Consider the following 121,896-nt stretch of genomic DNA (forward strand, 5'->3'; position numbering starts at 1 on the left):
GGCCTGTGTTCAGACTCATTCACAAGATATAACCTCATAACTTTATAATATTCCCAAGCTATCTTCTGAGGTAACAATTTATGAACAGTTTACATATTTCTGTCCTATGACTTTTCTATTCAGTTCTATTCTATATAAAGCTTTTAGGCCTCTATGATATTGGAGCAGTGGAACTGTGTTCCCTGGAATTATGGTGCTACATACAATATTTTTGGGAGGTTCATAATGAGAAGGACTCATAACCCAACATCCTTTCATTTGATTCCAACATCTCCATCTTATTCTTTTGTCAATGAGAACACAAAAGCTCATTATAAGCGTTTATTTATTCCTAATTTATTCAAAAATTAGGCTCCACAGCTTTACGTATGCATCGGAAATACGTGGTAGAAGGCATTACCTTCCACAGCGGAAAGCCACTATACAGAGCTTTTAAAAATAATTTTCTTGGATGAGTTGTCCATGCCCTTGTGGAGTAATTCGATCAGCCGGTCACTCCTGGGAAGGTTCACCAGTGTTCCATGTTTTCTCCATAAAAGCTCTCACTGTGGTTCTCTGGAGTCCCAAAGGTTTAGGACTTTGTAACATTTTCCAGACTGATAGATGATCAATGACTTTGTTTTCTTATCTGTTCTTGATTTTCTTCAGATCGGGTTTTAATGTGCTGCTTTTTGAGATCTTTTATCTGCTATCTATAAGCTGTCAGACAGGTTTTATTTAAGTGATTTAAGGGGGGGGGGCTATTACTTTTTGACATAATCACAGGTTAGTTTGGAATTATTTGGAATATTTGTTTTCCCTTAATAAACAAAATTGTCATTTAAAAACTGCTAAAACTTTACCACGGCTAAGGCTAATGGGGCTAATGTGAAAATAATTATACATCCTGGTCTCAAACTAAAAATGAGAATTATTAAGAAAATTGATGAGAACTTAGGAAGTTTACGTTACATATGTTGTATGGCTTTAATATACAAATATACGGTAATTTTGAGTAGTGTTTTTTCTTACCTTTCTATTTTATCTCATTTTGCATGTGCTACTCCACTGACTACCAACCTGTAATTACTGTATTAATATTGATTTCATTGCTGTTATTTAGTAGTAATCATTCATTCTGATTTCTATAATAATGTTATCAATAACAAGTCTTTAATCCCCCACTACACAGTACAGGTCAAATGTTTGGACACACCTTCTCTTTTTCAATGCATTTTCTTTATTTTCATGACTATTTACAGTGTAGATTCTCACTGAAGCATCAAAACTATGAATGAACACATGTGGAGTTTTATGTACTTAACAAAAAATGAGCTAAACCTCCACAGTCACCGGACCTGAACCCAATCCAGATGGTTTGGGGTGAGCTGGAGCACAGAGTGAAGAAGGCAAAGGAGCAACAAGTGCTAATAAACACCTCTGGGAACTCCTTCCTTCCTTCAAGACTGTTGGAAAATTTTCATTTCAGGTGGCCACCTCTTGAAGCTCATTGAGAGAATGCCAAAATGCCAAGAGTGTGCAAAGCCGTAATCAGAGCAAAGGGAGGCTATTTTGAAGAAATTAGAATATAAAACGTGTTTTTTTAGTTATTTCGCCTTTTTTTTTGTTACGTACATAAAACTTTGCATGTGTTCATTCATAGTTTTGATGCTTCAGTTAGAATCTACAATGTAAACAGTCATGAAAATAGTAATAATACCATATTTAAATATTTAATGCATACATTCAGCATATATCTATGAGTATAACATGGAAAGCAAGTATTTTTTTATTTTATTTTATTCGAGTGAGATGTACTTGAAAGCAACAGTGGCAAGAAGCCTGAAGGATACATATGGACTCCATGGAGCAGAAGTTAGAGCAGCAGCTCCTGTGCTCTCATTAACCTTGACTGCGCCGCCTGGGCACGCCTGAGCCGATTGAGACGTATCTGCGTCACAACAGAGCACCTCTGCTTTGATTGACAGTCGCATAATCCGTCCACAACCACCACAAGAGTGGGCAGATCCGTGCCCAGGGAACAAATACACACAGCTCAGACAGCCAGCTCGGCTCAGAGGGAAGAGCCTGTGCTGTTTTTGGCCTTGGAGAGACTAATTAATTAAGAGGAAAAATGAAGCATTTAGCGTAGATAGGGTCGACTGCCCCTTCCATGACCGAGCCAAGAGATTTATTATGCACTGTCAACCTACGGGAGGACTGTGAGATGATCAAAGATTCGCCTAATTTGATGCGACAATTAAAAATGCAATTTATGGAGGAGTGTAGCGTGAAGTTCTTGCCGGACATAAACTCTTCTTCCTTCATATTATCTGCTGTAATCAATGGTTGAATTGGAAAAAGGGAGGGTGAGGGTTGGGGGGGGGGGTGTCACTGTGCAGACAAATCACTGGGGATGGGCAGCTGTGTTTTTTTTTTCATTACTTATTTTATCCCATGAAAAAAGACTTTAGGATTAGACTGCCCTGCTTCTATATTTGTACAGACAGCGACTTGTTGATTTGGCTTGGGGAGGTTTTATTACATCCTTAAAGGGGATGGTGGTATTAAGGCATTTCTTCTATATACAGCTCTGGAAAAAAATTAAGAGACCACAATCACAATCAGTTTTTTTCTAATGTTGCTATTTATAGGTAAATGTTTGAGTAAAATGAACACTGTAGTTTTATTCTATAAACTATCAACAACATTTCTTCCAAATTTCAAATAAAAATATTGTCATTTAGAGCATTTATTTGCAGAAAATGAGAAATGGCTGAAATAGCAAAAAAGAAGCAGAGCTTTCAGACCTCAAGTAATGCAAAGAAAACAACATTTTCATAAAGTTTTAAGAGTTCAGAAATCAATATTTGGTGGAATAACCCTGGTTTTTAATCACAGTTTTCATGCATCTTGGCATCATGTTCTCCTCCACCAGTCTTACACACTGCTTTTGCATAACGTTATGCCTTTACTCCTGGTGCAAACAATTTTGGTAACTTTGTAACTTTTTGAAGCTATTTAGAGTCAATTACACAATTCTCTATTGTGTAAATTATACTGTGTCTACTGCACACTCTGCAGGAGTAGTGTTATCTTGATAAAAAAATAAAACATAAAAGTTTTTTTTCTTTTATGTATCCACATTGTCACAACAGATCACAACAGATTCACTTAAATGGTTAAAGAGACTCTACAAGATTCAATTTTTTTTTTATTTTTGTTAAATTTTTGAAAATTATTTGATACCCACTGGAAGAGTTCTAATAAATGCACTGGAAGAAAATAGGTTAAATACAGCACACACCAGCAGCCACAAACCTTTTTACCAATATAAGACAACACATTACCTGGAAAAAAACACAGAGATGTGAATCTGGATGCAAATAAAATGATCCAACTACCACTGAGTTCGGTGAAAATTGCAGGTAATTCTGTCTGTTATTTTCTCGGAGGACAACAGAGATAAACTATCTGGGTGTGAATAAAAATCACAGAGAATTTCTCGAAGAGAAAATTACCTCAGGACCCCTTGTCAATTTATTCCTGTCTGACTTTTTGTTTTGAAGGTGCTAAATTTAAAACATCCACCCATATGTGCACTCATCTGCTCTTACCATTCTGTCGAGGAAAAAACAACACCTGAACATCCTTACCCAGAGAAATGGCTCAAATATGAAGCTCCAGGCTGTCAGGTATGATGTAAGCTTAGGAGCGAGCTAGTTAGTTATAATCTACAGTATATACACCGTTAAAAAGTTGTAAATTTTACAGTAGACGACAAAAAAGGTAATGTAATTCACCATAACAAGATTTTTGCCGTAAATAAATACACTATACAGTGTAATTATTCTTCACAATAAATATACAGCTCTGGAAAAAAAAATTAAACACTACTTAAAAATGATGAGTTTTTTTATTTTACCAAATTGAAAACCTCTGGATTATAATCAAGAGGAAGATGGATGATCACAAGCCTCAAACCAAGCTGAACTGAGAAGTAAAGGCATAAAGTTATCCAAAAGCAGTGTGTAAGACTGGTGGAGGAGAACACGATACCAAGGTGCATGAAAACTGTGATTAAAAAACAGGGTTATTCCACCAAATATTGATTTCTGAACTCTTGTGCAAGGAGTGAAAATAGACAGTTTATTATTGGGTATAAGGTACCAATCAACAGGGCCCGTTGCAACAGGGCAAGCAAACCAATCAATTGAATGCGACAACAAACTGTGTGACCACCCGTTCAAATTCTGTGATGCTTAATGCAAGAAAGTACAACAAGACTATTATCAGATTATCAGGCCCCAAAACGCCTTAAAACAGCCCTGGTAGCAATGAGCATAATGATATGACTTGCTCAGGATGTAAGATTGGGACCTATATGTCCATTTATATATTTTTTCAGTCTATTATTGGGCAGAATTTGGGAAGCTTTTGCATGTGGTAGATTTGATGTGTTTTTTTTGCCTGGTGTTTAGTCTCACAACATATCAGTAAATTGAAAAACATCTTTAAAAAAATAACCTATTGTTATTTCCTCAGATGTTACTCATATATATATATATATATATATATATATACAGGTGCAATCTACAGTTTTACAACAGAACATCATAAAAAAAAAGTTATTTATTATATCAGTTTACTGAAAACTATTCAGGAATTGGTTACAGTGTTCCGTTAAATAGTATCCAATTGCTAGTTGAATTGCTAGCTGGGTTCGCACTGCTAGCTGCTAGCTAGTACTTTATGATAAAACTCCACATCAGTAGCTACTTTATTATGCATTCACTTTGAATACTTTGAAACAGCCCTACATTTGATAGAAAATGACCAGAAATCAATAATCAGAAATGAAGGGTAATTTTTGGTTTAATTTATCCTATAAATAATAAATATCTTAAGTGATACCATTTAGCATGAATCTAAAGGGCAATGAAACGGCAGATGGCAGTTTTACGAATGCTAATTTATTGACAAGGGGATTGGCGACGAGGGAGTTGGCATTAAATACAATTAAATGCATCTCGTACAGTTTGTGAACTTTTGCTGCAATTGGGTGGGGAGTGTGGTGCTTGAAGCCAAGTGGCTCTCGGGTTACTAAATCATTTGAGTGGTAAATTTAATCTGCTGTTTTGTGATTCTCACTCACCCTTGCTTTCGCGCCCCGCTCCAAGTGTGCTAATGCAATTTGGAGCGATGCCTCGCTTGTTCTTGCAGCGAGCATCCTATATAAGCGCATGCCAACACAGCTGTGACCAGGGCGATGTAATAAAAGCCTAATGCGAACAGCTGGACCAAGGTCCAACACATAATGAGATGGTGTGTGAGATTCACCACATTCGCCGAGGCCTTGTATGACAACACCGGCAACCTTATGAGGCCGACCCCGGCGGCGCAATTAAACTTTATAGTTGTCCGCAGTAATATCCACATAATGCCGGTAAGGCGAGGATCATAATACCAATCTGACATGGTTCCTCTCCCTCCAGGATACACACTCACAGCTGTGTTTTGGTCTGCTGTGTACGGCGCTTTGTGCGCGGGCGGCGGAATCTTCTAAATTTGCCACAGTAGTGCGCACCAGACAAAGCGCATGATCTTTTGTTTTCAAGATCAAACTTGAAAAAAATACATGAAAGGAGCGTGCGGAAAGCGTCACATGACTAGAAGAAGATGAAGAGCTGCGGTGAGCTGCCGGCCAGCGGTGAGGAAAAGTGAATTCAAATGTCTCCGCTTGGATAATGTGACGGGAACCCTCGGGAACACCGCGGTAGAGAACGTAGAGAACGCAGAGGAACGTCTCTCCACCTGAATGCAGCGCTTCGAGACAATTAAAGCAGAATTATGAGAGCGGCGGCTTTGCTAATTTAGAGAGTGGAGCCTCTGCTGCGGCTCGCCTTCCTGCCAGTGGTGATGTTTCACCTTTTCGCAGTAGGTGGTGCAGAGCCTGGGGGCAAACCGGGGACTCAGAAAAGAGAGACAATTGCAGCCATTTATTTTTTTCCCTCATTGAAAACAGAAGGGAGAAACTCTATGAGTCTGCAATCTAATAACTCTGAAATGAGCCTGCTAGTATCATCAAATTAGTGTTTAGCTTTAATTACTTTGTGTATTCTTTGACTTAACCCCCGTGACCTTGGCTCGCAGCCGTGCTTTTCCAGCCTGGCGTCGCCGCGCTTCTCAGAGTGCGAGGTTAGGTCAGGATAATCTACGGGTCTTTCGCCTAAGCTCGTATTAGCCTAGGTGTCTAGTTGACGACACCGGCGAGCAGCGGGAATTATTAGTACCACCTGACTCATTGAGATAGCATCTATGTACTGTAAGCTTGTTCATTCTCGCATTAGCGAGGGACAATGCTGCCGAGCAGAAGGCAACAGGAAAGATAACATCTTTCCTGCACATGCTTTCCCCATTAGCTAACCCACCGCGCTCGTACACATTTGTTGATATAAAGCGAAACATAATCCGCCGAACCCAAGCGCGCTGCAGAACAACACGGTTAATGAAGCCCATTGTTAATGACTGGTGGCGCAGTTTTTTTTTTTTCTTTTTTTTTCTCCTCCTCCTCCTTTTTGCGACTGTTATTTGTGGCTCACACTTCCAAAAATGTGTCAGACAGCTGTTCATACAGCCCTGTTTCGTTGTAATTACCATAGCAGCAGCTGCTTCCTTCCCTTCTGAATGCTGCTGGAGTTGGCTAATCCCCGTAATTAAACGATGTGAAGGGTGCGGGCATGGACGCGCAGACACGATCGCCATTGTGCGAGAGAGGCTGGCGAAAAGGCGAGAAACGATACGTGCGCCCCCGACCCCTGCAACACGAGAGCCCCACGCTAGCCCCGGTCCGCAAACACCACCATTTAGTCCAGGAGATCGAGTTATGGTCATGATGCCCTTGAGAGGGGAAGAGAAAAATCCAATATGGAGATAATAATTCTCCTGCACTCTTCACTCCAGCAAGTGCCTGCATGTACTAATGCGGGGGCAGCGTCCAGCGGGAGAGGGTTCGTTTCAGGGAGTTTCGGGCCTCTGGGATCCTCAGCCGGTCCACAGTTTTGCTTTGTTCCATTTCCGAAAACACCTGAGCAAGGTAATCAGCATTTGCCAGCTTCCAGCCCAGATCATGATTAACTGGTGGCTGTGGTGTGAATGGAACTGGTTTGGATGGAGCTGGAACAGCATTAAAATCTGGGCTTTATATATATATATATATATATATATATATATATATATATATATATATATATATATATATATATATATATAATAAGAGAGCACTTAAAATGATGAGCTTCTTTAATTTTACCAAATTAAAAACCTCTGGAATATAATCAAGAGGAAGATGGATGATCACAAGCCATCAAACCACCAAACTGAACTGCTTGATTTTTTGCACCAGGAGTAAAGCAGCATTAAGTTATCCAAAAGCAGTGTGTAAGACTGGTGGAGGAGGAGAACATGAAGCCAAGATGCATGAAAACTGTGATTAAAAACCAGGATTATTCCACTAAATATTGATTTCTGAACACTTAAAACATTATGAATATGAACTTGTTTTCTTTGCATTATTTAAGGTCTGTAAGCTCTGCATTTTTTGTATTATTTTAGCCATTTCATTCATTTTACTCAAACATATCCCTATACATAGCAAAATGAGAGAAACTGAAGTGGTCTCTAAATTTTATCCAGAGCCGTATATATATATATATATATATATATATATATATATATATACGTACACACAAAACATATGAATCAAAAAGCAGGGGAAGGTCATATGGAAATATTGCTCTTATTAGGTTTTTTAGTGTTGTGATTTTTTATTATTTTTTTAATTTTCAAATGTCATACAGGTTAATGCACATGTTTTGCATGTTAATATATGCTCAGATGTGCTTAGACAAACAAATCTGCAATGTTTTTTTTATTTTTCTGCTAGCTGCTTGTTGTTTGGCCTCTAAAATGTTTAAAAGCAACCTTTCTGTCGCACAGAATTTCAACATCTAATTGAAAGAACAGTCAGAAATATCGTACGCATGCTGACTCTGTCTGGTTAGTATCCGGATGTTGTTTGTACAATGTAATCAGGCGAAGTGAGTGTCGTAGGGTTAACTCAATAATTTCTAATGAGGATGTCATTTAAAGCCATTTCATGTAAATGGGTTCTATGGTAATTTCGAATGCGGCACCTCACTGTTTGCCAGAGAAAATGAGTCGGTCTTTTTGATCTGCATATTAATGCGGGCCAAGAGCCAGACGCGGAGACATGAAATGTTTTAATTTGGGCAGGTAGGGAACCCTGCAATGATTAGCTATGCAAAGAAGGCCGCTTCCTGCACCCTGGCCTAACCTCCTGCATTATTATTTCAGTCATAAACTTGAGCTGGCGGAGACGGGAGCAGGCCAGCATGAAAAAAGCTTGAGATCACTGAGCAATGGCTCTAATAAAAACAAACAATTGATGGTGTGTGTCTGTAGCGAGATGAGGTAACAATTTTATATTCTGCTCTTTTAACACATCAAATTTCTCAGCCTGGCACACAAAATCGCAGCAGGATCTGACCCCTGGCCTCGTCTGTGCGGTTTGGAACGGAGATGAGCTGTGGCTTTAGGGGGGGGCGACGAAATCTTTTCGATTATGGGCTGTTTTCTGTTTCAGCAAAGGGCTATAAAATATGCAACATGTAGAGAGAATCACTGGATATTTTATAATTGCTCTGTATATCAAAAGGGTATTTTCACAATTCTGTGGCGCATAAATTATTTTGTGGCCAAAAAAAAAGATTTATTAGGTGCCAGTTTCCCAGACAACGATTAGGCCAAACAATGGATCACATTAACAGATTGTAAAAATAATGATTGGCACGCCTTTAAACCAATCACAAGAATCTCTAAGTATCAGAGAATACTTCCTCTGGGAAGAGAAAAAAAACTGCCAATGAAAACAGTGAATTATTAGCCCAACGGCGATAAGACCAGTGGGGATCTAGAGAAATTGGGGTTACAGAGTGAGACTTAATTCAAACAAACCTCTAAATTCTAGTCACATGAAGACTGTTTTTATTAATAATTTTATTTCCAATTTTTATCCCATTTTCTTCCAATTTACACAGACAATTACCCAACCCACCCTATCACCAGTGATGCCCCAACACCAGGAGGGTGAAGACTAGCACACGTCTCCTCCGACACATGTAAAGTCAGACTCCGCCTCTTTTCAAACTGCTGCTGATGCTGTAGCATTGCCGAGTAGCATCACATCAGAGCACTAACGCTCGGAGGAAAGCGCAGCAACTCGGTTCTGATACATCAGCTCACAGGTGCAGCCTTGTGCTGATCCACATCACCCTAGATGGGATGAGGAGAAAGAGCGCCATCTACTCTACCCACCCAGAGAGAACAAGAACAGTTGTGCTCTCTCAGGGCTCCTGGAGCCGATGGCAAGCTACATGAACAGGATTCGAACTGTGAGGATTGTTTTTTTATGTCCTTCCTGGAGTTAAGACTGTTTTAGATTAACCTATAAAAAATGTGCTTGTATTCATACATTTTCACAACCTTACTGAGATATCTATTCTGTTAGTCCTGTAGAGAAGTCATAACAGATAATGTAAGGAAACTTAAGCTGTTTGACAAATAATCAACACTAATAACAGATTTTTTTTTTTTTTTTTGGTTAACTCATCTGTTCAAAAAATGCATTGGACTAAATGCACTGAATGCAAAAAAAATATATATAGTAACTGCAATGTAAATAGCTTACTTAAGAAATTCAAAGAATGGATTCATATAAAATTATTAACATATTAACAAAACACCTTTTATAAATGAAACAATTCATACACTGCCTGGCCAAAAAAAGTCTACTATAAAAAAAAGTTTACTATAATTATTGACATAAAGAATAATAAACATTTGAATTATTGTATTGTATTAATAGCACTAATTTTGTGATCAGGTTGTAGTATAGAAAAAGGAGGATTAAGCTTTTAATATGCTGGAAAACTGTGGTTGCCACTTTGAGTGCAAGGACGAGAAAACTGCGAAAACTGGATTTCAGCTGGTCAAAAATGCACACAGAAAAAATCTGGCCTTCATAAGTATCTGGGTTGACCTTTCGGTCATAATGGGCTTCAAGGATTCAGAGCTCAGAAGCAGTCCACAGACCTTTCAACTGGACCCGCATTAAAAATCCATTATAAACCGTGGCCAGTCCGTTTATATTCATTATTTAGGAAGTATATTTGGTGTTTTGCCATATTTACTAGCTATACCTCGCCGTACCAGGCCAAGTCTGTGCTCTGGCAAGTGCGTAACGTTCAATCTTCTTGACAAGTTCACTAATTAGTATGAGGAACACAAACACAGATAATAGGTGTTCCAAAATTGCTTTCAGATACAGCTAATAATCATCCTCCTCTAGTAATAAAATCATTGCTTATAACTCCCTGGATGGCCGAGTGTTTATTTAACAAGTCCAGCCAGACTAATTTATCTCAAATTAAACATAAGTGCTACCAGCTGTCTTGCTGGATTGGCTTTAATTGAGGACAACAGGCCTGTTGTGTTCTTTCATCTTGGCCATTTTTGTTGTGTTACAAAATAAAATTCAATCAGCGAGGAGAAAAACAGCTTTGGGGTGGATTAACACCAGGGAGGTTGACGAGAGGTAAATTAGAAATGTAGAAATAATATAAACATAACCTCAATTTTGGCAGCTTGAAACTTGAGTAAAATTCTCGAGTATAATTGGCTGAGCTTCAGCGCAACATTTTGATCAACGCCATTGACTCCCAGTAGCTGTGATTGTGTTTTTTGGCTGTTTTTATTCCCCTCGTCTCTCTTTTATCTCCTCATCTCTCGCCCAAATAGAAAAAAAAGCTTAATACTGTTTACAATAAACAACATTACATTTAGTAAATGTGAACAGGAAATTTTGGTGAGATCTGAATCAGGAATCAGGAAGCACTTGGTGTCCAGCATTAGTAAATTGGCCCTAAATGCTACATGCTTAGGAGGCCTTTCTGACCTCTTGGTGCGCACGTTTCCCAGCATGTGCAATTTAAGCCTCTGCTCTGCTTTTTTTTTTTTTTTTTTTTTTACACACACATGAAATTGAGAAGAAAGAATTCCAGCAATGGCTTTTTGGGGATTTCGTGCGTTTAAGGGAACACAGGCCCTCGTTTGTGAGGGAAATGAAGCGAGCAAAAGATATACTTGCATAATTAAAGCCCGCCGCTGCCTTTCTCTCGGAGCTGACGGCTGACCTACAGCTGTTCAAATGTGGGCGATATTAAATGACAAGGTGACTTCATGTCCAGCAGGACACCTGAGACTTTGGAGGCAGCGAGGGAACTGAACAATCTATTCTCCTTCCAGCTGAAAAGCTCCATTACCCGGCCGCAGCGGCTCCCGCCTCTCGGCCCTCGGCCTGACGAGGAGTCAGAACTATTTAGCTCCTTCTGTTAGCCATTTATACCCCAGCTCTGAGCTTTAGCCGTGTGTGTGTGTGTGTGTGTGTGTGTGTGTGTGTTTACATGTCTGCACGGGTTCCCATGACAAGCGCTGCTTTCTGGAAGTGCTCATAATAAATCCAGATAAGAATCACATACATATGTATGATATGTACATATCCACTGACATGGAAGAAAAAGTATACATGTTTCTAAATGTACTGTACATATTTACAGAAAAAAATGTAATGATGTACTTTTTTTGGAAACATTTACACTGTATATATTATACAAAACCAACTAATTTAGTGTATAAAAAAAGTCCAGCTCTGGAATAAAATCTCAGAGGACATTTCAGTTTCTGAAGTATATGTTTGAGTAAATTAACATTGTTGATTTATTCTACAAACTACAGACAACATTTCTCCCAAATTCCAAAATAAAATATTGTAATTTAGAGCATTTATTTACAAAAAATGAGAAATGTCTGAAATAACAACAAAAAAATATGCAACGCTTTCAGACCCTAAATAATGCAAAAGAAAACAAGCTCATGATTATAAAGTTTTAAGAGTTTTAAAGAGTCCAGAAATCAATATTTGGTGGAATAAACCTGGTTGGTTTTTTAATCACAGTTTTCGTGCATCTTGGCATCATGTTCTCCTCCACCAGTCTTACACACTGCTTTTGGATAACTTTATGCTGCTTTACTCCTGGTGCAAAAATTCAAGCAGTTCAGTTTGGTGGTTTGATGATCAGCTTGTGATCATCCATCTTCCTCTTGATTATATTACAACAGTTTTTTAATTTGGTAAAATAAAAAAAAACTTTTTTTAGGTTTTTAGGTCTTTTATTTTTCAAAACTGTATGTTTTTGTCACTTACTCTTAGTCATTGAAAAAATAGTACTTTTAATCTATAAACTATTGAAGAAAAAAAATCTGTACACATATTTATTCCTCCTTATATTTTATTCAGACATTTCCAGTACTTATTACAGTCCCAAAGAACATAAGAGTCCTGTTTTTCTCACAGTGTAAGTGTGTGAGATTAAAGAGAGAGTAAAGAGAGAGCAGAAGAGGAGCAGGAGAGCAGTGAAGGATATTACAAGTTTATTCTGACGTTTGGGATTTCTTGCATTTGTTGAGAAGTTTTGAGACTTGAAAGACATGAAAGATAGAAGACTTACAGAAGGTTAGATTTAAAGTTTTAGTTTATTTAATGTATTATATAAAATACATAAACAGACCTGCCAACCTTGAAAGAATTTTACGATACAAATCAGCCCCCCCCCCCCCAAAAAAAGATTAAATCACACTTTAAAAAATCTATAATTTTGAAGAAAACGATAATAAACAATATTTTCTTTATACTGTACCAGCCTGCGCTTCTTAAAGAATAAAAACTGGTTACTTAATATATTAATGGAAACTACGTATCTAAGGCATATTTTTGCTTTACTTGAAACAAACAGAAAGAATGAAATCAAACAGTGCACGTATGTGTAAATCATGTGACATTTCAGATTTTATTATGGTAATTTATTTATGGGTATTTAAAGGTAAATAAAAGATTAAGCATTAGATTGGAAAAATGAAAATATATTTATATTAGTTAATAAAAAAATATTCAAATTATTAATGATTAATTTGATAATAACATTTTTTATTAGAAGTAGTAGGTTGTAGTAGTTGTATTAGTAGTAGTTATATTATTATTAATAGTAATAGTAACAGTAATATTAGTATTAGTAGTAATAGAAGTAGTAATAGTAAAAATGGTAGTAATAGTAGTTTTAATTAAAATAGTAATAGTTATAAAGGTAGTAATAAAGTAGTAATAGAAGTAGTAATAGTAGTAATAGTAGTTTTAATTAAAATAGTAATAGTTATAATGGTAGTAATAAAGTAGTAATAGAAGTAGTAATAGTAGTAATAGTAGTTTTAATTAAAATAGTAATAGTTATAATGGTAGTAATAGAAGTAGTAATAGAAGTAGTAATAGTAGTAATAGTAGTTTTAATTAAAATAGTAATAGTTATAATGGTAGTAATAGAAGTAGTAATAGAAGTAGTAATAGTAGTAATAGTAGTTTTAATAGTAATAGTAATAGTTATAATAGTAGTAATAAAAGTAGTAATAGAAATAATAGTAGGTAGCAGTAGTCATAATAGTAGTAATTGTAATGTAAGTAATACTTGTAGGTAATAGTAATTTTAGTTTTTAATAAAACAAGTATTATTAATTATATAACAGTGTATATCTTACTATCATATTGTTATCAGTTGAATAATATAAAATACTGCAATATATTAAACTGGTTTATAAAGTTTTTTTTAGTTGATAACAGGAACTGATCACTGTAGACACCCCTAAAACTAATCCTTATGGATCCTGTAACAAAAAGAGTTTCACAGCTAAATTTGACTACTTGCTAAAACTGAACTTTAAGGACTGGCGTCTCTCACCAAGCTCAATGGGTGGTCCCATTTTTCTAAAAGATTCCTGACAAAAAAATAAACAAATAAATAAATAACAGTAACACACATCCTCATACTTTTAATATTTACATTAATGGGGCGTGTTTATGTCCCATGCGCTCTTTCCCAAAATTAGATGTCTTTTCTCGGAGTGGAACGTCAGTCTAAAAAAATAAATAAATAAACCCGAATAAAACCAGTCTGCGCCCATAATCATGCCCATAAATATAACATTTATAGGCACTATAAACCGTCCATGAGTAAGGAGCGGAGGAGTAAATCAGTTTGCAGGTGCTCTGATACGAGCGTGAGCTCTCCGCTCTCGCTGGTGGAGAGCTTGTGGCTGGAAAAATGAATGATGTTGTTTTTGATCTCTTCTATCATTTCTGTCCAATATCAATAACTTGTGTTTGTCGAGGCAGGAACGTCTCATTCCAGCAGTATTAAAACAACATTTTCTGAAACAATATATTTCTGGATTCTCACATATCCCAACAGCCCAAATTCCTACAGTGTGGACTCAAAGTGTTTTCCTTTGAGTAGCCTATAGCCTGGCTGAGGAGCTTTATTTAATTGTATATATACAGTCCAACGCATTAATCAAAGGACACGTCTGCACAGCAGAGCTAATTAAAAGCCCTTGTTATGAATTATCTATTGTCTTTTTAATGCATGTCCAATATCCTCCTCATGGTCCACCCCTGTTGGCATTCCATATGCAGCGCTGTGTTTTAACACTGTTCTCTTGTGCCTGCGGCTGTTTGTAGCTTTAGTGGGGGAATGGGTTTTGGCTTGTGTTCGGCTCCAGTAAGCCAAACAGAATAAAATTAGCTTTGCTTTGCGAACGCCGCGCCTTCAGACGTCCGGAGCGTTTTGGCACGGCTGACGCGAAAAGTAACGGGACATTTCGGGTTGAATTGAGAATTCCACGTTCTCCGCACAATTTAAATCTGTCCTCGCTGAAGTTTTCGCTCCGGCCGTGAACACGACTGGCCTTCATTACTCTGCAGGAGCACTTCAGACGACGGAATGCGATCTCCTCGTGTTAGCCCATCAAAGCGATGATCCGGGAGCTAAGCTAAGCTAGTGTGTGTGTGTGTTAGTGTGTATTAGTGTGTCGGCCTGTAGTAGCTGGTAGTATACACTACTGCTAGTATACACTTCTCAGCAAAGGTCACAACAACAAACAACATACACAAAGTCAAGAGAATAAGAGAAAAAGAGAAAGCGACAGAGAAAGTCAAAAAAGAGTTAGAGAAGGAAGAAAGAATTAGAGAAGAGAGAAAGAAAGAGAGAGAGAGAGAGAGTGTTCAAGGAGGCAAAAGAGCAGCTCTTTGAAAGGGTCAGACAAAGCGAAAGGTCTCGGCCAAATACCACGAAGAATGTGGCCTGGAGAAAAGAGAGCAGAGAGGATAAGAGATAAGTCAGTTAACTGTGCAACCAGAGAGAAAGAGCGAGAGAGAGAGATAGACTCAGAGAGAGAAAGAGAGAGAGAGAGAGCCTCGGTGTCATTGTATTGGGTTTCCAATGGCGGAGAGTGTGTGGCCGGCCCGGCCGGCATTCCACTGCTTTCTGTCAGTGTTCATGGTCCAGTGGTGCTGCTGACAGAGCAGCGCGGTGCCTGGCCTCACATGGCGCCTCGGCGGCTAGTGCAGCAAATACCAACTGTGTCTTAGCTTATTGCACACAGTGTCCTTTGGAGTCCATTTCAATGGATGGACAAAAACGTAGTCAAGCAGCACAAGCCTGTCGCTTCCCCCTCGGCAGACCGGCATCACCCGCCGAACAGACAGATCTGGGGAAATATTAACTCCAAATCAACAATTAGGGCTCATCACCGGCCTGGGAAATAGCGTGGGAATTAATTTAGCCGGTGACCCGTGAATCCGCAGCGGTGATGTGGTTATATTTAGGCCTCAGGACCGGTCTGCGGCTTGTTGGGTCCGAACGAGCGAATGTGCGCTCCACCTCGTTGACTTTCGGAAAGCACCGTCATTTAATTTTACAGGGGGTGAGCTCACAGGAGGATAATGAAAAAGCCTTATAATAAAATACAGAGAGAAAAGGTTATCCTTTCACACGTGCTACCATTATCATTTCACTTTTCTGAGATCCCTTTTTTTTTCTAAAAATAAAAAAAATCGAGACGTCATACGTGTTTTGCAGCTGTGAGAACAATTTTAACCCTATTAGAACCCTAGGCTGTTTTGGTGTGTTTTTTCTCCATTTTTGTTTTTATCAGTTCCTTATTCGGGTCTTATAACACAGTAATTATATCAGACAGACACATGCCCTGATCTCTTTTACTCCAGAATACATACGGCTGCTCAAAAATATAATCATTTAGAATGTAAAAATAAACCAGAATTGTTATATTTTCCTGGAACTGATCATGTTTTGGTCAAAATTTTACCAATTTTTTTTGTATGTATAGACTTTAAATATATACACACCTAAGATATATTTAAAAAAATGGTTAGACTAGAGTTTATATGAGTTGAAAGCATAAGAATATTGATGATTTGAGTTTATAACATGGTTTATTAATTATTACTTTAACAAAATACATGGAGAAACAGCATCAGGCGGACTTATTTTTTTTCTTGATAATCAATAATCACACCTCTAGGATACATGTAGATACTAAAAACCTGACACTCAGAGCAGCCTATGTCTTTCAGAATTTTATATATCAGGGCCAATATGGGCAATAATGTTCCAACTAATAACAAAACTGATTTACTAAACTAGATATTTATTTTCAGCTGCTTATAATGACAACATATATTATAATAAAGAGTGAGAGTTTTTCCACAAAATGATGAGAACAACAATTTTATTTAGGACACACAATTAAAACTATATACAAAAATATAAACTTTTTAGTCTAAATAAATAAAAATGTTTAGTGCAAAATAACTGCTTAGTAAAAATGTGCAATAAAATAAAAACTTTATAAAGTAGTGCGCACACCATACCTAGCTTTAGTTTGAGTAAAGCAGGTAGTTTCACATTTTTTCTGTGGACACTATTTTGGGTCATTTACTGATATTATTTGGTTTGAAACATCATATAAATATGTTTGAAGCACTAGAAGTAAATAATACAATATTGGTTGGGGAAAATTAGCAAATTGCATATATATATATATATATATTGTTTTGTTGTTGGGGGGAAAGTCTCTTTTTTCAACACTTTGAGGAATCAGTAGCGATGATGACGTCACATGATTTATTCAGAGACCCGAGAGTGAACAGAGTAAATACACATGATTATGTGTTTTGAGCAAAAATGACTAGAGTTATAAAGGAAGAATAAAACAAGGAACTTTGAAGGAGATCTTATTTTATAGGTGTTTTTCTTTTCCCAATGGATTTATTGCAGATGCTTTACAGCACTGAGATGAAGCTGCTATTTTTTTTTTTTTTAAGATTAAGTTCCGCCCTTTCTAACCATATATGGATTATATATGTTTATGTGTGAAGAGATTTCTAAGTAATTAAGCTGAGAACACAAGGTGCGATTTTGGACGTGAAATCCGTCTGTAGGATTGTAAGGGTTAAAGACATAGTTTGGGGTCACTCAAACAATTTTGTGTTTTCCATGAAAAGTCACACTTATTCACCACCATATGTTGTGAAATGAATAGAGAATAGAGTCAAGACATTGACAAGGTTAGAAATAATGATTTGTATTTGAAATAACATTGTTTTTACATCAAACTTTGCTTTCATCAAAGAATCCTCCATTTGCAGCAATTACAGCATTGCACACCTTTGGCATTCTAGCTGTTAATTTGTTGAGGTAAGCTGGAGAAATTGCACCCCACGCTTCTAGAAGCAGCTCCCACAAGTTGGATTGGTTGGATGGGCACTTCTGGCGTACCATACGGTCAAGCTGCTCCCACAACAGCTCAATGGGGTTCAGATCTGGTGACTGCGCTGGCCACTCCATTACCAATAGAATACCAGCTGCCTGCTTCTGCTGTAAATAGTTCTTGCACAATTTGGAGGTGTGTTTAGGGTCATTGTCCTGTTGTAGGACGAAATTGGCTCCGATCAGGCGCTGTCCACTGGGTATGGCATGGCGTTGCAAAATGGAGTGATAGCCTTCCTTATTCAGAATCCCTTTTACCCTGTACAAATCTCCCACCTTACCAGCACCAAAGCAACCCCAGACCATTACATTACCTCCACCATGCTTAACAGATGGCGTCAGGCATTCTTCCAGCATCTTTTCATTTGTTCTGCGTCTCACAAACGTTCTTTTTTGTGATCCAAACACCTCAAACTTGGATTCATCCGTCCACAACACTTTTTTCCAGTGTTCCTCTGTCCAATGTCTGTGTTCTTTTGCCCATCTTAATCTTTTTCTTTTATTAGCCAGTCTCAGATATGGCTTTTTCTTTGCCACTCTGCCCTGAAGCCCAAAATCCCACAGCCGCCTCTTCACTGTAGATGTTGACACTGGTGTTTTGCGGGTACTATTTAATGAAGATGCCAGTTGGGGACCTGTGAGGCGTCTGTTTCTCAAACTAGAGACTCTAATGTACTTATCTTCTTGCTTAGTTGTGCAACGCGGCCTCCCACTTCTTTTTCTACTCTGGTTAGAGCCTGTTTGTGCTGTCCTCTGAAGGGAGTAGTACACACCGTTGTAGGAAATCTTCAATTTCTTAGCAATTTCTCGCATGGAATAGCCTTCATTGCTAAGAACAAGAATAGACTGTCGAGTTTCAGATGAAAGTTCTCTTTTTCTGGCCATTTTAAGCGTTTAATTGACCCCCCCCACAAATGTGATGCTCCAGAAACTCAATCTGCTCAAATGAAAGTCAGTTTTGTAGCTTCTGTAATGAGCTAGACTGTTTTCAGGTGTGTGAACATGATTGCACAAGGGTTTTCTAATCATCAATTAGCCTTCTGAGCCAATGAGCAAACACATTGTACCATTAGAACACTGGAGTGATAGTTGCTGGAAATGGGCCTCTATACACCTATGTAGATATTGCACCAAAACCAGACATTTGCAGCTAGAATAGTCATTTACCACATTAGCAATGTACAGAGTGTATTTGTCTAAAGTTAGGACTAAAGTTTAAAGTTATCTTCATTGAAAAGTACAGTGCTTTTCCTTCAAAAATAAGGACGTTTCAATGTGACCCCAAACTTTTGAACGGTAGTGTATATATATATATATATATATATATATATATATATATATATATATATATATATATATATATATATATATATATATATATATATGTGCCTTAGCTTTTATATGCAGAGTTAAAAAAAAGGCTGTTGGACAGTTTGGTCTTTCAGCCGGCCCATATGGCCTCCTCCAGCCATGTACCTGGTAATGGGACAGGTGCTGCTCCCCATGCGTGACCCGTTTCCACGCCGGTGACCTCTGGCGGGTCAGGCGGCCCCATAACTCCACGCTGACTGCAGAGTTTGACACCAATTAAAAGTCTCCAATTAACCGTATGCTGAAAAGTGACTTTAATGACTGAAGGAGTTGGTCTGGGTCTAACACCAGCGCCGGACGCGTTTCAGTACAGGCCTCTTTTATACGGGACCGGGCCGCGGGTTTCGTGTTTAGACTGAGCCGCGGGACTGTTTGGATATATAGTTAACAGCGCGGGCCAGATGTGTCAGCCCCCCGGTGTCCCCACTTTGCCCCATACAGACGTTTTATAAACACCGAATGCCTTCTGAAAGACGGACTTGGTGAGCGGCGCTTGTTGACCATGAAAGCGTCCTGTGTCGAATCGAAAGCAAAGCACGGCTAATACGAATCATACCATCTGGTCACACTGCATATTTACGCTCGGTACATCAGCACTGTATTTTACTTTCTGTACGACGGGGCGGTGGGGGGGGGGAAGGGCCCCTCTCTGTGGAGTGGGGCTAACCTTAAGCAAAAACACATGATCGTTGAGAAACTGTAAACTTTATGGAAAAGCTATTTGCTTGTGAAGGTCAGCGGTGATCCTGAAGATTGAAGCGGAAATGGAATATTTCAAAGATCTGCCCAAAAGCTGGGATATCTGTCTTCAACCCTTATCATAATAAATCCTCCTATAATTGTGTATACAGCGTGCCCTTAAAGGCATATCGCATCCACCACAGAAAACTCAGCTAAACTCACTGTTCCCTCAGTTCTGTAAAATAATGCTGGAGGATGTTGTGCTCTAGAACTTATTTTCTGCTGACTTATGGAACAAAAATGCTTACTAACAATTGTTAGTATTTTCTAACAATGTATATGAATATATGTTTTAACAAAAAAAAAATTGATCCCTTTACTGTCAATGAGCTGGTATGTCAACTTTAAAAACAAAAACATTGTTTAAAAAAAATACAGTTTTAATTATTTATTTTTGCTGTTTTTCTAATTATGTATACATATGTAAATGCAATATCTTTAAAAATGCATTGTAAAAAAATAGTAAAAGTAGGTACCACTTTAAAATAAGACTACCTTTATAAAGGGTTTATAAATGGTTTACAGTTAGTTTATTAAGGGTTACTAATTAGGTTGTAAATGCCTTAAAAACATTAATAATCAGTTATGTGGCTGTGGGTTCACTATTTGGCAAACAACAGGTCTATGTACATTTCTACGTATGTGTTATAACTGATTATTAATGATTTGTAAGGCATTTACAACCTAATTAATAACCATTAATAAACTAAACCATTTATAAACCCTTTATAAAGGTAGTCTTATTTTAAAGTGGTACCGAAAAGTATGTAAAGAAAACAAATGAAAACAGAACAAAAAAAAACTACCAAAAACAGACAGTGAAGAGGACTTCCACATAAACATGAACTCACATTAAAATGACCTTAACACATACTGTGCACAAATACACATGGTATGCTAGATATACAGTAGTTCCTCTATTACTAGAGTTTTAATTTTTCCCATGTACAGTCCTTTTCACATTATTATTTGATTTTTAAATTATTTGATCTTTCATATAAAATGTAAAGTGAGATCTAAACACATTTTGCATCATTTATTTGCAATAAAGGAAACCACAATGGTTTCCTTTTGAAATTTGGGATTTACACACATATAACTCAGCGCAGGCCATTAAACTGAATATACAGTTACAGTTGTTTTATAATAAATGAGCAGTAGGTTAATGACCGCTCACATGTTATCCTTCTATATATGGATCATTTGATCTTTCATGTAAAATAAGACGTGAAATAAAAACACATTTCACATCATTTGTTTCCAATAAAGGAAACCACATCGGTTTTTGATTCTTTACATTTGAGCTCTTGATTTACACGCATATAACTCAGCTCAGGCTATTAAGGTGAATTGATTGTTTCTCACCACCTTCTCACAACTTTATCTCATGAATTATGAAATAAAAATACTTGTGTTTTCTATAATTGTTAAAAAGTTGTTTGTAAAAATGTGTATTAAACACTCAGTGTTGGTTTTTAAACCTATAGGTGAGTGTGCTGCTGGTCATTCTCAATTTTTTCTATTTACAGTACATTTCCACAGTTGTTTTATAATAAATGAGCAGTAGGGTAATGACCGCTCACACATTATTTTTCGATATATGGATCATTTGATCTTTCATGTAAAATGTGACATGAAATCTAAACACATTTCACATCATTTGTTTCCAATAAAGCTATTCTTTATATTTGAGCCCTTGATTTACACGCATATAACTCAGCAGAGGCCATTAAAGTGAACGTACTGTTTCTCACCACCTTCTCACAACTTTATCTCCTAAATTATGGAACAAAAATACTTGTGTTTTCTATAATTATTAAATAGTAGTTTATAAAAATGTGTATTAAACACTCAGGTGAGTGTGCTGCTGGTCATTCTCATTTTTTTCAGTGTACAGTACATTTCCACAGTTGTTTTATAACAAATGAGCAGTAGGTTAATGGCCGCTCACACATTATCCTTCGATATATGGATCATTTGATCTTTCATGTAAAATGTGACGTGAAATATAAACACATTTCACATCATTTGTTTCCAATGAAGGAAACCACATCGGTTTTTGTTTGAAATTTGCGAGCTATTCTTTACATTTGAGCTCTTGATTTACACGCATGTAACTCAGCGCAGGCCATTAAAGTGAACGTACTGTTTCTCACCATCTCGGACCGGGTCCGCGATGTAAATTGAGTTAGTGACATGTTAAACAAGCAGCTGCTTTTTGAGTCGGAACAAGTTCCTCCTCTTTCCAACATGAATATTTACATAGTCTATCACGAGCTACACTGCCTGCTGAATAATGTTCGCAAGCTTCGTCTGGGAGAAAAGCTGTAGCCATAGCAACTGCGTTAACCTAAAGTGCGTGTGTGTGTGTGAGGGGGGGTGGGCTAAAGTGTGTGTAGGGTGTGTGTGTGTAGAGTGTGTGTATGGGTGGTGAGGAGGGGATGATCTCATGCCCGTATGAAGAGATTCCCGTGCTCCTTCAGACAGCCGGCGACAGTCGTCTAGTGCTGAGAGGACGGGCAACAGAGGACCCGAGCAAAAGTACTTCTTCTGGGCAATTTACAGCAACAATGACAGCAGACAAACAGGAGCAGCTACAGCGAACAGTCCCTCAGCAACACAAAACACCGCCTGGCCTGTCAAGTAATGCAGGGATTTGTAGGCCCGGTATGTAGGAGTAAAAGAGGATTATACATCTGCAAGCATAAGTGCATGCCATCTCTCTCTCTCTCTTACAACACAGTGATATGTAGGACTGCTAAGTGTGAGCTTAACAGCAGAGGATAATACATCAGCAAACATTCAGCATCTGCTTGTTTTTATTTTTGTTTTTTTCTAGCTCACAACACTCTGCATGGCTGTTCAAAACTGGGACAAATGTGAGCAGAACATGCAGCTCTGAAAAAAAATAAGAGACGACTTTTTGGATTTTTCTATTTATAGGTTTATGTTTGAGTAAAATGAACATTGTTGTTTTATTCTATAAACTACAGACAACATTTCTCCCAAATTCCAAATTAAATTATTATCATTTAGACTAGAGCATTTATTTGCAGAAAATGAGAAATGTCTGAAATAACAAAAAAATAAAGCAGAAATTTCAGACCTCAAATAATGCAAAAAAAAAAAAAAAAGTTCATATTCATAACGTTTTAAGAGTTCAGAAATCAATATTTGGTGGAATAACCCTGTTTTTTAATCACAGTTTTCATGCATCTTGGCATCATGTTCTCCTCCACCAGTCTTACACACTGCTTTTGGATAACTTGGATAACTATGCCACTACTGGTGCAAAAGCATTCAAGCAGTTCAGCTTAATCTTAATTACATGCATTTGCAGAAGGAAGTCAGTTAAAGTCAGTAGGGATGTGTCATATCGTATAATATTCAATATTATTGTTATTAGTCATCTTTGAAATGATTAAAAATATTCCATATTGCGATAATAGACACTTTCTTACTTTTTTTTTTTTTTTTTTACTGTGAATGTTTTTAAATAAAAGTTGATTTTTGTCCCTTCTAAATGTTCTAAATAGTTATACCAAGTAAAAGTTAACATGGACTTGCATGTTGCAGTTGTATATTTCAGTGTTTTTCCAAGAATATATACTCTGAAATACTATAATATTATTTTAGGACCATATCATTCACCCCTAGTTTTTAGGAGAAAACATTTATTTTTTTATTATTTTAAGTTCTTTTATTTTTTTTTTTTATAAGCACCAATAGGTCTTATACAATATTCTAATTTTCTGAGACACTGATTTTTGGGTTTTCATTGAAATATATAAATAAATAAACAAATAAATACATGGTTAAAATAAATAACTCTGTGTGTAATATATCTATATAATATACAAGTTTCACATTTTGAACTGAATTACTGAAACAAAGCAACTTTTCAATTATATTTTTTTTTTTTTGAGATGCACTAGTATATCTATGTCTATGTCTATGTATATATTTCCAAAGACAGCTTCTCGGTGAGCAAGTGGCAAAATCTGGCTACCCTTTAGCACTGTAGTTTCTGAAACACTTTCAAGAGATGGGGCTGCGTTCCATAAAAGAGCAGTTTACATTCCACCTTCTTAATCAATTTTACCTCCTAGTGCTACATGAAGGATTTTACAACATGTCTGCTTTGCTGTGCTAGTGCCAACATCAGCACATCAATAATTCAGAGTACAGTAAAGTAGAATGCTTAGTAGAAGACTTAAAAGTAGGAGGCTTAAGCGTATATGCAGACTGAATGCTATATGATCCAAACTACAAACTTGAAAAAAAAAAGAACTACATTTGAAGAACAGTTCAAAAATAATGTCATATACTTGTATATATATAGTCCAAGTCAAAAGTGAAAAAAAATTATATATTTGGTATTTAAATATTAATTAATTTTCTACACTGTAGATTAAAATTGAAGACATAAAAAACTATTAAATGATATGTATGAAATTTTATAGAAAGTTTTTGGATTTTGGATGGATGATTTTGAAAGAACTGGAGCTTCACAGCGTAAAGGAAAAGCAGCAGCTATGTTAAGGTTCTTGAAGGTGATTGATTTTGGTAAAATCAGGAAAATGGGCAAGCATACTGATCTGAACCACTTTGACAAGGTCCAGATTGTGATGATGGCTGGGTCAGAACATCTTCAAAACATTAGGCAGTTTTTTTTTGTGTGTGTTCCAGGCATGTATCAGTCATTTTCTATCAAAAGTGCACCAAGAAGGACAGCCAGTGCTCTTTAAAGGAATTTTGTGCAAAATTTGCTGCACTAGGTGTGTTCAGATGCCCATTGCTACCTTAAACTCCTCCAACAATTTATTTCCACACCCTGCTCCTGTGTCATTTAGATATAAATGTAAAATGTAAATATCTTTATGCTGATGGATGTGGGTAGTGAGGTGTGTTTAAGCTAATTTCTGGTGTGTTTTGATATCTTGTCAACAGAAAACATAGGTGCGCCACTGACTGATTGGTACCCTGACAACAGTCCACAGTCAACCATCAGTTGTTCATTCCTATCTCAGCAACACAGGCTTCACAGCGTGAATGCACAGGTCAGTTTTGTTCTGCTGAGAAGCACAGAAGCACTGCACCGTTAAAATAGCAATCCGCCAAAGTCAGAGCACACCTGGCTCTTATGGCTCTTAAAGGGAAAGGCAAGAGACATGCTAAATGGTTTATTTCAAGTTTAGCCCAAAACACACCATGATTAATAAAGAGAAATGATTTGAGCTGCACAGGGTGTACTTTACCTGTCGTTATGATAGTAAAGGCACACTGACTGATGCCCTAAATCAAACTGCACACAGTTCATGATTGATGGCTGGCCTATAGATTGCTAAAATAGTGGTGGCACATTGGGGGCTCACTACTCACTGTTATGTTATGGTATGGATGATCCGTGATAGTGTGTGTGTGTGTGTGTGTTTGTGTCATTGTATAAAGACCACAATCATTAAGTATTGATTGATAATGAGATAATGTGCAGCACATATAGTCATGCTATATGTGAGCTAAGTAGAGCACCATTGATTTGTAAGCATGCATGTGCCCATTGCCAGTTTACTGCGGTATTAGTTGAAAACTCTGCTTTTGCAAAAGAAATAATAATAATTTCAGCATTATCCGAGCTCTAAACTACAAACTTTGAAGACTTATTAATTAGGGGAAAATCTGTGGAATTGTTTTTTTTTTTTTTTTGCAAATGTGCTCTGGTGCTTCTGAAATAATATTGTGCCGCAGGGAACTGTCACGACAGCAACAATAATCATTAGAAACGTTCGCTTATAATAATCCTAATTGCTTATTATTATGCTTATTATTATAAGCAGTCTCAAGTTGAATTTTATTAGGAAGTACGTAAATAGAAAATGCAAATGGAGCACATTTACGTAATAAAAGTTTTTTTTTATATTGGAATAGAAGTGCATGGTATTCAGAATAAAATGGAATCTTCTTTGTAGCTTGTAGCTTATTTGGGATGTAACAAAATCATAAGACATGACATTAGTGCCCCATGTGTCCCATGACTTTTGGCAAATCAGTCTTTAACCCATATAATAACCCATAGTTTCCTGTAAAGTTATATATATATATATATACTAAACACCCTGAGAGCATCACAGGACAGTGGGTGAATCTGTGATCATGTGACCTTATTTACAAAGCTGTGCTGGGATTGTGCTGGAGATAAAATCTTATTTAAAAGCTCATTTTGTAAGATACATATTTGCTTTACTATCTGTTTCATGCTACATTTTAACAATACAAATTAATAAAATACAAATCTTTAAAAAAATTAAATGTTTTACACTCTATAGAACTAGTTCTGACAAATGTTAGAACTAAATGTTAAAATACAAGCTCTAAAAATGTTGTTCTGTACATCAGGATTAGAAACAAACATGAATTTTGCATTCGGCATCAATATTCAGAAATGGGTCTGGACTTTTATGGATTAAAAACTGGAATGCTATGAATAAGGAACATATTATAGTGATCTATATGTCGGTGTGTCTTTGATAGCATGAGGGTGTGAAACATGCAAAAGGCGTGTACTAATTCTCATAATTAATCATGGGTGTGATTAATTTTGGGCGCAACAAGAAATTAACCAATCAAGGTGTCAATTGTCATTTCCTTTAAGAGTCAGGTGAGCTCTGACTTTGGCAGTTCTTAACAGACTTAACAGACGCTTTTGTGCGTCTCAGCAGAGACAGATACTGACCTGCTCGTTCTCACTGTGAAGATACACCAGCAGTTAATTTAAGAGAACAGTAATGATATTTTATTCTTTATTTAGTTTATTGTAGAGTTAAAAGTCAAGATTGCACTCTGAACCTATAGAAATGGATAATTGTCGACTGTTGTCAGGGTTTTAATCAGTTAGTGGAGCTCCTGTGTTTTCCACCACCAAAATATATACAAACACGCCAGAAATTTACCTGAACACACCTCACTTCCAGACCACCACACCAGACCATCAGTGTAGATTTTTTTTTTAAATCTGACGCTATTTTAATGTTGTGGGCACGAGGCATGAAAATAGACTGTTGATGGAGTGTAAGATAGCAAAGAGCATTGTGACGCGCCTTGTGCACTATTTGTTTAAACTAAAAAGCACACAAATATTTGAAGACATTGTTACTTAATATTGGGATTTATCCACTAACAAACGAGATAAACGTGTCTTATTTTAATATTAACCAATATCTTAATATTTATCTAATATGTTTCTACATGTTAATTTTGGGTGCTAAAGAACATTTAGCAGCTCTTACAATGTCCATGGGTGCGGTTGTAATATATTTTAACACTTCCCACACTTCCAGCCTGCTACAGACATTTGCTTATATATAATATTGCTAATTGCTTCATATTATTATAAGCAATCTCAAGCTGGAAGCACATAAAAATAGAAAAATGCAAATGGAGCACATTTGCATAATCTGAAGGTGGCTATTTAATAAAAGCTTTTTTTATATTTGAATAGAAGTGCCTGGTATTCAGAGCAAAATCGCAGGAAATTGAATTGTACCTCTAAATGTCAACTAGATGCAAGCTGACCCCTTCCCAGATTTAAGTGCTACCTTGTGATTATCAACTGACCGAACATGTCAGCCTCTGTCCATCACCTGTTTTCACCCGGAGAATGACTCACACACTCCCCCTCTTTCTGAGATACATTTGTACGTTTTTCTGTTTTTTCAGCAGATTGTGTGTTTTTTTCAGCAGATTCACAGGAGACCAGCCGCTTCCTGCAGGAACAGCTCTATGTGAAATAAGCAACTTTTTCTCTTGCAGATGCTGCCTCATATTTAGGTCACACGCCAGATGGATGGTCATCGAGTCTGGCAGCTTGGATTTCCTGGAACCACTGCACACCACGGTGGCTATTTTGCCTTTGCCGGACCCGTCGATGGAGCGAAGTGGACAAACAGCCCATTGCCTGTCCTAACTAACTGGCCTCTAGACAAGTTCCCGATAGTTGTTTCTGTCCGATCTGATTACTGCTAACTGAATTACGGTGTAAATGCCACGCACAGGCACCTACGGCAAGCGGCTGCCATGAGAGAACCTTCTAATTGGGCCGACTTTAAAGTCTGATCTCAAATTATACGCCTACATTAAATATTGGAAGCTGCAGCTCTATCTAAACAAGGAAAAAATTGGCTATCTGCACAGCGAGGTCTCTGTGTAAACCATTACTGCCATAAATCACAGTGAAGTCAGATGCGTCTGATCACGAAGAGAAATGGAATCACATGTAAGGAATCTATACGGCTCCACTCCCACACGTGCACCACCCATATGACATAATCTGCTGAATTTATATATATATGTATATATATATATATATATATATATATATACATATATATATAAAATAAAGATTAATTTAATAAATAAATAAAATTAATATGTATTATTTGTCTTTTCTATGTTTATTGCAAAGTAGAACTATTTCTTTAACCTTATTTTATTCCATTTAACCTTACTACAAGCATTTTACCTTATAATGACACTCAATGACATCATTTTTGAATATCATGAACGATATTATACCCTCAAATATGGTGCCATATCACCCACCCCTAATCATCACATCAGGGTACTACTTTTTTGCTGTTTTTAGCAAAAGAAAAATTTACACTGTTCTCATTTCCCATTATATATCTACTAGAGACAGATTATATATGTCCAGTATCATTTATTTTACTTTAATCTTGGATATATGGAGATATTTGGATTGCATTATTATTAGTATCATAACTGATCATTCTGGATCATTGACTTTTGTTTCAAATCTGATCAAATTCTTGTTTTTTTATATATATATCAGTTAGGGGTGTGCCGTATCATATCATATGCAATAATACAATTTTAGTGTACTCTCTTTGATGTTTTGTTATATCCCCAAGAGTATCGTTATCACGAAAATACAATGAAATATTGTAATATTATTTTAGGACCATACTGTATTGCCCACCCCTAGTTTCTCTTCATGTTGCATGCAGAAAGCAAGCAAAAAAAAAAAATATATATATATATATATATATATACTGTTTGTGGCATTTATTAAGTCAACCAACTTGTCACATGTACTTAAAGTTTGCTGACTGGTGAGCAGTTAAGAACAGGCTAAAAAAACATAACACAAATTCATACTGATAGCAAATAGCAAAAACAGCTGCTGGATGTAAAATTTCGCCTCAATCACCTCCTGAGAAAAAAAAAACTAGGCTCTTTCAATTTTTAAACTTTCTTAAACATTTGCAGTAATTCAGAAGTAAAAACATTACAAAGCTTCATGAAAAAAAGGAAACAAAAAAAACTCTACTGCACCATTTAAAATGGAACAGAAAGCGATAATCAGAAGCTGACATTTTAACCACATAAAAAGAGAACACTCAACTGCTTCAGAAAGAAAACTACAATCAGAGTTAAGAGCAGAGCCTCCCTCAGGTCATAGTGCCCCACTATTTCTCTAGATTTTACATTTGTAGAGACGATTGCAGAGCCGGGTAAAGAGAAATTTCATTTAAATTATTTGAGGGGGAGCTGTGGAACATTTAGAGGGAGCTAAAGCGAATATGTGAAACTGCTGTTGCAACAATTCAGGTGAGAAAAAGAATGAATTTACGGTAATTTATGGTAAATACATTTGTGCATGAAAGACAAGAAATATATTTTATTAACATTCAACCCTTTCATATCCTGCATCCATAGCAAAGGATATCATGTGTATTTAGAAAACCTAACCCGTATGCACCAGAATATATATTTATCATATATCTATGTCAAGTATAAAGTGTTAAACACAGGATTTTGCTTGAGTTGACGATTAAAAAAGTGTGGTGACACTTTCTATGAATTCTATGAAACATGCTAATATAACTACATTATAATGCATTATAAGTATAGCTATAGACATTTATTGTATAAAACATGTACAACACTTTATAGCCATGTTTATTAAGCATTATCAATTGTGATCTTAATGCATTATTGCCTGTGTTTATGGGATGTTATATGTCAATACCAAAAAAAAAAAGGCAATACCAACAAATCGTGTTGTAATTACTTTTACCACTCATTAATTCTACATATATTTCATATTATAATAGTAGATATTAATTGCTAATGTATTACAATGTGTTGTTGCGCAGTCTAATTAAAATGACAGATGTCCATTATGGAAATATATTATTAGTAACAGAGAAATTATATTTGAATCCGGTTATGTAACATACTACAAGCACAATTTATACAACGTGATGCATTACAACAATTATATCACAATTTGCTTAATAAACATGGCTATATTGTGTTATATATTGTTATATATATTTAAAGTCATATAGTTTATAATGCTTTACAAATGCATTATAATATAATGTATTATGAGTATGTTTAGAAAGTCTTGTTTATGAGAAAACATAATTATTATATATTTATTTAATCAGTGAACAATAATTTTGGTTTGACTGGATTAATTACACAATTACACAATTAACTCTGTTCTGTTGCTACTTATTCTATAGATAGTCACCATGATCTGGCCTTGGTCACAGCTGGTGTAAAATTGTGTTGTAGTCAATAATGCTGTAAAACTACATGATAAATATACAACAAAAAAGACTCAATAAATATTTGGGTGTGGTCTTAATATTTAAATACACACAGATGATTAACTACTACATTAATAAGGCTGCTGCAAAACAGAAATAAACACACCAAGTGAAGTAAATTATTGAATTTTAGAGAATTAGTAATTCTGGCTCCTCTACATATATACAAGTAGAGCAAAAATACAGCTGTCCATCGCAAAATACAACACAGAGAGCCTCAGAGATCGCCAGGAGTTTCTAGAATTTCACTATTCGGATTACCTCACCTTGTCCCTCAACACCAGCTCCATAGCCACAAAAGCCCAGCAGCTACTCTACTTCCTGAAAAGAATGAGGAAAGCTCATCTTCTCCCTCCCATCCTGACCATGTTCTACAAAGGGACACTAGAGAGCATCCTGAGCAGCTGCATTACTGCCGGGTTGGGGAATCGCAACGTCTCTGACCGCAAGACCCTACAGGCAGATAGTGAGGACAGCTGAGAAGATCATCAGGGTCTCACTCATCTCCCTCCATCCTGGACAGTTACACCACTTACTGCATCTGAAAAGCCACTAGCACTGTACAGTACCATCACTTGGGTCATCACTACAGACTCTGCAACAGCTTCTTCCCCCTGGTCATTACACTTCTCACCTCTCAGGGACGAAAGCCATTGGATAGTTACTATACAAAACTATACCAGTATAGTAAAATGACCATAAAGTAATACCTCAGGAGTTGGGCTGGAAACAACCACACCTGTATAACCTATGAGGTCTTATCTTGTAAATGATGCTGAACAATAGCCAGCAGGTTCATGGCAAGATACCACAAATTATGGATATTTGAGCGAGGCCTATCAATGGTTGCCAAAAGTATGGATCTTTGCCAATTTAAAGTAGCAGTCCGTATTATTTTGTTTCTAAACTGAAAGCAGAAGCATTTCCGAGTAGAGATGGGATGGGACAAAATACTGTGTTCAATGTTAATGGTACCAGTGTGTATGTGAAGACTAATATATTCATTCTAGAAACTGGGGTTTTGGGTCACTTTTCACAGGAGTTCTTCTGGCCACGTCACTCTCATGAACTCTAAAGACTACAGTTCCCAGTATGCACCTGCATTCTTCCCTCTGGACATGCTGGATCACGTGACGCTGAAGAGTTCCTGCTCACCTGACTGTTCCAATTGTCATTTCCTGTGTCCCCTTGTATAAATACCCCTCTGTTTCTGTTCATCACTTCCGAGTATTGAAACTATTATCAAAGCTCTTCTACCCAGCATTTTTTTTATTTGTACTTTGTATTCTTTTATTGCTGACCCATGTTGCCTTTTTGACCTCTTTCTAGCCTAACCGTTTGTTTATTAGCTTCTCTCTCTCTCTCTTCTTGTGCAGTTTTGGACCTACCGTGTATTACTTTTAGCCTGTTTTTCTCTGGTACGTTGTCCTGTATCTTGGTGCTCTATTTACCATGCCTGTCCCACGTAACTTTTGCAAGTTTTACCACTTTTACTAAACTTTAATAAACTTTATGTTAAGTACCTGCTCATGTCTAAGTCTCTACATCTGGCCCACGTGACAAAACTACACATTCTCCTTTAGGTAAGGATCCTAAGCTCTAATACTCATTTATTTCTCATTTCTCATTCAACCCAATCAGATTTTTAACTAATTGCTCTTTAGAAAATGCACTTTTGTAGTTTATATAAAATATAAAAGTTTTATGCACCACCCTCTCTGACCCTTTTGCAACCAAACAGAAAATCGTTCATCTATTTCGTGCACAGCTTTATTTCTAACAGGGGCTTAATGGGAGCCATTTCATCACTTTGGGGACATTTGGTTCCCGCAAAGAGGTAAACGCATGGATGCTCACACGCCTTACGAAACTGTTCCCACCTCATCCCGGCACCTGTGGAACAGCCAATACAGCAAAACTCTTTTCCTACCTCGGATTCAAAGGCTCGACTTTCATTTTGATTGATGAGCAGCAGCTCTGCCTGGATCTCCGCCATCTCCAGGGCACGGCTGAACATGTCTCTGGCCATAATCCCATCAATATGTGAGCTGGCGGGAGAAAGGAGGAGGAAAGGCTCTCTGTATTCTGGGGTCTCAGGAGAGGAGAGGCTCACGGCTCGCGCTTCATTTCTTCCACCTCCGCAGATAAAAGCCTCCCATTATGAGCGCGGTTTTGCTCCGGTGATTGAAATTGGGCCTGTATCAATATCAATACAGAGGGCGCCATTACGTACGCCAGGGTGCTGCTCACCACACGTGTTTTCCTTCCGCAAGTCTTTAAGGCTTGACAGCTTTGATTAATCTCCCCGCTTCGTGAAATGTTGTCATGTAATCTGATTATTCAAAAGAGAACTGATGGCCAGGCTTTTAAACTAGCGAGACAATCGTCTCAAATGGGATATAAAGATACGGCATTAACTGACAAAGCTACATTGATTCTATTGTGAGATATGGCAGACCTCTATAGAGGTCGATAGGGAATGCATTAAGACAGAAGAGCTCAATCCTGTCAGTACTTGAGGATAACTATAATCGATGATCGTGTCTTATCACATCCCGTTTGATGGCTTGGAGAAGTGATTATCAGCCTGGCGTTCTGCTAACGCCACACTTCATCATCACACTGAATTAAATGTTACAGCTTAGGATATGCATGAAATCACTGCCTTAGACAAACAGCCTATACATAGTATAGAGTATAGACAAGTGTCAGACACTTTCTATTTGTAATCCAGATCTTAGCTAGTAAATTTGGATCCATTCAATCATATTCATAAAACTTTTGATGACTTACGTTTCTAAGAGAAAAAAAAAATCCTTAGTCCACACTAAAAAAGAAAATATGCGTAAAATTTACTTTTAAAAAGTTGTACAACTTTCTGCATTTGCTTTATTTTTTAAGTAAATTTAATTTCAGATAAATTTAAGTAACTTCAACTCGGTTTCAAGACTTAACAAATGTTACACAGAGTAAATAAGTGAACTGAACTTCAGTCAATCCTTTCTTTTAGTAAACTTTACTTCATTTCTGCATACAATATTACCTAATTACAATCACTTAATTTATACAATATTACTCAAATTATTTATAATACATAACATATTATAATTTCTGAAATTTAAATATTTAATAATATATATATATAATATATTACGATATGGCACAGCAGAATTTGTGGTTGCATGAGAAATGTCTGGAGCAAGGGCAGCAATAATTTTATTAAATTGCAACAAAATGCAAAATTGATATTGATATTGATATTTTGCTCTCCTACTTTAGTTGTCAAATTTGAAAATAAAAAAGGAATCAACACAATGCATCATACGTATGTTACAAGCATTCACACACAGATCTTTCATTTCTCGTTGCTTTTCACAGCTCGCTGACAGCACAGCTTTCTGTAGGAAGGATGTAGTGAGTGAGTAAACGAGTGAAGCATTTCTTCTGACAGAGCAGCTATTATATCTCTTCCTCACTACCTCACTACCCTCTTCTCTGCTGCAGTGGTGTGTGGATTGGTGTTGTCACACACCGCACTGCACTAATGGTTTGTAGGTTTGTTTGTTTTTTAGAGTTTTGTGTTTTTCAGAATGAATGCAAAGCCCCGGTGGCAAAAGGGGAGATTTTAATAAAGCCCACAACAGCTCCACTCAGTGAGGGCTGATCAGTGCTGAGAGGGAAGAAAGGCCCAGATGAGCCTACCTGCCTGCAGGCCTGCACACTGTGTCGCATATTGTTTTCTGAAATCCGTTCGGCGCTGAGCGTCGCCGCGGGCGGTCCGAACCCGTTTATGCGCCGTTTGCTTCAGCGGTGCTGCCGAGCGAACGTTATAAAGAGGGACATATTTGCTGAGGCATCCATCTAAGCAGTGACGCTCAATAAAGTTAATAACATTTCACGCAACGTTAAAGCTCTCAAACCTGACGGATGCGTACAAGGAGGTAATCCCCCGGCCATCTACGCGTAATTGCATAATAAAGGAGCTCATTTCTAACAAAAAGGCAGCGAGCGAACAGGGACGAGGCTAACGCTAAGTGAAACCCAGTCTTTCCAGTTTGAGAAAAACACAACAGCCAGTGTGAAGCTAATGCTAACAGATTAGCGAAGACCATTCTGAAAAATGCTGCGTCTGCATCGAAGTCTCACCTGTTTCTGCTCACTTACATTCGTCACGGCAACATTGAGATGAATAGACCAGAAAAAAAGAGAAAAAAATACCTTTTACCTTATATTTCACAAACCTTTAACCTTTAAAAAAAAGGTTTTCACCAGTGAAAAGTCAGCTGGAAGTGAAATGCTCACTAATAACTTCACTAGAGTTCACTAGAAGTGATGCATTACAATAGACATTAAGCAACTGGACATATAAAAAAATATAGTGATATTTATGTATAGTTTGGCTCAAAATATAGCAATTCACACAACATCATGAATGACATACCAGAGTTCAAAAGAGGACAAATTGTTGGTGCACGTCTTGCTGGAGCATCTGTGACCAAGACTTTGTGATGCATCAAGAGCGACGGTATCCAGGGTAATGTCAGCATACCACCAAGAAGGACCAACCACATCCAACAGGATTAACTGTGGACGCTGTAAGAGGAAGCTGTCTGAAAGGGATGTTCGGGTGCTAACATGGATTGTATCCAAAAACCATAAAACCACGGCTGATCAAATCACGGCAGAATTCAATGTGCACCTCAACTCTCCTGTTTCCACCAGAACTGTCCGTCACCATAATAAATTACTGTGCTCTAAAACCAGGTGTTTCAGTTTCATTGTCCAACCCCTGTAGATATACATACATATGGCACTCAGGTCTTTATCAGGGTTAAAAAACAAAATTCACTCCCAGACTACACCTCATGAAGCTACTGAGAAAATTGGGTGCAAGTGTGTGCAGATGTGTCCTCAATTATAAATGCTTTATGGCTTGTTTAACACTTAAAAACATTTTGTTTACTAAATAATTCTGCGTGTGTTTTCCTGTCTAGCTTTAATATAGTCTTTAATATTAACTTTACAGTGTTAAAAAAAAAGAACTTTTCACCGGTATGGTATAAGTCATTAGTCATTGCAAAAATGGTTGAGCCAGAACCACTACTTTGCTACCAGTGGAAAAAAAATGCTGAAAATTTCCCGACTTCCCATTAAAGCCTGTCTATGCAGCGTCTGTTTGAACAGGCAGAAGACTGGGCGAGCTCGCCCTGGATGAGGCCCTGCTGGACATAGTAGTCGAACGCTTTTTGTCTGGGCTTTGCCTGTGTTGTAGTGCTGGCAGCCAGTGTGGGCCATTGCTTGTGTGCGAAGAAGAAGAGGAAGAGGAAGAGGAGGAGGAGGAGGAGGAAGAGGAGTGCAGCCCCGCTGACACAAGAGCTCTCTGCCTAATCACCTGCTTCTCAGAGCCGCTCCAGCCCGGGCTCCAGCCTATTAAAAAGTCCCAGGCTGAGGAGTGGGGGCTCGGAGAGTGGGAGCTAAACGAGCAGACTAATTTACAGTGTGCAGCAGAAGGAGCCTAGTCACCCAGTTATTGTTCATCAGAGTCTCCGAGCAAGCCGGGCTTTTTCTCCTGTATTCTGGAGAAAGAGAGAGAAAGAGAGAGAGAGAGAGAGAGAGAGAAAAAGAGAGAGAGAGAGAGAGAAAAAAACACCAGACAAAGACAGAAAGGCAGAAAATGCAGTACTCAGCTGTAGTCTCCTGCCAGTTGAGATGCTTAGCTCCTCCATGACATCTGGAATTCAAGGCGAGCTTTTGGTTTTATTGCTGTCGGCTGGCTGTGGGTTCATTAGGAGCACGGAAAGGTGGGTAAAAATGTTAAAGCTGCTGCGGGTTTCCACCGTGTTTTAACTAGCAGTGTGCTGTTGCCACCTGGAGCCTCAGCCTTCCGGTATGTGGGACAAGGGCCAGGTCAAAGCTGAGGCATGTTAAAGCTGAAGCTGTTCCCAAACCTGCCTCCTCCTCGTTCTTACACAACATCGGAGGGGGAGGGAGGCTGTCAAAACAGGTGTTGGTTTTCAGTTCTGTTTAATTCCACGTATAGATGCCCCAAAGCCCGTCTACAAACAACTGAAGGCACCAGAGAAAACTGCACAGGCAAACTTCCATGGGAAAAGAAATTTATTCTGTCAAATAAGCAATATCAGGTTTCAGTTGTTTTTTTTTTTAGTTTTTTGTTGTATTTTTTTTTTTTTGCGGAACATTGTGTCATCGTTTGAATCACTGAATCATTTCAGATGTGATTGTGATGAGCTTTGCCAAAAAAAAACATCAAAGCGAACATCAAAAAAAAAAAAAAAAGCTGCGAGATGTGCATGTCATGGCAAACATGTAAAAATCGGCATTGACCTGTTATCATATTATAAAAACACAGAATCAGACAGAGGCTTCGTGAGCGTGTACACTGTAACATAATACTGTGTATCTATTGAACAACAATAATAACAATAACAACAAAAAAAATGTAAAGAAAAGAAAAGCAGATATCATAACTGCTGAATCCTGAACATAAAACAACATAAATCCAAGTAAAGGCAATTATTTTTTTAATGTTCATCCAAAGCATCATATACATCAGTCATAAGACCGCTGGGATGGGATTCTTCCCCAGCAGCGGGGGTCATCAACACGGTGAAGTGACAAAAAAAAAAAAAATAAAATAGCGTCAATTATATTTTAGCAATGGAAAGAAATGAGAAATGAACACATGCCACAATGTCCATGACATGACCACAGCTCTAAAAACCGACCGGGCTTGGTGTCTGGGTGTCATCACTGCAACATACTTATTTTAGTATTTTAGTTTAGAAATACAAGCTTCAAGAATGGAAACACTGGCCGTGAAATGCTAATAACTGCTAATAGAAATGCTGAAGAGAACAGACAGGAAATAAACAGACAAAGACAGGCAAAGCCTGAGGAACTCGGTACTTCAAGTAACTGGAAAGCGCTCTCGCGAGTAGGAAACAGAAGGTCTATGTGTTTCAGGCTCTGGTTTACTGGTTGTGTTTTTTTTGTATGGCAAACCACAACACAAGAATGAGCGAGTGGATTTTGTGCAATTTCTGTGCGGATTTACGTGAAATATGTAAAACACCAGGGAGTCTGCTTTTCCCAACTCTCTCTCTTTTTCATTTCCTTCGTTCTCGCTCTCGCTCTCTCTCCCTCGTTCTCTCTCTCTCCGCTAAGCTCTTTTGGATGGTGTTGGCAGACGCACAGAAAGTGAGTGAGTGACTGAGTGAGTGATTACTGGGTCTTAGCGTTTGGCCTGATCTACATCATACAATTAGAGTGCGACCTCTTGGAGAGTGCACACCTATCAACAATAAAGTAGTTAGTGCCCACAAAGTGAAGTCAAGGTTGGCTCGGCGATGCGGCCGAGGTGTGATTACCGTGCAATTCCTCTTTCCTCCTCAAAGCTGTCCCGCCGAGAGAGCTGGGTAATGAGATAATGAAGATCACACACACACCTCCTGATTTATCAGATATCATGTGGTGTGCCAAACCTCGGTATGATCTAATTACTCAACCCAAATCCAGATTAACTTGACCCGCGCACAGTTAAAGGCACAGCCCTGTGACATACAGTGAATGGATGCACAAGTTGATTTAAGGTTACCCCTAAACGTAATGACACGCTATCATTTTAATAAGAGTAAAAATCTAAGTGCTGGTTACAAACGGATGGCTGCTGTGGTCGCCGCTCGCGGCCTTGAGATATTTTCCACTTCCATGACGAGAGAATTCCAAGAGAATGGCTTCAATTCAACTCATACATCACATTGTGATTCAGATTCATGTATTACATATTATCGTGTTCGGGATCTGAAAATATACGGTAAAAATATACATGTATATAAAATACAATGTTGCTCAAGAACAAGGGAAAATGATACGTGGTGTGTACGGTGTGATACGCTGAAAAACGTCTGGCACTTTGGGCATGCTCGGCTATTGTGCATCAACCTCTCAGAGAGTACTGTAGTTTTAGCTTTTGTTCAACTACGAAAAGCAAAAACAAACAAAAAAAAAAATGCAAGAATTTATACAAAATGCAATTTAAAAAGACATCTATTTACAAAATCATTACAAAAATGTCATTTTCGTATTTTGTTTCTTAAACAGGGCTCAGATGAAATTAGGTTATTTTTTTAAACATTATCCACATATTTACATGGTCTTAGTTTTAATTATTAATCAATTTTTGCCAGATTGCGAATAACATTGACTAACATTGACGTGTCACTACATCAACTAAGAATAAAACATACAAAAACAAAACAAAAACAAAAAAAAATACACAAAAAATATATGAAATACTCTTAAAAAAAAAAACAAAAAAAAGTTGACCTCCATTCTCCACAAATCTCTCATAAATGCTGCTGTAAATTCTGTCACAGGTCTGGAACAGGATCTATCCATCTATTTATCTATTTATCTATCTGTGCTGTCCGTCGTTGTTTCTGGGAACAAACACTTGGCGACGGACAGGCAGTCATCAGTTTTACTGCATGATAAACTTCAGCCTGCCTCAGTTTTCCTCTTTACAAGCGAACGCCTGTCCTCAGCTGACCCGATTGTTTTTTTTTTCCTCCTCCCCGACCGAAGCACGAGCCGCTCTGTTAGATCAGCCAGAACGTTCCCTTCCAGATAGTGGGCTAGACTAATTTAAATTTATTCCCGGTTTCAAACACAGAGTAACCTTCGACACCCAGAGATTATCATGATTTACCTGAAAGTAAGACGAAGAAAACACGAGCCGGGCGCTTGAAAAGTGGCGATATGTTTGAAGCTATCAAAAGGGAGGGAAAACGTTAGTTTAGTCGCCTAGAAACGAGACGGTCAAATGAAGGGAGGGGAGGAAAAAAATGTTGGCCAAGAAAAGTATCAACAATATAATGTGATCTTTATCACGGCAGCTGTCAGGAGTGGATGAAATTAAAACAATTACACCAAATAGTTTATGTCATGAGTACTTTGCTCTGAAACGCAGAAAGAGGATCGGTTGAAAGAAGGATGTAGCAGATAGAGCACAGCCTCGCTGTTTGAGCTTTAAAGCTTTGAGTTGAGTTTTTCCATATTTCTTCTTCTAATAAATCTTCTCGCAATCTTTTTTTACGTATTTCTGGAGGCTGTGCTATGTAAATTTTGTCTGTGCTTCCTGCTAATTAAACTGTGCCCCACACTTTTGCGATAGATTAGTTTTTTTTTTTTACTCAGATTAAAAACACACTAAAGCCTTTTTTTTTCTACTGCACTGACCTAACAGCCTTATTTTTCTACTTAAACACTTCCAGCTTCACACTTTGACACGAGGGCTGAGGCCTGGCTTCCTCCGAGCTAATTAGCATTCAGATTGCTCTCTAGCAACATGCATGACAACTCAGTTTCTTTCTTTTCCATGAATGTTGTTGATTCTGTCATCCATCATGCTGGTCTGTTGTTGAAAATCTAATTAATAGCACCCATTAACACTTCCGTATAAGCCGGGGGTTCACTGCTGTTCCGCCAAGCAGCGATCAGCGAGCTGAAGCTGGAATCTGCGGATGCATCATCATCATCACCAGCAGCAGCAGCAGCCACGGTTTTCCATGGCCTGCCTCGACATGCGTGCAAGAACGGCTTCTGAAATGCAAGCGGCTTAGTCATAAATACCCGGGCCAGGGGTTGCCTCTGCTTGTGAACACAAGAGCCCGATTCCAAATGCCATGTGTACATAAATACATGACACAGCATATTATTACAGACTATGCAATAGTGTAAAAGGACGACTGGGACCAAATGATCATTTACTTACTACACATGTTAAACACACAAATGTGGCAGAGATAGAGAAGGATAGAGAAGTGAAATATTCACTTATAATAAGAGAATACATTGAAAACAACAACAACAAAAAAAAAGCCTAAGAACAGAACTGCAAAACAATACTTTTGTGTGGAAGGAGCAAAAAAGTTTTTCATTTTTTCATCAAAAATAGTAAGGCAAACATCATATGATTTCCATTATTCGTCACCTCCTTGTGCCCTTGTTACCTGAGCATTAAAAAGGCTCCATTTTCAACTGGCCGGCCAGCCCGAAAAAAGCAGGATCGGCTTTAGATTTAAGTTAAAAAAGATTGTTTGTTCTTTATTATTTTTTTTTCAGTGTGTTTTTTCAGGTTTCTGGCTGCTTTGTTTTTTTTTTTGTATTCGAAAGCACTGCGCAGCAATCCTGCTCACTTCTGTTCCAGCTGCTCCGAACGGCGTGCTGAACTGGAACTTGTACGAACGTGAGAAAGGAAGAAAAAAAAAAAAAAAAAAAAAAAACGAAACAGTGAAAAGATCCCCGCGGCAAGCCTTCAGCCTGCGAACTGACCAAAAGAATTTTCGGTTTCGGTTCACACAGGCTGTATCTGCGCTTCTTCGCTGACTGTTCTGTTCTGTCCTGGTCTGGTCTCCGTTTTACGAAGCCTCTCAATGTCAGAGGTCAAGGTAGGAAAAACGGCAGCTCACAAAGAGGTCCTGTAATGGAAGTGTGACACAAAAATGCCTCAGTTCTTTTTTTTTATTACGCAGTTTTTCTCCCCCTGCATCACACCTTGTAGTAGATGTTGGCTGGGCTCTGCGGGGGCATCTCCTGTACGATGTAGACGGGGTGGCCGTAGTCCCCGCTGACCTTCTCGTAATGCGGGCAGTAGTTGTTCTCTGTCCGTAAGGGGATGATTATGTCGCTGGGTTCAGAGCCGGCTCCGCCCGACAGTTTGGGGCTGGCCAGCGTGCTGAGAGACAGGGCCGCCGGCCGCGGCTGCGAGGGCTTCCGCGAACGCTTGCGGATCTTGATCAGCAAGATCACCAAGAAGATGATGAGGATGAGGAAGATGACGCAGCCTGCGCCAATGGCAGAGAACACCGCGATTTTGGAGCCAAGAATGCCTTCAACTCCGTCCTGGTTCTGGTTGATGGGATCTAGATGTGAAAAGTGAGAAAAGAGTGTTAAAAACCAGGTATGTTTTTTTATATATATATAATTTTATTTCTAATTTGTTCCCATTTTTCTCCCAATTTTACATGGCCAATTACCCAACCCACTCATTAGCACTCCCCCTATCACTAGTGATGCCCCAACACACCAGGAGGGTGAAGACTAACACATGCTTCCTCCAATAAATGTAAAGTCAGCCACCACTTCTTTTCGAGCTGCTGCTGATGCTTTTAGCATTGCCAAGTAGCATCACAGCGCTAACACTCGGAGGAAAGAGCAGCGGCTCGGTTCCGATACATCAGCTCACAGACGCCCTGTGCAGCGGACATCACCCTAGGAGTGATGTGGGGAGAGAAGAGCGCCATCTACCCACCCGGAGGGAGCAGGGCCAATTTTGCTCCCTCTGAGCGCCGGCAGCTTGATGGCAAAACTGCATGAGCGGGGGTTCGAAATTCAGCTACATTTTGAAAAAGTCATTAATTTAGTATTTCCCATCAACCCAAATATAATGAATGAACAAAGACATGCTTTTTTCATTATGGACTGGCCCTAAAAGGTTAAAGTACTTGGCAATGAAAGTGTATCGACTAATATCTACTAATGGACAAAAATGAATTAAACCAAACTAAATCGCACCTTCCATTGTTCAGTTCAGAATATAATGCACTGAAGTAAGATAGTTTTTGAAAAATATCCAACAGGAAAAAAATCCACGCCCTACTTTCAGCCCTGCTTCCAAAGCCATTTATCCAAAACACATGAAAGCGCACCGCCTGACTAGTCTCAACACAAGTGTTGGACAGAGGAGCACAATGCAGGGGAGGGGGAGATTTGTTTGAGGTGCGGCGCTGCAGAAGTTGAAGAAGCTTCTTTATAACTACAAATAAACAAAGAAAATAAGCTAGGAAGATACATCACATCATCACAATATCTCCTAATCCTATAGTCCCATTGTCCATTGACTTCAACAGATAAAACATTTTCCTTTTTATACCCTGAGAATTGTATTTGTGTATTGTTAGTATTGGAGTATAAAGATCTCCAACGTATCTACAAAAGAAATATACAAAATGTTCTAAATTTATTAATCTTTCTATTTAAAATGACTTGAAATAGTGGCAACAAGATGCAGTGTAAGAAAAGTATGTGATGATTTCTGCATGCCCACGGCATAATGGTAATTAATCAACAGGTTCTCATTTTTCATTAGCTACCCTGGCCTTAAAGTTGCAGAGAAACTAAAAGACTAGAAGATTTTTGAGAAACTGCAACTGAATCTAGGGAATAATTAACTAGTGAACAACTGTACAAAACAATCAGCATTAAAAAAAATTGCTTACATGTGACAGTAAGCAAAATGTTACTTAAGAAAAATTGGTTATCTATTAAATAATCAGCTTTGAGGGAATTCATTCGCAAAAAAATAAATAAATAAAATAAAAAAATAAATTGCAGAAGCCTGAAAAGCAACAGAAAAAAAACTGCAAAGAATATGCCTTACACTGTGTAACCTGATCAGTGGTGAGAAAAAAAAAACGCAAGAGGAAAGTAATCCAATACATTTCGATGGATTATGATGGACCCTCGCACCAAGACACATTTGTCTTGTACAATAGCGTATGTACGAAAAAACGCTGAAATATGGTCCTATCCCGATGCTCTGGGAAGGGAATGAGGCAGAAGGGGGCTTTTTGCACATCTGATTTTGTTTTATCCTTTCATTGGCCGGCGTCCTGGGTGGACAGAGCCCTGCAAAAAAAAAAAAAAACGAAAAAAAAAGGCAGCTCTAGTGACTGAAATTCGAGGAGAGAAAAAATCTGTTTTTTATACATTGGAAGTGCAGATGCCAGAAATTCCCTTCACCTCAGTCCAACCCTGCTGACTGACTTTAATGGCTGTGGATGGCTCTATCTCGGTCTCTATCGCCTTCGAAATGTTCCGGCTGCACTTAAAACTACAGAAGTGGAGGACAGTGGAAATATCAGGAACAAAAAAAAAAGAAGAGGACATACCAGGCTTCCCGGGCTCCACCGGTCCGTCCAGGCCTGGGTCAATGGGGTTGGAGCTGGCGTCAGGTTCAGGCATGGGTGATTCGGTCTGCTCCGCGTCGGGAATCGCTGCGTTGGGGTCTGGGAGGGAGATAAACGGTGGAGCAACAAAAGCTGAATGAAATATGCATCCCACACACTTTCATTTTGGACGGCGAACAAAGCCAGATATTAAAATTTCTATCAAAATCTCATTTGCCGCCTTTGTTACAGAACCGAGCGAAATCAATAAACTGCGGTTATTAAATATTTCCCTCTCTGAGCCACCTTTCTCCCCGATGTGCTCATCGCTCTTAAAAACGCTCCTTTAAACGGCTTGAAAAATGAGGAATATACGAAGCCCATACGTACTGTGTGTGCGTATTGTTTACAGCGGTATGCCATATGCAGTAAATCTAATACATATAACAGGATTTATCTCAAATTACTGCAGCTCGTATGACTAAGTAGCCTCATTACCAAACACAATATCAAATATTGGAGCACCTTAATGAGAGTTTCTCTGCCTTGGGCGCAATCTCTTAAACAAGCCCATTGGCTGCGGCTCCCTGGCAAGCGTGCAGCAGGACTGTTAAGGGAAAAAAAAAGAAAAAGCTGGCTGCCCACGTCTATGAAATGAAATGCATCACAATTACGCTGCTATCATAAGAGCTGTTTTGTATCTAAACAGGACCCTCCCCTAGAACTAACATGCGGAGGAATGCGCTTTCTGCACACGCCAATTAATCTCTGCGCAAAGCAATGGAGGAAAGGACCGCATGTTCTTCACCAGCCAGCCAGCCAGCAGTGGCAACCGCCGCACGCTGAGGCATGGCAGAATGGGGTTAATGTGGTTATATATTAACTTTTTATTGTTATTCATTATTCATGCTGTTAAAAGGCCATAATATGTCTTATTTATTGCAGGGACTCTGGGAAGTCTGCAGGTCCGGAGGAGCACACACACTCTCGCGTTCTCCAAAGAGAGCGGGGTTATGTTGGCTCTGGAAAAACGCTAGTTTTACCAGCTGCGCTTGGTAGCTTCTGTTTAGCGTCTCGACCTAAAGAGCACGTTTCTGGCCGTCCACCGGGTACGTTCAGGTGGAGAGCTGGGGGGCTCGGGGGCTGGGGGGCGAGGGCCAGGGCTAGGGGCCAGTCAAACAGAGATAATTGTTATCCCAGCTTGATGAACCCTCAGCGTGCTATCAGATCTCCTCTACCCCCTCATCCCTCCCTCTTTGCTCCTCTTATCTTTGTGTCCCTGGTGGTTCTGGCTGGAGTGTAAGTGTGTGTGTGTATGTAAGTGTGTGTAATAGTGTGTGTGTGTGTGGAGAGAGAGAGTAGAGGGTCAGGAGAGGCTACTCTGCTCTTTCCATTGTGGGTCGATTCCTCTGGGGTGTCCCAGCACGGCTCAGGCCAGAAAGAAGAGGCTCCGGGAGCATGGCTAGTGGCTAGCATCTAGCTGCTCCGCTTCCTGCAGTCCGCGCCAGAATGGGTCCAGGGCCTGCTGGGTATTGCAGCGAGTGTCTGCTTTTCCCATATTCCATCTGGCTCTGGCCCGAAAGGCGGAATCATTTGATGCATTTGATTCTTTTTATTTTCCACCTCTCTTTCTTCCCCTTCCTTCCATCTCATCTCGTTCTCTACTCTAAATATTCATAGCCTGGGTGCTGCCCGGCTTTTGGGCAGGTGCTGAGAGTGACTTTAACACTCATCGTCTTCTCCGCTATACATTATACATGGACAGGCTGCAGTCGGAAGCATGCAAGTGTGTCGTGGCGTAGCGCAGCGCCGCGTAGCGCAGAGTAGGTTCTGCAGGGTGGTAAGAGGTGACCGGACAGCCACTATGGGCATGTTCTGCATGCCCCCGACCATTTAGCTACATGTCCAGGCAGGCAGGCTGCGCCCACAAGCAATAACACAGCAGCAGGAAGAAGTCTGTGCTGGAGTAACGCAGGCAGAGTCCAACTGCAGCCAAATATAATGCTTTTAACCCCTTAATAGGCCAGGAGTTTTGTTAATTTGTTAATGTCTGCCTGACATCACATTACCTCAAAATCTTGAGGATTTCATAACATATAGCATTACATAAAAAAGCTTTCATGTTTGATAAGGAACATTACTGAAAAGCATAATTGTAATTGTAATATAAAAAATAAGTAAATCTGCTAATGTCAAAATATAATGAATAAAATCCTACAATTGTCTCTTTCCTGAACTTTATATTTAACATTTTATAATCAATATTTGGTACCACTTTAAAATAAGACTACCTTTATAAAGGGTTTATAAATGGTTTACAATTAGTTTATTAATGGTTACTAATTAGGTTGTAAATGCCTTAAAAATCATTAATAATCAGTTATAACACATACATAGAAAGGGCAACAATGAACTGTTGTTTGCCAAATAGTGAACCCACAGCCATCTATATTGTTGCCTTTTCTACGTATGTGTTATAACTGATTATTAATGATTTGTAAGGCATTTACAACCTAATTAGTAACCATTAATAAACTAATTGTAAACCATGTATAAACCCTTTATAAAGGTAGTCTTATTTTAAAGTGGTACCCAATAATTTCCTGAATACAAATCAAACATGTTTAAAAATATTTATTTTCCTTATGTTTGTCTAGTTTTTACGTCTATTTTCAAACAGAACAGCAGAATTTGGGTTGATTTCTGTTAAAGATCTGGAATCATTAAGTGGAGTAGAGAAAAAAAACAGGCAGCTTATCCTGTAGTAAGTGTCCTGTAGGAGATTTTAAAGCCCTCAAATGTTCAGAATTTACATAAGTTACATTAATTTTACTGCAGAAAAAAAGGGATTTTGTATCACCTACACCTGTAGCCTGTATACAGTATAGGACATATTAAGACATTTTTGTCAATACACATGTTCTAAATTAAAAAAAAGATGTGGCCCTGGCAAACACGAGCAAAACGAGCTTCCGTATAGGAAGCTGTGGTCAGCCTGATCCCTCCACCTTGTTATAATTACCCATGGAAAGAGAGCAAAAGAGAACGAGAAAGAGAGAGAAACAGAGAAATAGAGAGAGAGAGAGGAAAGCTGGGACCAAAAACCCTTTTTTTTATATTATTTGAATTATTCATGATGATTTTTGCACATTAGGAGCCACACATTATCAAAAGCACTGTATGATTAAAGAGCTGCATTGTAAACAAGTGGAGCATTAAAGCATTGGAAGTTTTCTGGAGGGGTATAAATAGACGTTTTATTCCCTAAAGCCGACATTTTTGCGGGAGTGAAGTCACAAGGCTGTTTTACATAAAGAGGGACGGGGGGCCGTCTTATAGCCCGACTGTAAATTCCTGCGCCCGGGGCGAAGGAGTTTATGGACAGGAGCTTGTTAAAGCCGTTTCTTACACTGAGGTCATGGCTACTCATCTAAAAAACTTTCATTATCGCTCATCCATTTCCAAAGCTCCGGCCGGCTACCATTCAGCCGTGCCGTCTCGGGCGCATATTTCTGTTTTGTAGTTTTCCACTCCGGCTCCCAAACACGCAATTAGGAAGTGTTGGTATGCAGATGTTCTTTCTCTGCTCGCCTGCCGTGTCACTTCAGCACCAGACCTCTGAACTGCTGCCGTGAGCCTTCTGTAAACTGTTTGTTGTCATATTTCAGAAAAACACTAAGGATTTATTTCGATTCAGACCAGAACCAGAACAGTTTTTCTGAGTTCTGTTATGAATGTAAAAAAATAGTTTTAGTTTTAATGGTTTAAGCAAAGAAAAAAAGTCTTTCCAAATTTGTTGCAGTAGCATTAATGATATTAATAGTCAATGGCCCGGTTCTTCCATTTACATTAAATATTATATGTTTTCACAAAAATATTATATTCTCTTACAGCAGGAAGCTGGCAGGCTTGTCGACATGTAAATAAAAAGCAGTATATTTTAAGGTTATGTTCAGATTATTAGGCTGAACTGATTCAAATCAGATTTTTTTTTTATAAAATAGTGATGTCAAATCTTATTTAAGGGTCTCTTATATATGTATATATATATATATATATAGTACCATTTAAAAGTTTGGGCACAGCTTATATTCAGTGGTTTTTCATTATTTTAAAGCTATTTAAAAAAAAAAGCTTTAAAATTCATCCAAACTATGACGAAAAACATATGGAATAATTTAGTAATCAAAAAACTGTTAAACAGAGTGCCTAAAAGTAGGCACCTCTTGCTTAGATGGCAGCTTTTTTAAATCTTTAAAAGGCATTTTTGCATTCAGCTTTATTACATTATAATGATGAAACTGGCACTCATCAAGACTGCCCCAGGAAAGGAAGAGCAAGAGTTTCCTCTGTTGTGATTGGATAAGTTCATCAGAGTTAAGAGTATAAGAGCTAGAGATAAGAGCATCTAAATGCTTCATAGAGTGTTTAAGCTTGTTTAACACTTTTAAGTTACTGCATGATTTTTAATGTGTTCCTTCATAGTGTGGTTCATTTTGGTATAAATTTACAGTGTAGAAAAAATACAAAAATAAAAATATTGAATGAGAAGGTGTGTTATATATTTTTTTTAATTCATAAATGTGAACTGTCAGGTTGGATTTCACACGTCTTTACATTACATGCAAATACAGGTCATTTACTTATATTTATGAATGTGAACCCGTAGATCTGAGTAAAAAAAAAACTTCATTGATTCAGATGAGGCTTCTATTGTGAGCCTAAGTTTACAAATATTCATAACTTGTTCCCACAGTGAAACTTTAAATCTAAGCCTGAAACTACAGTTACAAGTGTCATCATGCTATGATGATTGTTAGAAGTACATCTTGGAATTAATGGCATTAATCTTACCTTGTCCGACCTTCATAATGACCTTCATAGAGCGGCTCTTACAGACGCCTCCTTCCCGATTCTCCAAGCCTTCCAGTGAACCATTGGACGTAGCTGCGACAGAGGGAAACAAACAGATGGAATACAGTATTAATATTAAAGCTTTATAGAACTACTAGGGCTTACTGCAGGTTATACTACAGGGGTTGGCAATACATGAAACATCTGGCCAATGAGGTTGTTTGAACCATAATGAACAATTAGGAGAAAAAAAAGTTCTCTGGTGAGCTTTTGTTTACATTCCTCCCGTCTTTCTTGGTCATGCTCGGCGTGACTTTATTTTTCACCCGTTCTTGTTTTTCCACCAGTTTTTGGGCTCCTTATAAGGGCATTTTTTCCAAGCCGTGTCCCAATTCACTAGCCAGGGCAGCAATAGTGTATTGGAGCGCGACCCTGACGATAATGGGTTCGATCCCATTTTACCTGCTTTGAGATCAACTGTTTTGCAACTGGGTTCAACAACCCTCTGGGCTGGAGAGCTACTAGTCTCAACTAGTTCTAATTGCGGCCAAACTTAATTGCCGACCCCTGGTTGGTAACAATTTAATACTTTAAAACTGTGTTTTTATAGACGAACAAACTGTATTAACTTTTTTTTTTTATCAATTTTGCATTATATTATATTGCAGCATCTGTAAATTTATAAAGTGAGAAAAAACATTTAGGACAAAGTTTCTATAAAGAAACTACTAAACAATTTGAAATAATAATATAAATAAATCTTTAAAAAACTCTAACAAGCTCTACCCTACTGAAACATTATAATATAAAAGCAGTGGGGTTTTCAAATATTTTTAATTTGATTTGTTTTGTTCCCTTTTATTTCAATTTTGCCAATGACTCTCCAGTTGATTAGAATGTACTGTTTTACAGATAGTGATGGAGCTATCTATCCTACCCCTCCAAACCCCCACCAGGCAAGAAGCAAACAAGAGGAAACAGGAAAAGAAAATCGGTACAAAACAGTACAAAGAGTGTCTCTCCAGTCCCAGTCTAGCTGCACAGACAGTGGAGAGACAGAATAGATAAGACAAGCAGACAGACAGACAAGCAGAAAGACAGGACAGATTGACCAGATGAGATATGAGACAAATAGGAGACATTACAAGAAGGCTGACAAAACCACAGACACATCTAAATGCAGGAATTCATATGGTCTACATACACAATATCATATGTTAAAATGTATAATTTAATTTAAAAATAGAGGCTGCGTGTGTGGAGAGGCAGTACATTTTAGAGCATTAGATGTGCACGGGTGTGAGCATGCATATGCATGGGGCATGTGAGACTGGATATATCCAGCAGTTTTCATTTTGGGCAACCACACAATTTAGATTTCTGACAAATGGTTCCCAAGTTTCTTCAAAAGGCGTTTGATTTTTCTTTCAGGCGGGTCATTTTCCACTGATGTATAGTTTTGCTTATTGGAGCTGAAATGTGACCACCCAAAACTAAAATCACATTTGACCATATACAGTAGAAAACACACATTTCTATCAGCTAGAAAAGCTCTGTGTATTGGTGTTGGTTTAATTTCTTTGGTACCACTTTAAAATAAGACTACCTTTATAAAGGGTTTATAAATGGTTGAGTTTATTAATTGTCACTAATTAGGTTGTAAATGCCTTAAAAATAATTAATAATCAGTTATAACACATACGTAGAAATGTACATAGACCTGTTGTTTGCCAAATAGTGAACCAACAGCCACATAACTAATTATTAATGATTTTTAAGGCATTTACAACCTAATTAGTAACCATTAATAAACTAATTGTAAACCATTTATAAACCCTTTATAAAGGTAGTCTTATTTTAAAGTGGTACCATTTTTTTTTACTGTAAAGCTGTGTATTGACAAGAACTCGATACGATATGATACATATGCCGATATAGAGGTTATTATTTAATATATCGCAATAAAATGTGAGCAAGGTGATAGATAATTGTATAATATTTATAAAAATTTGGTAAAAGAATACATACTTTTTATGCCATCAAAACAGTGGGCTGTAATGACAACGTTCAAAACTGCTATCTATAATGAACCACTGTCAGCCACCAATATTTTACATATAATATACGCTTTACGTATAATAATTACTGAAAATCGATACAGTGTTGCAAAAAAATATCACAAATCTTAATCACGAAATATCAATCTTTGCTTACTTTATTAGTATATACTACAGTTTATTATTATTTTTGGTAACACTTTACTTGGATGGTCCATTTTATGGCCTCATTGATGCTCAACTGACATTCAACTAACATTCAACTACATGTATATTAAAAGCAATTGAACAGAAAGGTGAAAGTAAATCATTCTCTACTGAATGTAACCATACATCCAACTCTAGTGTTAGATTAAAAGTTTACGTTAAGGTTGGCGTTAATGTTAAGTTTTGTGTAGGGTTAGAATTTAGGGTTGATTACTAAGCTTAACCATTAATCAATCCTAAAATCTACCCATACATCTAGCCTTAACCTAAACTTTAAATTTATCCCTAAAATCTACCCTACACCTAACCTTAACCCAAACTTTCAATTTAACCTTAAAATCTATCCCTATACCTACCCTTACCTTAACCTAAACCTTAAATTTACTCTTAAAATCTACCCCTACTCCTACCCTAATCCTAACCTTAACCTAAACTTTAAATTTAACCCTAAACCCAACTCTAAAATGTTAAGATTAGAGTTTGGGTTAGAGTTAGGTGTAGGGTTACAATTAATAGAAAATCATTTACTTTCACCTTTTAGTTGTATTGCATTTAATAGGCATTCAGCTGAATGTTAGTTGAATGCCAGTTGAGCATCAACGAGGCCATAAAATGGACCATCCAAGTGAAGTGTTGCCGTATTTTTAGGCTCTTAAAATGAGCACCAGTCACAAAACATTAATAGCAGTTGAGCTCTGGTAGCTATGCGCGGACTGTGTGTGAGGCAGCCTTATGAGCATTTCTGTGGCATTACCGCCATCGTTAAAGTGCAGAGCTGCTAACGGAGCACGGTGCTAGGTGGGATATACCAGGCTGCTTGCGTGCTGGGGGCAGAACTCTATCTCTCTCATTAGTGTCACAGTTCGAAAAAAGCCGGCGTAAAATAATACCAGCCAATGTTTATCTCTGTGAATACTTTGTGCCAGGAAGAATTATAGCTATGAGCTGGGGGCCTGGGAGCTCGGCTTTCCCTTTCTGCATGGCTTGTAATTAGGGGGCTGGTGGCTGCCCAGGGCCAAGGCCTTTTACTTCAGGGGCTTGTCCTCCACGTTAACATCAGCTAAAAAGGAGGGGAAGGAGGCGCTGGAGATGGACCCTGTTTATACACCGTCACATCTCACTTCACAAGGGATGAAGTCACCGGCACCGGCAGGCAGAAGCAATCGCAGCTTTTCCTCTTTTTTTTCTCCGTTTTTTTTTTCAGCTCAGAAGAAACGACCCTCCGGGAAAGTGCATTACTGAAGCCCCAGCGTGGTGAAATCCGGGGTACAAGGGGTTCCATTCTCTCGCTGCTTTACACTTCGGCTCCCTGGCTATTCCGATCTTCAACCTCTGCCACCCTCCCCGAGCTGTTTTCATCATCATCATCCCTCCACATCCCCGCACCCCACCCCCCCAACCCATTCACTGCCGGCTAAGGCCTTGTCCACTTCATTTACTCATCAAGATCCGAAATGACATAAGTAACCATTTGGAGCGGCGGGCATCTAATTAGATCTCTGAGCGAGACTGAAAGCCTCTGTGCGACTGCGGAACAATGGTGGCCAGTGAGAAAACTAAGCGCTGTTCAGACAGGTAGCTCCCTCCCTAGCCTCGGGGCTGAAGCTATCACACACTTGTTAACCTCACAGTGCCTTCTTTCCGCCACATTTTTTTTTTCTTCTCTCTCCTCGCCAGCCTCCGGAATCTTCACTCGGAGGTTTTAACTTTCAAGAGCACGGTTTAAAAAAAAAAATAAAAAAAGGAGGGCTTTGAAGATCAAGCTAAATGTCCTTGGCTAATCTGTCTTATACACTGTCATGCTCAGAGTTTTTATTTCCTACCAATGATGTTAACACTTTGCCTCTTAATACCGCCATCTATAAATATCCCTCCACTTCCACCAGGGCTTAGCATGCTTAGCACTCACTGCGCCTGAACGCAAAGCCAGAGTGCACTGATGAATATTTCTTTTTGATGAGAGAAACAAAATGGACAGTCTCTTCCATTTAGCGCAACTTGCCCATAATTGAGAGCTATTTGCATCCTGATAAAATGCACCAGAGAAAATTAGCCTTACACAAAAATAAAGGGTAATAAGCTTACGGAACAATCTGCTTTTGCCTGCATTTCTGGCTTTTGTTTGTAGACAAAAAAAAACTAATGTCCTTGGTTTTACTCCATCAAATCAATTCTATGTCCACAAATCAAAAAAGGATTTGGAGAGTATGCATTTGTTTTTTTTATTTTATAGCAGATAGATAGTAGGAACCCAATATATTTAGTTTCATCTGGTCAACTTTTTAACTGGTCAACAGTAATTGTTTATATACATCCATTCCTATCAAAAATAAGTTAAAAACATAGGGACATTTTAGAGGATGACATTGAGGTAAGACAACTAAATAATGTTAAAATATTTGCAAACAGGTGTACAACAGTTTATCAGCTGATCATTTATAATTATGATGTATAAAACCAGTCTCCACAAAAGGCAAACAGGGCAGCCCAAATGTTATTAACAACACGATTAAAAGCCAGGATTTGTTATGGTACACTTGTGTAATAGCTGTGTAGTTTTAAATTTGAAAAGTACAATGAGATCTTAAAGCAACATATGCCAACTTCAATACATCAACTTTTCTGAGATGTCTATGTGTTTTTTAACAAGACAATGCAAAACCACATGCTACAAAGACTTGCAGCCTTACTGTGAAAGAAAAGGGAAGTATGGGAACTAGACTGGCTTGCCTATAGTTCTTACTTTTCAGGAATATAGAATGTGTAGTAAATTTCCACACAAAAAAATAATGATAATGATAATGATGACTATGTTACACAGTTGTGCAAATCTTAAGACTTAAGTGTTGTAAAAAAATGGCAACATTACAGGAATTAATGTATGCTATCAAATTATCAAATAAAATAAATCTGACCACTTCAGTTTCTGAATCAGTTTCTGAATCACACTTAGCTTTTATAGGTATGTGTTTGAGTAAAACATTGTTGTTTAATTCTATAAACTACGGACAACATTTCTCCCAAATTCCAAATGCAATTATTGTCATTTAAAGCATTTATTTGCAGAAAATGAGAAATGGCTGAAATAACAAAAAAATATGCAGAGCTTTCAGACCTTTTTAAGAGTTTAGAAATCAATATTTGGTGGAATAATCCTGGTTTTTAATCACAGTTTTCATGCATCTTGGCATCACGTTCTCCTCCACCAGTCTTACACACTGCTTTTGGATAACTTTATGCTGCTTTACTCCTGGTGCAAAAAATTCAATCAGTTCAGCTTAGTTTGATGGATTGTCATCATCCATCTTCCTCTTGATTATATTTCAGAGGTTTTTAATTTGGTAAAATCAAAGAAACTCATTATTTTTAAGTGGTTTCTTGTTTTTTTCCAGAGCTGTATATTAGTCTATTACTGTCTGCAATGAAATAAAAATCACAGTTAAGATAAGAAACACTGGATTTTTTTTCTGCCCTCATGTCTCTTCCCAACTGTTCCTGAAAACTCAGCAGCACTACTTTTGCAAGAAAATGGGGCCTCGGGTGATTTTGCAGTAGTTGGTTGAACATGTTTGATAGGCCCTCTTGGCGTACCATGTCAAGTTCCAAATGTTTTCCCTTAAATTCTGTATGAGGCACGACACCGGCATGAGCTGTAACATGAATTTGTAACCAGACCACTTTCTCCTGCCTCTGCTATGCTTCTAATTCCCCTCCATGCTTTCTGAAGACTGCAGCAGGGGATTCACGTGTGCTCTTTTGGAAACAGGAAGCAGGGGATTTGGTGTTTCCCGTATTTACAATAGGGACATGAGCTCACAGGGCAGGATAAGATGGGAACAGGAAGCTTTGGGCACTACCTGCACTTACTTAGGTCTACTCTTAAAGGTCAGGACTTAAGTAATATTCTTGAGTTTTTGTAAGCATGGGTGATAGTATCATACATAGTATGAAAAAACTTGCCATTGTGCTTTCTTACTTCTTACTTTTATCTATCTCTATTATACAAAATGTGAAATACGCCTAAGAAACTGGATGAAAAAGTTGTAAAAATGTGTAGAATGAAGTGGAAAAGCTTGTTAAAGGAATAATATAGAAGAAATGTAAAATCCTTTTTTTTTTTAAATCAGTGATGACGTAGAGGGAATGAACTGCTTGTTAAGGTGGCGTCTGCAGGGATTGGATGGGTGACAGTGACTTCAGCTCTCATTAAATGGGCAATTGCCTGCTTCACCTGGCATCTCCGAACTGTTAGGGCTATAGCCGTGTATAACTGACAGGGGGCTGTCAAATCTGCTCTACACGAGCTAATAAAGGCTCATATTCCTCTCTTACCCACGCCAAGTACCTTAGTTTCAGACTCTGCACAGTGCACATAACAGTAGCTGATGGAAATACTGACTTCAGATTGTCTTTGAAGGAGAATTTGCTTAAAATGTGGTGTTTAAAACATGTACGAGACAAAACGAGACAGCTTATTTGTCTAGATACTAGGGCTGTAAGAAAAATATCGCTATATCAAAGTACAGTATGTATGGCAATGTTGTGTTTTGCAATACTGATTAGTTTTTTAAAAAATCGGTATCGATTTTAATGATTAGTTTATATATAAAGTGTGGTCGTGATGCTATTTGCTATCTGTTGACACCCTGTCAACAGTCTAGTTTCACACCTTCCACCTGTGCTGTTAACATAGTATCAGAGTTTGGTAATAAATCTACACTGATGGGTGTGGTGGTCTGCTGGAAGTAAGGTGTGTTTTTAGGTAAATTTCTGGTGTTTTTTTATATATTTTGGCATCGGAAAACACAGGAGCGCCACTGACTGATTAAAACCCTGACAACATTCAATCATCAGAACCATTTCTCTATAAACACACATACACTGACATGCTGCATAGTGCCAATTAATCAAGAGAATTAGTTGATGCCTCTTGCGTGTCTCGAGCCACGCAAGGTGTATTTTTTGCATCCTCACGACACCAAAGATACACCGACATGCCCTAAAACCAGATGCACAATCCACAATTGACTGGTGCACGATAAATCGCTAAAATAGTTCCCACTAACTCATTTTGTTTTAAGCTTAATTCCCAATTCCCAATCAGTTAGTCTTCAAATCCCACTGGGCTAAAATATTTAATTAATATATTGGTGTGGTTTTTTATATGAACAATAGTAATAATAGCAATACTTTGCTTTGCTTAAATTGCAATGTATTGAATCGTAACCACTGTATCATGATCCAGGTGCAAGAAGAAAAAAGTATGTGAACCCTTTGGGATTATACTTGTATTTCTGCATAAACTGCTCATTAAATGTGTTCTGATCTTCATCTAAGTCACAACAATAGACAAAAACACAGTCTGATTAAACTAAAACTTAAACGCAAAATTAAATTATTTGTTTGCATGGTTTTATTGAACACAACATGTTAACATTCACAGTGCAGGATGGAAAAAAAGTATGTGAACCTTTGGATTAATTATAACTGGTCGATTCTCCTTTGGCAGCAAAAACCTCAACCAAACACATTTTTCTTGTAGCTGCAGATCAGACCTGCAGAACAGTCAAGAGGAATTCTGGATCATTCCTCCTCTTCACTAAACTGTTTCAGTTCAGCTATAATATTCTTGGGATATCGATATCTGGTGTGAATCAAGTTTAAAAGCGTTCATGTACTTTTTTTTTGCAACTGTACGTATCAAATCTCCAGGTTCTTGCTAATACACAGCCCTACTGTCTCCTCCACCTCTCTCTCACGCCAACCGTTGGATGTTGACACAGGCATTTACGCTGTCAGGTCTAAGCAACAAACGTGTAACGTGATTAAAGAGTGAGGTAAATGCCCGGGATGTTCACTGGCAGCAGCAGAGGTAGAGATCAGGTGCCAAAACGGTGGAGGGCGGATATGACTTGGGAATAATGTCAACTAGGACAAAAGGCCTTAAAGAGCTGGAGGTGGTAGTCTGAAACCTAGGCTCACCCACACATAGCTCATGGATTATTAATGTCCCGCTCGGCACTGGAGACGCATAATAAACAGCAAATGATTCATGGCGAAGACAGTGAATTTATTCCGAGGGGTCACCTGAGTGACCTAATTTTCCCAGACAACAGGGTAAATATAGAAATGAGGCTGGCTCGCTGGTGGGGCCCTTCTTCAATATTTCCCATTCATTCCCAAAGGGGGCTTTCCATTCTCCCCTCCAACCAAGTCATTTGAATCAGGTAATGAAACAAAATGTAGGGGTTGAATAATTTGAAGGACGGGGGCCCAATTTGTTTGATGACATAATGTGGTGCCGGCGAAAATGGAGAAAGGGCACGATATGCATATACTTAAAAGTCTGCTGCAGTAGGAGCTCATAATTCAAGAAACTGAGCACTACTGTTACATGATGTAAATGTGCTGTTTAAGAAATCTGTCTTTATGTGTGTCGCTATTCAGGAAACCTCTGTTAATAGATCATTAATGGAGTCTTAATCGCTGACTGTCTTAAGAACTAACTGACTGCTTGGTCAAGTAATGCATTTCTAGAGGAAACAAATTATACTGAACACCAAAGCGCTGCACTGTTAAGATACGAATGCGCCAAAGTCAGAGCTCACCTGGCTCTTAAAGGGAATGAAATGATTAATTAAGAGAATTAGTACAGGCCTCTTGCACATTTTGAGATGCGCAAGGCGTATTTATAATATGTGCCCTTATGATATTAAAGACACAGCAACACACCCTAAATCCAGCTGTGCGATCCGCAATTGACCGGTGCGCTATAGATCACTGAAATAGGGCCCACTAACTCATTTTGTTTTGAGTTTAAATAGTTTTGAGCATTGCTTTGAGCATTCATTCCCAAAGGGGGCTTTCCATTCTCCCCTCCAACCAAGTCATTTGAATCAGGAAATAAAAAAAATGTAGGGGTTGAATAATTTTTGATGGACGGGGGCCCAATTTGTTGGGCTGGCGAAAAATAAGAGAAAGGGCCCGATATGCGTATACTTAAAAGTCTGCTGCAGTAGGAGCTCATAATTCAAGAAACGGAGCACTACTGTTACATGATGTAAATGTGCTGTTTAAGAAATCTGTCTCTATGTGTGTCGCTATTCAGGAAACCTCTGTTAATAGATCATTAATGGAGTCTTAATCGCTGACTGTCTTAATCGCTGACTGACTGCTTGGTAAAGTAATGCATTTCTAGAGGAAACAAATTATACTGAACTTATCCTCACTCAAAGACGGATGTGAATATCCATAAAACACAGTGGTATTTTGTTAAAGTTTAGTTTAGTTTATTTCTTTCTCTAGACCTTTTTTTTTAGCATATTTGACATTTCACAAACAGCCTTTCTTCAATAATCCAGTAGAGCAAACAACAAGATGCTTCCTGCGTTCTCACATACATACAAAATACCAGTGGCACATCTGAGCCGCTGAGGTTTGACATTGCTGATGGAAGGAAAGAGCACATTCCATTTGCACAAAATTAATTCCCCTCGACTACACACACAAGCCCGGAATGCTTTTATAAAACTAAAAGAGACTGTCCTCGGTTATGATTCTAAAGACAAACCCAAAAATGGCACACGTTGCCTTATGGATGACGATCTTCAATAAGAGATAAAAGAGAAAATAAATAAATAAAAATGTTAGTCTCTGTGTAAAGACAAAGTCAGCAGTCTTTCTTGGGGCGTGTGTTTTATGTGGCTAAAGCAACAGAATCCTAAATGTGGAGAAAAACATTTTTTCCCCTCTAACTGAACACGGCTTGGTTTGCTACAGCGGGCAACATCGCCAATATTACAACAAACAAAACTAGATTATTATTAAAGCTAAAAATTACTTTTAATTCCTATGTATACTTCTACATCATACGCATAATAAAGAAATGTATCAGCAGAAAACATTTTGTTTCTGCAGCAAAATGTTTGAGATTTTCTACTATACTACTGTACTATAAGATATTGCAATTAGGGGTGGGCGATATGGCTCTAAAATAATATCACGATATTTCAGGGTATTTTTGCGATAACGATATACTTGGCGATATAGGAACACTAAAATAATTCATTCATTTCAGGAATATAGTATAATAGTATAACAGAATAATCATAATGTGGCAAAATAAATAATATAGCATAAAATAATATAATGCAGCAAAAAATATTGCAGAATATTTAGTGCATGCATATAAACTGCAAACTAAAACAATTATACAATAAATACACCTAAAGCTTCACAGTAAATAATAGACTACTTTTAAAACAGAACAGCCCTATTATCACAATATGGATTTTTAATATCACGATATTTCTGTGTTACAATATATTGTATATGATATATATTGCCCACCCCTAATTGCAATGATGATAAATCACAAAATAAAATTAAATGAGTAGATCAAATTTGCTCTTCAGAAAAGAAAGTACACCAAACAAATCCATGAATTACTAAGAAAAAAAGAGATCTGTAATTTTGTGTCAGTCAATATTACCAACTATATATACTAGTGCATGTAAAATAATTTGAATTAGAAAATTTGAAATGAAAAGTTACTTTATTTCAGTAATTCAGATCAAAATGTGAAACTTGTATATTATATAAATGTATAACACACAGATTGATCTGTTTTAAGTGTTTCTTTCTTTTATTGTTAATAATTTTGGCTTACAGCTAATTAAACCCAAAAAAAACAGTGTCTCAGAAAATTTGAATATTATATAAGGCCAATTATTACTTTCAGCAGTGTGGGCAATGTGCCAAGTCCTGCTGGAAAACGAAATCCACATATTCGTAAAAGTTGTCAGTAGCAGAGGGAAGCATGAAGTGCTGTAAGATTTTGTGGGAAAACAAAACTGCACTGACTTTAGACTTGATAATAAAACACAGTGGATCAACACCAGCAGATGACAGACATGTCTCTCCAAACCATCACTGATCATCAGTTAATTTTACATTTCATTTGAAGTAAATAAAGGGAGCAGAGTCTGGAGGAAGAGTGGAGAGACACACAGTCCAAACTGCTCGAGGTCTAGTGTGAAGTTTCCACCAATCAGTCTCAGAACCAGATCTCTAATAAAGCTGATTTGGAACAACTTCTGCTGTTATATAAGCACCATATAAATAAACTTGAACCCAAACTTGAACTAGATATGTATGTATGGCCATAGACACTACCGTGCCTGAGCTCTGTGGGGTTTGTGTTGAAAGCATCTTACAGAGTGTTATTATGCTAATAACATCTCTAGAGTCTGCTGATTTAGACATAGCTATAGCGCTAACTAAGTCAGTCTGCAGGGATTTTATTCATGATGTAGAAATAGAGATCAAGTAGTAGAATAAAAAAAAAATGATCAAACAAATACAGAATACACAGAACATAGATTTATCCACTCATGTCTGCAAACACGAGATGCTGATTGCACAGTATAATGGGAACACAAATGCCATCCAATGGCAGCCCAGTAAAGTAAGCTTGCCTAGTTTAATCTCAAAATACACAAGCAAACAAATAAACAAACAAACATACAAAAGGATCGATATTGGACATCCCTGCTGAAAAACACTGGCTCAACATTAGATAGAGAGTTCAGCACAGAGGAGTTATATCAGGCCTACATCTGCTGTTTAGTGTCAAGAACCTGGTGATCCAATACTTGATTTCATATATTGCGATACTGTAAGCAAGGAGATATATATTGTTATTTTTTTGGTTGGTGGAAGGGTCTGAAGATTTAAGGGGTTTAAACACAATTTAATTTAAACTACGACACAGCCTTTTGTAGGATGTAAAATTTTTTTTTTGTTCCATTTTTTTTTACTTGTAATGTCGTGAAATTGGCTGTTGAAAAAATACATTTCAACATAATGTAATTTTTTTTTTTAGAAAAAAAAAAAAAAAAAAAATCAGATCCAGAAATTCTAATGTATCTTCCAGAAGTTTCAACTAAAGTTATCCAAAATTGCTTTGAGTTTTGAGTTAAACAGATTTTCACTCATGGATTTATTTATTTATTTATTTATTTATTATCTGAAAATACATCTGTTTTTTAAATGTGAAAATGCCAAATACCGCACTTATCTCTTCCACATTTAGCTCTACCTGCATTCTCCTAGTCTCCGGACTTCACTACCCAGAATGCACCACACGCTGAAATCACTTCCTCAACATGCAGCCACATGACACTGCACAAGACACTACTCGGAAGCAAATCACCCGGTTATTGAAATCACCTGCCTGACACAGTTTAAACAGACCTCCAATACTTATTGCTGAGTATTGTTTGGCTAACCCTCACTTTACAACTTTGCAACTCTGGTAAGGTTAACCCTTACTGCTCCTGTCTGCTGGTATTGACCCTGTTTATTCTGACCACTCTTTCTATTGCCCCTTTGCTCAATAAACACTGTTTGCTGCATCTGTGTTTGTCTTTGCCTGATCATGACAAAAAAGTATAAGCTATTATTTTTGTATATATTTAAACATATTTTTTCAACGGCAATTTCACTTTCACCACTTCAAAACACAAGAAAAGCATTGTTAGATTAAAATATAGCAATTACGCGATCAAATATTTAAAGTTTACCACAAGCCAATACAGACTACAGATTCTAATGCTTGTCAGCTTTTAAGCTTCATTAAAAAGAGGTGGTTTTTACACAGATTTACATGTGTCAAAAGGTGCCTGTGCAAGCCTTTAACCATCTAGTTTTGGGGGCACTAATAGAAATAGGGGAGTCCTAACTAGTGGGTTAATTGTAGCTATTGTATTTCCAAATAGTGGAAATAATAGAATAATAAAAAATAAAATAAAAAATTTAAAAGGGACAAAAATACAGATAATATCGTTACTGAGTTTTTAAAAACTAGGGCTGCAACAAATAGTCGATATAATCTGCAATGTTGAATATAAAATATGAATATGAATATAAAAATGTTTGTTGTCGACTAATCGTCAATTAGTAGCACTACACAAAAACACAGCCTGTATCTCCAAAAGCGCCCAAACACACACAATTTCACATTTCCTCACTAAATACCAACACCTTCTTTATTCAAAAGACAATGTTCTAGACATTTGAAGGGCATTTAAATCCCATGTTCAGCTGTTTCTATTATTTTGAGCCAATAGTAAAAGTTCGAAACAGAATCGACTAATCGGAAAAATAATCAGCAGATTAGTTGACTCCCAAAATAATCATTAGTTGGAGCCCTGTTAGAAACCATAACATAATGTTGCAAAACTCAAGTGTGTTAATATTTTCTTGCACTCTTAACGCTACACGCACTGAAGTGAAAACCTCCGAACCTCCACTGCATAAATGCAGACTGCCATTGCAGTTGGTTAGGATGTTAGGCTGAGTGAGCGAGAGCGATGGGTGGCGGCTCGCTAGCATGAGTGAGGCCCTTCATTAGAGACAGAGGGCTGCTGGGAAGCCGTGCAGAAGAGACACCCAGTCACTCAACGGCCTCATTGTGAGCTACGAGTGATGAGAAGTTAGGAGGACAGCTTTTAACCCCCATGAGAGTCTCTCTCTCTGTCTCTCTGTCTCTCTCTCTCTCAGACTCTTCAGCTAAACTCTCTCCAGCTGACTCATTTCGAGCTCATGTGCCCTATTTGGATGCGGATTTCGGAGGCTTTTTATTTTATCTGTAATCTCTCCTCTGTCAGAGCAAAATCTTGGCACTGGAAATTGTTTGAATCTTCTTAAAATATTCCGTTCCTTCTTAAACCATTTAGAGCTTAGCTGTGATGCAAGGGAAGGTAAACAAGGCACTCCGGCATGCAACCAAATCTGGGTGAAATGAAGGATGTGGAATAACACGCAGACCTTGGGGAGCGGAACTATTCATCTGTCTCAAACCATATCAGACTGGTTTCTTTTTTTCCTTTTGCCCTCAGCCCACAAAAGTGGAGGGGTTGGAGGGTGGTGGGGAGTTGAGGAGTTAAGAGGGGGGTTGGGAGAGACTTACTTGCATTTCTTAGATCTCATGACCGTCAACATCCTAGAGTCCTAGAATATTTCATCAAATGCAGCACTACTCCTTTACATGGAAACAGTCCCAGGAAAAAAACATGAATTAAATAGAAAAATGCAGATATATTTATATATTTCATTCCTCTGCTCTAAAGCAAACACTCAGTGACAATGGAGTGAGCATATTTTTTATATTTTTCACTTCACACCAAGTAATTATTCCACAGGATGACAATGAAATGAAAGAAATAAACTGATGTTCCGCCCGAACCAGGCGACCAAACGAGACTTCCGTCGTGCAATTTTCTCAACGGGGGTAATAGTTTATATAAACATCACCCGAGTTTAAAGAGGCAGCTTTAACCTTTCAATTAATCTTTCTTTCGCTCTGATTTAACACGGCCACAGAACTGAAAGCAAGGCTGGAACCAGAAGTTTTGTGGTGGAGAAAAAAAAAGTAAAGTAAAAAAGAAAAAAAAAAGAAACGCCACTTCTCTTATTTATGGTCAGCGCGAATTTTATGGAAAATAACAATCGCGCCGCAGCAAAACAGACAATAAATTGGTGATGCGCTCTGCCAGACGAGGGCTATCCCCGTGCAAGACGGATGACAGGGTCCACAGCGGGCCAAGAGAGTGTTGCTTTTGGAGATATCTGTGTTATCTTGGCTACTGTGGTGCGCTTAATATTTGGACTTCAATTGGGGCTTAATTGGCTTTGATAGCAAACACATGGGGGAGTGGTGGAGAGACTGGCTTCCTGGCAGGAGGCTCAAGTGAACTTATGGACTTCCCTAATTTGCAGATAAATCAGCGCGAGCTTCACACGTACTGGCACTAACCACACAGAGATCCTCCTGCCTGCTGTTACGTAAAGGGAAACCAATGAATCAGTGGGTTTTAGCATGATCTGCTCTTAACCGCAGGGAGCTGTTTATCAGTTGACTGATACACTGATTACAGGCTCTGATTTTATGAACCAGATTGTACTTCTGCAGTAAAAAACGGTGAAACAGTGAAACGATGGAACTACTCAGTGATGTAACAGTAACTGCGTTTACAACACTTCCTTAAGGAGAATTCGCAGAGCAGACATAACAAAGGAAGTGCATTAAAGGTTAAATTGACTGATATGTCCAGATTTATAGCTTATTGAGCTGAATTATAAAGGTATAGTTTATTCTCTCTGACTTTCTTCTTGTAGTGCCTTGAGAAAATTGCTTTATATTTTATGTTTTCCAATTTTTTGTTTTAGTTTAGTTCTTTTTTCCCCATTCTGGGTTTTATTATTTGTTAACTGTTGCATTTTCATCTTTATACCATCACTGTCCAATGAAAAACAAGTATTTCAATTTTGTGGATTTTTAGTTCACTACATAATTTGAACACACAAGTTGTTTTTGTGAATGGACAAATAGAAATTCTCCATAATCACCTGAAATAAACTTATTTTACATTGACTTCCATTGAAAGCCAAGAAGGTTTTATCTCTCTCCTGTAAAGTTGCAGTTTTGCAACGATATCTGAATCTTTTTAAGCCTCAATCGTGCGATTCTCCGCATGCTCTCTTGACTGACTTTTCTCTTTCTTTTCTTTTTCCTTTATTCTCTGCGCTGTTAACAGACTCAGTCCATACTCATGCTAACACTGCATGACGTACAGTAGCCTGTGGGCCTAAGACATTATTTTTTATGTCTTTGCCTTTGACCCTTTCCCTCCATTATGGCTTGTTAAAGTTCAACATCTCACAGACCCACTACTCTGAGATGTAAGGAGAAGAGAAAATGTGCCTCCTTTATGCTGCAGTGACCCGGTAGTACGAAAGCACAGAGAGACACAGAGACAGGGAGTGAATTAACTCAAAATATACCTTTATTAGGACAAATGCCCTCTATTAACACCCAAAACTAACTTAAAGAAATTTAAGAACGCCCCAGTGCTGCTCTAGTTGCTTAACTTTAGTGTCTCTTAGGTTCGTGTGGCCTCAGCCTTCCTCTCACCATCACCAGGCAGGGTCTTTATGCCGGTACAACGCGTGCCAGCTGGGACAGACCGGGGCTGCACCGCACCACGCGGTTCCCCTGCCTCCTCACTTTTGCAAAATTAGGTGCGGTTCCAAAATTAGGTGCGTGAACAGGAATGGAAAGTTTATTGTCTTTAAAATAGTTATTGTCCATTGTTATGATATTATGTCATAATTTTATTAGTGCCAAATTAGTGGTCTAAAAATGCCAACAATATAATTTATAGCAATAATTTCTGGAACAAAATATTGTTCGCAAAAAATAATGTTATTGTGATATAGGGGTGGGCGATATGGGCGATATAGGAAAACAGAAAAATAATTAATTAATTTCAGGAATATAGCATAATAGTATAACAGCATAATCATAATGTGGCAAAATAAATAATATAGCATAAAATAATATAATGCAGCCAAAAATATTGTAGAATATTTAGTGCATGCATATAAACTGCAAACTAAAACAGTTATACAATAAATACACCTAAAGCTTCACAGTAAATAATAGACTACTTTTAAGACAGAACAGCCCTATTATCACAATATGGATTTTTAATATCACAATATTTCTGTGTCACGATATATTGTATACGATATAATATTGCCCACCCCTATTGTGATATCGTGACAGGCCTAATAACAGCAAAAAAACAAGTACTAATATCCAATTTTTAGAGCGGTAGCTGTTGGTGAGCTGTGTCCTTCACCAATGAGAATACAGTCAGCTCCCCCTCCCCCATCGAAACCACCAAAAACTGTCCCCAAACACTTCCATTTCCAAACCGTCAAAGCTCACAGATTAGCAATGCATGTGTTAAGGTGGGGCGCGGGTGAAATAATTGCTTAGCGAGGCAATTTCAGGATATTATATTGCGTTTTGTAAGCTTTCAGCTATAGGCTTTAGCAGCACAGGCTGCTTATCACTTCTCCACAACACGAGTTTCAAGCATGAGATAATATTAGCATTTCTTTCCATCTGAATTGTCTAGTCTTAAATATTCATGCAGAATATGTTATTTGCATTCTGTTTAGAACAGCCCTGTGCTCTGAAAGTAGAGATTACTTGGCAAAGGATTAATTCAATTAAAATATTATAAACAGTCAAAATGGCATAAAAGGCATGAAAGGAACTTGGTCTGGTTGATTTAATACTAGTCGCGGTGGGTTTGACTGCTGACAAGCGCTAATAACTGCCAGATAAATCCAACGACGGCCTATTACACAGATGCTGTTTACACCAGTCCACTCTATATTCACCCGGATCAATGACGTAACACTAACTTGCGCGCCGCAAAGTGCAGGATGTAACTGTCTCGACAACCCATCCTAGCCCTCAGGGAAGACGTTTTGGACACTAAATCAATGCTTACAAATGGAGACGGCCAATTAGACTCTGGCTTTTCCTTCACACTGAAAGGGCAATGGGATCTACAGAGTCATAAAGAAGAAGAAACTCACCATCTTGCCAAAGTGCTGCAGACGCCAAAAGGAAGACAAAGCATGACAACGAGCAATGCGTCTAATCCTGTTCAGATTTATGCATTATTAACACAAACACAGCAAAAAACACCAACGATTAACAGCTTTCTACAACAAACTTCCACTTATTATGCTAAATTTTAACTTCTAGCATTACCAAATTAATTGAATACTTGCTCTTTTTAATAGAAGTTCTATTAGAGTTCTATGGGGATGTTCTCGCAGGTTTTCATTCATTTAGCCACTTTTTTTTTCACTTTTTTTATTTTATTTAACCCTTCTGTTATGTTACGGATCAGATTGACCTGTTTTAAATTTTTAAAGATCTAGTAAAAAATAGTTAAAGTATTTTTTTTTCAGTATGAAACTTCTTCTGCTTGCTTAATTTGTGTAATCAACATATAATATGAAAATGGTTCAACTCACATATTTGCAACCACCCACCCCCTGCAAAAACTAAAACTAAAAACAAAATTGCAATGCTATGTTTTTAATGGTATGTAAAACTATTGTGTGTTATATGTTGGTCTTTCAAAAGAAATACATTAATGAACAAAAAAAAAAAACATTTTTAATTAAAGAAATTAGTAAATGATCCTAATTAAACCATTACCTCTTCAATGTAAGGAACAACATTGCACCAAATATTTATAGAATAACAGGTATTGGAGTTAGTAAATAAATATTCTCACTGCTTGTTAGAATTTTTTGGTTTCAGACATCTTTTGGATAAATAATTATGCAATTATGCAAATATGTTTACAGCATACACCATTGCTGTTTCTAAAAAAAATAAACATAACAGGAGGGTTAATAAATTAAGTAGTGCATTAAAGGTATTTCTATCTTGCTTTAAAAAAGCAATTCTAGAATAAAAATCTAAAATGTTTATTAAACACTTCATTTTAATATCCCTGCCATTTAATATCCCCTATCATACTTCCATTTGAGAAAGTGCTGAAATTAGGACTTAAAATAAATGAGTTGTTTGGTAAAAATGATTTAATCTTTTTTAGTAATTTAACCAAACACTAAAATCACTTATTCATTTTGGTTGCAATGTTTTCAGTGTATTCCTAAAAGTTTCTTTAATTAAGAAAAAAGTTTAAAAACTTGTTTAAAACATCTAATTTAAGATTATTTAAGAAAAAAAATGAAAAGAGTAGCTGTTTTATGCTCTGGCTCCAACAAACACATTTTATTAGCACAGCTTTTCTGTTTTAGCACTGGTTTAACCCTTAGTGGTGTACACTTAATTTGGCACACTAAGTAGGCTATAAAAGCAAATGCTAAATTGCTAATTGCAATTGCTAAAACTTCTGCTTTCCAACAGGATATGATGTAATAGTATGATACAACCTGTGGTTGTATTTTTACTGCTTCTATAATAATAAGAATAATAATAACATAATAACATAATAAGTAAAAGTCACCATAAGCTGTGCAAAAGCAGGACCATACACAGTCCATAAACCTTTACTGCCACGATGCATCACCCAGCATTAACATTACAGTCAATTCTATAGGTCTACAAATCACTGCAGTCACTGCATTATTAGACCCGGCCATGTAAAAATAATCCTATTAGTGTACACTGATTTGTGTACGTGCCCATGGCTATGCATGTATACAATTAGCACGCATTAGCTTTTAAAGCCTGAACATTTATTCATTAAAATGTACAGATTCATGAATACTTAATGTTGAAGTTAATGGACCATTTAATTCATTTTAACCATTTGATAAACATTGTTTTTTAGCTGATGCAAAGGTTTTTACCGATCACCCCCTGAACATCTGGCTGATGTATTATAGTGCTAAGTGGTGAACTATATGTGCGGCTAGTTTCATAAAACTCAGAGCAAACCACAACACGACACAGAAAATGAGCAAAACAGTTGGTAGCAAGCAGCCGGGTGGCATTCTCTAGATATCAAATCATTTTTACATGTCTCAAAATGCAAAAAAAAAAAATATATATATATATATATATATATATATATATATATGTATTATATCTTCCAAAACGACATGATATGCCAAAGAAATAAAATCTCTTAATCTGAATTAAGTTTTTTAAGAAAATAAGCAAAACTGGTCAAAATTATTAGGTAAATACATCTAATGCAACATAAACCTAAACTTTCACTGTTAAAAACGTATAATTTTGAAACTTTGAAACTGTAACAGCATTTTTCTAAAACTTTTTTCTAAATGTTCCTCATAGCATCTTAAAGGGTTCCTCCACAGTTTTAAAGTGTATTATTAGTATTATGACATGTTGGATCATTTGATTTCTGTTACAAATCTGGGTGTGCCATATCATATCGAATGCAATAATTTTGCCAAATAAACTTTAATATTAATTTTGTTGCAGTGGTGTATTCTTGAAATTACACACACACATGTATATATATATATGTATATATACATGTGTGTGTGTAATTTATATGTATATATATTGCTCACCCCTATTTGAAAAACCCTTTTCCATCACTCTTTTTAATACTGCCTTAAGCAATACTCTAATTATTCCACCTCATCCAAACATTAAAAAATCTTTAATAATTTCAAAATTCACAAAAAACTTTTAGAATTAAAACTTTTTTCTCTCTGATTGGCTGAGGCCATTCTAAAATTCTAAAATTATGTACCCTGATCTCTTCAGTAAGTCACATTCTCCTTTATGTACTCAAAAATCTACAGTTGCAGAATGTAATATATATATATATATATATATATATATACATATATATATATGTATATATATATATAGTATATATAGTACTTTTTTGTACTCAAAGGTACACTCTTCATAACTGCACCCTCAAAGGTACAATATTGATCTTTACAGGGTCTGATTTGTTCCCTCTGAAGTAGAAAGTAATTTCTTACAGCAATAAGTACAGATTTGTACCATTTAACCTGCAGCCAAAAGGTACATTCAGTATTCTGTATCACTGTACTAATAAACAATATATATTTTAATTGCACATTTTTTTATTTGAAAGCCAGACAATTTCGGATTATCAAGTTTTGAGCCATATTCAGTTGACGATAATGTTTATAATCTTTATAATCTTTACTGGCAAAAAAAACATGGGTACAAAAAAGGACTTTCACTGAAAGGTACTTTTTTGTACCTCAATATAAGGTACAGCCCCAGAGACAAGCTTTATACTCTTTTAAGTACAAATCTGTACTTACATTTCTTAATGTGTAAGTGACCAAACATGTTTGAGAACATAACAGAAAAGATCATTCGATCCATACCGTCCTTATATGTGGACATTTTCTTTTTTTAAAACAAGTCGCAAGTGACCCTCAGTTTTGTCTGTTAAATAAGAACATCTCAAAGCTTTACTGTTTAATGTTAACATTAACTTTTATTGCGTGTTTTTTTTTTCTTATTGTATTAATGTGTAAACAAATCATGCTCTGACTACTTAACTAGACATGTCCTTATCTGCTAAAGCCACTGCCATTTCAATCCTGTTGATTTTTTTGCCAAGCTTTATCCCCTGTGTGTAAGAACTGTCAGACGTGGCTCGAGAAATGTTTTAAAGCAAAACAGAAATCTGAAATAATTATCATACATTTGCTGTTGAATAAAGGCCTGGGGAGACAGAACAGCGATTTTCACTCAGGTTTATTAATGCTAAACGATGTGCGATGGGATGACTGATTCACAAAGCACTCGGTTTACGCCTCCTGAAGAGCCACTCAAGGCAAGGTGTGAAACAGCCAATTACGATGCCGCCGGTCTTTTGCACGTAATAAAGACAAAGAGGATGTTAACATTCGGCAGGAACTTTGCTAACAAAGCCGCTTAGTGCCGCTAGCCGGCAGGGCCTTCCGTTATTATTTTTTTTTCTTCTTCTCCTTCTCCAGATCCGCTTAAACACTTTAAGAACACTTTAAGAACATAGCCCCGCAGACCATAAAGAGTGACCGAACAGAAGTCTGACTGTTAAGTGTGAAATACCCAGATGTGTTTTAACCCCCATAATTATGTGGCTTTCAGTTTCGCACTTTACGTTATGTATGTTTAAAACATTTGCAGTGCGAATGGCCTTACGGGTCTATAAGTTTGGCAGGCGGAGGAGAAAAAAACAGAAGTGTTATATGCAGCCTGGGTCTTGGCGAGGGGGAAATATAGATCAAAACTCAGCTGCAACATGCAGAACGGAGCCTTGGGCACAGTCTTAGATGCTTAAACTCATGTGTGCATTAATGTGGTTGTAGTTCTGCATGTGCATATGCCAGTGTGTATTGTTTTAAGTATGTGTGTGTGTTCCTGTGTGTGTGTGTGTGTGTGTGTGTGTGTGTGTTTGCACTGGGGATCGTGATGTTCTCTTTTGTGAATCTTGAGCCCATCTGCAGTGACCTTTACAAAAGCAGCCTTCCAGTCTGTTGACTACAGTCTTCAATGAGTCAACAATAAGTTGGAGAGAAAGGGGGGTAAAGAAAAAAAAAGCTGTGCCACAAAGTATGAACATTAACCTTCAAATAAAGCTGTGCTGGACCAGGGATTCCCACTTAGTTCAAGCTGATTCAGAGAAAAAACAAAATAAAAATCGTAAGCATAATTGCTCCATTCCTCGCATCCTGGAGTAGAACAGACTTAATGTGCTCTTGCCATTTCGTACTGAGCTAGATAGATGGAGAAAGTGATGATTTATTATTATCATTATTATAAGAGATGGAAAAATTTATGCACCGTGTATCAGTGTGCTAAAAAGCAGACGTTTATTAAAACAAGAAATGAAAGCGCAGCGTAAGTTCTACTATAGACTCCAATGCTACGTCACCTAATTACCTATCCAATCAGATTTTCTCTTCTGCTTTAAATAACGATCACTCATTCAGTACCTTGCTGCATTTCAGACGCTGTTGGTCGCTCTTCCCCTCCTCCCTCCCCGCCGCCTCCAGGTTGGTCCCGTTTGGTTGCCCGGGGGTTGGCTCCGCCCTGTCTTCAGTGTACGACAGGATCTGCAGAGCCCAGATGTATCAAGCCCTGGGCCGATGACGGGCCTACGCCAAAGACTCTAATACATGAAATTGTTTCTATACGACTTTCACGATCATATACGTGTACTTGTTTCGCCTACAAATATTTTGTTCAAACATTAAATAATTCAACTAACTAAATTTGCTTCCGGAGTCGTAATAGTAGAACTGAACTTCACTCTTTGTGCTGGAATTTTTACAGTTTTTAATGACTCAAATATCTCATAGAGGATGCTAACTAAAAACGTTTTATACCGCTAACTGGATAACCCTCTCAAGAGTACATCACAGTTCAACCCAGTACAGTGACTTTCAGCACACAGCAAACGAGCTATCAAACAGCACTAACCACGTAAAAAGATCAAAAAGTGCAGCAGAAACCACCAGAAACCTAAATAAATCATGTAATATAGTTATAGATAATGTTAATGCTGGATTAGAAGGTGTTTTTATTTGTTTTCAATTTGGGCTCCACAGTGCAGTTCTGCCTGAGAATTCAGTCTTTCACAGCTGGCAACTGAACAAGTTCCACAGTGTTTTAATGTGCCTGAAGTGTACTTCCATAAAGAGAAGTACATTTCATGTTGAGAGACATGATATGCAGAATATTACAGAATACCTGCATGATGATGCATATTCAAGCTTGCCGACCAAGGTTTATGTAGCATCCTGCCCTTACTTATAGAGTATAGTATTAAAATTGAACTCAAATACACTGATTTTTTTTCCCATCTGCTGCCCAATTTACAAGGCTAATTACCCAACCCACTTATAAGGACTCCCCCTATCACTAGTGATGCCCCTACACACCAGGAGGGTGAAGACTAAAACACGCCTCCTCTGATACATGTGAAGTCAGACACCACCTCTTTTTTTTAAACTGCTGCTGATGCTGTAGCATTGCCGAGTAGCATCACAGCGCTAACGCTTGGAGGAAAGCACAGCGACTCAGTTGTGATACATCAGCTCACAGACGCCGTGTGCTGGGGACATCACCATTTGTGGCCAATTGTGCGCTCTCCGGGCTCTGGTAGCTGATGGCAAGGTACATAAACAGGATTCGAATCGGCGATCTCTTGATCATCATAGTGGATCAGTCCATTTTTTAAATGACAATGATAACAAATTTGCTTTGCTGCAGGTAAAAGTGCAACAAATTATCTTTTTACTGCTCAAATGTTGTCCGCACTGCTATGCAAATAACAAATCTGTGTCACATAAAATATTAAAAATATTAAATAGATAAAAAAAGAGGATGTGGGACTCCTCTGCCTACAGAGTGAATTTAACCTAAATACTGCAATAATCATGCATGATCTCATCATGTTAAAGATTAAAAATTTCGCTCTTCTGCCACATTGTCCGTGCTTACGTGCTTATGTGGACTGTTGATCCGTTTAGTGCAGTGGCCTGTTTTTTTTTTTCGATCCTGCACTTTGATGAGGGCAGTCACATTTCATTAAATCCACACCCTGTCAGGCCGAGCGGCCCATGAGTTCCAGAGGACTCGAGGAGACCATCTGTCCTCCGTGGAGACTCATTGTGCGCAGCGAGAGAGAGAGAGAGAGCGATAGAGAGAGAGAGAGAGAAAGAGAAAGAAAGAGAGTAAGAGAGAAAGAGAGAGAGAGAGTGAGAGAGAGGAAGGCTTATTACCCCCACCTGTCTATAGCAAGCCAGCTCGAGCATGTCAAAGTCCCCTGCAGGAGCTCACTGCGGCCCTGTGAACACACTGTGTAGATGAACTGGCCGCTGCTGAGCCCTTACGATACACACACACACACACATATATATACACACATCCGCATACACACGCAGGTACTACTGCAGCACACACACACACACACGCACACACACACACACACACATTCACATCTACCTGTCCCCAAGTGGCCAGGCACAGCCAAGTGCATAGAACTGTGCGTACTGTGCGCCACGATTATATGGGCTTGAATTATTCATCGCTTTGCAAAATTGCACGCGGGCGCTTCACCCCGTTTCTGCATTGCGATATCATCTAATGGAATTTGGGTGCTGAACTCAAAACAAATTCCAGCCTGACTGAAAGTAATGGACAGGTTTGACTGGTGTCAACCAAACGCGACGTTCGCACGGCGTCCCCTGCCTGAAAGTCCGCGTGGAGCTGTACCAAAAGAAGGTCAAAATCCCTGATAAACCAAAGGCAGGCCCACTATTGAGAAACCAGCCTGAAAAATGGCTGGGGGGAAATTGCTCCGTGGGGCCGATGTGGAGGGGGTAAGCTTTAAGGCGGGATAAATCCAGCAGTGGGGTTGCTGATGAATGAATGTGGGGTGGATGGAGATGACCCGTCATTTCTGGCCTCTCTCTTTCGTGGGCGCCTTTTTCTTTCAACTGATCTTCTGGCTAAATAAAATAAAATATACAAATTTACTTTGCTGCAGTGGGATATTCTTAAATACAGTATTTTTCTCTTTTTTTCAGTTTTGTCATATTGCTTAATATATCTTTATAGCAATATATATATATATATAATAAATACTGTGATAATGTTGGGTATAAAAAATATACATATAATAAATAAATAAATATTGTGACTTGTGCATTATCCTAAGGCCGTATCGCCCACCCCTAGTTGTTTCTATAGAGTATTTTCACATCATGGCATGCTTTCTTGCTCTGCTGATTGGCTAAACAAAGACCAACCTGATTTAAAGTACTGGGACAGATCTGACCGGTGACAGTGGGGTTGCTGATGAATGAATGTGGGGTGGATGAAGATGTCCCATAATTTCTGGCCTCTCTCTTTAGTAGGCGCCTTTTTCTTTCAACTGATCTTTTGGCTAAATAAAATAAAATAAACATTTACTTTGCTGCAGTGGGATATTTTTTAAATGAATACAGTATTTTTCAGTGTTTTTTCTGTTTTGTCATATTGCTTGATATGTCATTATAGCAAAAAAAAAAAAAAAAAAAAAAAAAAAAATATATATATATATATATATATATATATATATATATATATATATATATATATATATATATAATAAATAAATAAATATTGTGACTTGTGCATTATCCAAAGGCCGTATCGCCCACCCCTAGTTGTACCCCAAGAGTATTTTCACATCATGTCATGCTTTCTTGCTCTGCTGATTGGCTAAACAAAGACCAGCCTGATTTAAAGTACTGGGACAGATCTGACCGGTGACAGTGGGGTTGCTGATGAATGAATGTGGGGTCGATGGAGCTGAACTGTCATTTTTTTTCGCCTCTCTCTCTCTCTCTCTCTCTCTCTCTCTCTATCTCTTTCTCTCATGGGCCACTTTCTTTCTATCGAGCTTCCAATGACCCAGGCTGGATGATGATTATTATTTTTTATTTTCGCCTCCAACATGAAAGTGAGTAAGAAAGAGCGAACAAGGGAAGAGAGAGAGAGAGACAGAGAGAGTGAGAAAGTAAGAGAGTGAGAGATGAAGAGACTACATAAGAGAGAGTGAGAGTGAGTGTGTGTGTGAGTGTGTGAGTGTGTGTGTGAAGGGGGGTTCACACAAACACGAGCTCTGCAGCTGCAGCAGCAGCAACAGCAGGGAGAAGTAGAAGAAGAAGAAACATGAGAGGAAAAGAGAGAGAGAGAGAGAGTGAGTGTGAGAGAAATAAAGAGAGACAGAATTCTCCCTCTGCCTGCCTGTCGCTCGCCCAAACCCCAGGCAGGGATCATACACGGACCTCAAAATGGATGTTGCTGATTACATCCTTGCAAACATTAAGCTTTCCCTGCAATCAGTTACAGAGGGAACTGATCTGAGGCCAGGCTCTCTGATCTGATGACGCTCAAGAAAAAGGCACCGGGACCCAAACCTGTAATCGTTAAACAAAAAGCATGTTTTTCAATGACACCCCCTCACTTGACAGACTAAATATGATCCTAATATATATATTTTTTTAAAGCTTTTTCTTTTTTCCTATACATTTTTTTTTTTGGTCAGGTTTGCCCATTTATTCCGCAAATCCGTAACAGTTCTGTGAGCCATGGCCAAACTGCATCAGCCGTGTGAGTGTATGGCTAAGCAATCAGAACCATGTGGTGTGTGTGATGCAAATCTCCTGGCTGCATGGAGAGGTTATGATATACAGATGGAAGGAGCTGAGATCACAGTCAAATGTCAGGGTATTAAAATAGACACATGAAGCCTCGCGAAAGTTATTCCAAACAAAACCAGCCCAAGCTACCAGCCCTACGCTTTCATTTCAATAGGATAAAGCAGAGGGGAGCGAAAATAACGCGCTGTGAAAAGCGAAACGTATCTGGAAAGAGCGTTTTTTATATATATATATATATTTATTTATTTTTTTTGAGCTAGAGAGAAGCACATAGAAGCACAGAAACATGTGTGAGGAAAGCATGGCTGTAACATATATAAAGAGGATATAAAGAGGTAGCCACCTATAGCCTTTAGCATTCAGCACTTCCATTTACACAGCCTGGGCTGTGCCGAAAGATATTCGACTGCATTTTTTTTCAAGCAATTTCAAGGAAAGTTGGCTCATCTCGCCAGAACTTAACATTATATTGGCTGCCGGGTTGCTTGAGAAGCCCGGTGCAGTGCTTCGTTTGGCCGAGCCAGAGCACAAGAAGACGAGTCTGTGGAAATTTTTACTGTTCCGTCGACTGGCTCAAAGGCATCACCTATTTTCTTGTTGATTGAATCTTCGGCGTAATGTGGAATGCAGTTTCTGAGCGAGGGTGTGGACAGAAAAATGTGCAAAAAAAAAAGGAGTGAGAGAATGAACTGGAAAGGAAAAAGTCTGTCTTCTTCCAGTAAATGTGCTCATTCGTCTGGCATCGAAATTGAGAACACATTTAGCGCAATATTATTAAATGAGTAACTGACAAGTCCGGGCAAATCCAAAGTGTCACGACCCTCCTCAGATCTTTCCTCACACACTGCGCTCCAGCAGAGCGTCTGCTGTTATAAACTCAGGCACAGCGCTCAGATAAATGATGCAATGATGACCCGCTGTGATGCTCTGATATTTGATAAGGATGTCAAAGAAAGCAAAAGCAAGCCTGGAGCATGCAATGTTCCTGTTGTTTTTAACAGTATAGAAGAGTGGGGGGTTGCATTCCATCCACATACTTTATTCAGGCCCTTTCAAACATGCACGGTTTGAACCCAGAGCTGTGGCGTTGTGACACTGCCTGGGCTTTGCCCTGTAGCCCTCCTAGTGCAAATCCCAGGGTACTGTCCGTGTGAGCTCATGTGTAATCAGTGCAGGTAATTTTGCGGAGAAAATTCACATTGGGCGTGCTGTTGACGTTTCTGGTGCGAACACATGAAAAAAAAAAAAACATGATTCCTATGCTGTTTCTGTAAAGTACGGTTTGTGTCATGCCGTGCCTCCCATATACAGGCTACACAGATGCCGTCTTTTGCCTAAATCACGTGGAACATGTCCTGTAGTGAGAACACATGAAGAGAAACGGAGACATGGAAAATCTTCAGCGACATGCTATTAGTCGCTATTAGTTTCCCAGACAGGAGTTAAGCCTTTCAGTGGAAAAGCTCCAATTGAAAATAGTTTGTAGTCTAAGGGCTTTTTCACATCTTTAGTTGGTTCCTCTGGTCTAAATCAGATTTCTCCCTCTTCTGTTTGGTTTGGTTTTACACAGCACAGGCATAAACCTGAACACACCAAAATGTGTAGAGCTGTCTGGTGCAGAACCAGGAAAGTAAATATAGTGAGAAGATTCTGTGTTCCAGCATATATATACATATATATATATATATATATATATATATATATATATATATATATATATATATATATATATATATATATATATAAAATGTGTATATCTGTGCTGCACGGATATACACATTTTAACCAGAGTTGCGCAGCTGCAAGCAGTGAATGCAGCACAGAGCACATGTGTAAACAGCATGGAGCAGCAGACACAGTGTTTGTTCATAGCTGTATAGCTTTGGTAATTAGTGTTATCTGGCTAATACATTAGATTAAACTGCACCTAATCAGCAGATAGCTGGGTTGAATCACAAGTGAACCACTCCAGAGTTTGTTTGTATTCGCTAGCTAGTCTCGGTCCGGTTGTCCTGATCTGCACCTGAGTGTGAACTGTTTTCACTCCTGCTCAATTAAACTGCACTAAGGGTACAAACCAACCACGAACCAGAGTCTGTTGACCGGAAAAAAAATATAGTGCTGGTGTAAAAAAATGCCCTGAGTCTAGGCTTAATCCCTGTCTGGGAAACTGGGCAATTCCAGACCCAATTCTCTAGAAATTGTGCATATGTAAAACAGCTTTAGATTTATGTATCATATATATATATATACATATTATATATTTATTCCCAAGTGTTACTCTCATGTTACTGCACTAAACATGCTATAAGACGGTGATTCTGGAAGCTACAACATGATGTTGACTGGCAGTGGTTTCGAGCCAACTCCAATGACTCAACATTTAAGTATTTACATATTTGAATCAAGGGCTTGCAAGGGCCAGAAATGTGTTTTTCTTATTAATCATAGATGACTCGACTCGTCTCGCCAGCCTAATGAATCATCGGCTGTGGTCAAAGCATCGGCTGTGCTCTGGCAGTCGTACTGAATAATACTGTACGTATATGCATTCAAATCATTTATTAAGGAAGGTTTACTAGGGTTTTGCATCATGCATCGGGGGCACGCTAAGAAGTTAATTTACAACTGACAATTTACAAATGGGCGTGGACAGTTTTTCAGCCTACCTAATGGCTGTGGCTGTGGGTGACTGTTAGATTATTAGCTAAACAGATGTACTATTCAGACTGGATTAGGTTGACAAAGGGAGGTCATGTAATGTGATATAATGTTTGACCGCACTGCATGCAATAAATGTTATGTTGTATATTTTTATTCAATTTCTTTTGGTTTTTCTCTGCATTTCAGTAAGCTTACTAAAGAACACCTACATGCACTATGACATCTCTCTGTCATTACCTACGTCATTACCTACGTGTCTTACTATACTTGACATTAACATGCTTGTAGAAGAGCATGTGCCAGACATTGGTAGGACTTAAAAGTGAGATATTAAGAGTGGTTAATCAATTTTCATATCACACCAAAATAGTTTCATATCGTCGCTGTCCAATGGAAAACAATTATCTCCATTTTTGTGGATTTTTAGTTTTCTACATAATTTAAACAGAGAAACTGTCCCTTACACTGTGCCACAATTTCTTGATGAACGGACCAATAGAAATTTCCATTGAAAGTTTACATGGTTTTTTTTTCTCTTTCCTGTAAAGTGTTTTTCATTGGACAGCAACAATATGCAGTAGCTTTTTAAAACGTTTTAATGTTTAGCCTTGCCGTATATAAAGTAGGACCATAGGACACGTATCAGCTTAGTTTGACCTATAGAAAGTATAAGCAACTCTTTTTAAAGTGGCTTTATCAAGAAATAAAAACTAATTTAACCAAAGTACATAGACGAATATTAACCAATATGTCAAATCATACAGGAATATACAGTAAGAATATTTAATGACAGACATGGTGCATTTGAAAAAGTAATATAAAATCACTTAAATACCATTGCATCTCCCCATTTAAGATGAAATACATCTGAACAAAGCTCCAGAATGAATTAGACGAAAAGCTGATACTTGTTTTGCTTGTTTTGTCTAATTAGCTAAAGAAATGCAGAAATGTTGATGTTAATGGTAAACGAGGCTCAGACAGTCAGCAGTGCCTCGTCCGTAAAAACAAAATCAACAGGTGGAATAAAACTGGCAAGAACCACAAGCTTAGGAAGCTGCAATTACAGCTGGGCTACAACATGGGCTAAATACATTTTTCAAAAAAGCAATTACACCAACAAGACAGCATTTCAGCTTAAATAAATGTGGAAAGAAACTTTTTTTTTTTTTGGCGGGCTCTAAAAAACAAACAGCTCAATATTGCCTTAAAGCAACAAAAATAACATCCTGGTTATTCCACCAGCATCCTGGTCTCCTCGTATTTCAAACACTGTACGAAGCGATTTAGCATAAAATGAATGGATTAAAAGATACAGAGCATCTGCAGAGCCTTCGCTTCTTAAGACGTCCGCTGATGAGCTATGGGAAAAAGCCCGAGTTATAACAAAGTAAAGAGGGGGAAAAGAGGACAATTAAACTTAATGAAAATCATAATGAATGAAGACATTACAAAGGAGATGGAGATGATGTGCAGCTTCTGTAGAAAAGAACCATATGGACGTGCCACAGTGTCGCTGCAGACGAGCAGAGATTGCAGGAGACACTGGCTTCAGGCGCAGTCTGTTTTGTCTTGTGTCATCAATCATTTTACACCGAGTCACTCGCACAATGGTGTTGACTGAGGCCGCCTTAGTCTAATTGTGTCTCTGGTATAGGGGCATTAACAATCTGCGTCCGCTAGCCTCCATTACACAAGCTGAAAAACGAGAAGCCTCGTATGTGAAGAGGGCTGTTTGTGGTTGGGCTGGAATGGAACACAGGCCATTTCGCATTTCAGCTGAATTCACAGAAACGCATTTGGTTCTTGCCAACAGCCGAGTATTTATACCCTTATTTATATGTTGGACAACCACAATTATTTCCATCACAGCCTGAGATTCATGTTTGTTTTTTCATTACTTCATACGTCTGCTGTTTAATCAAAGGCCCGAGAGCTTCACCGCAAGAAAAATTCCCTATCATCATCTGAATTGACGTCCCAACTTCCAGCACTCATCTTCACGCCAGCACTGAGAGATTTTCTCTTTCAGGTTCCGATCAAGACTGTCCTTGTTTTTTTTTTTAATCCCCAGCAATAGGAAAAACAGTTATGGATTTATGGACAATACTTAGAAACTTAGAGATTCCAGAAACTTAAGAGATTCAGAACTGCAATCAAACAGGGTTTTCTTTTTTTTATTATAAATATATATATATATATATATATATATATATATATATATATATATATATATATATATATATATCTGTTTGTTCTGTTTAGTTTAAGGTCTCAGTGTTGCCTTTTTTTGTTGTTCGGGCCAATGGTCTGCACAATGTATCTCTGGAAAAGTCAAACCATGGCAAGGACAAAGCACTGTTTGTCACACTGAAACAACCAAATTGGAGAGGGTTTCAAGCTGTGATTGGACTTAAGGGTTTGGCTGCCGATGAAAGGCGTCTAAAATGTCTCTTGGCATATTGGATGGCATACGGGAGGAGCCCACCAGCCAGAGACAGCAGAAGAGGAAGATATCCCAGCGGCCTTCCCCAGCCTTCTCCACGTCCTCCCCAATCAGCGGCAAGCCGGCTCCTTCCCGCCGCGGTCAGCCTCTATTCCTCATATCCCGAATGACGGAGCACTAAACAATGCTGTAAAATATAAATCAGTCCAGCTCGCAGGAGGGGAGTCGCAAACGAACGCCTGTCTTTTTGCCTGAGGAAAAAAAAAGGATTTGATTTCGGTCTATATTGTGCTGTCTTGAGGTGACAAATGCGCGGGGTGAAGCTGTTTGACTTGCCGTAATGAAGCTGAGGGAGGATGCGCGCTCGCTAATGTGGAAAGCCGGCGAACGGCGCGGACAGGGACGCTGATTACTCTGCTTCGGCAGGGCTCGGGGTGCGAGAGTCATTAGCATACGCTAACGGGCAAAGTACTTTAATAGGATGAGCGTGAAGGCTAAGACGGGCATGAATGACTGCTTCTCAAACAGTGAGAGCAGATTAATTGACATGGAGTAAATGAATGCCAGATGAAATCTGTATGAAAGTTCCTCTCGTGTTCCTGGGCTTTCAGTGCCGGGATGTGTTCAGGGGTGGGCTGGTGGAAACAAAAAGCGATGGAGAAGAGGAACGGAACGAGAGAATAAAGATTTCACAACAAATTCGGGGGCCTGCTCTCGTCTTTGTAGAGGCGAGCATTTTGCAGGCGGCTGCCACACGCATAACAAATTAAATCGTCCCAAGGATAGAGAGAGCGTGATAAACAGGATGGCGGCCTTTTGATGGAGAAAATGCATATAATTCCTCTCCATCCTCGGCTCATTTCAAACAGAGGAGCACGTAGGCTCCGGCAAATGGGACACAGTGAGTGGAATAAAACCCGCTCTCTCTGTGTTTCTCTGTCTCTCTGTCTCCCATCCACACATCTTCAGGTACATTCTCATTTGGGACCGCATTAGATCCTCTCATCTGCCATTCTGGCAACGCTTTTAACCTTGACCCTGCTTTTTTCTATGCGTGTGCCGGCTGCCGATCCTATCTGATTCTCTTTTGGAGAATTCGCCTCCAACCTTATCCCACGCAATGCATTAGCGGACAGGAAACAGCAGCCTCTGGTTGAGAGAGAGAGGACGCTCCATACAAAAGAATGGGGGGAAAAAAAGAATAAGAGCGCAATAAGAGCGGAGCAGCCTGTGCTCCGGTGGCGGCGGCAAGAGTGACAGCTGTCACTACGCATCATGCTTGTCTGCCCACACTGCTACAGCAAATCAATGACCAGCTGATGACAGCCCTGCCAGGCCCGAAGGTCCAGCTCAGAGGTCGTGATTAAAAAGCCCCCGGGTTAGCGCTAAAGCCTGGTGAACACTATCGGATTTGGAAAATCCTAACAGATTTGAAAATCGGAGCACGTGTCACACTTAGCGTCAGGCGTCACTGCTAAACACACGCACTACTGGAGTCTGAAAATGAAAACCGATAGAAAATCGAAGCAGATCTATCGCTCAGCATCTCTGTCAAACTTCAGGGCTTCTATATGTGAATGACGCACACATGAAAAAAATAAAAATCTCCTAGCATGCTCACAAAAGCTCTTGCATGTTCACTCACACACACAAACACATGGATGCGGTTGCCTTGGTAAATATACATACAGTACCAAACAAAAAAAAGTTTGGACAAAAACCTTCTTATTCAGTTTTTTCTTTATGACTTAATTTCATTGATTTTCTACATTGTAGATTAATACAAAAGACATGAAAACAATTAAGGGACACTTATGAGATTAAGTAGTAGAAAGTAAAACACTGGGGTCTTGGGGTCTTGGGTTCAAGTCACTATCTGGGTGGAGTTTCCTTTTTCTCCCAGTGTCTGTGTGGGTTTTCTCTGGGGACTCTGGTTTCCTCCCACAGTTTAAAAAACATGGATATCATCAATTTAATTGGAAACTATAAATCGACCAGAAAAACTGAATACTCTAAATTAATCTGGTGTGTAAAGTGTGTCTATGACTGCGCCCAGGTGTTAATTGGGAAATGCTATAATGCCCGATGCAGTCCTCCAGGTGGACGGTTGTTTCCGGTTGAGAGTAGGGCTGCAACTATTCATTATTTTGGTAGTAATCTGATGATAATTTTTTCGATTAGTCTATTAGTCAACGATTATTTCCATCTCTAAAAACAAGAGAAAAAGAGCTAAACATGAGATTTAAAAGGCATTTAAATGTCTGGATGTTGTTTAAACATGGAAAGTACTGGGATTTAGTGAGTACATTTTTAATCTGTTGTATTTGGGCACTGTGTTGGAGACACAGACTCACAGAAAGTTGAGTGTAAACTGTGTGAGTGATCCATTTACCCATCTCCTATTCTGTTTCTATCCCGAGGACTTTGTGTAATGCAGTACTGTTACAAATAACGATTAGTCGAGAATAAAATTTGTAGTCGACAAATTTATAATAATCGGCATTGTCAATTATATCGACTAATCGTTGCAGCCGCTTCTCACTGGTGTGGGGACAAGCGCTAAGTATGAATAGTTGTACGTAAAAGGTGTAAACTTGTAAAGCATCCATGGGTTTTCTAGAAAGGCGTAATAGATGAGTTGAACTTCATTCAGCTCTAATGTGGAAAATATAAAAATTGCTTTGTGCTTGCTTAGCAATTGCTAGGCGAAACCAATGAAACCAAATGAAACGATTCAGCCTTAAAAAACAAGGAAATAAATGAAACTCTGCGGTGGATCTCAGCATGTTTCTTTATTTAATGAAGCATGCGTTTGATCTCTGCTCTGTAAATGTCAATACGTCCAAAAAAGCAAAAGGTTATGTAATTTATTATGATATATATAGTGATATCATAATTAAGTCCCCAAAGAAAACAGACACTGAAAAAAATCCCAGACACCCTGCGAGAAACAGGGCCTGGAGATGTAAGACAGAGACCAGCTCTAACACTAACCTAAACAAGCAGGGGAGGAAAGGAGCAATAATAGCCTTTTAATGAGTTTAATGACTTCAGCAGGGCTCGGTGCCGGCTCAGACCATCAGGCAGGCTTTTGTTGTCCAACCTGCCAGGTTGTTGACCCGGACCTGGTGGTCTCCCTGCCGCCAAATGGCAGCAGAGCTTCAATTTAGATCAGGAGGTTATCGCTGTCCGGCCCCCTGCCGGGACCCACTGACCCCTGGAGTCCCTGAGTGAGCAGAGAGTCCAGGCAGATGGACCCCGTAGGATACAGGGCTACGGGGCCAGGCTGCAGGAGACGGGACTGGAGGGGGGAGGACGGGTACGTGAGACCTGGACCTGCCTGCGTTTTACGTTCTCACCATTTGTTTTGTTTTTTTTTTTTTTCTCTCTTTGCTGCCCTCCTTAGAGGAGAAAACAGAAGGGAATGTCATTCAGGAGGACAGTGCTGGTCCCACATGCATTCCCACATGCTCCAGAGAGAGAGAGAGAGAGAGAGAGAGAGAGAGAACGAGAGAGGGAGAAAATGTGAAAAAGAGGGGAAAAGAGAGAGAGAAACAGAGAAAAAATTTCTTAACATAAACTACTTACTAGTGACATATTTCTCATGATGCAAATATGATGCAAATGAGAAGAAAACCAAAAAAAAAAACCCCAAAAAAACACATATTAACTTTTTTAAACAAGCCGTGCCTCCTTGTAACTACATGTCCAGTGTTTTGCCGTCCTAAAAGCTCTGAAATTGTAACATTTTCTAAATCATGATGCAAGAAAAAACTAACTACAGTCATTATATTGCATTATACCAACTGATTTTTCCATTTTTGCAGAGTATTTTAACACAAGAAAAATAGCAGGAATGACTGCGACAGGCGCAGGAGATAGTAAGGGACTGTGTGTAAAGTGGGCACACTGTTTAAAAACGTGAAAAAATCAATTAAAAAAAGGGAAATGCAAACATCCATTAAATATATCAAATATTATTATAACTAAATTCACCAAGCTCAAACTATGCACAGCAAAAACCACTAGATATACACAATAAACCTCCACACCAAAAGACACACAAGTACATACCACCTAGAAATGAACAAAAATATGAACTACGGTAATGCTACCTTCAGATTCACAGAGGCAAATTCTGCACACCATAAATGTAAATACTGCACACTTTGACTTCAGCTTGATAAGTTTTATGTTTCATTTTCCGCGTTGTTTAATGACGATGAGGAGTAGGGCTATGTGTAATCCATCACCATTAGCCTCAGCTTCAGCAGTTCAGTGAGACAGCAATTCCTACAGCCTTTAGTAGCGTTTCAAAAACTGCTGAATTATTCATAGCACCAAACTAGGGGGCAATATAGAAACTAACGAGCAACAGGGGGCTACATGTGAACAGAGTCTATGTTTGCCAAAATACACCCTTGGAGAAATCATACTGTATGTGCACACAGCACTGCACCGATCTGCTTAATTACATGTTAATTAGATTTAATAAAACGTCATATCAGTGGAATTTAAATGAATTTAATTATTGTATTTATTTTATTAATTTATTTATTTAATTGGAATTTATTTTGGAAGATAAATAAATGCAAAATGTATTTGTAGAAATAAAAGGGTCATATTCCTAATATAATATAGTATATAAAGTTGGACACAAAAGGCAGAACTCATACAAAATAACATAGCAACATAACAGAGACGCAAGTTGAGCAACAAACCCAACCAGCACAAACTATGCGCACGTCTGTTAGTGTTTTTTTTTTTTTTTTTCGGATAAGTACCAGTGCTATCAGCTGCCCTGCTCAGATACACTGTCATATGCTCCCGAGTGCGAGGCCACGCCTACTGGCCAGAAGCTCCGCCCACACTGACCACAGCTTGGATTACTTCCACTCAAACTTCTAAATCTGACCAAAAGCAGTTTATTTTATATTTTAAATGCTGTTAATAACACTTTATTAGCTGCTATTTTCACCTTTTTCTTCGTTGTATTTTTATTATTTAATTATTTACATGTATTTGCACTTAAATACTATGTAAGCCGTTGAGTGTGTATAAAAAAAGCGTTACAAAGCCTTTTAAAATGTATTTTTTCTATTATATATTTTTTAAACATAGAACAAACGCAGATCCATTAAAAAATTAAAACCAGCTCTGTATATACAGTTGTGGTCAAAAGTTTACATACACTTGTAAAAAAACATAATGTTATGGCTGTCTTGAGTTTTCAATAAGTTCTACAACTCTTATTTTTCTGTGATAGAGTGATCGGAACACATACATGTTTGTCACAAAAAACAGTCATAAAATTTGGTTCTTTCATAAATTTATTATGGGTCTGCTGAAAATGTCACCAAATCTGCTGGGTCAAAAATATACATACAGCAACATTAGTATTTGGTTACATGTCCCTTGGCCATTTTCACGGCAACTAGGCGCTTTTGGTAGCCATCCACAAGCTCCTGGCAAGCTTCAGGTCGAATGTTTGACCACTCTTCTTGACAGAATTGGTGCAGTTCAGCTAAATGTGATGGTTTTCTTGCATGAACCCGTTTCTTTAGCACTGTCCACATGTTCTCAATGGGGTTTAAGTCAGGACTTTGGGAAGGCCATTCTAAAACCTTAATTCTAGCCTGGTTTAGCCATTCCTTTACCACTTTTGATGTGTGTTTTGGGTCATTGTCTTGTTGGAACACCCAACTGCGCCCAAGACCCAACCTTCGGGCTGATGGTTTTAAGTTTTCCTGCAGAATTTGGAGGTAATCCTCCTTCTTCATTATCCCATTTACTTTCTGCAAAGAACCAGTTCCACTGGCAGCAAAACATCCCCAGAGCATAATACTACCACCACCATGCTTGACAGTAGGCATGGTGTTCCTGGGATTAAAGGCCTCACCTTTTCTCCTCCAAACATATTGCTGGGTGTTGTGGCCAAACAGCTCAATTTTTGTTTCGTCTGACCAGAGAACTTTCCTCCAGAAGGTTTTATCTTTGTCCATGTGATCAGCAGCAAACTTCAGCCGAGTCTTAAGGTGCCTTTTCTGGAGCAAGGGCTTCTTTCTTGCACGGCAGCCTCTCAGTCCATGGCGATGTAAAACACGCTTGACTGTGGAGACTGACACCTGTGTTCCATCAGCTTCCAAATCCTTGCAGACCTGCTTCTTGGTGATTCTTGGTTGACTCTTGACCATCCTGACCAATCTCCTCTCGGCAGCATGTGATAGCTTGCGTTTTCTTCCTGATCGTGGCAGTGACACAACTGTTCCATGCACTTTATACTTGCGTATAATTGTCTGCACAGTTGCTCTTGGGACCTGTAGCTGCTTTGAAATGGCTCCAAGTGACTTCCCTGACTTGTTCAAGTCAATAATTCGCTTTTTCAGATCCACACTGAGTTCCTTTGACTTTCCCATTGTAGCTTTTGTAGCTGAGTCTAATCACTGGGTCAAATGAGCCCTATTTAAATGGGCTCATGAGAAGTCAACAGCTGTAGTCAATCAGAATCACTTACAAGAAGTGAAGAGGCCATGACATGAAGCTAATTTGATTGACACAACTCGCTACATCACCAAAATTGACAAATTTTGTTGCTGTATGTATATTTTTGACCCAGCAGATTTGGTGACATTTTCAGCAGACCCATAATAAATTTATGAAAGAACCAAATTTTATGACTGTTTTTTGTGACAAACATGTATGTGTTCCGATCACTCTATCACAGAAAAATAAGAGTTGTAGAACTTATTGAAAACTCAAGACAGCCATAACATTATGTTTTTTTAAAAGTGTATGTAAACTTTTGACCACAACTGTACATTACACTAGCCAGCCATAACATAATAATTACCTTTTTGTTTCTGCTTTCCTTGTAGATGAATATTCTAATAATTTTCTATTAATGATAAAGTGAAATAACTTTGCTTTCTTTCAAGCACATAAAAATAATGTAACAATAATAATAATATATTAAAATGCAGGATTCATTATGGATCGTTACAGATACTTTACTTACTTTAACAGTACCAAGTAATCAAATCCTGTATAGAACAAAAAGATGCATCAAGATGCATTGATAATCATTTTTTTATAATTGCATCGCAGAACCTCTAAATCAGGGGTGTCCAAACTACGGCCCGCGGGCCATTTGCGGGCCGTTTCCTTTTTTGGAGTGGCCCGCGAGGTATTTTAGAAATAGAATGAAAGTTGGCCCGCTGTTAAGCAGTTTTTTATAATGTGAGAATCAAAGTTTGAACGCTAGGTGTCAGAAACGGGCCAAAGAGTCAGAGAGGGTGCGCATTTCTAGTGCAGAAAAACAGGGCAAAGAGTCTAAAAGCGGAGAGAGTGCGCATTTCTAGCGCGGAAAAACAGGGCAAAGAGTCTAAAAGCGGAGAGAGTGCACATTTCTAGTGCAGAAAAACAGGGCAAAAGAGTTTAAAAGTGGAGAGAGTGTGCATTTCTAGCGCATAAAAATGGGGCAAAGAGTCTAAAAGCAGAGAGAGTGCACATTTCTAGCGCAGAAAAACGGGGCAAAAGAGTCTAAAAGCGGAGAGAGTGCGCATTTCTAGCGCATAAAAATGGGGCAAAGAGTCTAAAAGCGGAGAGAGTGCGCATTTCTAGCGCAGAAAACCGGGCCAAAGAGTCTAAAAGCGGAGAGAGTGCGCATTTCTAGCGCAGAAAAACGGGGCAAAGAGTCTAAAAGCGGAGAGAGTGCGCATTTCTAGCGCATAAAAATGGGGCAAAGAGTCTAAAAGCGGAGAGAGTGCACATTTCTAGCGCATAAAAATGGGGCAAAGAGTCTAGAAGCGGAGAGAGTGCGCATTTCTAGCGCAGAAAACCGGGCCAAAGAGTCTAAAAGCGGAGAGAGTGTGCATTTCTAGCGCAGTAAAATGGGCCAAAGAGTCTAAAAGCGAAGAGAGTGCTCATTTCTACCGCAGAAAAATGGGGCAAAGAGTCTAAAAGCAGAGAGGGTGCGCATTTCTAGTGCAAAAAAAAATGGGCCAAAGAGTCTAAAAGCGGAGAGAGTGCGCATTTCTAGCACAAAAAAACGGGCCAAAGAGTCTAAAAGTTGCCGTAATTAAGGAGTTTTATATTAAGAGACATCATGAAATTATATATAATTATATTAATATCAATTTGAAAAATTTTAGTTTACACAACACTGTCAAAGATAAAGATAGTAAGTCAAGTAAAATGGGGTATAAATGAAATAATCAGGAAAAAAGTATTATTTAAAGTGGTAAATTTCATTACTTGTTTTATTACAGAGTCTGTGGCCCGTGACTTCAAATATATTTCTCCTTCTGGCCTCCAACAAAAAAAGTTTGGACACCCCTGATCTAAATCATAATCCAATCCAATCGAAATCCTAAGATGCCTAGAAATTTCCATTCTAATCACAATAAGCATGAGAGCAAACTTCTCCGAAAGAGAGAGAAAACCTTCCAGAAAAGACAAAGAGCAATAAAGAGTCATCATTCCGTCTTCATTCCTGTGTGAAAACAGCGGGTAAAACTTATTTCTTTACATAACAGGCATTTTACTCTCAGCCTGCTCCACTTTCCTCAGAGAGAAAGCCTCATAACAAATAGGTTAGAGAAATGCCTCTACTTCCTATGTGCCCTCTCCCCAAAGCTCATTAAGGCCGCGGTTGTGCTTACATGAATGCACAAGCACATCCATTATGTAAAAGATAGATGATGTGTGTCACTATCTGTGCAAAGTGGGTAAAAATAAACCCCGGTCCCTTCAGCATTGGAGTATTTTTCATCAATGTATGACATTTGTGAGCAGAAATATATGAGGGAAATGTCAAAGTACAGCGTTATTCTACCCCCCCTACTCTTCTTCTTCCTTCTCCCAAAAAACTGTTAACGTTTCACTAATAGAAACCCAACAAGCAGCTAAAGCACCTCCGTACAGCACAGACGCAGCGATGAAAAAGTAATACGTTCTCTGGCTTACATGTGATGTAGTAGTCTTTGTTCTTTTTGAACTCCAGGCCCATGTAGTTGGGGCTGAACTCCTGGAACTTGATGGTGAATTTGATGTCTTTCTCAGGCTTATTGCAGGTGACCAGCACGTACGGGTCCAGGACCGTGCTGCACGACTCCGCCTGCTCCTTCTTCACCAGGTACAGCTTGTAGTACTCGTACAGCTGGCTGGCATCGGCCTTGGGACAGATTATATCCATCTTGTCTCCAATATCAGGATAGATCACAAGACCTTTACCACTCTGGAACCTGGATTACAGAAGAGAGAGAAAGAGAAAGAGAGAGAGAGGAACATTTTAATCCCAATCTGTCAATTTAAGCTCTTTTCCAGGAAGCGTCTCATTCAAGCAGCAGTGCTGAGAAAAGAGAAAGAAGCACAACCAAGAACAGATAAAACAGAACCGTCGCTAGATATCGCTAAACTTTAACAGATTATAGATATTTTACATCTATTAAAGCAAACTTTTATATTGTTTTTTTCAACGTCTTACATAACTGTACATATCATGTAATGTGAATCTGGCAATTCTGCACTTTTACTGTGTCAAAATTTCAGAAAAAAAAGATAAGATGCTTGGTTAATTGTTTTTTTCACATAGTTTGAGTGAAAGTTTAAAGTAAAGTTGCCATTCTAGAGATTTTTCATGACAGCAACAATATACTTCACAGGAGAGTGATAAAACTTACGTAACTTTCAACAGAAGTCAATGAAAAGAGATCTTTCAGGTCATTTTGAAGAATTTCTATTGGTTCATTCTTCAAAAAAAAATTACACAGTGTAAGGGATAGGTTATGTGTTCAAATTATGTAGTAAACTAAAAACCTATAAAAAAGGAGATACTTGTTTTTTACTGGACAGTAAAGATAGACATACAGCTGTATAAGTGTTAATATACTGTACTTATCATGGATATAAATGTTACTGGAATTACTCTTTGTATAAAAAGGCTAACATTAAACCAAGGCATTAACTTAAACATATCACAAAGTTCTGGGCAGTACTTAAAAGCAGGGTGAAGAGCAGAAAACTAGAGGTGTAAAAATAGTTTGAATATGTATCGGTATCTGACAAATTTCTTTAAAAAAACGCAGTATTTCACCTCAGTCAAACCTGAGAACTTGAACAGATTGGATCAAAACTCAAATATTTGTAGAATGTGTAAAACTAACATGCCTCACTGAGAAAGCAGAGTAAAAACATTTAACGCCACTAACTGGATATCCCTCTCAAGAGTTCATCATTTACCCTAGTAATTTATAATGAGTATCATAGCATAGCAAACACTACTAACCATGCTGAATGTATCATTTTAACACTAATATTACGGTTCCCCCACCCCAAAAATGAATTGATCACAAAATTATTTGTTCTTTTCATTCATCATTAAAAAAATAATAAAAACCGTAAAACAAAAAACATATTGAACTAATTGTGTTTGTATAAAGTTTTTAACTAAGACTTTTTACTGGTTACAACTGTTACACCCCACCTCACCCCAGGGTAAGCGGCAACATTTCCAATTCAATGGGAATCAAACTGTTTGGAAACAGCAAACACTGGAAGCAAAGTTTATTTTTTTATTTGTGGCAAGCATGTGTATTTTGCTGTACAAACCTACACCTATTTTTATTATTTCACCATTATTTAGGAAGAAGCTAAATTGTTACATTGTCTGCTACCTGTCAAAAACACAAAATGACTACAATTGCTGAATGCATTTAGAAGACAAAAGAAATATAAATGCCATCATCAAAAAAAAGCCCTTGATACAGACACTTTCAGTGAAGAGTCCTGCAGAATAATGCATCTACCTGTAGTTTTACTGAGCGGGGAAGTGGTGTCAGGGGACTTATTCCACTAAACATGGCATTTATTCATTTTCTGCCCCATTTTTTTTCTGCTACTATAGTGAAATAAGCTCTTGGTTACAAGTATGTACAAGTACTTTATGCACTTTTATTTGTTCGCTTTGCTTCAATGCTATTTCTCTATAAGCCAACCTGAGGACTGAGGGCTTTTCTGTTCAGGGATTTTTTAGTGTATACACTAGGCCCTCTGCTAATCCCTCGTGCCTTACCTTTCACAATTCTGACAATAACATCGGATGAGTAAATAACAGAGTGTTTCCCATGTGTTGGTTTATTTGGGGCACAAGGGGGAGGGTGCTTTGAAGCTACACTGTTCGCCTGACAGAGAGCAAAAGCCCCCTCTGATATAAAAGAGCTGATGCAAGCTGTTTTGATTTGGTACAGACACGGAGAATCATTGTTGTGGACTTCTGGTGAGCTTAAAATGTCAAGAGGGTTCAGCATGGCTGTCCTATTTCCCCGAGCGATTAACCCAGACGGGCTTAAATCAGCCGACATCAGTCCAGTTTGAATCACTTTGCAAGTATTTCAATCAGCACCAAAACAATGTGTAACTAAAGTTATTTTGATGTATTATAATTTTTGGCTTACAATGAAAAAAATAAAATAAATCCAGGGTGCTTAACCCTTTAATGTCTGTACTAAAAAAAATGGAATATTTTTTGTATAATAAAATTTTTTTAGCCCCCAGTTTTTAAAATATATTGACAGCTTTCTCAAACATGTCAGATGCACTTTGTGGTAAAATTAGTAGGCAGATTTTAAATATATAAATAAACACATATATATATATATATATATATATATATATATATATATATATATATAAATAAATAAATCAAATGCATTTGTATAAAGGTTACATAAACCCATTCATCCAAACCTGAAAACAATCCACATGTGTTTGATTATTTATGGTTTATGGATGAGAATTGAAAGGGCATGCTATTGAAAGACAAAGCAGACTGTAGTGGATTTTTTTTCAATCTAGCATACTGACTGTTGATTGGTAGAGATGGCACAAAACAAGTTCATCTTCTTAAAATTTTATACAATTTCAGAAGTTCAGAAATCAATATTTGGTGGAATAACCCTGGTTGTTTTTTTAATCACAGTTTTAATCATGCATCTTGGCATCATGTCCTCCTCCACCAGTCTTACACACTGCTTTTGGATAACTTTATGCTGCTTTACTCCTGGTGCTAAAAGTTCAAGCAGTTCAGCTTGGTGGTTTGATGGCTTGTGATCATCCATCTTTCTCTTGATTATATTCCTGAGGTTTTCAATTTGGTAAAATCAAAGAAACTCATTTCTCGTTTTTAAGTGGTCTCTTTTTTTTTCCAGCGCTGTATATTTATGCATAGTCTAATGACCACACAGAGAAAGACGAGAGAGAGTGGGATATAGTGAATTGGGAATTAGGTCTCTTACAAACTAGTCTGGCCTACACAATCTGCAATCTGTGCTCTCATCATTTTTTTTTTTTTTTTTTTTTGCATTTGTCCATCTGATGTGAGCATGTTGCGTGCAGTCTGGATTTGTCCAAATTGACCCAGATTAATTCTGGCCGGCACAAAATGTGGCATTATCAGCTGAATATGTTCAACAGGCTGCCGCCGCCGCCGCTGACTGACTGACTTACACAGCACTGTCATTCGCAGCTCTCCAGCTGTGTGAAATCAAGATGTAAAAGAGTCAGGATGTTAATGAACTCTCCATGAAAATTACCATTACGGGATTAGGCCTTTCGGCAATCATAGTCCTTTTCCCTTTCGCACTGGAATGGGGTCCTCGAGGAGGGGAGAAAAAAAAAACGAAATCCCACTGCAAATTATGTGGTGAAAGAAATGGCAGATATGAGCAATATCCCATCAGGCAAGAATAACCGCTCACAAATGGAGGACCGTTGGTTCACGTCCATTGTCTGGTGCTTAGGGGGGCCTTTAATTCAAAGAGATAAGAGGAACTAGGCATCCTTTGTCCTAACCTCTCCAGCTATTTGCCTAGTTTTCACTTGCGAGCCCATTTATGCCCAAGAAGACAAGGCCTCAATCTTCCTCTAATTGGATTTACAAGATGCACCAGTGAGGCATAAACAAGTTCCCATGGCAACATTGAGCTTTGTTGCTGACCACCCCGCCCACTCTGCTGTCCCTCGCTCCCTCTCTCTCTCTCTTTTTTTTCTCCCTTCTTTTTCCTCCTATGGGCACGAATGCACTCTTTAAATTTCACAACACACGACTTAAGCCTTTTCACACTCCGTAACTGAGCTCAACATAAAGGGGAATGAAGACAGATTGAACTTCTTAAGCACCTTTATTAGAAAGAATGGGAGCTAGTCACCGGACTCTAGTTGGACTCGTCTAACTGCATTTAGACTTATGGAAGACTTAAACTGGAAGTGGAAGAGCTATAAGGCGGGCGATATGAGCGCACACAACCACACGTTAAACTCACTAACTCCCAAAAACTGCTGTTCAAGAACTGAGCAAATAAGCTCAATAATAATAAGCTACCTTTTGATTAATTTTCCCAATAAATCATCTCTTTGCATCCGAGCGCACAGCTCCTGTTTCCCAGGCCTTTGTTAAGTGTTAAGCATAATGAGGTTTTGGCTCAGCTTGAAGGCTGGAAGCACCGTCGCAGATGTGTGAGCTAACTGCTAGAAAAGAAATAGGGCAGCAATTAGTGTTTACCCCCATTTTAAAAGCCCTCATCTTGGCAACAGTAATCTCAGTTAGCATCCAAAATAGGAAGCTGAAGTGAACCGCAGAGAGCGTGCCACGCTCTTTCCTACTGTTTCCATACCTTTCTGCAGAGTTTACAGCTGCCCGGATTTAGCTGGGTGACACGCCACAGATGGGCCGTAAGGGAGCTAATACAGCACGTCAGCTGAGGAAAAGCAGCGTAAAGTTAAACATTCTCCTCTAGTTAATCACTTATTACAGCTCTGTTAATGTCCAACTGACTAAGTCAGTAATTATTGCTATTGCTATAACAGAGGATGATGGGGAGGTGGGGGGGTTGATTCTTGATTCTTGTCCAAAGAATCAAGTCCAAATAACTGGTTTATGAGTAGGAGAGAACAACTAAAAGAGTGTCTGAAAGTTAGAAAGTTGGTAAGGAAGTCAATAAATCAGAATAAGTGTAATAAATCAGTCTTGAATCTACAGTCATTTGCAAAAAAGAATAAAGCTATGTATTTGCTAATGATCATTCTATAAAATTCTCTACATAGAAATATTGGCTTTAATTAACATTAATTAGTTGGACTGATAATGCAGGTATATTCCTTTTTATAAGATAGCTTCAGTAAAAGTAAACTAAAAGGAAAAACTGGTTTTGTAACTGTATTTACTGGGTGAGTTGGTGTGGACACGAAAAACAGCTCTCATGAACACAGACAGCTTTGTTTAGATGTGTTGATCTACTGGACTTGAATGTCAAACACAGCTGTTTTTGTGTGGTCTGTTTTATCAGGATTGATTATAGTGTGATAAATGACACAGAAACCAATTAATATGCCTCTGAAATGCTACAAAGTTACCTATAACTAACGTTTTTTTTTTTTTTTTTGCATTTTACATTTTAAATTTAAGGCATTTGTCTAATTCTCTTATTCAGAGCGACTTACAAGGGTGTTCCTATTACAGAGGTGGGCCGATGTAGTGTTAGGAGTCTTGCCCAAGGACTCTTATTGGTTTAGCCCAGTATGGTCACCCAGTCTCCCACATGAAAAGGTAGCTTACAGGCAGGTGAGGGTGTTGTCCACTGTGCCACACCAACAAGGGCCTTATTTTGGCCATGTTGAGAGTTTTAACAGTTTTAACAACTGTAAAACTTGAGAGCAAAAAAAAGAAATTGTGAGCATATTAACTCTTGAGCTTAATTTTTTACCTTTTGAAGTGTTTTTTTTCTTCTCAAATTCACAATTTCCCTCACAGGATATGTGCATTGGGAGCGGGGTCAGAGTCACCCTCAGCAAATGCTATTGGCTGATAACTACATGTGATATGGCACACCCCTATTCAAAGCCTTCAATTTGGGCGTTGTATATAAAATTAACTGTTTGTTTAGATCATATAACCCACATATCTACTGCATATTAACACTTTGCCATAAAGGATTTGTTTGTGTTGATTCTTCATTGTCTCAGCCTTTATTTAATCACTTGGGTTAAAACAGTATCTTCAAGGGCAATGCTAATGCTCTGTTAATACATCACTGACACTGACTACTTTTAAGATTTTTAATAAATCATTGTGTATAATGTGAAATACTTCATTTTACTGACACATTTTCTTTCTCAAAGTGGTTGAAAAGTCACTTTCTCTGTAATAAATCGTGAAATTATATTTAAACCGTAAAACAAACTTCAAACTTCATCTCTTGTCTTGTGAAAGATAAATTTGCTTTAAAGCAAGTCTTTAAAGTCTTGATCAGAAGTTTCTGTGCAAATATCCAAAGGAAATGTCATTGTCTTTTTTGGTCTCGTCGCTCGCAAGGCACCAGAAAGGAGGGGGTGGTGAAGAAAAAAAAAAAAAAAAAAAAGAAGGATCTCTCTGTGAGAACCCCAGCGTTTAGTCCTCCACAACTCCCCTTCAATCCACATTCCAAGAAAGAATATAGGCACATGATTTGGCAACCCCCCATCCCCCCTCACCTCCCACACCAACACTCCAGCACAGCCCCAAACACCCCTGAGCTACAAAAGGACGGTGGGGTGCTGGAATAAGCAAGAGAGCCAGACTAGGCCTGCCCCTGCCCCTCAAACGCCGCCATTCATATCTCCCTGTGCAAGCCCCTCGCTGGCAATGAGGTAAGGCAAGATTCAAATCCTGTTTTGAGAGGCTACACAACCCGCTGGCAAAGCGCTCTGCTGAATGACAAAGCCCATACAAGGCAGACTGCTGCCAAATTGATTTCTCTGACAGAAAAGCAACCTGAACAGAACATATATCAATTAAAATGAATGATTTGGGCTACTTGTGTATTGTAGTGTGCTAAAAAACAGTGATTTTTCAACTATTTGTATTAATTTCACCTAAAAGAACCACCTAAAATGAACTAAATGAACTATATAGCCCTAAAATAATTTCACAATATTTCATGGTATTTTCGTGATGACAAAAGATGAATTAAAAAATATATATGTATATTTAAAAAATACACTACTGCAACAAAATGAAACAACACAACGAATACAAGAATTTTATCAGATTTGTAACAGAAGTCAATAATCCAGATTATCATGATACTAATAGATACTAATAGCCCTCCAAATATCTCCATATATCCAGGATTAAAGTAAAATAAATGATTCTGGACAGATATAATCTGTCTCTAGTAAATATATAATGGGAAATGAGAACAATGTGGATTTTTTTTTTGTTGCTAAAAAACAGCAAAAAAGTAGCACCCTGATGTGATAATTAGGTATTTAGGGGTGGGTGATATGGCACCATATTTCAGGGTAAAATATCGCTCACAATATTTAAAAATGTTGCCGATATTATTGCATACGATACGATATGGCACACACCTACTGGACTATATATTTGTTCCAGAAATTATTGCAAAAAAGGATATTATTTTTATGTTGTTTGAGTGTGTGTGTGTGTGTGTGTGTGTGGCAAGCGTGCGGGAGGAGGGTCACTCTGAATTACGGGACCCCAAATGGGAGTTTAAACTGAGAGAAAAACACATCGTCCTTAACCGTGAATTTGAATTAATCGATAGAATCGATTAAGCCTGCATAAAACTTGTTCAGTGCAATTACACATTGTCACCAGAGAGGTCTCTAAATTCCCAAACTTTAAAATACCAAAACTTGCACACTGACTCTTTAATCATTGTTTAAGAGACATACCATATATATACCATATATATATATATATATATATATATATATATATATATATATATTTTTTTTTTTTTTAATTTATTTTTTCAATGCCACAGTCCATTCTCTGTGTATGGGCTGAGGCGCCATTATTGAATCCCTGCTCATGGCATGACTGGCTAAAATTATTTATTGAGGTCATGCCCATATACTGTATTTTACAATAAATAAATCAGTAGCATAATTATCCCGACAGGCCTAGTAGTTCATATGTGTTTCATTTCCACACATAACTTAAACCTACTTTAAATATGACTGCTAATGCAGGATCCTTCGCATTAACCAGTTATCTGATTAGCCAGCTCTGAATGTGTGTCATTGTAGTTTCATGCCTGGAGCCTGCAGTGAGCGTTTATCAGCACTGTTGTCCGAGGCCAAAATACCCCACGGAAATGCTTCAACACAGCTCAGCTCTGTGCTGAGTCGTCTTCTCTGCGTACGAGAATGTAAATGAGAACAGCATGTTCACGTTTTTGTCAATCAGTGCAGCGCAGCGAAATCTAAACAGCGCTGAGAAGCAGGCCGACGCTGGAGAGGCAGAGAGATCTCAGATGTTGGGAGAGAGTGTGTGTTTTGGGAGCAAAAACAGGCCCTGTTTGAAAAGAAATCCCGTTCTGTGCCCCCTCGGATTACTGAAGCGCTCGGCGTGTCATGGAGAGAGTATTAGGCAGGGTGAATCTACATTCGCAACTACTTTGAAGCAGATTACGGGCGATGCAGCTATTGCCTCGCAGCTTCATCTGTCCCTACTTACCGGCCCCTTTTCTTGCTTCAGAGAAGAAGAAAAGCCTCGCTGTATTTCTGAGTGCACACAGAAGAAGCTGCGTTCTTAAGCTTTTAGGCTCCAAAAGCTGAGATTGCACAGAAAAGTAGTTAGAATGAGAGCGAATAGGCAAAGCAGATTCTGTTGCATAAAGTTTATTCCTGTAAAGTCTGTTTACTCACTGTATCCATAGGCTTTTATTGAGTTTGTAATGTATCCTCAAAATTGGTAAAAGGAATATTTTTTTTGCAGTTTTCTTGCAATAAGAAACCAGATAATGATTCATTTAGGGAGCTTTTACGTTGGCCCTGTCTGGTCCAGAAAACCTTTGGGATTTTCATTTTGGTCCAAACCAAAATAGCTACTTTAAAAGTTGCTCTGCACAAAAAAAAATAAAAAACATTTGTTCAGACAAAAAAAATGGGTCATATGGGTCAGGATTAGGGCTGCACGATATATCGTTTAAGCATGGTCTTCGCAATGTGTGCATGCGCAATAGTCACATGTGATGCGATAGGGCGTGCAATGTCACTTAATGCAATTAAATCAAATATGTCATGTTGCAATGTTTTAATTCTTGACACTAGAAGCAGATACAAAGCTCTGTCTCTGTGTCTGTGTGAGTGACAGGCTGCTGCTGCCTGAGAAGTGCAAGGGTGAGGGTGGGGGGGAGGGTGCAGGAGTAAACATGAGGTAACCGCATGGCGTGCATCCACATGGTTGGGTACGTGTTTGTAAATGTAAGCATGTGTAGAAAGCTGTGCACCTCAATCCAGCACAGTTTTGCAGTGCTGATATTTCCAGTTACAGCTGAATTCACACTTTTAATCCCAGAAAACTTATTTATCCTTTAAAAAGCCATTTAAATGCCTAATTAAAGGGTCGATTACTGTTGTTTTGCTGTTTTCCTCGGGTTTTGAGAGCTCGGCACCGACTCAGCTCTTGATTGTTTCGGACGCGAGACAGTGCATGGGTGGAGGTGGGGCTGGTAAAATCATGGGCCCTGCATTGTTTATTATCGCGATATATATTGTCAAAAAAAATAATTTGCAATATCGCCATCAATTAAACAAGAGAAGAAGAAAAAGAATGAATCTGAGGATAATCTGTTATTCTTGTTCTGTTGCATTATAAAAAAAAAACTTGTTTAACTGAAGACAGGAAAGCAGAATTTGGCCCAACACCTTAAAAGGCAACTTGAAACCAACTTAACAAACTGACAACTGTCCAACATCCATCTTTCTATCAACCAATCAATGTCTATGCCAAAGTATAGAGAGATGTAGCCCACTAAAATGATGATTCTTTATGTACTTTCTAAACCTAATATAAAACCAAAAAGAACAAGACCAAATGTTAAATGTTAAAGTTTAAAGTTAAAAAATGAACCTTGGTTAAGACACGTAGGTTTTTAACTAACTGATTGCTGTTGAATTGTGATTGGTGTTAGGGTGACCTCTATCCTGAAAAAACAAAAATAAAAGCTGTTTAAATTATGTTTTAGGCGGCAAAGCCTGTCAAACTCTGTAGAGTCACGCGACTTTTTTTTTTGCACAAAAGACAAATGGCCTTTAACAAAGCAACGCGCAGTTTGCACGTGTTAAGTTTGCGAATGTACCCCGATGACTGGGTAATGGACGTGAAACGCACTAACAGAAGCTTCTGTTTGACCTCCTGTCCAAAGCCTGTAAGATATCAGCGAGGAATGAAGATGTCAGTGACAAGCAGACAGGATGAATATTCCCCCCACACATTCTTCACAGCTTCGTGCGGCTTCGCGAGTGCGAACTGTCGCACCCTCCGCAAACAGACGATCTGTTCGATCAGTGGAAGAGGGAGGAATGCAGAGCCAATCGGATTCGGCGTGACCAATTTGAACAGTCACAAACTGACAGCTCCACACTTTCCTCAATCACTATCACATGAAAATCCCCAAGTTGCTCCAACCACCAGAAGACAAATGGCAGATTGAGTTGCAGCAGATGTGGTGGCCACGGTGCTCTCGGAAAAAAGAGAGAGAGAAAAAAATCCAGGGTGTTTGCAGTGATGATTGTGCTTTATCCCCTGGTATCAGCTGGCACAGCAAGAAACTATCGCCTGGCCTCAAAGTTTGCTTAAGTTTTCTCCACCTATTTCCAGAGTTTCGAGTGTTGCGGGCAGTGAGAAATTATAGCTCGGAGGAGAATGTGGGTCACTTTCGGGCAGGGTTTTTTAGAGGCATGCTCAGGCCGGCTCAGGAACCATAGACACAGAGAAGTCTTTCTTCCCCCTCTTGTTCCTCTAGCCCAAGTGGCCACGGCCGGGCCAGCTGCCTTCCATCATGGAAGAAAACGCAGCCACAGATGGACTCTTCATGGTCTGTAAAGATCCCCGCTGCAGGCGAGGCGCCCACGGCAGCCAAGCTGGGTTGGCGTGAGCCAAAAAGCACTCGGCGTCAAAAAGCCATCGGATGCCAGAGAGCTCTCGGGGATGATGGTCCTTGACTGGATTCCCCTGGCCCCCGAATTGGACGGCAATGCACATTCTAATAAGAGCAATATCGCGGCGAGGAGGAAGCGGGGAAAGAGAAGAATTGCTCCGTGTCCCGGTGGACAACAGCGAGCCCCATTCTTTCTCCCGCCGACTGACAGAAAGTCAAAGGGGAAAAAAATCATATATATCAAGGAGGGGCTACTGTGTGAGAAGGCCAAGGTTACCAAAAACATGGACAAAAGTGCATACCCTTTCACTGCTGAACATAACCGACTGATTGACTTGTAGCACGTCCCGTTTTAACTGCAGAACGTCAACTTCTGCAATCCGCCCATCACCTCAGAGCCATCTGGGTAAGGCTTCTCCAGTTACCAGCTAAAGGGAGCGCCGAACATTCAAAGCAAAGATAAAACCATTCCTCATGGATGCGAGCGAATCCTACACAAAGGATTTTTTACAGGTGCTAACATAATACCTTTGGCTACAAAAGCCGACATACTGGAGTCATACCAAAAATGCCTGCGAGCGAAAGAAAGGAAGACGGGGCGGCGCAATTAATCTTTCAGGGAAATCCTCTGCTTTGACACTGTGAATTGAATCTTCTGCGAAGACAAAGTAAAAGATAGCATGCCCAAAAGTTCAGATCACCGCCATTGTTCATGTGTCAAAGAGGCAGACAAAACCGCTAGAGAGTGAGGGCGAGAGACGATGAGCCCCAATATTTATCATGTATCCCTTCGCCAAATGACTCACAACATTTATTATTCTCCTCCCATTGTGAGAGGCAGGCTAGGATTGATGGCGGTGGGCGTCCAGTCCGTGATAACCGTGCTCTACAAGCGAGAGGAAGCTGTTCGCTCGCTGCTCTGCCTCTGCATTTCTGAAGCAACAGCAGAAAAACAAGGAGAGCAAACAAGTTAAAACGCTATCTCCCGCTATTGTGCGGCGTCTGTGCATTGTCCATGCTGGAGCTTCCTGGACAAGGACAAAATAGCTGACTAAACTGCTCTGTTGTAATTCACATCAATTAAGATCCGCACATACACACAAACACACACACTTACACATACACTTATACACACACAAACACACAATTCAGCACATTTCCTTCCATCCCTAACAGGCCACAGGGTAGAATTCCCCCCAAAAACAAGTAAACAGCAAGTTTAGGAGGCAATATAAGTGAATCTGGACTGCCTTGAGAAATTACTGGCGATTTCTAATTAAAGCACAAGCTCTCAAGCAAGCATGAGGACACCAAAGCCTGCATGTTGAGCGGCTGCATCCTGCATCCTGACACAAGCCCATGTTTTTTTTTTTTTTTTTTTTTTTAGTTTTTACTACTGAGATGAAAACCAGTCTGAGACACTTTTTTATTTTTTTAAATCAGCATCTAATGAATATTTAACACTGTCCAAAATGGATGGCTCCTGTGCAAAAGCTCGTTTTAGCAACATCCCACTTTCTCAGCCCTGATGTTCGCCTCTGGAACGTGATAAAACAGATCCACTGGTGCGATGCCTGTTTTTTTTCGTAAATGTTGCGCCCCTTTTCCAATCACCACCAGTTTCCCACAAGCATGTTCTAGCTGGCAATAAAACATTTCTTAGGAACACAGATGACCTTAGGGAAATTCCAGCGCGGAGAAGGGAGAAGTACGAACGCTGGTGGCCCGAAACAAAGCAAGACAAGTTGAACATTTGATGGTTTTACTGAAGCCAGGATTCAGCAACTGCTGTTTTTTTGGGGGGGGTTTTTTGCAGCAATCTGTTTGCTTTAGAGTTGTCGTGCTTTAACAGCTCTGACTTGGGTTTGGATGTCGTCACTCAAACTGTCGTGCACATAAGCATGTCTGGCCGTGTTTATGGCCGTGTAGAAAGAAGTGGTATAGTTGTAGTAAAGTGATAACTGTTTTCTTCACATGCGGTGGAGAAAGGGGAAATCTGAGGACATTTGGAACATTTTTTCCTGCTAGAAATGAAACATGAATCTTAAAGCAGCAGTCCCTGAGTTTTTTTTTTCTTTTAATAATCTAAATGTTGTTATAAAGGCATTGGTTTTCCTGAGTTTACTAGAATCAATTGTTTTAAGTACTGCTATTAGTGTGCTACACAAATTCCCCTGCTATATCTAAATAAGGGGTGTGCCATATCGTATTGTACGCGATAATATCGCCAACATTTTTGAATATCGTGAACGATATAATACCCTAAATATATTGTGCCATATCACCCACCCATAATGATCAGATCAGGGTACTTCTTTTTTACTTTTTTTAACAAAAGAAAAATTCACACTGTTCTTATTTTCCATTATATACCTACTAGACACAAATTATATCTGTCCAGTATCATTTATTTTACTTTAATCCTGGATATATGGAGATATTTGGAGTGCATTATAAGTATCATGACATTCTGGATCATTGACTTCTGTTACAAATCTGATCAAATTCTTGTATTTTTTAATATCTCAGGTAGGGTTGTGACATAAATCGTATGCAATAATACAATAAAATTTTCATTTCGTTGCAGTAGTGTATTCTTGAAAAAAAAAAATCATTAATATATATCGCCAAGAGTACCGTTATCGCGAAAATACCATGAAATACTGTGGTATTATTTTAGGGCCCTAATCTAAAATATTCTAAAAATTCTAAAAACATATTAATGGTTTGGTGGGTTTGTTGGATGTAATTGCTCTCTACATTTTGATAGTATCTCATAAATAAACTGTATATTCTCAGTGATTCAAGTGATTTATTCTAGTGTATATAACACGCATTAAAAACGGTTCTCATAGACATGTTCTGTACAGTTACACATTCTCACCAGAGAGGTCTCTAAACCCCAAAAATCCCCAAAACTTACAAACTGTTGCTTTGAAATGAAATATCAGGCAGTGGTTTTACCACACAGGCTCTACCCAGCCTCAAGATACAAATTCTAGTTTGACACCTCAAGGATTTGAGTACAATTAAAATAAACCAGAGCAACAAAGCCATCCATGTCCAACCATGTAAGCAAAGATCTGGAACCGTCCAGAACTGAGTGAACTGAGTGTGAATGCTTGACATTTTTACAACATGTGGTAAATCCTGTATATCCTCTCTCTCTCACGCGTGCCCGGTCTAGCCTTTCATTATGATGAAGCATGTTTAATATTGTTCAGCCACATTATTCTGTAGTGAATACTTGAGATGATTGAGGGTGCTCTAAATTTAGTGAGTGATCCAGCTGTCTCCTGCGCTGAGCTGGGCTCTCCTCTCCAATGGCAAGGCTGCACCTCCGCACACAATGAGCGCGGGCGAACCGAGACAAAGGGCCGCAAATATATGGGGCATTTATGATGTACAGCCCCACAATTTGAGGAGCTTGAGAGGCCAACTGTGAAGGCTCATCTCTCTAATGGTGGGCTTTGATTTGCCTGATTGTCTGCAATGTTGCACACACAATAAAAGAAAGACGGAAAAAAAAAAATAACGGGCATATTTGCAATTCTAATCATCCCCTCAACAAGTCCAGACAGCCAAGAAACAGCCAGCGCTCTCCTCCGGGATATCATTTGCCTGACTAGAAAATAATGACACGCAATCATTGCCATGGATACCATGCAATATCCCAAAAGGAAAGAATGGCGAGGATATTAATACACAAGCTCGGAGGACAAAATGAATTAGCGTGGAGATTAGGCTGATACGAGGTTAATGAGTCTTCCAGCTTTTTCGGAGAGAGAGAGAGCTCATATTTCCCCACAACCCTGCAGCTCCCGGTCCAACACCTGGCGTTGAGCATGTTTCAGCAGGTCCGCCCTTCGTTTCCAACTCGGCACCAGCCTAGAGCGCGCCGAACGGACAACTGCGCGGCTCTCCCAGGAATACTCAGTCAAATAATTAATTAATTAAGCAGATTACCAGTAAAACTGGTGACAAACTCAATTTCGCTGGGTAAATGACGGGGGTAAATTATATGCAAGGCCATCTGTTTTACTCTGCTTTCTGCAGCCTCTTTTTTTATAGGCATGCTCAGATCATTCAGACGATTCCGCTTGAAAATATAAATGAGGCAAAACTGCTAATAAATATCAAGCACTTGGGCTGCGCGACAGGCTCGCAGCAATGAGCATCAATCACGGAGATGTATATGTGTTTATATTAGAAAATTTCACCTCGCATCAATTTAACTGGACGTGATATTTTAAGAGACAGCTATATGATTATATATATATATCAATCACTCATACTGAAGTAGAGGAGGAGTTTACTCATTGGGAGCCAGCATATGTGAAGGCAGGCAGCACTGGCATATGCAAAAAGCTGTGAAATTAGGCAGGAACAATGAGTGGCGTGGCTGTCTGCCATGTATAAAGACATCTCTATATGGCTAAAGACCCCTGCTGTTACACACAGCCACAGCTATGGTCAGGGGGGTAGAAATGTGGAGTGCAACAGAATCCATCCAGATTTCCTGGGAAAGGATTTAAGTATCTCACGTCTCTCTCTCTCTCTCTCTCTCTCTTTCTTTCTCTCTCTCTTCTGGAACGTAGAAATCTTGTCATATCATCATCTGGTGTTTTTTTTCGTAAATCTCCTTTGTATTGAAGTCATTTCATTTCCAGGAATTAAATTCTCTTTCACATTCTTGACAGATAGACTGACACGAGCAAATCTGGCGAGTCTGTCTAGGCTTTGAGACAATCAAGACATATTTTGGCCCCAGGTTTATATTACTCAACTAAGGTATTCCGAACGCTCGGCCCAAACTTGTTACGCTGCTATGTGTGCGCTGGTGGCTGATCGTCCCCGAATAAGATTTCTTATTTCTTTCTCTGAGCAACGAGACTGAGAGAAATAGCTTTTATCAATGAGCGATGAACTTTCAGCACAAACACATACATTTTCTATGAACCAATTTGTTCCTCCTCCGCGTCAGAAGTCTCAGAAACCGAATACTTAATGAGCGCTTCATTTATCACCACTGAATGCTAAATATCTCTACAGCCCCCCCAAAAAAAAGAAGAAAAAAAACGGCAAAAGATTTCCAATTAATCCTCGGAGGGAAGATAAAGGCAGAATAATGCAAGTCCATGGAACTCCAAGACATGTATTTAAGCAAATTTGCCACGCTTTAACTTCACTACTTAACACGGCCGTGGAGAATACGGGAAAGATTCAGCTGGGCCAATAAATGTTTTTGGCAGAAAAGGGTTTCAAGAGTCGTGCCTGACTGAATATTGAGCTGCTGCAGTTTCACGACTGTACTGGTGTTTCAGAGGGAGCTTCACTGGAAAAAAAAAAAAAAAAGCTCCTGGAGAAAACAGGAGGTTTGTTTTAACTGAAGATTTATTTATTGAATTTAATAGCAGCACATCAGAATCTGCCATGTGACACTACTGTTGGCGAGGTCTTTAAAAGTACAGTGTTTGCTTTCATAACAGCAAAGAAGAGTCACCTCCCTACCTGGAGATTAGCCATGAAGCTGAATGCAAGTACACTGCTTTCAATGTCGTACTTTTACTCGTAGTCAAAAAAAAAAAAAAAACAGCTTAACGAGCAATCTGAAAACAAGTTCTGTAGCTATAACAGCCTGAGGCCAGCAGTGGTTTTAAGTGATATATTGGTAAAAGAGATTTTTAGACGTTAAATAGAAGTGCATGGAGCGAATGCATGAATATTTTATTTTATAGGGATTAGTTATTTAAAAAGTGTATTACAAGTTTAATCTTAAACTTCTGAATATATATTTTTTAAGCACTGAAAGATATACAATTTTCCTAGTAGTGGGATTGACGTACATGCTGTACATATATAGCGTATATGGCGTAAACAGGCTGACATGCTAAACGTTATGCTAACTGATCTTGAATTGTATCCTCAGGCCATGGTTTGGGAATGCACACACACTTATATAAGTATAAGTTGTGAGATGTTATCATGTTGAGTGAGTTTGAAAGCTGGCCACTGCAAGTGTTTACAGCAGAGCAACTTATCGGAATAATCAGTTGAGTTGGAGTGAGGCCTGATGGTGGATGTCAGACGGATCAGACATGCCATTTCCTCAATCTAGAGTGTCACATGTGTATTGGGAACACGACATAGAATGAATCTTCTATATTAGCCAGATAATATACTGCTATGAAGAAACGTTGTCTCTGCTGCTCCATGCTGTTTACACATTAAGAGCTTGGTATGTGCAGCGTTCACTGCTCACAGCTGCATGACTCTGCACTGCATGCCCATTGAAAAAGTCTTCTGTGTTAAATCAGCTTCACACTGCACAGATATACATTGTGGAACACAGAATCTTCTCACTATATCTACTTTCTTGCTCCAACACCAGATAGCTCTGACCAATCAGAGGAGACGATGTGCTTGCGTGGTTTATTGGTGCCCATTTTGGTGCATTTAGGTTTGTGCCTGTGTGAAACCAAACCAAACAGGGGGAGAAACGCTCCAAATAAACAAACTCATCAACTGATCTGGAACATAAAAACAAACTACAGTTGTAAAAACGCTCTTTTATACTCTAAAAAAGTAAATTAAGTTTTAATTCAGAAATCCTTGCAACCAAGCTGAAATGTTTACAATAAACCCAAAAGTTTATTTTATCCAATTTGTCATAATTTTCATACAATATTGTTGTAATTAATTGAATACATTTTTTTAATCGATTGGCACCACCGAAAAAAAACAAAACTTTGAAAATCACTGGTACAACATTATTTAAAGAAACAGTATGATTCAAATTCAAGCACCAGCAAAACTGCTTTTTGTTTATTTTTTTCTCCTCACATTTCTTCACACCTCTTTTCTCAAGAGTGGCCCTGCGAGGCCTGATCTGCCGTTATTGTTCTGAGAAGGCGTCTGATGCTTCAGAACAACAAGGAGAGTCTGGGTATTAGAGATGGTGTATCATCATCATTAAAGCCATCTGTAACTTCCACTTCAGTAGAGCCGGGCCCAGCTGACACCTTTACCTTTCTAACTTCCCCATTTGAGGGAACAGCTGGGCTCGTGTCACGCGATGTGAACCCGGACATGCATTATTCTGAGCCACTTGACCGGAGCGGCGCGGCGAGAGAGGGACGCCTGTTACCGTGCCATAATATTTGGCCCCTTCAAAGCCACATCACACGCTGCATATCTCATACCGGCAGCAGCTGAAGGCAGCTGATTGTTTTTGAACAGCCCGAGAGGGTGCAAAGTGGACCTCTGTGGCTAGAGGAAATGATTTCCCTGGCTTTTTTCTTTCTCCTGCAGCACTGAGATTTGCGAAAGCAATACGCACGTGGCATTTGGTAGTATAATTTAGCCAACACAGCCATTGAGGGAGAGTGCAGTCCATCTTGCGGAGGCATTTTGCAAAAGGAGTTATGGATCAAGCACTTGCAGCAAGCAGGTGTCCCCTCTTTTAATATGTATAAGACGGTTCCTACTCGGGAGCACGCCGGATGTCTCGAGATGCACAGGAGATTGTACGATCAAATATTTATAACTGCAATCGCAGAGCAAAGGAGCGAGAAAGGGAAAATGCATGCCTAAAGAATTTGGGGACGAGGGACGAGCAGCCAAGCCAGCGATGTAGCAAGACTCACTCAGGGGGGAGAGGGATCCAAAACAATCAGAGGTTTGGAGAGGGAGAGGGCATTTTGGCGAGGGTGCCAGAAGAAATGTCTCATTTTCCCTCACAGTCACAGAGCAGAGACGGTTTGGAAGGGAATCACAATAGGGCCGGAGAAAGAATAGTGAGCGACAGACAGCGGCGGCAGCGATTGCCTATGAGCAGATGATTAAGCTTGGAGCCTGAGACCAGTGCACAGTGGGTGAGGCCAGGGGAAAACCCAAACACGCCAGCCAGCCAAGACGCACACTGAGGATCCCATCCTCACACGCTCCAGCGGCCTTTTCACTTTCACTTTGATGTGGCCGATGTGATGGGTCTCAAAAGGGTGACAGATGCATCACTGATGATGCTGAAAAAAAGAAAAAAGAAATAAAGAAAGAAAGAAAGTCTCTAGCATCATGTTCCACGTATTACCTTACCACGCATGCACGCATGCCTCTGTATCTTTAGCAGTCAGCAGCCCAGCAGTAAATGCAGTAAATGATTTGTCCATTCAGGTGCTTTGAGAAATAAATCTTGCAAGAAAAAAACTTTTTTTCTTTCACTTTTTTTTTTTTTTACAAGCCCCTATCTTCCTCCTTGTGTTGGTTACAGACGTGACATAAGGAACTGATCGCTAAACACATAAAAAAGTAAACATGGGAGGTAACCCGAAACATATGAAGCGAAGATGAAACCGCATTCTCCCCGTGACTAAAAAAAAAAAAAATGCCTCGACTGAATATTAACTATAATAAGACACTGAGGGAGAGAAAGGAAAAGCAGATCCCCGACTGTTTCAAATGGACAAAGGGAGGAGGGCTGGCATGCATCACCAGAACGGACTCATTGGAACATCTACCTCTCTCTGTGCTCTAAGCCCGCACATGACAGTGACATCTTCATACAATTCCCTTGAATCATTCATCGCTGACAGGCCTCGAGGGTTACCAACACGAAAACCGCATGCTATCTGAACTGGATTTACACTGGGATAGCTGCAGCACTTAATGATTAAACATATATCTATATATATATATATATATATTTATTTATATTTCTGATATTATCGCCAGACTTGCGTTAGGATACAACGACTCTTCGTGTCAGGATACACTTTATCCCTGTGGGCTTCCACATATTATATTTTTAAATAAACGTTCCCAGTCTGGGGTGCGATTTTTGATTGATTGAATCCCGCATTGTATGATTTCTGTGTTGACAGATGCATCTCTGTTAGGAAGGAAAGCAAGGAAATTTGCAACCATTTGACTCCATCAATCAAAATAATTCAATTATGGAACCTCAAATCCCCTCTTGTGCGTGACCCATCTCCCCCAGCTTACCAACAAATTCAATTGAAAAGACAATACACGTACCGTCGTGGTGGTGGTGGTGGTGGTGGTAAGGTCTACTTTGCATATTTCACAATAAGAGCTAATAGCAGGCTAAATAAAGAAATAAAGGAATAAAGGAAAGGTTTGGGACTGAAGCAGGGCTCCAGACAGAATCTACACAGATTTTTTTTTTTCTGATTTTGTATGACTAGTTTAAATAGGTAACTTTTTATATGACACTGATGATAAACATGACAACCAAAGCAACTGAGCCTTAAACCAAGCTTTAAACAACGAACGCCAGAACTTAGAAAAGGACAAAAAGTGGAAAAATCTATTTCTTTACACAATCGCCATCTCTGTCTCTGTCAGATTTTAAGAGGCCATTTCCTCAACCCCAGCTTGACTCTGTTAATACCAGTGGACTATTAGAAGACACAGACGAAGACATACTTTTCCACTTCAAACTAACTTTTCAAAACTTCCTCTGCTTCGGAGATTTGCTAACAAATATGGCTCACGTACAACAGCAAAGACAATGTGTTGTTAATTCTGTTCAAAGCAGGCAAAGATTCAGCTGTAAAAATAATGTTGTAACTGAAATAAATATTTGAAGAAAGAGAGAAAAGGCAAAATAAATAAATAAATGAATAAAAATAAATAAATGAAATTCAACGCAGCCTACACGATAGAACCTGAGGAACTACCTCTTATCAAAAAAAATCAACTCCAATGTCTTGTTTGTTATATATAAAAAAAAATATATGACTGGATGTGTAGAAGACATATGATAATGATAATGATAATGGTGCAGCTTCTGCTGAGTTCACAGAATGCACTGCAGATGACATCAACACACACAAATGAAAACGCCCAGAAGGCAAATATATAATATCACTGTATGTGTTGCTTATATGATTTCATATTATTATTATAATTATTTGGCACTTAAAAATAGTTATTAACACTTTATTTTTTATTTCAGAGCCACTGACTTCTTAAGCTGCTTTTTCATCTGGATTCCTGCTTTGGATCAGTTTCAAACATAAGTATATACAGTGCTTAGTGAACTAGTGTTTTTTAAGAACAAAGGAAAGGAAATGAGATAATAAGAGATGTGAAGCTGCTGAATAAACTAACAAAAATGTTTTTAAAGTTCCCAGAAATTGTTTAAACTTTGCAAATTCGCACATATCAGGGCTGGAGTTGGGTGTGGAGGGGGTGGTTCTGGATATAATTTGCTTTTCAGATTTCTATAGCGTGAAAGAGGGGGAAAATATGCAGGGATCAGTTGTGGCCTCCTATAGTGAAGCGATTGAACCAGGCCGTCACAGCTGCCACACAGCTTGGAGTTCGGAGGCCCGCTGATCCTGGGAGCTGAGCAGGAACGTTAACAGCATGACTTTTCATCCAGGCCTTCCTAAACTCGCCGCTGCGGCCCAAGCAGCATTTGATGCTGGGAGCTCGCATTGAAATGACTGAACAGGGGCCTTCAAGTCCTGGCAGAACGGGTTAAAGGGGGCATAAGAAGCCCCTCACCCTTAAACCCTCAACCTAAATCCTCCCCCCTCGTCCCTAGGAAAGACGCAGAGCACAGCCACACTAGGTTTTGTGATGTCTGGCCCAGGAAGCATAGATGGGTTTGTATTGGGAAGGGGGGTTGTATTGGAAAGGGGGTTGGTTGTATTGGGAGGGGGGTAGAAATTCCCCAGTAAATCAAACAACTTCCAACTCCCATCTGACATATGCGTCTAACAGGATGAATTCCTTATAACAGATTAACGGAAAAACGAGTAGTTTTTCCTATCTGCCCAGGACCACTAATAGTGATAAAATCCAAGGATTATGCGCTGCTATTTCCAAGCATGCCTAATGGTTTCCATTTCTTCTGTCTTTATCCCATGGATGGATTAGGACTGTTTTATAATTAATTTTGAGGATTGTAAGCAAGAGTCCATCTGGTGCAGTGACACACTTACCGAGGAGTCCGCCCAGCAGGAATGGCATCATCTATTCAATTAGATCTGCACCCAGAAGTGGGTTCTAATGGGTTTTGAAATGCCTGTCACATCCATCCGTTCCACGGCCCCTTCCACTCGGAGCCGTGCCACAGTGCAATGATCTCATGACGCTGGTCCCTCTCCCTCTTTTCAGATCACACACACAAACTTCTTTCCTCCCTTTTCCTCTTTCCTCCGCTGTTCCTCTTGCTCCCTTTCTTCTCTTGCCCTCTCTTTTTCCCCCTGCGTCTAACACATGGAAATAATCTCTGGCCTGGGAGCGGAGGGGTGAGTTGATGGGCTGCGTTATCCAAAGCCCAGGCCCGGCTCAGTGTTGACACCAGCTCTACTCTCCACCAAGCCTCTAATTTGCACGTTCAGTGTTGAAGGCTGTTTCCTGCGAGCAAACTTTCTTTTTCTTCTTTTATTTTTTTTGGGGGGAAATGGCCTCAGGGCTAGCCTCATTTAAATTGCTGCCACTGTCTCAGAGGTTTTTGGAACCAATACTGCCAGGGGAAAAAAAAACTGTGTTCCGGACAACAAAAAGGCACTCCAAGCACATCTGAGACCTCTAGTTAATGCCGCTGCTGCTGCTGCTGCTGCTGCTGCCGCCACTTCAGGGTTCTACGTTGCATGGGAATTGTTTGCCGAGGTGAACTGTGGTACAATCGTCTTCCGTTTTGAGTGTTGAGCTCAACACATGGTAACACTTGCCCTCGCAACTGTAGCATTCAGTGTCTATTTTCAAAACCGGTTCGTTTCGGGCTGTGACCGCTCGCACCGCAAGTGGCAGTAACAAAAGCAGTTTCACCACATTGGCAGGTAATGATGTTACCAGACAAATAGCCCCAAAGAACATTTATTTTAAGGCTTGTGAAATAATGGGATTTCAAGTGGACATAAAGCAGCAGTGGAGGAAAATGTATGGAAATTGCATTGCCTTGAGAACGTTTCCCTGCTCTTAACGACTACTCCTGCGTGTCAAGGTGCCTGAGATGAACGGCCGTTATCACAAGAGCAGATGCAGCTGTCTGAGATAGCCCCTGACAGAGGCTCTCTTTAAAGCAGGGCAGACCAGTTGCTTCCTATAAGTGGAATAGCAGTTAGCCTGGTGCTCACACAATGGTCAGTTTCACTCGGGCATTTTCTCCGGCCTAAGGAGTTTTGAGAAGGCTCTAAGTCCCTGCTCTTTGTAATGAGATCCATATCAGTGGGAAACCTGATCAGAGAGAGCCTAAGACGGGAAGAGGGGGCAGAAGGCGACAGGAGTAGAACAAAAAAACAGTTTTCTTGGCACTTTGCGAAGCAAAGCATAAACCCTCGGCTTGCCGGGGAAGCTTTATTGATTGGAACTGAGCCAGTTCGTCCCTAGACTGTCACTTGTGATCACAGGAATGTCTCAGGTGATGTTAGGACTTCCACTCTTCTTCATCTGACTGTAATATGTTAACTACAGACTATTCAGCTACTCCCGATTTATCACACATGACAACCAAGCCACACTGGGAGAGAGTAAGTGAACGGAATGGGGACACCTCAAGAAAAACGAGAGTACCTCGCACGGAGGCAACCGATGCCGAGCAGATAAAAAAATAATGACGAAACATGCAAGCCCTGGGTTCTTGTTTTATTTGCTTGCTGGGCTTGATTACAGCTCGGACTGGATAAACACATGGAAGCCTAGAAACTCGGACGTGCTGCCGATGTAACTGGCGCTCCAAAAAGGAGGCTCAGAGCTGCAATTCTGAAAGTGCTGCCTGTCTTGTATTTCTCCTCCCCTTGCTGTTCTTGTCGAGAGGGATAAACAACAACTAGCACTTATGTTCTTGTTTTTTTGTTGCAAAAAAAAAGAAAAAAGACCAGACTAGACAAGAAACGAAAAAAAAAACTAAAAAACTCAGCTGCAGATTTAACTCAAAGAAGAACTCCAAGAACATCAGAAGTTGTAGGCCTGCCACAATAATTATTATAGTTATCTTCTAATCGTATCATACAATAATACATAATAACTATTTTAATAGAACAGCGTAAAACAATGATCTTTAATTATTGAGAAATATTCAGACAAGGAAATAATATGGAATATAAAAATGTTTAAATACCCAAAACAATTAAAATACAATGCTACAAACTCAAAACCACTGCTGTTAAACACAATAGACATATCCAGTTCATTCCCATGAATGGGCTCTCTTTGTTAAAAAAAAAAAAAAAAACATAATGGGCAACACTGAGCTCTGTAAAAAGTTTGAGGTATTAGGGTCATCAGCTGATAACATAATTATCGTGACAATTATCGAGGACATGACCTTGACCATTTTTGCAGAACTCGATTTTTCCCCATTGTGCAGAACTGATGTCGCTAGTGTTACCTCACACTGTTTCTGTTGTGTTGTAAAAACTAAAAAAAAGGACAATAAGTATACTAAAAGGGTTCTGGGCCGTCATACACGCTTCGCCTAAGTACATGCATGACTGCAGAACCGCTGTATTAGATTTCGCTGCATGTTCTCATAGAAAACACAATTTTTCTAACCATATTTGACTCAGCCAAAGCTACTGTAGAATGTGTAAAACTAACAATCCTTTTGCGTATGCAGAGTGAAGACTTTTAACACCAATTACCATATAAACACCCAAAAGTCCACCACTCAGCTGAGTACAGTGATTATCACAAAACAGCAGAACTAACAAACACCACTAACAGCACAACATACAACTAGCTGGTCAATCTTTGTATGATAATGATAATTCATGGCCATGAAAAAAGCATGATCCAAACACTGTGATCCATTCTAAACAGTATTTTTTTTATGTCCAAGTATAGGCCTTTAACCTGCGCTGGAATTTCTTCTGTGTTTAAAAGCAGCGATTTCTTTTTTCATTTGTTTTATTTATGTACGATCTTTAAGCATTTTATTTTCCAACTGCACTAATAATTCATAATTTTCTTACATATCGTTGCCCTTTAAAAATATGTAACTGCATTATTATGCTATTATATATTATTATCATTTTATTGGTCTTAAAATAAAAGAATTTTCCTTATCACAATTACTTCTGGGAAAATATATTGTCCAATAAAAACAAATTAGGCCTACGAAGCTAAAAAGTAGTAGTAAATAAAAAATCCACATATGAAACAGTGTTATAGTGTTACATGTACAAAGGAACTTATATTATAATCTTTTTTAAATAAATGATGAATGAAGGTCCTCAGCCTGTCAGTTACTTTAATGCTTGCTAATTTTAAAGTCCTGCCCTCCCCTGTCAATTCAGAGACCTTGAAATATCTCCGTTTATTTGAAGAAGCGAGGTTAAAATTAATTGAGTGAACTTCTGCTTTTGGGAATAGAGAGGCGGGGTGACATCTGAATAAAAATCCATAAAGACAAACTGCAAGTGCAGGGGGAACCCAACTGGTCTGAGGCTATGCGCTATCCTCGCGCTCATAACTCACAGCTTATTTGGGAGTGCTGTGTAAGATTGTATTGTTATTGTTCCCAGCAAGGAAGGGGATGGCAGGATTAATTTATTAGCCAGAGCAGCAGTGGTCTCCAAAGTAGGCAACAGGATCCAACACATTGTAAATCTAGACAAGACATCAGATACTTTTCTTTATGCTATCTGGAGATACTGAGCGGCTCTGCGAGTGCGACTGCCACCAAAACTGAAGAAAAACAATGAATTCTTTATGGAGTCGATATCCTCAATATACTCCAACTTTAACTCGAACAGTGGCACCGGCAGATTTATTTCAAGAGCCTGTGTGAACCATGGCTGAATACATTACATGCATTTTTAATGAGATGGTGGGCTGTAATGGAATACTTGTCCTTATTGGCGCATTGGCACATAAGTGGAAAAGGAAATGGATATTAATTGATTTATGTTACTATCTAAATGCAATTCCTTCAACTCGGAATTAAAATATTAAAGGGTCAGCAAAGTAATAGCAAATTGTTCACATTTCTGGTGGCGGTTCAAGCGGAATTAATAATCCCAGCGACTGCAGGCTAGGATTTCATTAGAACAAATAACTACAGCTTGGAAAAATGTTTAAAAGTACTGGTTAAAACAGACAAGCCAGCATTCTGAAAAATGACAAACTTAAACTTGGAAGATCGCTGTAAGAATTTATCACAAGATAATTTATTAGATTGCGGCGCAGTTTCGTCCAAAGTAAGACCATGTATCAGCTTACTGCCTTCAACATTGTATTGAATAGTTCAGCTGAGGTCAATTTTTTTATTTAGTTTTTTTTTTTTTTAAATCTCTTTCTTTTACACTGCAGGCTCAGTATATGTAAGTGGGTACGTACGTGTTGAAAGTACACAAACATTCCTTTTAAAAAGCAGCTAAAATGTTTTTCAAAAGTGGAAAAAACACTTTTTGTGTAATATTCCAAGGGTAAAATTCCATGGTTTTACTTTATGTTACATTAATGAATAATTTATGTAATTTGAACTTAAATATATAAAATATATATATATATGTGTTGAAGCCATAAATGTCTTATTAGCGTTATTAGTATAAAAGCGTGGGCAGAAATATTAAATTTTAATTATTATTTATTACAAAAATAATCCTACCCCTCCCCACCCTATTCTTTAAGGAACCTGTAGGAGCGCCGACATACAGTCTGGAAAAGGTTACAGGTCACACCAATATTATCCCAAAGCCTGCGGTGATATGGCAACGTGACACCATGGTAATTTGTACATTAACTTCTAGGAGACCAAACAAATCCATATTTTTGATATCTTATAATAAACAACACACTGTTTTAGATGATTAACACTAAAAGATTACTAAAATGTTTTTATGCTAAAATATTACATTCTGACACACTCTGGACTGGAAGAAGTGGGACAGTTGAATTATTTAAAAATCTATTTAAAAAAAAAAAGCATAAGAAATGATGCTACGTTTTGTTTTAAACCAGTTTTTTTTTTTTTTTTGGAAATAAGTTTTGTGAAACTTTAAAGGCGTGCAAAGCTTTGCTCCAAAAACTCAGGCTGAGCTATCAAAATAAGCCTATAAAAGAGACAAAGATCATGTTCTCTATAAGTATTTTTTATTTTTTTTATTGTACTTGAACTGACTACAGTTTTATTAATTCACAACCATGGGCCTATTGCATTCTATATAATTCACATGTAAATGGATTTGTTAAGTAACTTTTATTTTTTTTAGGATTTACATTATATTCCTCTATACAAATGATCACAGATATAAGTCTAAAATATATTTAGATTTTTTCCTAAACTCTGTTTTTCTCATTTTCAATGACTGGACCTAATTCACACAGGTTAAGCCTTAAATCAAACCTAAAGGGCGATGTGGTCAGGCAATCGGAAAACTCTAAGTGTTCCTGGAGAAGTCTGAGATAGCCGTGCTCGGTCACCTCCCCACTTACTGCAGATAATATAGGCCAACAATGAGGCACAAGTAGCTGCTCGCATTAGGCAAAGTCCCAATTCACATCGCACCATTGTTAACACAGTTTGAGAGCTGCTCGAGTTATTCCTCCCATACAGAGAGCAGGCGAGCATATGATTTAAATTAAACTCTAATATATAACACGCTGATAGTGGGAAAAAAAAACAGGACAGAGAAGGAAACTAAGAAGTGGAGGAACACACAACCACAAGAGACGAACAAGTTGACAAATACAGAACTGTTGGGACAACATGAGTTACATGCTGGTGAGCAGTCACAAGTGTCCCATTTGCTTGCAATTACATTAGGGACCTTTTGGTGACGGACACAAAACCTCCTAAAGCATGTTGGATTCTGACTAATTTATTTAGTAGTACTGAAGCAGCCATGACTAAGAATTGCTCACGAAAAAAAAAAAGCCTCAAGTGAATATAAAGCAGAAATGCACTGTAAAGTATAACAAACTCATCTAGGGCAGTATAGGATAAGAATGTAGGATTATATGTAGAAAAAATAAAAAGGGAAAATAAATAAAAAATAAATAAAAATGAGTTTTAAATGTTATGAACAGAAAATACATGTAGCAAATATTAGCATTTTTTAATCATGAGAAAATAATGTATTATTAAAGTACAGTTAAACAGTAAAACAAGTGAGTTGTTAAATAGATTCAATGATTGTGTTAAAGTAAACATATAACTAAAAAGTTTAATCCAGCAAAATATAGGCACATAAAAAAAACAAATACCATGTTAGTACTATAATTTCAATCTATAATTCCTATAACTCCCTACTATCTATCTACCTAGATAGATAGATAGATAGATAGATAGATAGATAGATAGATAGATAGAAATTTATTTATTTATATATTAAGATAAATAAAAAGTTGTTTATATATATATTTTTTTTTTCATTTCTGTGCTTTACTATTTCGTCCAACACAAACAATATTTAGCATATTTTCCCCAAATACCTACAATCTACTATATCTACTTAGTAAGCAGTGTTGTGTACAGGCCTTTTATCAGTACAGTGGGAGAAGATCTGATGCGATCATCTAGACTCAGTCCTTCTCAACAGAATTTCTCAATCCTGGTCCACTGCCCTGCACTTTTTAGTGATTTCCCAGCCCACAACACCCCTGATCCAGGTAATCAGCTGGTAATCAGCCAGTTATTGACTTAAAGGGTGTGTGTTAAAGCAGAAAAAGCACCAAATGAGCAGCAGTGGGCCTAGAGGAAAATGAATGAGAAACACTGACTAACTAAACAGAGTATTTTTCTGCATTTTTTGGAATTTCCTTTTAAGCTAAACTACAACATCAGCTCAGTGAGCCAGTGCTCTCAGATCAGGGCCCTGAAAGTGGCCTGTACTAAAAAAAACTGGGCTGAACCACTTCTGCCATTCCATAGTGAGCCATAGACCACTTGGAATAATGTAAAACAAAAATGAAGCTGCTCAACATATTATAATCTAGATCTAGTTGTTCTACAATCCAGTGGTTGAGTGGTGAGTTCTTACAGTGTTGGATGGATTAATGGTGGGTGGAACAGACAACTATTGTATTGTATTTACTGTAAAGGTAAACCATTAATAAGCATTAATAAGCAAAATTGTGCTGATTATATATGGTAATATGTATAAACATATATAGAAAAAGTAAAAGAATGTGAGTTCTGAATCTGTCTCAATCCTGGACCATCAATCCATGTGTCCAAAGCTAGTTATGTGGGCCACTAGTACAAACCAGGTATGGTTCATGTTTGCTTGTGCCACATTAATGTTATTATCATGGGCCTTCCAATGAGTAGACACAATAGATCACATATATCTATCAGCTTTGGTGTCTATGCCTATGCATATGCAGCATTTGTGCATCTGTGCATCATTTATAATTCATAATTCATAAGTCCATAAGTGTTCATGATGAGTTCATATATGTGTGTGTATAAGTGTGTTCTTAAACTAACCAACCTCCTGTAGACCACAACCAAGAAGAACATGCCCTAGTAGAAGTATATATAGGCTAGCATAGACAGACAGAAATCCATACAAACACACAGAGAGAAAGACAGATATATTAATAAATAGATAGACAATTTAGATAGCAGCAACACTTACTTTGGGTTCTGGGAGTTCCAGATGATTGTGTCCAGGGACTTGGCTAAGGGCAGCGTAAACTTGCATAAGATCACACAAATCCAGATGTAGTATCTCCAGCAGCTGTCTGTAGCCATTGCTAACGAGAGGCGTTGTGAGCTTTGAGGGACTTGAGGACGCTTTGTGACAGACAAAGGGTGATTTCAGTGATTTTTAGTGATTTTTAGTGATTTTTCTGTGATCTCAGTTTAGAAGCGCGTGCCTGGTCAATGAGGAGCCCGTGCACCTCCGTGTATGATGCATAGCCCTCTAGATAGATGAATAAACAGTTAAGTTACATAGATACGTAGTAAGTTACAGTGATGTGGATGGTACTACTTTCTTTCACACGCTGTTGTGTTGTGTGTGTTTTTTTTTAAGAACGTGTCCTTGGATGAACCTCGAAAATGAAGGTGCTGGTGCTGGTGCTTCTGTCGGTGGTGATCAAGAAGAAACAGAAGATAATGATGATGATGATTATGATTATTGTGATGGTGATAAAGATGATGATTTTTGGTGATGGTGATGATGAAGATGAAGATGTGAGGAGCCTGTGTTTTTTGTTTTTTTCTGTCCTCAGGTGGTTGTTTTATAGTTATAGTTATATGTTATGTTGGGTTAATTCCAGTCAACAGCAAACCTGTAGCTCTGTGTATATCTCTATCTCTTTCTTTGTAGATGTGAATGAGTTTCGTCCACTTCAAAAAACGTCCTTAAATTCGCCCCGTGGCGAAATTTTCAAGATTTCGAGATTTCCGCGGCTAGTTTGGGAACAGGTACTGCAGGTCCAACGACAGAAAGGCAAAAACAGAGACAAATCCACCTCAGAAAAACGGGATTTCCAGATTCCCAGCCCTCGCTGCTGCGCTTGAAGCTCGGTAGATGCCCTGTTGGTCGCTCCGTCCGTCCAAATAATAGAAACAAAATAATAATAATGCGCCCAACTCCCCGCAACTCATTTTACGCTCAGCGTTACTCGGTCAAGGTGGCGGCGGGGACCCACCGTACCCGCGCGCAGTCCTCTCCTCGCCTAAAATCCAGTTCCAGGAGTATTTTCAGTGTTTATTTGTTTGTGTCAGTATTAGCAGCAGCAGTAGTGGTAATAATAGTAGCGGGTATACTCACGGCTCCGCTCTCAGGCATCTAAAACAACCAGCGGTTCATTCAGTCCTCTCAGCCCGGAGAGGGAGGACAGAGCGCCCCGCAACTTCCATTCGCAATGCGGGCGGTTTAGAGGAGCAACGGAGGAAGAAAAAAAGAACACGGAGCAAAGAGTGCGGTAAGTTCTGCTACTTCTCCTTCCTTCGCGGCCGCGGCGCTTCCCTTCCCAGTTAGCTAACCCAGGTTCGCTGCTTCGTTTAGGCTACTGGGATCTGGCAGATTGCACCAGTCAGTCCCTGCACAGCGCGGCTACTGTAACCTGACACCCCGGCAGCCGCCAGCCCCGCCCACTCGCCGCGCTCCAGCCAATCACAGCCCAGGACAGCGGCGGCGTTCTCCTCGCGCTGCTGCGAACACGTTGAGGACATACAACACACGAGCCGAGCCGCCGGTAGATCCGCTAACACACTACTAATACACTAATACACTAATAGTAATAAACCTACGATACAGACTGATATATTATAATATCATCAATACAGTTCCAAAGATATTCAGTAGCAAAGAAATTTCGTGTTTTATTTATGTAAAATACTTGCAACAAGTGTAAAATGTATAAATATTGATATATTTATTATTCATATAAATTATACAATGTACAATACATACAGCTCTGTAAAACATCTTGAATATAATCGAGAATAAGATAGGCGATCACAAGCCATCAAACCAAGCTAAACTGCTTGATTTTAAAGGCATAAAGTTATCCAAAAGCAGTGTGTAAGACTGGTGGAGGAGAACATGATGCCAAGATGCATAAAAAACAGGGTTAAAACGTTATGAATATGAACTTGTTTTCTTTGCATTATTTGAGGTCTGAAAGCTCTGCACCTGTTTGCACAAAAAAACTGAACTTGTTTTTTAAGAACTAAAAATCTAAAAATCCAAAAATCAAGATTTTAATATGTGATCATGACTTATTATAGCATGGGAACTAAATAATTAAGTTGTGGAGACGAGTAAGTTATGTGGGCGATTTAGTGAGGCCTGGGAACGAGATATTTAAGTTGTGGTGATGACTTATTAAAGCGTGGGAACAAGATAATTAAGCTGTGGGGACAACATATTAAAGCACTAGAACAAAATGAGTCACTGCATGTAGACCATTTTCACTCATTACTCAGTTGTGCCATTTTTTGTTGACAAACCTGTTATGTATTTGTTCTGTTAATTTGCATCTGTTAAAAATATTCAGATGCAAATGTATAGGTAACTGCCACTGGTGGAAAAGCACCCAAACCATACATATACAGGAGTTAAAGGACCCATAATAAGGTAAAATAGATAAAATAAAATACCTAATTTTACACATATACTTAAGTAAAAGTACAAAAAAAGTTCTATCATAATTTTAGAACAAGATTATTATTAGCATAATCAACAAAATAATTTTGCGCATCATTTAAGTTAAAACTACTCTAGTGTGACTTTTGTAACACTTGTGTTTTAATATAATTAAGTCATTAATTAGTCAGACACTGATGTCTATTACAGTTTTCACTAGCACACATTTATTTGTATTAGGTAATTATGTAAAACCTAATAAAATAAAAAAACTTTTAATTTAAGATTTATTTGCAACTTTGTCACAAATTTAAATGTAATAAAAACTTGCTTTTTGATCACAGGTTCAATTAGTTTATTTTATGCTGTTGCACCTGTATATTCCACAAATTCAGTCATTCATCTGGGCATAGACATTCCCAAAATTCCCAAAACACACTTGTTGCACTGATGTTGAACCATATGCTTGCGCTGGGTGAAATGTCTAAAAGGTCAAAGCAAGTTCAGAACAGAGTGCACGCTGTACACTGATTGTTATTTTTATTTTTTATTTTTTTTTTGACGTGTTACAGTTTTATACACACATAAACCAATGAATGGTGTATTAATTTGCATTATGTAGTGAA

The 121,896-nt window shown here is 38.6% G+C and overlaps 1 protein-coding gene across 1 annotated transcript; it reads right to left on the reverse strand.

Moving 5' to 3' along the window:
- Nucleotides 1–36,640: 36,640 nt before the first annotated feature.
- On the reverse strand, nt 36,641–120,230 carry LOC103034681 (ephrin-B1). The gene is made up of 5 exons (XM_022683756.2): nt 118,808–120,230; nt 89,269–89,546; nt 48,364–48,456; nt 43,513–43,629; nt 36,641–41,484 (listed from the first exon to the last, which is right to left on the reverse strand). Exons 1-5 carry the CDS (start codon nt 118,921–118,923, stop codon nt 41,111–41,113), a joined length of 978 nt encoding a protein of 325 aa, XP_022539477.2. The 5' UTR covers nt 118,924–120,230; the 3' UTR covers nt 36,641–41,110.
- Nucleotides 120,231–121,896: the final 1,666 nt, after the last annotated feature.

Source organism: Astyanax mexicanus, chromosome 10, assembly GCF_023375975.1.
Source record: "Astyanax mexicanus isolate ESR-SI-001 chromosome 10, AstMex3_surface, whole genome shotgun sequence".
In the NCBI taxonomy this organism is placed as follows: domain Eukaryota; kingdom Metazoa; phylum Chordata; class Actinopteri; order Characiformes; family Acestrorhamphidae; genus Astyanax; species Astyanax mexicanus.

Coding starts and splice junctions, on each gene's coding strand:
- LOC103034681 (XM_022683756.2), bottom strand. CDS start 118,923: ATGGCTACAGACAGCTGCTGGAGATACTACATCTGGATTTGTGTGATC. Junction 48,457..89,268: donor CAAAGACTACTACATCACAT/GTAAGCCAGAGA, acceptor CCTCTGTCGCAG/CTACGTCCAATGGTTCACTG. Junction 41,485..43,512: donor GGTGGAGCCCGGGAAGCCTG/GTATGTCCTCTT, acceptor TTTCACATCTAG/ATCCCATCAACCAGAACCAG.